This window comes from Arvicola amphibius, chromosome 5 (assembly GCF_903992535.2).
Source record: "Arvicola amphibius chromosome 5, mArvAmp1.2, whole genome shotgun sequence".
Classification (NCBI taxonomy): Eukaryota; Metazoa; Chordata; class Mammalia; order Rodentia; family Cricetidae; genus Arvicola; species Arvicola amphibius.
Genome location: NC_052051.1, coordinates 86,048,566 through 86,192,744, shown reverse-complemented (window position 1 = coordinate 86,192,744; position 144,179 = coordinate 86,048,566). Strand labels below are relative to the sequence as shown.

General features: G+C 39.4%; 1 protein-coding gene across 2 annotated transcripts; it reads left to right on the top strand.

The window, feature by feature from the left end:
- The first annotated feature begins 40,561 nt into the window (after positions 1 to 40,561).
- Positions 40,562 to 131,984, top strand: Rbbp8 (RB binding protein 8, endonuclease). Of its 2 annotated transcripts, XM_038331937.1 has the most exons (19): positions 40,562 to 40,750; positions 45,220 to 45,423; positions 55,577 to 55,619; positions 63,814 to 63,909; positions 74,408 to 74,520; positions 78,281 to 78,347; positions 94,778 to 94,953; positions 99,005 to 99,109; positions 101,489 to 101,586; positions 103,040 to 103,152; positions 104,323 to 105,211; positions 105,290 to 105,416; positions 108,564 to 108,652; positions 110,145 to 110,253; positions 113,739 to 113,879; positions 122,713 to 122,782; positions 127,410 to 127,506; positions 130,426 to 130,567; positions 131,854 to 131,984. In XM_038331937.1, exons 2-19 carry the CDS (start codon positions 45,315 to 45,317, stop codon positions 131,949 to 131,951), a joined length of 2,682 nt encoding a protein of 893 aa, XP_038187865.1. In that variant the 5' UTR covers positions 40,562 to 40,750; positions 45,220 to 45,314; the 3' UTR covers positions 131,952 to 131,984. The 2 variants fall into 2 exon arrangements, with proteins under 2 accessions (XP_038187865.1, XP_038187866.1); XM_038331938.1 differs by lacking the exon at positions 113,739 to 113,879.
- The last annotated feature ends 12,195 nt before the right edge of the window (positions 131,985 to 144,179 follow it).

The window sequence follows — 144,179 nt, the reverse complement described above, 5'->3', positions numbered from 1 at the left end:
CTTGGAGGTTAGAAGAAGGCATCGGATCCTCTGGAATTGGCTGTAGTCATCATGTGGGTGCTGGAAACTAAACTCAGGTCCTCTAGAAGAACAAGTGTTCTTAAATGGTAAGTAATCTCTTTAGCACCTCCCTTAGATTTTCTACTGACCAAATCCAAGGAGTGATCACAATGGAATCTAATTAAATAGTGCAGTGATTCTGCAAGGTTGACAAGAACTGCGTCACTAGGAGAGTTCATCAGAACAAATTACTGAGCACTGCCACCCCAGAGTGGAGCAGGAACTGAAAAGTTAGTTTTCATGTCACCTGGTATAGCTTAATGCTAGTCCAAAGTCCATGCCTAGAAACCCATTGATATAAACTAAACATTTCAGTCTCTCTGGGCAGAAAAAGGTGAAAAGTGCAGCTGGAAGACAGCCAGCACAGGAACAATACAAGTTGGAGTGAGAACAATGGACTCATTCATCACCAAAACAGCTGTCTCTGAAGGCTGTCCTTTTTGCTTTGTTTTAGCATTTGGGGTTTTTCTTCTTCCTATGTAAATGCAAAAAAAAAAAAGGCTTATTATATTGCCCTGGTGAGTGAGAGCAGAGAGAAGGTTGAAGTGTTTTCAACATGCCTTCCAAAGAGCCCCTTGAAAAGCCCCTACACCTTAGTCTGTCTCTACTCTAGACTGCCTCTCCCCAACCAAAGTTGATGCCTGCTAGAAGGGTGTTGACAGACATGGTATGGAAGAGCCTTGGCTCCTCCTTCTACATCTATGAGCCTACCTATAGTGTGCTACTCACAGAAAAACCTAGAAAATTGACAGTTTAATGCTAATTTATGAGGGATGCTTATAAATATCCTGGCTTTAAAAAAAATAAGTTTTTAATGGATGAGATCATCAATCAGAACTTGTAATAACTAAAACATAAAGCCAAACTGGATGGCTTCTCAGTCATAACGCAAGTTTGCTCTTTCTATGTTTTCATTAAAGGCCAACAATGTGATAATGCTAAAGATAACTGGATCCTTCCTTACAACGCAGAAACAGAATGTAAATCGAAAGTTAAAGCTTTTCTCTTTTCTATGTAAACAAAGCCAAGCATGTCAGATTAATGGATGACCTATTTGGAAAAACCTGGAGTCAAGGGTTTAACTGAGTTTGCTGGTAGAAAGGCTGTCTCCGTTTCCTGGCAGCTCAAAACACCTAACTTCCCCAGAATAAGACATTCCTAAGAGACAGAATGCTGGCTGTCCACTGTTCACTCCTGCACTTAACGTTAGTTTTTAGTTGTCTGCTTAATCTGCTTAATGCACACAATTTCTGGTAATTTAATTGGTTTCAAGATATATACCTATTTCTTTTTTCTTTTTTTTCCTTTCTTTTTTTGTTTTTTGTTGTTGTTGTTGTTGTTTATTCTTTTGTTTTTCAAGACAGGGTTTCTCTGTAGCTTTGGAACCTATCCTAAAACTAGCTCTTGTAAACCAGGCTGGTGTCGAACTCACAAAAATTCACCTGCCTCTGCTTCCCAGTGCTGGGATTAAAGGTGTGTACCACCACTGCCTGGCATTGATTTCTTCTTTATCTGGGAGAAAAGCTGACATCAGAAGTAGATTGGCTTTAAGTTAGTTATTTAAATCAAAATCTTAGCTACTACAACCAGGGGAAAGGGAAGTGACAGGCATGTGTCTATAAACTCTCCATCTAATTATTCATTTATGGAAACATTTCTGATCAACTTAGTATTTTAATTCCCAATTAAGGAACCAAACCATATAATTATTCTACCCAGAAGACTGTCAAATTCTATTAACCTTTATAGTGTTCATAGTGATCATCTGAGAAATTGCATTTAACACTTTTACAAAAGTTTATGATAGAGGCTTATAAAGTATATTAAATAGAAAAGAATAAACATACTGATATTGAAGGAAAACACACTAAGATGGATTATTTGCCCAAATAATCAGTTCAAAATTCAGAGTTGCGAAGCTTTCTCACTGCCCCAAAAACACCTGCTCTGCCTTCAGTGTACAAACAGCAGACCTCAGCCATTGTGCAAGGAACCCTAAGCCCTAGACATGCTTCAGATAGAAGCCTCAGCAAGAGCTGACACTCCTTGGATGTAGGGTGACTGGTAACTGAGGGTTAGAGAGATGGCTCAGCAGTCGGGCAACGACGGCGCTTTCACAGGACCTGAGTCTGATACCCAGCACCCACATGCTGGCTCACAACCATCTGTAACTCCAGTTCCTGGAGATCCAATGCCCTATTCTGGCCTCTGTGGTCATACATAGAAAATAAAAATAAGCAGATCTTAAAGGAGAGTGCTAACAGTTGACCTGACACAGTGCCTTAGACACGGGTGCCAGCTCTGAGCTTTGTCTTCTCATCTTTTTCCAGTAAACTGCTCAAGTTTGAAAAGAGAGGAAAGCCTCCCAATAGATGTGGTCACCAGGCAACTGGGAAGCAGTATCATTTTGAAAATAAAGCAAGGGGACTCACCAAGTAAAAATAAAATTAACATAAGTGAGACTTGAAGATGGACCAGCAGGTAAAGAATTCGCCAGCAAGAATGAGGACCTGCGTTCAGGTCCTGTGGAGGCTCTGATGCAGATAGTTAGCCAAGTCAATCAAGTGTCATTCACTATGGTGTTCCACTGCTCAAGGACCTGTTTCCCACTGCTCAAGGACCTGTATGGCACAGTGTATGCATCTGGGCCTTGGTGGGACTCTGTAAATTCAGCTCAATCAGAGGGACTGATTTTAGCATGGAGCAGTTTGCTGAAGGATTTACTCTCAAACTGGCCAAGTGGTGCCCAAAATAGCTATGTCATGACCAGATAAACAAAGGGCACTCAGTACTGGGCAGTGGAGAGCCCAGTGACTTATCTTACCTTTGATACCAACATGAAAGAAGAGTTTGTGGAGGATAAGATGTTCTGAAAGGTTGTGTTCCAGCTTAGCAGGTCCAAGGAGGGATCCATGCTATTTGTGGTGTCCTCAGCACTGATCAGGTGTAGCAACAGCTATCGGTATGAGCCGGGTGCCGAGATGGTGGAGCTGACCAACCATCGGAGCAGGTGCCCTGGTAGCTCTAGGCACAAACTATGCTCATGAAGAAGCTCCTATGATAGATGTAATGTCAGCCATGGCATGTACTGTATCTTAGTTGTTTTTCTATTGCTAGCTGTAACAAAACACTAGGGCCAAGACAACCTATAAAGAAGGAGTTCTTTGAGGGTGGTAGAGTCCATGACCATCACAATGATGAGCAGAGCGGCAGGCAAGCGTGGTACTAGAGCAATAGCTGAGAACTTACATATGGACACAATTGAGACAGAGTGAGAACTGGGAATTGCTGGCAGAGGTCTGTCCCAACAGGTCCCACAGCCGTTTAGTCCCAAATAAACACACAGAGGTCTACATTAATCATAAACTGATTGGCCTAGTAGCTCAGGTTTCTTTTAATTAATTCTTACATCTTGCATTAACCCATTATTCTTGTCTATGTTAGCCATGTGGCTTGATACCTTTTTTTGGCGAGGCAGTCACATCTTGCTCGCTCTGTGTCTGGCTTCCTCTATGTCTGGGTGATGACTGCAGACTGAAACTTCCCTCTTCCCAGAATTCTCGTTGCCCCGCCTCTACTTCCTGCCTGGTCACCCTGCCTATACCTTTTGCCTGGCTACTGGCTAATCAGCGTTTATTTAAAATACAAGTGACAGGGAACAGACCATTGTCCCACAGCAGGGAATGGCTTGGGCAGGCAAAGAGAGAACTGGGAATAGCTTGGCTTTTTGAAACCTCAATGCCCACCCACTGTGACACACCTCCAGCAAGGCCACATTCCCTAACCCTTCCCAAACAATTCTACCAACTGCAGGCCAAGCATTCAAACATATGTGTGGGGGAGGGGCATTCTCATTCAAACCACCACACATAATCAAGACCTACAGCCTGTGCTGACAAACTCCTGTAGAGAGAGAGCTGTTTCTCCAGGGTCTTCCTGGCTTTGCTGTAGATGAAGAACCAAAGAGGCACTGTGGTTTCTCAATGCATGGGTGGCAGGGGTGCCAAGGCCCTGGTCCCACTGGCACTGGAAGGCACCAAAGTCAGGCAGATAAAGGAAGTGCAGGCTATCACCAAACTCACCATCACCTCCAAACCGGAGACGACCATTCCTGCCAAGTGGATATGAAGTGGTGTCCCTCTTGCACCTCAATACATGGGACTACAGAATTCTGAAGCGCTCGTGGCCCTAATGAATGTAGCAGGGACTGTGAGAGGCTCAGACAGCAGATCCTGTGAGAGAAGGCCACAAGTCACATGTTTTAGTAGCATAGATGCCACTCAGGACACTATGGAGTGCACATGTAACTTGGCCATGAGCAGAAAGGTGTGGAATCTCTTTGGCCCAGGACAGTGGTCAGCTGAAGCTGCTGGGACTATCCAGAGGAACGGACAGCAAGCTATTGTGCCTGTCGAGCCTGGCAATGTTCACCTTCATGTGGTTCTCTCTACAGACCGAGCTATAATACAGAATAATTAGTGTCTAATATGAATACCAAACTCTAGTTTAAATTTTCCTATAGAACTATCAATTCTAAAATAGACAGCAAAATCAGCTTTACATGAGTTACTAATTCCCACAAATAGTTTTAGATGGAAGACATGCTTTTATTCATTTTATTCATTGCTGCTGGTGTTGGAGGTGGGTGGGCACGTGTGTGTCTAATTGTGGGTAAGCAGGCCATGATATGATACACAGGTAGAGATCAGAGGGCAACTCTGTGTAGTTGGCTCTCTCCGTCTACTTTTATTGGGTTATAAGGATCGTGGATGGACGAAAGCACTCAGGTTTTTCAGTAAGTGTGTTTACCTGCTGCTGTCTGACAGGCCCAAAGAAGTAACTGATTTGTTTTTAATTCTTTCATTTTTGTTGAGAATTTCATACATGACCACCACATTCCATCATTTCCACACCATGCGACAGCTTCCAAAGTGTGGAGACTTACTGTAGCTGTAAGGGAGACGGTGGACAGAGGGAAGGGTCCAGGCTGAACGTGGCCTGAAGACTAAACAGGACCACTAGAGGAGAGAGGGGTAGGCTGAGCAAGAGAGGAGCCAGGAGGACCAGACACTGATGTAGTCAAAATGGCTGAATTACACAGGGATCAGGCTGGGAAAAAGGGAAGAGGAAGCCCGGCCCCTGGGAGGGAGAGGTTTAGAGTAGGGGAGGGGTGAGAATTGCTGGGAGGGGACACAAGTACTGAGGGATGCTGGGAGAGCTGGCGAGCATCCACTTTGATATGTTGGACATTTGTCCTGGGTTTCTGAGACTTATAGCTCCAGCTCCTCCGTTTCAACCCCTAAGCTCTTGCCCTCTTTTTCTTTGTCAATTCAGCACTGCCTGAACACACCCTACTATGTGTATGTTCATGTTCAGGGTAAGCACTAGAGGGACCACGGTTTTGCAATATTTGACAGGGAAGGCGCATCCATGAAACCTCAACAATACCTTTGTCTGTACAAGACCAGTCGACATGCCAACACTGACAAACGGGAAATTTCACAAGGCTCCGCCCCTAGATAAAAAGCTACCAGAAGTCAATGGCTGCTGAGAGAAGAAGGATCAGTTTTCCTCAGAGACAGCTCCCCATAGGTTGCTCAATCCAAAGAAATTTGTTTTCCGAGATAGTGTTTCTCTGTGTAGCTCTGGTTTTCCTGGAACTGGCTCCAAAGAACAGGCTGGCCTTGAACTCAGAGCTCCACCTGCCTCTGTCTCCCATGTGCTGGGATTAAATGTGTGCGCCACCACCAGCCGGCTGTAATTTTGTTGTTTTATATTTTGAGACAGGGTCTCTCTATAGTCCCCGCCATCCTGGATCTCACTATGTAAAACAGGCTGGCCTCAAACTCAGAGATCCTCCTGCCCTGCCTCCTGACTGCAGTGTTAAAGGCGCGGGCCACCACACCTGACCCCAAAAGAAGTTGCAGTCAGGTGTAGTGACACATGCTTTTAATCCCACCACTCTAGAGACAGAGGCAAGCAGATCTCTGAGACTGAGACCAGATTGATCTACAAAGAAAGTTTCAGGCCACGCGGGAGTGCACAGTAAGACCCTGGAGAGACAGTGAGAAGAAGATACAATGGAGCTTTAATACTTCACAGCTTCTGTGTGTTTGCTTTGGTCATTGCCTTGTGGTTCTAAGGATTGAATCCAGGGTCCCATGCACACCAGGCAAATGCTCTGCCACTGTGTTACACCCCAGTCCTGCGCAAGAACTACAGGAGATGCCTCGCAATTATGTGCCTTTGTTGTTTGGAAAATATGTGCTATGAATATGTTATATCCTACTCTTGATCAGCAGAGTGCTGAGCACAATTTTGTTGAGCATAATTACAACTAGATAAGGTATTCTCCGCTGATCAGTCACTGTTTACATATACACTTCTTTTAATTTCATAATGGGAAAATGAAAATTTAAAATCTCTTAGCCATGAAAATATTGCATACCTAAAATCCGTAGTATATTTTATTAAGTATACATCAGTACAGTAAATAACAGCAAATAGACTTTTTTTTTAATCTTTGAGACACAAATAACAATAGCAAACTTTTGTATATTTCATGTTACACAGCCAGGAAAAAAATATTTTGGTGACTAATATCAGTTCCATGCTCTTGCAATGAGGAAAAACAAAGTCTTGAAGTAATTCTGTTCCCCAGCCCTGCTTCTTCTCTCAGCTAAAGCTTGCTCAGTGACCCTGAGCCCACACCCTCTCTGTCCTCTGGGGAGTAAGAAAATAAGGGCTGAAACCCAAGAAGACAACATCAGTCACCTGATGCCCAACACCAATCCTGGCGTCCTTAAGGATGCCAGTGTCTCCTTAGCATGCTCGCTCTCTCGGGAAAGATAAGCTTTAATAAGCTTCTGAGGTTTACTCAGTTTGCCTACACTTCAGGGAGTTTTATTTCACACAACTTTCAGCTCGGGCTTTGCAGGGATGGGGTGAATCTGGGTACCTTACATGGCAGTGAGTTCAGGAAAAAGGAAATCAAGACCAACTGCTAATTCTAGATCCAAACTTTGCCCTTTAAGACCTTGAGAATGAAGCCGCATGTTGACATCTCAGGAAATACTAATTAAAAATGTCAATACAGTGGGATGAAAGCTGATCTGCTTGCATCTGCGGCTGCAATGAGGCCTTAAAGGGAAAGAGCAATGAGTGAGAGATGTCAGAGTGGGCACTGGCTCCAAGAACGGCCTAGGATCTGCAGAGAGGGAAGCTCCTGCACTGCTGGCCCTTGCATGAATAATGCACTCATTTCCAGACAAAGAACAGGGGAAGCCCAAGCTTTGGGAAGAGAGCTGCTCTGTTCTTCAGAGAGCACAGACACCTGAGAGGAGCACAGGGGCTTTGTGCTGAGGAATGATACCGGGAGCTAGGAAATGCCAGTTTATCCGAGCTTTGGCTAGGTTACTGTTTTGTTAAGAGAAGGGACATATTTTTGAAACAACTGTGATTAGCTGTGCTTCTTTTGTAATTACCTATAATTTACAAAGATTACACTGTAGCTTGCAAACCGTTTAAAGAACAGGTCAGGTGATTTTTCCCAAGCACAGAAAAATCACGTGTTTAGAATTAACCACAAAGACAGAGAACATTTTGCTCTCTACTAAGCAATTTTGTTAACTCAACATCATTTTTCTTTTCGTCTATGTTTCTTTAGTTCAGACGCACCGACATTTGCTGCTTAACATCTCCTCCGGCTCATATGCCATGCCAGGAACGACAGCCACTCCGCACAGTGCAGTCCCAAGGAAGATGACAGGCACAACTTATCTCCAGAAGAGTTTCTCGTGCCCTGTTTTCTCCAAGGACAGAACACAGTGATGATTTTCTTCTTATACATTCTAGAACTCATAGACACAAAAACTGTGGGTTTTAAAAAAATGAGTTAGTGGGATGAAGCTTCTTGTTTAGCTTCTTGAGTCTCGTTTCTGGACAACAGGACATTACCCTAGCTGTGTGACCCCCTTGTAGGAGTCGCAGCTTCTCCACCCCCCCCCCCCATCTCCTGTGAAACTGAGTCTCTCACAGGATTATTTTCTCATAGTTCATGTTTACAAAATTCCAGCAGTGAGGTGGCCAGTCTCTGTACCTCGGCCCTTCTGCTGCTGTGTGAGTTCTCTTCTGGCTGAAGCACGGTATTTGTTATTCCCTCAAGAAGCATCTGTGAGCTTGGTTTCTGAATGCAAATCAAAACTACAATGAGATGCTACTTCCATTTTTGAAAAATCAAAAGGATAGTGGCAAGAACTGATGAGGAAGTGGAAAGACCAGAACCCTCACACATGGTGGGTAGACATGAAGAATGTGCAGCCGCTGTGGAAAACAGCTCGGCAGTTCCGAAACCAGCTAAACACAAAGCTACCAAACGATCCAGCAACAGCCCTCCAAGTCACCTCCCCAGGAAAATGAAAATTATGGCCACACAGAAAGCGTGTACACAAGTACTGGCAGCAGCATTGCTCATAATGTTAAAACTAAAAGCACCCAGTGATTGAGAGGCGAACAGATAAACAAAGTGTGGCACATGTATACAACTGAACAATGTTTGACCTAAAAAATAATGATGTTTTAGTAGTATAACCTAGATAAACCACGAAAATATTTTCCTAAGCAAAAATTAAAAGTGAGACATAAAGGCTGGAGAGATGACTCAATGGCTAAGAACACTGGTTGCTTTTCCAGAGGTCCTGAGTTCAATTTCCAGCAACCACATGGTGGCTCACAACCATCCTTAATGAGATCTGGTGCCCTCTCTGACATGAAGACATACATGCAGACAGAACACTGTATACAAATAAATAAATCTTAAGAAGAAAGTGAGACATAAATGGCCATATGTTGATGATTACATTTGTATGAAATGTCTAGAAATGTCTAGAATAGAGAAGACTGTAAAGCAGATTAGTGTTTACATAGGGCTTGGTGTGGCATTTAGGCTGATAATTAAATGGTACCTGTTGTCTGAGAATAAAAAGGCCTCACAAATGCCAGGTCACTACCACCAACACACCGCCACCACTCCATTGTGACAATTGTAGCAATGTGTGGTTGCACAGGTCTTTTTTTATACTACATACACTATCATTGAATTATGTATTTTAAAAGAAGTATTTCTCTCTCTCCCATTTTTAAAGAAAACAAACAAAAGACCAGGTCTGGTTGAGCACACCTTTAATCCCAGGAATGAGTTCAAAGTCACCCTGGTCAACAGATCAAGTTCCAGGACAGTCAGGGCTACACAGAGAAACCCTCTCTCAAAAAACAAAACAAAAAAAAAACAAGAAAAAAAAGTGAAGAAAGAGAGAGAGAAAACAAACAGAAATCCAAACTGAAATCTACGTAGTTAACAAGGGAATGGAGTAGACTGCTGAAAGAGCTGGTGAATGTGAAGACAGAAAACATCAAACAACTTCAGAAATACATGCGAGCTCAGGAAGTTAACACATATGTAAAGCAACACATTTCAAAGATTTAAGATTCTAAACAATTGGAACCAAATTAAAAATTAGTGGGGGCTGGAGAGATGCTCAGTGGTTGAGAGCACTGAATTGCTTTTCAAAGGGACCCAGGTTCAATTCCCAGCACCCACATGATGGCTCTCAACTGTCTGTAACTCTAGGATCTAACACCTTACATAGACACATATGCAGGCAAAACACCAATACATGTAAAATAAAAATAAATTATAAAAAATTAGTTATAATGTCGAGAAAATCTACAAATATCTGAAAATTAACAGAATTCAACTTTGCAATAGGGTCAAATAAACATAAGAGAAATTACAGAAATGGTGAACGATTTCTTGTGTGTCTTTCCCTTCATTCAACCTTTCCTAAGGCTCATTACCTCAGAGGAGAGGTAATGGGTCATGAAGGTCTAACCTAAGTTTGCTCCCCTAACTGTGGAATCACATGAAGTTACACACATGCTGCTGAAAATCCTGTGCATCCTTTATGAGCCTCACCTTAGAGACAATGGCTCAGTCACTACAGTACCTAAACCAGTGGTTCATCACACCCATGTTTAAAGAATTAACTCCAGAGTTACAATCTAGAAGCACCACTCAGATCTGCAGCTGTAGCCGCAGGCCATACCTCCTTCCCCTAACTCTGACAACTCCCATTTGTTTCTGTCTCTACCACTTTGTCATTTCCAAAATGTTATAGAAATGAAATCAGTGTATGACTTTTTGAGATTGGTGTTGGTGCAGTTTGGGTTCTCAGCTACAGATTAATAGAATTGGGTAAAATTAATATAAGAGTTAGCCAATAAGAAGCTAGAGCTAATGGGCCAAGCAGTGATTTAATTAATACAGTTTCTGTGTGGTTATTTTGGTTCTGGGTGGCTGGAACGAACTAGAAGCTCCTTTTGCAAAAATTGGTGCCCACATGGCCAACTAAAATCCACTTAAAAACCTGAGAGAGCTTGAAAAGGAATTCTAGACACAAAAGAACAGAATTTAGCACAGTTTCTTGGTAGCCACAACTTTTTTTTTCTAGATGGGCTTGCAGCGAGCAAGGCACCCTGGGCACAGTAAAAACTGCATGGCTTTTTTTTAAAGCAACAGCTTCCTGGTTTGCCAACACGGACAGCTCTGGCTTTTTGGGGAGGTTGAGCTATTGAGCATTTAAGTGGGGTTTGTGAGCAGACTGCTGCAGCTTGCTTAATGGTGGCATGGACTGGCTGTGTGCATAGAACTGGGGCAGTGTGCACAGCTCAGAGGCACAAATGGCTCTGCCATGTTGGACTGTGTAAGCAAGCAGGAAGTATTATATATACCATAGTAACAGTGCATCTTTAGTTTTAAAAAGTGCTTCTGGACAGTAAAGAATTACAGATGTGCAATAAAGACAAATCCAGATGAGTCATAGTGTTGGATAAATGTACATAGGCTTGGGAGAGAGAAGAAAAAGAGTATAGAGAGTCATAAAATAAAGTTAATGCTTTTAAAAAAATTAGAGTAAAGTTTTTAAAGAGACAGAGTACAGATAGTCATAAATTAAAAGGAGTAAAAAAAAAACAAGCCACATAAAAATGGAAAATTCACAGAGAGTCTGGATTATGTATATATTGTGTTATCTTTGAAATTTTTGACTGTGAAGGAGCTAAGTACAGAGAGACATTTCATTGTATGAACTGCTAAGTTAAATCAATGTAAAGGTATCTTGATTCCAAAATTTGAGTCTAAGGATATGTTGCTTTGGAAAAGAGGTTCTTCTTTTGTTTTATTCATAGAAAATGAGAACCTGTGGATTGCTTTCAGACTGGTGTGGTTTGATGGAATAAGACTGCCTGAAAGGTCACCTTGAATACCCCTCAAAAAATTACTTTGCCCAACTATTGACTGAGATGAACCTAGCACACAGGATATACCATAAAAGACCTGATTAATAGAACCCCCAATCAGCAGGAAGAAGTATAGACAAAACTACGCCCATATTCCCAAATATTGTCTATAAATGTTTGTTTACATTTAAAGGGGGATATGATATAGATATGAATAATTTGCATTGGTATGGATTTTGCTTTATAAATATAAATTTAAAGTCAATTTTTATATGTATATGTATAATTGTGCTCTTGATTAAGGTATTGTGTTTGTACAGCTCATTTAAAAATGTAATGTATAATTAAGAAATATAACCTAATATAGGGGTCATCTATAATAGTCAAGATTGTAGTCATGTTTTCTAGATGAATAGAGACATATTCAGTTAGTTAGGTATTCTTCAAATCTTTCAGCGACCTTCAGAATATGGCATTTATAATGTTTTAATAACTTAGGACTTTTCATGACAATGAGACAAATCTGTTCCTGGCAGCACAAGCTTCTTCAAGGGGAAGATGGGCATTGAAGAGGCTCCTTATGGAGTTGGTTAGCCATTGGGCAAGAAAATTCTCTTGCCTGGACTGCTTCATGAACTGGACATGCAGGACCCACAGAGAAATGACTGCTGAACTTGCCTAAAGGTGAGATGATCCTTTGGGGTTCCTGCTTCATGAAAGAGTCTGCGAGATATTCTGCAGGGCACAGAAGAAAATGATGAACACACTACTAATATAGGCTGAACTGTCTTTAAAATTTCCTGCTTCATGGAAAAGTCTTCTAGATACTATGGGCCTGTAGGCTGAAGATGGATGCCCCAATGATACAGAAGAACTTTGGGTGGCTGTCCAGGTAGCAAGATGCCTCTGTCAATTCTAGAATTTTGGAAGTTGCTTACAATGAACTTCCTGTTTATTTAAGTAATATTATATCCTTCTGGAGTCTTTGATAGAGTTGAAGAATTTATAGTTATAGTTTTCCTTAGTTATGATCAAAGATAAAGTAGATATAAATATTGTAACTGTAATTCTTGTTTGATAGCTGTTTTGTTATATGTAATTTTACTATGTTAAAGTTAAAGCCTTCCTTTTTGTTTAAACAGAAAGAGTGGAAATGGTGTGGGAGGTCCTTCTGTCTGTGTTGCTTTTATTGGTTAATGAATAAATAAGTGCTTTGAGCCTATGGCAGGGAAGAACAGAACTAGGTGGAAAAAACTAAACTGAATGCTGGAAGGATAAAGGCAGAGTCAGAGAAACACTATGGAGCTGCTGCCAGAGTCAGACATGCTGAAACTTTGCCGGTAAGCCACTGTCACATGGAGATATACAGATTAATAGAAATGGGTTAAATTAATATAAGAGTTAGCCAATAAGAAGCTAGAGCTAATGGGCCAAGCAGTGATTTAATTAATACAGTTTCTGTATGATTATTTCAGTTCTGGGTGGCTGAGACACACAAGCAGCTCCTTCTTGCAACACTCAGGCTGCAGTTCAATTAGCTGAATTATTAAAAGGGTAGAAACAAGCCAATTGTACACCTTTAATCCCAGCAACCAGGGAGTCAGGCAAGCAGATTTCTGTGAGTTCAAGGCCAATCTGGTCTACATAATGAGTTCTAGGACAGCCAAGGCTACACAGAGAGACCCTGCCTCACAAAACCAACCAAGTAACCAAACAAACAAAAAAATAAGTGAGTAAATAAAATAAAAGGGTAGAAACAATCCAATTATGTTGTTTAGAGGCATGAATATTGTCAGTGACCAGCTTTGACAGAAATACCACTTGCCAGGGTAGGGGTATGGGGATCAGGAAAGTAAGTAAAGAATTCAGGCCGGGCGGTGGTGGCGCACGCCTTTAATCCCAGCACTCGGGAGGCAGAGGCAGGCGGATCTCTGAGTTCGAGGCCAGCCTGGTCTACAAGAGCTAGCTCCAGGACAGGCTCTAGAAACTACAGGGAAACCCTGTCTCGAAAAACCAAAAAAAAAAAAAAAAAGAATACAAAGACACCAGTAAAAATAATAAAACAGAAACATAGAATAGTACTGGGAGGGTATTCCTGTGAATACTGAAATCATCACCATTTAATTTTCCATACACTTTTATATCCAATACAAAAGGGAGAAAAAGGCAACAAAAGACTCTTTAACATGATAGAAATGACAACTAGAACAGTTAATTGCTTCAACACTTTGAGACATCAAGTCATTAGCAATCTGTTGTTCAGGCAATGAAGTTACCCTAAACCAAGTATCCTGAAATTGGCCACTCCCCAGATTAAACCTCTAATTTCAAAAAAGGGAGCAGAAGTATGCTTGCATATCCTGACCATCTGCCAGGGTAGATTGGATTTACCTGTAAGGGCCATCTTAATGTCAAAAGAACCAAGTAACCACATCCTGGGTCAGGATGTTAATAAGCTCAGGCTTCTTATTAACTCTTGTAACTTATATTAACCCATTATTCTTATTAATGTTAGCCACATGGCTCAGTACTTTTTTCGGCAGGGCAGGTCACATCCTGCTTCTTCGGTGTCTGCCCAGGACTGAGGAAAGAGCATCTTTCTTCCCACAATACTCCTGTTCTCATTGTCCTAACTCTACTTCCTGTCTGGTTGTCCCGCCTATAGTTCCTGCCTGGCTACTGGCCAATCAGCGTTTATTTAAAACATAATTGACAGAATATAGAATTGTCCTGCACCACAGGTGGACCCCTGAATCTCTGGAGTTGTGAACTAAATAAACTTTTTTCTTACAAAGTTACTTAGCTTCAGGTATTTCATTATAGCAACACAAAATGTTCTAAGACAAGATTTTTTTTTTTACTTTTGTTTTTGAGACAAGGTTTCTTTGTATAGTCCTGGCTGTTCTTGAATTCACTATGTAGACTCGGCTGGCTTTAAACTCAGAGATTCACCTGCCTCTGCCTCCTGAGTACTGGGATTAAAAGTGTGTGCCAGTGTGACCAGCAAAAACAGGTATTTTTACTCAGCCTAATGCCCTTGACATACATCCAAGTTATTTCATGCTAGATAGTATTCCCTATTATTACTGTTTGCTTAGCATTAAAACACTGTAAGACAGTTTGGGGTTTACAGTTTAAAAAACTGTAAGACAATTTGGGGTTTATAGTTTGAAACTATTATAAATAACTGCCGTGAACATTTGCACAAAGGTTTTTGTCTGAATGTAAGTATTCCTATGGGTAAATCCCCAAGAGTACAACCACTAATTAGATAGATAGACAGACAGACAGACAGACAGACAGACAGACAGATAGATAGATAGATGATAGATGATAGATAGATAGAGATAGATGTTGAATATATATATATTACCATATATATACGGTAAGCCTGTGTTTAGCTTTTATAAAAAATGCCAAACTGTTTTCTGAAGTAGCTAGACCATTTTACCTTCCAGCCAGAAATGTGTGAGGTCTAGTTTCTCTGCATCACTGTCAGGTATGGTGGTGTCCTGACTTTTTAGTTTTAGCACTGTGTAGACCAGGCTGCCCTCAGACTCAGAGATCTGCTTGCCTCTGCATCCCAAGTGATGAGATTAAAGACACACATCACCTTCACCTGGTCCCCTTGTAGTAATCTCTCTTTTCATAAATGAAGGAACTAAGCTCAGAAGCCCTGTAACATGCCCGATACCACACAATTAGTACACAGTTAAGCTATGTACTATGAACTTAGGCCTTCTTAAGTTGGAAATTCGACAGCCATACCTAGGGAGACATATATAGTGCCAATGCCTTCCAAGTCAGAAGCAATGACTTGCCGCTACTTGGGAAATGCCCCTCCACGTTTCCAGGCAACAAGGATTTCTCTGCACTAACAACTCTGGTCATGACTCCCACAGCACAGGTATTTCCCTGCTGAACCATCAGGCTGCTTCTCCTTCCCAGGTGTGTGAAATCAAGACCCCTCTCTAATCTAAGTGCCTCTGGGAGGACTTCCCTACCATAAACACTGGAAACAAAAGCAGAAAAGGCTAAAATCACATGAACAAGATTGCAAAGCACAAAGGGCTTAATGGTGTCCCTCCCCCAAATTCTTAGGTTGGAGTTCTAATCCTTGGTGTTTCAGAATAAATCTATATTTGCAGAGAGGCCACTTAAGAAGAAAATGATTAAATAAAGACATCAGAATGGTCCCTAATCAAGTATGACTGGAGTTTTAAGATGAGGGAATTTAGACACAGGCACACACAGGGCAGAGGATGTGGGAAGGGCAAACACAGCCACCTTCAAGGAAGGCTTGCAACACCGAGGTCTGAACATAGCCTTTCTTCAAGGCTCTCAGAAGACAACCCAGCCAATTCTTTAATCTCGCTTTCTAGCTTCCAAAACTGTGGAAAATCAATTTCTGATTTAGCCATCCCAGCTGTGTTATGAACGGGACACTTTCCTATTTAAGTCAAGACAGAATGTAAGACCCAAAGAACAACTGTCCAAAGTCCAGGAAACAAACCAGGCGATAAAGCCACTTTTCAAAACATCTGGACCTGGAGTGCTACCCGCATGAGGACAGGACATGTCTGCAAGTGGAAAGATTTTTTTTTTTTTGAGACAGGGTCTCACCATGTAGCCTTGGCTGTCCTGGTAGTCACTATGTAGACCGGGCTGACCACAAACTCACAAAGATCTTTCTGCCCTCAGCCTCCTAAGTGCTGGGATTAAAAGTGTGCACCACCTAGCCCAGCATGAGGATTATTTGAATGAAGAACAAAGGTAAATTTTCAGGATTGTCTGTAATCCAGCAGTCAGCATCAATTACAATACTGCGATACAACCTCCCAAGCTGTCACCAAAGTCTACTGCGTAGAAATAGGAACTCAAAATTAGAGGTGAGCATGAGAGCATCACCCTGACATTCCACCACCCCATTATCCCACTGCACTGAGAACAGCAGAACTGCACTGATCTGTAAAATGACTCATGACCATACTATCTAAATCTTCAAGGACTAAGATACTTTAACTGACATTTGCAAAGAGAAAGAATGAAGAAGACTGGACACCTATGCAGAAATTAGTGAGCAGTGTTCAGAATGGAGAGCTATAATGGGGCTGCCCGGTTCCTGGTTCTAATTTCCTATTTGGCCAGGCTGAATTACCCCCTTCCCACACTCCTCTTAACTCAGGATAAATTTCTCTCCCCCAAGTGCCCCAAACTAGCTAACTCATCTGTGACTACAGAAATTGTATTTCAAGTTCATACAACGCATATCACACAGAAAGGAGACACACATACACGGCCGCTCACCCGGGAAGATACTTTATGTGGTGATAAGAGACGGCTTTGGGTGTCTTGGTCATGCACACTAACTCACTGGGATGACAGAGCTTTCCTCGACACTATGAGCGGCAACAGAGCTGCTCTTTCTCCACCTCGTGTCCTGCAGGGTGCTGCACACACTTTCTGGTAAGAATCAGTAAATGTACTACAGTGGTTCGAATGGCGAAATGTTCTCACAGGCTCGTGCGATTAGACACCTAGTCTGCTGCCAGGAGCACTGCTCCGGAAGGCTGTAGAACTTTCAGACGATGGCGTATCACTGGAGGAAAGCAGCTACTGGGAGGGAGCGTCTTGTGGCCCCAATTCCTGCTGGCTGTTTCCCGGTTCTGCCAAGGTGCGCTGTCCCAGCTGCTGCCACCACGGAGCTGATTCCCACCATGTCTTCCCTCTGTGATGGACTACAACCTGGAAAGATCAACCCTTCCTCCCACAGGTTGCTTTTTGTCTGGTATTTAGTCACAGCAACAAGTATCTAATATACAGCTATTTTAAAAGGGGAAGCTGCCAAGGCAGGGCAGTGGGTAAAGGTGTTTGTCACACACTCTGTGACCTGAATCAGGTCCCTAGAACCTACATGATGGAAGGAGAGAACCAACCCCTCCAACTCTGACCAACTGACTCCCACAGGCATCTACCCCCATATAAATTATATAGACATATATGTGCATATACAATTTTAAAATGTTAAAGAGTGTTCTGAAATCAAATACATTAAGGAAATAATAATTCAAAATAAATGACTTCTGATAAGTTCACGAGATTTTTGCAATGAGGCCAGGATAATTATAAAATCCTATTCTTCCTACTGAATGGTATAAAAGAAAAGTACATTATTACAGAGGGGTTTTTTGTTGTTTTTGTTTTTGTTTTGTTTCCAAGACAGGGTTCCTCTGTGTAGCTCTGGTTGTCCTGGAACTCATTTTGTAAACCAGACAGACTGGCCTTGAACTCACAGAGATCTTCCTGCCTCTGCTTCATTGAGAGATGGGCTCTAAAATCTCCAGATAAAATAATGGGACATTTATAGATTTGTACTAATCTCCTTCCAATCCTATCAACTTCTCTTCACACATATCATTTATATTAAAGATATATTGAGTGGATTAACAAGTTACCTCAGTAAACTAACAGATAAAAAACCTATTTTGCCTGATGGTAGGAGAACCAGTCCAGTTAGTGTTAGCACAAGGATTTTTTTTTCTCTTTTATCTCTGACCCACTTGGCTTTATTTAGCTAAAATGAGTTGGGGGGGGCATATTTTTGTCCAAAATGTCTTTCTCTGTAGAGCACTAAGCTCAACCTATACTACCCATCCTTGACCTGGCTTGAAAGCTCTCCAGATATAAGCTGGGTAATTGTTGGACTTGTTTGTTACTCTCTGTTCTTTACTGACCATTGTGCAATAGAAGCATGGTTTCATATATTTTTCATTTGCCATTGCTTCAGGTGGTAGGGTAAATCTGTTCTTGTAACTCTATCTTGGCATTTCTCTTAATGTTCCTGGACCTGCAACCTGCTTCAAAAAATTACCCTTGGGTTGCTAAGGTCACTTCAGGAGTGAGTGCTGAAAATGCCTGGACGTTTTCAATCTTTCAGTTAACCAAGGCAGGTTGTGGAATATGAAAATCCAGTTCCTTTGCTCCAGGTAGAATAAACTCACTGTGATGTATGTTACAGAACCCCTGGAGTTCCGGTGCTGATGCTGAGACCTCTACCCGCCTTGTTCCCTGTACTGTGGAGCCCCTGGAGTTCCGGTGCTGATGCTGAGACCTCTACCCACCTTGTTCCCTGTACTGTGGAGCCCCTGGAGTTCCGGTGCTGACGCTGAGATCTCTACTGCCTTGTTCCCCTGGTCCTGCCTCCCCAGGGGCCATATTGCTGCAGAAGAAACACATTTCTCACAAATCACTGATACCTGCACCCACTTCTCAGCAGCAGTTTTTGGAGAACCCGACACTAAATTCACTTGCATTTTAAAAATAACATTCACCTGTAAAATACTTCCTTATAGCCTCATCTGCTTTTGCCCTCACATGTTTTAATTGTTCAGTTACTCTGTTGGACCCTAGCGTCCAATCACCGAGGAGGAGGAGTCGCCCCAAGAGACCATCTCTCATATCACAGCTGATGTAAAAGCATGAGGATTTTATTAATTCTGTCATGACAGGGTCTTCCAGCAGTCGGGAGGCTAGAAGACCCTGAATGTCTGGTACAGGCTATTTTTAAATGGAAAAACCACAGAAGGAAGTGGTGTCTGGGGGTTGTTCTTTAACTATTATGATTGGCTTATTCAAAAAGGCTATTGCCAATAATTGGCTGGAGTGTGGTTGCCAGATCAGATGAGGTAAAGGGAAACTTCTGAGGGTCACTTTGCCCCTTCCCAGGGACTAAGTCAAAACATCAGTCACTGAGTCAACACCTAAGGGTTATCTTGCTCCTATTCAGGGAGATGGAAAGTTCCCAACATCTCAGTACGTGCATGCATAGCTGTTATGTCCTTGGTTCCCAGGGGAGGAGGGGAAGTACTGAGAGTTGTCAGAAATGGCTTCAAAATTGTCTTAAAGTTCTACAACTCTGAAGATTTACAACAGCATCTTGTACCAAATAGATATTGGAATGGGTCTGTTAAATTCACCAAATGATGATAATTACCCAACTAACCCATTTATAACCTAATAGTAGTTAAGGCAAGCTCTTGATTGGAGATTGTTCAGGTAAAGCATACACTTAATTTTATGGTGATCAAGTTCAACTAACTATTGAGCAGTGTGTTGCAAATGTCTACTTGGGAAAACTGGCGGGTACAAATGTTTGTGCATACTTTTCCTGTGCGTGCAAGTTAGCACTTGTATTATTTGATTGCCTTCCTCATTTTATGATCCATGAACATTAACCCCATTTTCTATTAACTTTGCATCAGTTTAAAAGATTGCCAGATATATGCAGTAGCTTAGCTTTACTACAGTGTACAAAGTAATTAAGCTAGTTGTTTTGGTTTGAGTTACAAAGTAGAAATGTATTTTGGTTATATTTTGTTATTATGGTAAACAATATGTAGCATGAAATTGCCAGATAGAGAACTTTCCCTCAGGACAGCCAGGTTAGAATAAAAAGTAAACATCTGAATTTAAAAGCTTTCAAAATAAAATTCAATGTTACTTATTATGATTACTCTGTGGATTTAGTAAACCAAATTTTGATACAAAAGATATGTCAGTAATTTAAAAACTTAGTGAATATTCCAAACTATACACTGTTCTTCTGAAAACCGAGCTTTGATAGGTACTCTGTATTGTATACAGAAGAAAGAAATAGACATTGAGTGGCCATGTTTCAATATGAAAGATATTTCTAAGTGAGAAACAGGAAAGAAAATGAAGCAAGAAAAAAACATTTCTACATCTCAAATTCCACCTATTAAGATTAACTGGGTAACAAACTACTAATTGGAATTCCAATGCCATGGTAGGTTAATAAATCTATTTATCAATCACATTGTTGCATTTATGAAATGACACTGTTTAGTGAAATGGCCATGTTTAGAGAAAAAAAATCCCCCAAAACAAAAAAAGATCTTGATCTTGGTCTCTGTATTAATTTTCTGTCACTATAATAAAATCCCTGAACTAGATGCACAATAAATCTGAGATGTTTATTTAGCTCATAGCTCTGGAGGTCCAGGAGCATGGCTCCCATGTTAACTAGGGCTCGGGTAAAAGCAGAACTGGGCATGTCACTGTGACATCAAGAGCACACGGGAGAGAGTCACCAAGTGGCACGATGGAAGCCAGAGAAAACAACTAGTTTTCCCTTCTTATGGTAGAACCCACTAATCCCCACTTCTCATAGGTCACACTCACCCTTCACTGCGGGGACCAGGCTTACAACACAAATAATACAGGAGACACTTGACCACATCCAAACAATCTCTATTGCAAATGTTGAGACCTTTCTCAACACCCCTTTCTCTTAAGGTGGGTGGGCTCTGAGATAAAGATTAACGCTGTTAATTTGACAAACTCTAGAGTTAAGGAGGAGACAAGCCTCGGGAACACCTCTAAGTAAGTGAATTAAGGTGGAGGACACTCCTCATCACCTACTACGACTGTTTTTGGTTTGAGTTGGTTTGTTTTGTTTTGTTGTTTGTTTTTGTGGAAGGATCATACCATATAGTCCAGGCCAGCCTTGAATTTGCCCTCACGCCTGGGCCTCCTAGTTGCTGGGATTATAAAATCGGCCTGACTAAATCTGCTTCCAATAGTTGCAACAAAGACAATATAGCCTACAGACTCTAAAATAGCCTCTGACTCTTCCTCTAGGAAATAACCTTACCACCTGTAAGGGTTACTTCAGACAATTAACACTTTTTCATGGTACCAAGTCAAAGGAATTCTTTACAGTGTACCTCCACGTCTACGTTGTCCTACAGATAGCCATGTTTAGTCATAGACAGACAGAAGGAAGGATGGATAGGGAGAGAGAGAAAATCTAACTCCAGCTTCTTCAATTGTTGAGTTCTAGTCCCAGATGGGGTTGCATAAGTAAACGTGTCCAGTCACAGGAAATAAACCCACAAAAACAAGACAAAGCAAAATAAAACAAAAACCTGCTAACAGTGAAAGGTTTCTGAAACTGCGTGATGAAATTCAGTTCAGAACCACATGTGTAATGAGTCTGAGGTATTTCTGCAGGCATTTTGCCATGCAACCTCACTGCAGCTTTGTCTCTGAACATGCAGCACACACCTTTCCTGAACGCTTTCTGTCATAGCACATCCTGGGCTCGGAGTAGAGACCACTGTATGTCATGAAGTGTAGTATGCGACGCTTAAACTGGTTTCGGTCATTCTATACTACGTATGTCTCCTGTTTCCCTTTACAATGTATTTATGTGAAGCAGTGTTCTCATCAACCATTATAAAATCAAGACGTGGTTCAACCATGAAAAATGTTTAAATATTCAGCCAAGATTAATTCTTCATGTAAAAACAAACAAGCACATCTACTCCCTTAGAATACAAATTTTCTCTCTTTAATAAATGATAATATATAATATATTATAATATAATAATATATAATAAATGATTATATATATATATATATATATATATATATGTATACCAAAAATTGTTTTAAAGTGAATTTGTTTGTGATCTAGTGCCAGTAAATATTTGGTTGGCATACCTTCTAATATTTCTAGGTACCCGAGCTTGTGAAAATATTTCTCAGTTAAAGGTGGTTGTGCGTGAACAACGTTTATGAAGCCAACTTAAAGCTGGAGACAGCTCAGTAGGTACGAGCACTTGCTATGTGTGAGGACCATGATGCAGATCTCAGCACCCACATCAGAGCCCAGGCACGCCACACATGTGTCTATAACCCAAGCACTGTTCAGGACGGAGACAGGAAGATCATCACCTGGGCTTGCTGCCCACCAGTCCTGCTCCTAGTTCAGTGAGAGACCCTGTCTCAAAGGGATAAGATAGAATGACAAACTGGGCAAGACACATGATATCTTCCTCTGGCCTATACACCACACACACACACTGGGCAACACACATGACATCTTCCTCTGGCCTACACACCACACACACACACACACACACACACACACACACACACAGGGCAAGACACATGACATCTTCCTCTGGCCTACACCACACACACCTACACACACACACACATACACACACACACACACACACACACTCTACAAGACACATGACATCTTCCTCTGGCCTACACACCACACACACACACACACACACACACACACACACACTGGACAAGACACATGACATCCTCCTTTGGTCTACACACACACTCACACATAAATAAAAAATTTAAATAATTTTTAAAAGAAGCCCTGCTCTAAATGGCTTTTTGTGACATTGTCACTATCCTCTCAATCACACTGCTCTCTTTTCTGAAATTCCACCTCCTTGTTATAATTATAGTACTTATACAGTTTGATTCACATAATGGTTACTCGCTGTGGTTTCCCTGCAATCTAGTAATGCTGTTTCTGAACAGTCACTTAGCAAGCATTTATTAAACACTTTTAAAATGTCAGTCAGTGTTCCAGACACTGGAGATTCAAAAATGAATATGGTAACTTTGTAACTTTACTAATCAGGTACAAAAAAAGAACTTGAAGTTGGGTATAGTGGTTCAAGCCTGAAATCTGGGGTTCATGGCCAGTGCAGGCTGGATAGTGGGTATCAGGATAGACTGGGTTATTTCAGTGGAATTTTCATCCCAGAAACTTTACTTTAAAAAAATATTTTTTAATTCTTTTTGTCCAAAAGAGCAGAACACAGCTGTAATCTCCACACTTGGGAAGTAGAGGCAGGAGGGACAGGAACTTGGTCATCCTCCACTATATAACAAGAATGAAGCTAGTCTGGGCTACATGAGAGAAGGGGGTGGAGCAGAGCATAGAGTCCTGGCCTCCACAGCAGTGCATGGGCAACCCCCGACCTGGGCAAGGAGAGCGCCTAGGCACAGTCCAGCAGGTGGATTTAGCAGTGCTGCAGATGGATGAGTCTGAAGCACAGAAGTTTGAGAATTAGGAAAAGCTGTCTCTAAACACAAAAGTGTTAGGAGAGTAAGAGCTCCACTTACTCATCTCCCTAGAAAATAAAATAATTTCTACCACAATCAATCCTATGTTGCTCACTTCCTTCTTCCAAAAGCTTATTAGATAGTTTACTGGAGATGCTAACATCATTCCCAGCTCTTCTCAATGTGCCTTTCCCCACATTAGCCTGAAATCGGCACAGTTCCTGGGACACACTAGAGATCAACGGTCTGGGCTGAACTGTGGAATATCGAAAGTAAAATCTTCTCTAAGTTCTCTCTTGTATGGAAGCAGGCCTTCAGATTTTAGACTCTGGATTGCTGTGAGGCTCAGCTGAAAACAAGGCAGACTACACACCCAGGCAAAGGTTTGCTCAACCTCCACCTGTTTCTTTCCCTCTGGTGAGGCTTCCTTCTAGCTCCCAGGGCAACCACCCGTGTGTAGAACATTAATCTCACTCTTCAAGGCTAAACTAGAAAATGAACCCAGCTGGACAAGTGGGAAAGGTCAGGCACTGTGGGATTCTTCTCCACTACAGATAATCGGTATCTAGAGGCTTTGGTTGGCACAGGGCCCCAGGATACATTTTGAAACAGATTATCCACCTCTGAGGATAACAGCCTGCCTGCTACTCTATCCACCAGGAGAAGCTCCCAACAATGTAGCTGGCGCATAGCTACTCCTCCCACTAGAACTCTGAATTATTTTGCTGGAGGCTACAACATTCTGAGTAGTTTGTTGGGAGTTGACTGGAGGTGGGGATAACTCACCCAATACAAGCTTCGCAGAGCTGAGCCGCTGCAGCATGTTGAGCTAGCCTTTGATGCAGACTGGTCCGACAGGTTCTGGATCTACAGAAGAACCAGTTTGACTGGCCTGTTATGCCAACATATTCTGGTTTGATTCCGTGTTCCACAGACGGCCGAAAACCTGCCCGGCGAGTTCAATGAAAGGCATGTTAGGTTATCCATTGCACACTGTATATAGCTTAGATGCAGAGGACTCTTCCACATCGCAGCAGTGTCTAGCAGACTTTGACGTGGTCCAGAGAGGTGGCGTTCACTGACCTAACATCTAAGTTCCTAACTTCAGGGGAAGTGAGCAGAGAAATACCACCTGCTTTTGATCAGGGGCAGACAGAATCTAAATAAACTGAAGGGTAAGTACATATTTTTTATATTTTCCAATTTTAAATGCATCTTTGAAAGAGTAGAATGTTTAAGAAGATAGATATTTTAATACAGCAGCATTAAAGTACCTGCATTATTATACTTTTCTGTAAAGCTGGTTAAATATTGTTTTATGAACTTGCATCTATGTTCATGTATTTGTTGAGATAAACTTATTTGGTACACTACATACTTTGCTATACTCTTTTGTAAGTTAGTTATAACTATTATCATTTTAAAAGTTGAGTTGAATATTCCGTTAAGTATATCTCACATATTAATCATCTTCAGTAAGCTATTTCTTTGATAATATATACTATTATGTTTTACAGGCTGTTGCTATATGGTAACAAGTTCATATAGTAAATCTAATTGTTAATAAAATAATAATTGCTTCTTTAAGGCAAAAGAAAAAAAAGGTATTGTCCTGCTTGGTGATCCTAAGTACTTGGGAGGAACAATTCCCAGCAAGCTTTGAGGAGTGTGAAAAGCAGAGACTGGGATGTGGTAACTGATTAACTATTGGGCTCCAAAGCACTGGCTGAGCTGAACAGAAAGGAATGAAGACAGGTCGTGTCATGCCCATTGGGTCTAAACCTTTCTATGCTACAGAACACTTGGGTCTCCCTTCCACTTACATTCTAAAATAGCCCCTTCATAGCTCTTTCATGGAGTCAATTAATGTTTGCGGTAGTTTGTCACCTAGAAGGCAAGCAGCCTTTAGACTGACTTTAGCACCATGTATATCCTGTTAGTCATCCTGAGAACAACTGAGTGCACCCACCCTGGGGAGTTTAACTCAACAGCTGACATTTGAATGTATCAAGGAACTTTTAAAAGCCTAGCAGATTTATACTGAGTACTTTCTCTTCAGTTATCTTGACAGGGCTGAGTGGACCTTTCCGTTGTCTCCAGTGTCCAGAGTTTATGTTATGTTCAAACATAAGAGTATAACACGTTTAGTGTGCTAGTAAAGTGGGGGCAGGGATTGTTCAGAAATTTCCACTTTTATAGAGAAAACCTTTGACGTCTCTTGGTCCTGCTTCTAGGCAGTTCTGCATAAAACTTCTGAAGGACTCTGCAGGGCAGCAGCAGTGGAATGTGCTGACTCAGCAAACCATCCCTCATTTTATTCAACATAAATTGTATTTTCCAAGTTTGAGGAACTATGAGTCAAAACTTTTATTTAGTTGAATTTTCTCTTTTCTTTTAATCTTTAGGTACAATATACATTCAGAGTACATCATGATGTTTCTGCTACTCTGTGGCATACTATAATTAAAAACTGTGAACTATGCTGTTTAAAATTCAGGGCTTACTGCTCAAAGACAAACCTGAGACTCTGAACACTTTTTTTATGTTTATGGTTTTGAATAAAAAGTTGTGAAACCAAATGCATGTTTTGTGCAAAAAAAAATCCTATGGCTAATATTTCAAACTCAACTTTATATTTTGGAATGAAATTCTGTAATTTTCATTTAATTAAAATTTCCCCCAATTAGCTTTTTTGGATAATTCAAGACTGACAAACTTGCTATGAATAAAAAATGAACTAGAATAGTAAGAACTTTACAGTTCACTGTATTAAAGACAGCCTTAAAAATAACCAGGGAAAATGTATTTTAGACCGTATGTATTACTGATAAATGAGTCCTTCATAGCAAAGCTATGAATGCTACCAGAAGAAAACCTCAAATGCACATGTTCAAAATCTCAGCATTTCCATAATTGCCAACAACGATGCATCATTAGTCTGACTCCCATCTATGTATGCAAACCTCTAAAATTTTGAAGACGGTGGGTCAGGTTTGGGACAGTTTGAGACTGTGATGGCACTTGCTATATAGACCAGGCTAGTCTCAAATTCACAAAGATTCTCCTGCCCCTGCCTCCCAGGTGCTAGGATTAAAGATGTATGACACCAAGACTAACATAAACTTCTAAAATTTTTAATGTCCATTTATTACAGAAATAGTGAAATAGAAATCTTGTGTGTCCCTCTTATCCCTTAATGTCTTTCATGGGGAGTCGAATCTGGCCTTCTGGTCAATGTGCAATTCTGTATTTCAGAAGGCATCCCAATCAAGAATGAGAGAACAAGAACAGGAAAAACGAAACAGTCAATGCAAACCATACTTGTTTTTTATTTTTTTAAAAGGTGTGTGCCACATGTGTTTGGGTGCCCATGGAGGCTAAGAACTGGAGTCATTAGTGGATGCTGGGAACTGAACAAGTGCTCTTAACCATTGAACCATTTTTCCAGGCCCAAGATTACATTTTTAAATCCATCCTTAACTTCAATCAGTTGCCCCAAAGCCAATATATTCTTAGGAGCCATGAAATAACCCCAGGTTTTTCTGTTGGAGGTCAGAAGCACATGTACCAGCTCTGACTTCCAGCTAAGGGGCTGTGCAGGCTGTTAATTTCCCCCAATTTCAAGTTGTGTAGAGTTTCCACTAGTTTCAAAGAAGGCCACAGGCCAAAAGGTAGGGTGAGGAGCTTTCAAGTTTCATCTGCCTAAATCTGGTTGTTACTGAAGTAACTGAGACAAGCAAGACCAGACAATTGTCCAATATATTATATTATAGGAAAAACATTATCAAACTGCTTTTTCTTTAGTTTATCAACAAATTCTCTGATATACTTTATACCTGATATGGATTTTTTTGAGCAATTTCAAATGGGAAGTAAAGAACTTTAGCCTATTTTTGTTTCATGTATTCAATTCATTGCCACAAAACCTGAGCTGCACTGAAACGTGACCTTCTGTGAGAAAGGCGTTTTCTAATAAACTACAACTCATTTCCTGAATTTGTCTGCCAATCTTAAAGGGCCAAAGAGCAGATAAATAACCAGTTAGTATACACTCTATTCCCAGTATTGATCCAAAGACTTTATTATGTTTACATTGGTAAAATTATAGTAAAAACAAATTGACTACATTGGACCTTTTTTTAAAAAAATTATTTATTATGTATACAATGTTCTGCCTGCCTGTATTCCTGCAGGCCAGAAGAGGACACCAGATCTCATTACAAATGGTTGTGAGTCACCAAGTGGGTGCTGGGGATTGAACTCTGAGCCATCTCTCCAGCCCAACCATATTGGATCTTTAAGTAACACTTCATTCAAGTGAAAAACAGGATTTTGAACAGTGCGAGTTTATTTGGGAGTGTTTCCAAGAGGGCCTGGTTAGCAGAAGTAATTAAATATAACCTATGACACGATGCAAGGGCTTGACTCTGAAGAATATGTATGAAAATCAGTCATATGCTTCAGTCCCACACATGCCATATGCATTTGTGCAATGCATAGACTTGGTTGTGAGACCATGAAAGATGCTTGGTATGGTAGTTCACACCTGCAGTCCACACCCTCGGGAGGTGATGGAGAGGGACTGCTGAAAGCTGGAGGTCATCTTAGCTACAGCATGACACACAGCCTCTGTAAACATCAGGAAGTAAGAAAAGGAGACACAGTGCAGATAAGCAAGAAATCTAGAAATCTAACAATGAGTGTATTTTTCATTATCTTGAATTATATTAGAATAATTATGCCTGAGATTAAGAAAGAAACTCTTGCGTATTAGAGTAGCTAATGAACTGAATTAGGATAAAACAGGAAAATTGACCCTAATGCACAGCAAATAAGAGGTGAGGATACACACTGCTGAGCAAACCCATAATAAGAGATACACTGTCGCCAGGATACACACTGCTGAACAAACCCATAATAAGAGATAACACTGTCGCCAGGCGATGGTGATGCAGGCCTTTAATCCCAGCACTCAGGAGGCAGAGGCAGGTGGATCTCTGTGAGTTTGAGGTCAGCCTGGTCTACAGAATGAGTTTCAGGACACACACACACACACACACACACACACACACACATATGTAAGGCAAATAAAAGTCTATGTAGAACAAAATTCCTAAGAGATAAATTATTAATGCAAAAAAAGGTTTAAAAAATAGAACCAAGTATTATAGTGTACACCTGCAATCCCAACACTTGGGAGATGGAGGCTGGAGGATTAGGAGTTTATGGTCATTTTCAGCTACACAGTTCCAGGCCAATCTGGGCTAAATAAGACCCTGTATTTAGGAGTTAGGGGAAGAAGTTGCGGATGACTATCACCAAAATATATTGTATGAATTATTAAATTCTCATAGAATAAAAAATATACTTTAAAAGTTTAAATACAATAAACTGGAAAAACTTTATCAAAGTACATTTCACATCTCTATAAAATTGTGAAATAAAATTAAATAAACTAACTGAAGAGTATGATCTCTCACAGTTTAAAGCTTTCTGGAGTGAATAGAAAGATATATTGGGTTATGAATTAACTTATGTAATAATTTTTTTACTAAAATTCACAAACTTTATTATTTTTTTCAAAAATATTTTCTAGGCAGTCAATGGCAGTGCACACCTTTAATGCCAGCACTTGGGAAGCAAAAGTAGTCAGATCTCTGTGAGTTCAAGGTCAGTCTGGTCTACTGAGCGAGATCCAGGACAGCCAAGGCCACACAGAAATACACTGTCTTAAAAAAAGCAAAAAACAAAATTAAAAATTGAGCTGAGTAGGTGAATGCCTGTACTCCAGCACTCAAGAGGCTGAGACAGAACTGGAATTTAAGGTTAGCCTAGAACAAAAATAAATTGCAAAACAGAAAAAATAAACACAATTAAGTAATTTTATAAAATGTAAAACTTTCAAATCAATTCTATCAAAAACTGCATGGTGTGTGAGAAGACTACATCTATAAACATGACATTTATAGGCAGAGAGTTATAGTTGACAGCAGTAGTTAGTTCTGAAACTCTGTGAAAATAATGAAAATTGTACCTGCTCTACCTTTCTGTACTTTTAGGATCAAAAGAGAAGATATAGGCCAACCTGGTCTACAGAGCTAGTCCCAGACAGCTAGGGCTCTTACACGGGGAGAGACATCCTGTCTTTATACACTGCATTTCGGCTGATGCAGAAAGACTGAACAAGTCTGAGAAAAGATTAAGCATCTAACAAGGATCAGGCCAGCTGGGGCTAGAAAACAAGTCCCAATCTCAGAAAGCCAAGCCAAACAATTATATGTACACACACATACACACACATTGTCATAAGCTACACATTGTGGTGACATCTGTCGGGGTCTAACTGTAGAAGGAAGCGGCGGGGCTGCATCCCGCCACCCGGCTAGCTTTACCCAAAATAATTACACAGAAACTGTATTCTTTTAAAACACTGCCGGGCCCATTAGTTTCAGCCTCTTACTCACATCTGGATTAACCCATATTTAGTAATCTGCGTAGCACCACGAGGTATGGCTTACCAGGAAAGATCTTAACCTGCATCCATCTCGGAGAGGAGAAGCATGGCAACTCCTTATGGCGACTGCCTGAAGTGTCTGCCCACTCCTTCTTCCCACAATTCTATTCTGTCTACTCCGCCTACCTAATTTTCTGTCTCTTAAAGGGCCAAGGCAGTTTTCTTATTAATATGAAAGTAACACATAGACACTCCTCCGTCATCTAACCTTGATGGAATTTGCGCGTTCCAGGGTAGGAGCTTGAGGATTAGAATTATTAAGCAAAAGGACCAGAGGTATGAGAGAAATAAAAAACAGAAGCACAGAACAGCACCAGGAGGGAAATTCAATGAGTACTTAAATTGGTACATTTATTTTCCACCGTTTATATGCGTCACTCCAGGAAGGAGGGGGAGGCAGCAGACTTTACTAACATGATATAAGGAATAGACAGAGCATCCTCAGTCAAGCTCCAGGCCCAGGAGAGAACCTGTCTCAAAAAGTAAGATGGAGGCCAGGCATTATGGCAGCCTTTAATTCCAGCAGTTGGGAGGCAGAGGCAGGGAGATTTCTGAGTCCAAAGTGACTCACTGACTAAGAGGAAGCACAGTTAAGGAAGAAACGTGATGTTGACCTGGCCTCCACGTGCATATGCACACATGCACATATCCACACCAACATGGACATATATCGCAATGCAACAATATACACACCAAATTAAATACATTAGGCCAAATTAAAATAAAAACATGCAGCAGGTATGGTAGCTCCATGCTTACGATTCCAGCACTTAGAAGTCTGAAGCAGGAAGACTGCCAGGAGGTCAGCCTAAGCTAAAGAGTAAGACCCTGTCTTAACACACTCAGTTTCTAGAGAAAAAGAAGGGAATTTACTCCACTATAGCTATGGCTACTTATTTAACCAAACTAAATAAAGTTTCTAGCCAGGTATAATGGCACACATCTGTAATCCCTGCTGAGACAGGAAAATTAAAAGCTAGCCTGGGTTACACAAAGTACAAGTCTATAAATAAATCCTAAAACTTGCTGATCTAGGTTGAACACTGGCCAGACTGAATGAGGTATTCTTTCACACTGAAAGTAATATGCAGTCTTCTGTGTTTGTGTGTGTAGTACTGGTATAACGGACCAAACCCAGGACACTGGGCACGCTAACTTAGCACTCTATCATGAATTACATTCCTCAGCTATGGGGTTAAAAAAATGCTTTGAAGCTGGGTGGTGGTGGTGCATACCTTTAATCCCAGCACTCGGGAGGCAGAGGCAGGTGAGTCCCTGTGAGTTTGAGGCCAGCCTGATCTACAAGAGTTAGTTCCAGGACAGCTAGGACAGTTACACAGGGAAACCCTGTCTCGGAAAAAAAAAATGCTTTTGAGAAACATTTCATTATGTAGCTGAGGCTAGCTAGAACTTCCTGTATAGCCAGGCTGGTCCCAACTTGCAGCAATCATGCCTCAGCCTTCTAAGTACTTTGATTACAGATTTACAGGTGTAAACCACCATCCCCGATCATCTTCAACACCTGCTGTAGGTGCTTCCATGAATATCTAAGGCACTATCAACGTAAAAACTTTGATGCTGGGAAGTAGAAAAAGACAACATCTCCTGAGTAAATTGGGAGCATGGGGACCTTGAGAGAGGGGAGAGACAGAGAGCAGAGAAAAATGTAGAGCTCAATTAAAAAAAAAAATCCACAAAAAACTTTGATGCTGACATAATTCATGTATGCTAAATATATCTTTTTTAAAAAATAACTATAAAATTGATAAACTTGACTGGAACTTTAGCACTTTTTTGTTGTTGTTTTGATTTATTTTTTGCTTTTTTTCCAAAACAGGGTCTCACTATGTAACTCTGGCTGTCCTAGAACTCACGGTGTAGAATAGGCTGGCCTTGAACTCACAGAGATCCACCTGAGTGCTGGGAATAGCACCACCAGACCCAGCAAAGGCAGATATATTTACTCAGCATAATGAACTTTGGCTCTTTCAACTCAAACCATAAACCCAGTATTTTGGCACTTGGAGCAGGATCACTAATGATATATATGCCCACACATAAATACCACTTACCAATAACTATAAACAATTCTTTAAAAATTCTATCAAGTATTCATTTAACTTGGTCCAATATTTTCAATTAACATCTTATGTCTTAAAAATCCTATTCCCTTTTGTTTCTCAAACTCTTGAGTTGTGCTTAAAATAACGCTGACTACAAGTATGACAGCTTACTCCAATTTTCCAGTATTATGTTTATGCTACAGGTACTGGCTTTTTATAAATTACTTTAATAGATTTAATCATTGGCTTAAGGTTTGAGCCGGAAGATACAGGTTCTCAGTTAATGGTATGGAAGAGGAGGACAATATGAGGGGGAGGGGGTTCAAGAAAGATGGGGAATTCCAGACATAAACAGGGGACAATGAGATTTAAATACTGCACTCTACTCCTAGCTCCATCTTGGTTCTTTATATGAATCACAAAAATCTCATCTGTTCCTGTAACATTAATTTGGTCATTACGTATAGTAGTACTCAAAACAGTAGTCACTAGCCAACCACATGGCCTTGAGCACATGAAATGTGGCTAGTCTGAACTGAGTTGTGCCATTTAGGTAAGAGATATATTAGTCCTCAAAAACTTAGTATGAAAGCAGGGAGTAGTGACACTGGACTATAATCCCAAAGTGTGAGAGACTGAGGCAGGAGGATTATATGATTTGAGGGGCTGGCCTGAGTTAGTATGAGATACTGCCTCAAAAAGAAAATCCCTTAGTATAAAGAAAATAAAAATCTCAGTGGTTTGTGTGTGTGTGTGTGTGTGTGTGTGTGTGTGTGTGTGTGTGTGCACAGATGGCATGAGCACGTGTGCATGTGTGTAGTGAGGGGCTGCGGGCTGCATTCCCACTGCCCAACTCCCGGCCTCCTGGCTCCCTCATGGTTAGCTTTACACCCGAAATAATTACACGGAAACTGTATTCATTTAAACACTGCCTGGCCCATTAATTCCAGCCTCTTACTCACATCTTGACTAACCCATATCTAATAATCTGTATAACACCATGAATGGTGTCTTACCGGGAAAGATTCAGCACGTCTGACCTGGTGGCTGGCTTCATGGCATCTGTCTCCCTGAGGAGAGGCACAGCAGTCTGCCCCAGAGAGGCGAGGCATGGCGATTTATCTCACTTAGGAGAGGTGTGGCATCTGACTGAGCCATCTACCTCACTTCCTTCTTCCTGTTCTGTCTACTCCACCCACCTAAGGGCTGGCCCATTAAATGGGCCAAGGCAGTTTCTTTATTAATGAAATCAACACAAACAGAAGACTCTCCCACATCACATGTGTATGTGTGTATTTAAGATGTGAAGTACAGGCAGGTGCCTGTATGGAGTGAAACGTTAATTGTCAGGTGTTGGTCCTTGCTTTTCTTCTATTTTCAGACGGAGTCTCTCTTGTTTTTGCTGCTGTGTTCACCAGACTATCTGGTGCTTGAGCTTGTCTCTGCCTCTCATTCCCTGTAGTTCTGGGATTACGGATGTGTGCTACCACATACAGATTTTTGATGCACATGCTTTTTTTGTTTGTTTGTTTGGTTGTTTTGTTTTGTTTTGTTTTTTTGAGACAGGGTTTCTCTGCAGCTTTGGAGCCTGTCCTGGAACTAGCTCTTGTAGACCAGGCTGGCCTTGAACTCAGAGATCCGCCTGCCTCTGCCTCCCGAGTGCTGGGATTAAAGGCCTGCACCACCACCGCTCGCATATATGGATTTTTATGTAGATTCTGGGGATCAAAATTAGGTCTTGAAGCTTGTAGGACAATTATTTTTACCTACAAACCATTGGCTTCTCATTACTTTTTAACTGACTATGTGTTAAATATTTTAAACAAATTGTGTTAAATAAAAATATATTGTATATCTCTTCTTTTTGTTTTTATGTTTTATTTTGTTTCTAGACAGGTCTCACTGTGTAGCTCTGGCTAGTCTGGAACTTACTATGTAGACCAGGCTAACCTTGAAGTCACAGAGATCTACCTGCTTCTACCTACTAAGTGCTAGAATTACAAGCATGACTCGCCATATCCAACTTTACCATGTTTTGTTTTTTAATGTGGTTACTAGAAAATTTTAATTTATACCCGTGGTGCTATCAGCTAGCATAATGCTAAGACTCTGGAAAGTACTCGGGTAACAGACAACTGGAGAAAGCATCCCTGGTGTTCAGAAGCTGACATCACTGCAAAAGATAAAAGCTTTATGAAAAGAATTAGAACATAATAGCATTAGCGTACTGATAAAGATGAATATTGCAGTATGGGTGAATGAAGGGGTCTTTGTTGAACAAGACAGGAAGAAGGGATGAAAAGAAATAATAGGTCAGTCAACTGGAAGCAGCACTGCCTAAAGTGAATCTTAACGGATAGTAGAAATGGGAGAAAAGGATGGATAAACCATGTCAAAAAAGGAGAAAAGATTAGAAGTTCTTTCCTGTTGATAAAGGAGAAGGTCAAGGTGTAAGGCAGAGTGGGGAGGGAGGACTGAAGTTTCTGTGACATTGTAAGGATCGCATTCTAACCTTTAGGCATGGAGCAGTCAATGCAGGGTTTTAAGCAGAATAGTAAACTAAAAACTAATGGCTTAGATCTTCGGCAATTGCCAGAGATTCCATTATAGTGGGCAAGACTGCAGAGTTAAGAAATGACCTAAAGTAGGGGGGCACAAAGTGTGAATAGAAGAAAACACTATGTAAACCATATTTAGGAGGTGACATCATTAGACATGTAGGTGACTTGTCTGATCTTTTCCAAGGTGGCAGCCTGTTATGAGGAGGCAGTCTGGTGATTTTAAAGGACTGTCCCTCACTATAAGGAGGGACAAAAGGATATCTGATACTAAAAACTAGCTGTTGCCGCACAAGGACTTACAGGTGACCTAGAGCAAGGTGGATGCAAACAAGATCCGGAGGAATTCACTCCTGTCATCCCAGCCCTGGGGAGAGGAGGTGGAGGACTGTCATGTGTTTCAGGCCGGCCTGGACTTCAGTGCATTCCACAACAGCCTGAGCTGTAGTATAAGACTCTGCACCCTTGAACCCCCCCAAAACAAACAAACAAACAAACAAACAAAAAACAGGTGGTGAGAAGCAATTGGATTTAAAAAAAAAAAAACAAAACAAAACCTGCCTTATGGCATTGTGCAAATCACAGAATTGAGAAAGAAATATGGGCAAATCACACCCTCTTAGCTCAACTGTCTTATTTAATCTGGACTGGTTTTTCAGTTGAAAATGAAAATACTGTACAGAAAAGCTTGAAGGATACATTGAAGGTTTGGAAGAGAGCAAAGGAAACAGAAGGAAGCTGAACAAGGGCTATTTTAAGGATTACCCAATGCCTTCCATGAGGCTTAAACCATGTAATTTTAGTGTCAGTTATTCAACTGTGGGAGTTAAGCATTTACTGTAGAATCAAGAATTTTATTTTTAAAATGGTGAGAGTTAAATAGTTTAGAAAGCTACACTAGGCCCTAAATTCTAAAAAAAAAAAAAAAAAAAAAATCTATAAAACACAAGAAATTAAATTTAAACAACCAAATACACACAGCACAGAATTTATCATTTTGACCATTTCATCACACAACTTTTAAACTGAGCATCCCAGGGGCTGGAGAGATGGCTCAGAGGTTAAGAGCATTGCCTGCTCTTCCAAAGGTGGGGGGTTCAATTCCCAGCAACCACATGGTGGCTCACAACCATCTGTAATAGGGTCTGGTGCCCTCTTCTGGCCTGCAGGCATTCACACAGACAGAATATTGTATACATAATAAATAAAAAAAAAAAACAAAAACAAAAACTGAGCATCCCAATTGGGGAATCTCATGGGTGGACATTGCGTTTGCAGCCCTAACTGGGGCAGCTCTGAGGGTGCTGGAGTCCCAAGCTTTTGACAGAAATAGCTTTATTCTGCCATCACAATACAATATACAGGAACAGATGCTCCTTGTCTTACAATAGAGCCATGGTCCCATACACCCAAGAAAAATAAGAACTATTTTAAGTCAAAACACACTTAATAGGGCTGGGAATGTAGGTCAGTGGTAGAATACTTGCTGAGCATGCGTAAGGCTACACACAGCCCTCCTCATACACACACCAAAAACAAGAAAAACTTAAGAGAATATCTGAGCTTAGCAACACAGGACTTTGTGCAGCTTTGTTTTCTCTATGACCAAGCAACTGTCTGGGGGTTGCAGTTCACTAGGGATGCCCAGAATCACAACAGAATCATGTTGAGTTATCACTAGCCTAGGAAAAGATCAGGAGTCAAATACACACACACACACACACACACACACACACACACACACAAGTTATGAAAAAAACCGTATTATGAAGAGTTCAAAGTAACTGCTTCTTTAAGTATACTTTCTCAGGAAGTATTTGGAACTTCATACTTTATTCCCATGGCAGTTTTTAGAATTCTTTTGGGGTATCTCCAACTGTGATCACCATCCACGACTACAGTGAGCACTACTTGAGCTCATAAAAGGATGGTGTGGTGGCACACTCCTATACCCTAGCACCTGGGAGGTGGAAGCCAGGTGACAAGAGCTTATGGTTCTCCTCCACTACACAGGAATTACAGGTCAGTCTGTGCAACAACGTGAATTACAGACCTGGGCTACACAGTAAACCCTGCCTGAAAAACAAATGGGGAAAAAATAAAAAACAAAAGGAGAGAAAACCTAAGTTTTATTTTGTTCTTGGTTTTTGTTTATTTTGAGACATGGTCTCAAGTAGCCTAGGAAGGTCTGGGAGTTCAGGTGTAGCTGAAGCTGGTCTTGAACTCTTGACCCTCTTGTCTTCATTCCCTGAATGCTAGGATTTTAAGCCTGTGCCACCACACCTGACCTAAAATTTTTCAGTGTATCCAAAATACAAGAAAAATGGGAAATCTGTCAAGGGATGCCCAATTCATTGTCAGCCAGAGTCCTACTTAGGCTATAGTGGGGATATTAAAAATGAACAAGAAAGCCAGTGTGGTGGCACACTCCATTAATTCCAGCACTGGGGAGGCAGAGGCAGTTAAATCTCTGTGAGTTCAAGGCCAGCCTGGTCTACAGAGTGAATTCCAGGACTGTTTTGAAAAACAAAACAACCCAGAAAAAAAAAGAGTAAGAAGAAAAAAGCCTCAAAGGTGGGAAAAAAAACCCTAAATATGAAAAAGTGGAGAAACATGGTGCTAGAATAGGAACTGTCTACTGTGGTAAAAAGATGAGTGGTTAAGAGGAAAGGAGTTTAGTGAGGATCCAGGAAGAGACACAGTGGAGTCTAGGAGCACCTATAACCTATAACAGAGGGCTACAGGGTAGAGAACAGAAAATGCAAATGTACAAATGGGCTTTTTCTTTTTGAAAGAGTTAACAGGAAGTCCCTGAAGGCATTTAAACTGCAAAGTGACATTATCAGATTTAAATTCACAGCTGCTGTGCAAAAGGGATCTGGAAGTAACCAGCTTAAAGGAGAGGGAGGTAATTTACCCTTTTTAAAACTAGGTTTTTAAGTTTAAATTTAACTCACTGTGTAGACCCCACTGGCCTGAAACTCAGAGATCTGTCTCAGCCTCCTGAGTGCTGGAATTAAAGACATGTACCAGTTTAAAGTTTAAATTTAAAATATTTATTTGTTTCCAGAGATTAGGCCTTTAATTCCATTTTTAAATTATTTTAAATTGCTTTTAAATATATTATATTTGCCTCTTAGCTCAGAAATACTAATAATAGCTAGCTTTTTTAATTGAGCATATATTTGAATATATTTGAATACTATTTTAATTGGTTTTCATATATTCATTAACCCTTATGCCCTGTGAAGTCTACACAACTATACTCATTTTACAGGCAGGGAAAATGTGACAGAGGTCATAGTGAGAGCAGGGTTCAAACTCAGTTCTGTCCCCAAATTCTGCATCTTACTTAAAAAATTGTTTAGTACAACGCACATAAACAAAATATATGCACCATGGGAAAAGATGCTCAATTTTTCCCAAATATCAGAGAAGAGAAAGGTCTAGATAGGTGTCTGAGTAGGTGGAGTAGAAAATCAATTGGTAGTAGTTTAGGTAAGAGATCATGGTAGTGCATGCCTGCAATCCCACTACTTTGTAGGTGGAGGTAGTGTGGAAACTGACTTGCCTGCTCTGTGCAATGGCCAAGGGAAAGTTTTTTTTTTTTTTTTTTGTAGATGAGAGAGAGAAAAGCCACAGGCATCTGCAGGGGCGTCCAGAGCTGAGACAAATAGTAGACTGAACACAGCCAGCAGATAGGCCTTGGCCCTCTGCATCAGTGGAGAGAATAGTAGTGAACAGACAACAGAAAAAACAGCTTAGAGAATGGGTAGCTTGAGGGGGTTTAGGAAAGGGGAGGGGTAATAAGGGTTAATATGCTATCATGAACTTGGAAATGTATACCAGGTTACTAGTGACACTGAGCGGGCCTGGAGGAGGCCAGCATGAGCTTTGATATGCTAATGGGTGCCACAGGTAGCCACAGGTCTCTTCTGCCAGAGGTAAGGGAAATGACTCCTTTTGGCCGAGGGGAACCAGTTTCACAAGTCCCTGAGGGATGCTGGCTCTTACCTGACAGAAACCCTCCCATATGCCAGGCTGAGCTCATTTATAGATATATGGACTGCCCTTTGGAGTTTGGTGAATTGGGAGTTTCATTTGGACGTCACAGGTAGGACTGTCAGAGCTCAAGGCCAACATTATTTACCTAGTTAATCCGAGGCCAGCCTAGATTGCACGTGACCTGTCTCAGGAACAATAAAAGTAAGATTGTGTGGTCAGTGATGAAAGTAAAGGAATGGATTTAGGAGATGATTTTGTAGGTATGACTGACAGTGTTTGTTTGGTGATGGATTTCACAGGATGTTTAAAGATGTTTTCATGGATTCTGAGTTATATAAATGGATTACATACAGAGAGGTGCTTTGTTTTGTTTTTGGTTAAGGAAAGGCCTGGCTATGTAGTATAGGCTGGTGTTAGGCTCACAGCAATTGTCCTATTCAGCCTCCTGGCCTCCCCAAGGGCTGCGATCATGGAGCGTACCATCTACACTTCCTATTTCTATTAGAAACTATACAAGTTTCACTCTGACAATTAGAGACATAACTTCATGGTAGAGTGCTGGAGAAAAAATATAATAGTTTTCATTCTTTGATTAAGTTTTATAAGATGAGGAAGTAGGGAGCTGGAAAGATGACTCAGCAGTTTCCGCAGAGGACCAGGTTCTGTTCCCAGTTTCTTTTTTTTTTAATATTTGTTTATTATGTGTACAATATTCTGTCTGTGTGTATGTCTGCAGGCCAGAAGGGGGCGCCAGTCCTCATTACAGATGGTTGTGAGCCACCATGTGGTTGCTGGGAATCGAACTCAGGACCTTTGGAAGAAGCAGGCAATGCTCTTAACCTCTGAGCCATCTCTCCAGCCCTGTTCCCAGTTTCTACATGGTGGCTCAGGAGCATCCACAACTACAGGTCCAGGGGATCCAAAGCCCTCTTCTGGCCTCTGCAGGTACCAAGCCTGCACGTGGCACACATACATAAATGTAGGCAAACATGCATGCACATAAAATCTTTTTTTTTTTTTTTTTAAAAAAAAAAAAAAAACCTCTAACTGGGAAGGTACTGTAACAGTAATGAATACTGGGAGCTCCTTAAAGATGGTTGCATGGCAGTGGGAAAATAGGACAAAAATACGCTGGAGTGTCCAGTTCCAAAGAGTGTTATCCATGGGGATTGGAAATGAGTGGTAATCTGCCTTCTAGGCTGGCCTCAAACTGGCTCACCGCTGTTTTTCCCTTTTCAGTGCTGGGGATTACAGGCGTGGTCACCATGTCCTGTACTATTGAACTTTCAAAGCCTGTATTATTCCTAGGTCTCCTGGGACACCTAAGCATCACAGAAAACTATTGGGTTGGTTTAAAAAGATATTGTAGTTCCATCTATTTGGCTCACTGTAGTAGAATCTGCTGAATCCTGATTTTAAAAGAATTAGCGAAGAGCTAGGAATGTGGCTCCGTTGGTAGAGTGCTTACCTAGCATACGCAAAGCCCTGGGTTGGATGCCCAGCACTGTCTAAAAGTAAAATAAACTGACCTGGTGTGGTGGCTGCCATATGCCTATATAATAGTATAACACCAGCATTCAGAAGATAGCAACAGGAGAATCAAGAGTTCAAGATCATGCATAGTGAGTTTAAAGCTTGCATGGGGCACTCAACACCCGTTTCAACAACAAAAGCACAAAAAAGCTTTAACAGCCTGTTAACGATTCTAGACTTCTAATTTCTTACTCGGCACTTGAAAGAAACTCATCATTTAACTTCGGCAATCGTTTTGAAATGTGGCGTTCAAATTCAGTACTCTCGGATCCCTTCACTAAACTGTAGGCAATTAAGGCTGAAACATCCGTCCATCTTAACTTTCAGTGTGGTACAGCACGCCAGCCTTGAATCGTGCTGGGCTCACACGGTCTTGGCTAACTAACTTTCGTCCGACACAGGGCTCGCGATCAAGTTCACAACAGGTCAGTAGGACAATGTGCCAGGGAATTCCACGAACCGGGGCTCGCCAAGCCTCTGGGCCCCCAGGGCGGCTCATCTCCGCAGCGTCCTCCATCCGGGTCCGCACGCAGCCCCTCCTCCGCCGCCCAGCAGCTGGGGGAAAGGGGCGTGACGCCCGCCGGCCGCGGGAACTCCCGCTGACGTCACGTGACGCCGCAGGGCTCGGGCCGGGCGGGGCCGGGCGCCCTCCGGCCTTCCTCCGGGAGGCTGTGGCCGTCCCCGCCGTGGGTCCGGCCGCCTGGAGAGGGAGGGAACGCGGCGGAAAGAGGGTAGGAGCGAGTGGCGGGGCCTTCCCGGCCCGGAGGACACCGCTGTCTGCCTTGCGCTCCCGAGGGCTTCCAGGGAGGCTCGGAGCGGTGAGTACAGGCTCTCCTTTCCCCCTACCCGGTGAGCGGAGTCGGAGCGGCCACTTCCGGCCGGGAGCCGCGCTCTAGGAGAGGCCGCGGCGGCGGCGGCGAGGCGTGAGGTACCGGCGAGGGAGGCTGGGCCCGGGCCGGCCCGGAGGACGCGCCGCGCGCCTGGTCCATTCTGAGTCTCGGGCTCCCGCGACGGTGCGCCTCTCGGCACTGAGCCCGCCCCGCGCATGCGCCGCCTGTGCAGCGCGCGCTTTTCGGGCACCCTGGGAAGCGCCCTCGGTGTGACCTGCTGAGGGGCGTCTGGCGGGAGGCGGCTGGAGCAGCGCGGCGAGTCTGCGCTTTGCTCGTGAGAGGGGCGCCGACCGGCCCGTGCGTTTCCCTTGTGTGGCCTTGCCGAGCATCTTCGGTGTGCAGGCTAGCGGTGCCGAGGACACAATTAGCCTTTGTATCCGCAGTGAGCGCGAGACCGGTGTGTGGAGGGGACAAGGGCGCGGTGCGCAGCGAATAACGGTTCAGAGCCAAAAGATGGGCTCCAAAGTGCTGGGCGAGCGGGTAGACGGGAAGGAAGTCGTGAACCGAAATTTGCAAACTTGGTATTAATGGTGTTTTATGTAGTGAGCGGCCGTGGTGGCAGCGCACGCAGATGCGGACAGGTCTCCATATGAGTTCGAAGCCAGCCTGGTCTGCCTAGGCCTTCTAGGTCAGCCAGGGCTAAATAGACTCTGTTTCAAAACAACAAAAGCACTGCATTATTTTAACTACCTCGTCATTGAAGCATTTCCTAAAGGATACTTAGTTTACACTAATGTTAACTCACTCTTAAGCTTCCCATTAAAGTTATTAAACCTTTAAACTTTTCTTTTTTCTTTCCTTCTTCCTTTCTTCCCTCCGTCCTTCCTTCGTTTCGACAGGGTTTCTCTGAGTAGCCCTGGCTGCCCTGGAACTTGCTTTTGTAGACCAGGCTGGCCTCTAACTCAGAGATTCACCTGCCTCTGCCTCCCAAGTGCTGGGATTAAAGGTGTGCGCTACCACCACCCGCCATACTTTCTCACTACAGAGAAGTATAGTTTTGGCCTCAAATCCTAACCCTGAAATAGCCCACCCTGTCTGTACTGGAGTTAATAATTGTACCTCTTTGTAGAGTTCTGATAATTCACTCATTAGAATTATTAAAAGTATAACCCATATGCTACTATACATAACTAAGTGTAGTCTCTTACTGGCCATAATGTATCTTTTATGGCTAAGCTAAACACAGGTTCATGAAGCAAAATTGTTTTAACACTCCTCATCAGACTGATGGAGGAGGGTTAGCTGTCTATGTGTTACTTTCATTGGTTAATTAATAAAGAAAACTGCTTGGCCTGATAGGTCAGAACATAGGTGGGTGGAGTAGACAGAACAGAATTGTGGGAGAAAGAAAGCAGAGTCAGGCAGACACCTCAGGTAGTTGCCATGACTCTCCTCTCCGAGATGGACGCAGGCTAAGATCTCTCCTGGTAAGCTACCACCTCGTGGTGCTACACACATTAATAGAAATGGATAAAGCAAGATATGAGAATTAGCCAATAAGAGGCTAAAACTAATGGGCCAGGCAGTGTTTAAATGAATACAGTTTCCGTGTAATTATTTCAGGTGTAAAGCTAGCCGGGTGGCGGGAAGCAGCCCACACCTCCTTCTACAGTCTCACTTTAAAAAATGAATATGAAATGAATATTCATGAGAGAAAGACATTAACATTATTATCATTCAGCTTCAATAATTGCCAGAGTAATGTGTTCTTGTTTCATCTCTCCACCCACACCCATTTTCATGCCAATTCCAGAGAACATTAGTTTATTCCATACTATTCCTGTAACAGACAAAACCTTAGTGGCAAAAGGAAAATGGAGCTGAAAATAAATCTCAGTGGTAGAATCCTCACCTAGCATGCATGTAGCTCTGGATTCTGTTCCCAGCACTAGAAGAAATAAAAATTTCTAAAAAGTTTAAATGACTGTATCATTATTGCATTCATGCTACTTAACAATTACTTAGTGCTCCCCCAAAATTAATAAGATTATTTGATATATATATATATATATATATATATATGTTCATTTATTCTGACTCTTTAGAAAGCTACTGAAACTTTGTAGCTCTTCGTAAATGTGTATTATTTCTGTAGCGCTGTGCAGGCGACCAAGCGCTTGCGTACATCGTTTTGTTTTGTTGTTGTGGTTTTTCAAGACAGGGTTTCTCTGGGTAGCCCTGGCTGTCCTGGAACTCACAGATCTTTTTTCTTTTTTAATTTTAGGTTAGAATTCAAAGTAATGGCATTTTTTTGTTTGTTTTTGTTTTTCAAGACAGGTTTTCTCTGGGTAGCCCTGGCTCTCTTGGAACTTTGTAGACCACGTTTGCCTGGATGGCAGAAATCTGTCTCTACCTCTTGAGTGCTGGGATTAAAAGGTGTGAACCACCACTTCCAGCGAAAGTAATGGGTTTCTTCAAATGTTATGCTGTGTTAATCAGGTTGAATGCATTATTGCTCCTCTGAAAGTTTTGCTTTAGTTTTTGTTTCTGAGACTCATTTTTATTTTATGTGCATGCATGCCTGGTATCCCTGGAGATCAGAAGAGGGTGTCAGATTCCCTGGGACTGGAGTTGCGAAAGATTGTGAGCTGTTGTTATGTGGGTGCTAGGACTTGAACTTGGGTTCTCTGAAAAAGCAGCCAGTGCTCTTTAAACACAGCCAGTTCTCTATCCGGAAGTTGTTTTTGTATGGAGACTATGCATCCCAGGCCAGCCTCAAACTCTCTGTGTAGCTGGAGAGCAGAGGATGGCCTTGAACTCCTGATCCTCCTGCCTCTGTAGTGCTGGGAATGGAGCCCAGAGCCTTGTGAGTGCTAGATGCACACTTACCCACTGAGCTACATCTCCAGGTCCTTCTGTGTTGTGCTCCCTTCCTCCTATCTCCTCTGCTTCCTCCCATTATTTTTCTTGAGAAGGACAGCCTGGAACTTGGAGCAGACTTCTCCCCTCAGCCTTCCCAGTGCTGAGATTCATGCGTGAGTCACCATGCCCAATAGGTTACTTTTGTAATGATAGCTAATTAATGGTTTCAGGTAAGAGCACAGTTTAAAATATTTATTAAGCCACTTGAGTTCCTGAATAGTCTGTTACTTCTTTTAGGGACTGCATAAGTTGTAAAGTTAATCGTTAGTTGGCACTATGTAAGAGTCACAAAGTACCATTACCCTAATAGTTTTGTACCTCTAAATAGAGAGTATTCATAGAGCTTTGCTGTGTGTGTATCATATTGACTTATTTCTAGAAATATACATAGGTCCTCCCATGCCTTAATATGTCAACCATCTTCCTGGTTTTATAACATGTGTGTATTAAGAGATTATAAAATCAGGAATATTTCAGGATGTTTTCCTACCTGGTTCATTATAACTATAAGTGTTGCACTGCACATCTCTCCAAAAGTTAAAGCAGTAATTTTTTCAGTGCTAGGGATTGAACCCAGGGCCTTCTCTGTGCTCAGCAAGCACTTGTTACCTACATTCTCATTCCTTGCATATTTACAATTCTACATTTATTTATTTACTATGTGGGTGGACGTATGTGCCCATGCCACAGGACATGTGGAGGTCAAAAGCCACCTTGTTGGAGTCAGTTCTTTCCTTCCTTCACCTTCCAGGGATCAAACTCGAGTTGTCAGGCTTGGTGGTGTCTTACCTGATGATTCATCTTGCAGGCCCCCATTCCCTTTTCTCTCTTTTCTTCTTTTAAAGATAGGATCTTGTTATATAGCCCAGGCTGACCTTGAATTTGGGATCCCCCCCCCCCAACCTCCGGAGTACTCCAATTGTAAGCATAAGCCAGCACAGCTGGCCACTACATTTTATAAGGGTAAATGAGTACTGACTGAACAATTGTAAACATTTCAATATTATTAGAGCCCTTTAACTTCAACATAATATGAGTAATTATTCTTTCTTAGATGGAAAACTGGAAACCAGCTGAGATTTATCCTGTGTGAAAGCCAACAACTGAAACCATAGTTTTCTTGCTGCTATCTTTTTTCTCCTCATTCTTCTTCTCCTCCTCCTCCTCTTTCTCCTTCATCCTCCCTCCCTCTCCCTCTCCCTCTCCCTCTCCCTCTCCCTCTCCCTCTCCCTCTCCCTCTCCCTCTCCCTCTCCCTCTCCCTCTCTGTCTCTCTCTGATGGCACAGGGTCTCACACTATGTAGCCCTGGCACTGCATAGACCAGGCTGGCTTTGAACTCACATCTCCGCCTGCCATTGCCTCTCAGCCACACCCTGTTCTCACCATTATCTTCTTTTCTCTCTCTTCCCAAATTCTCCAAATGATTGCTTGTAAATAGATAAAACTTAAAAATAGCTGGACTTGGACTTTCATCCTGATTTCAAATTACGTAAGCAGATATGCAAAAGATGATACATTGTAATTTGTCATTTCAGGTATTTGAACACTTCAGAGACAACCTCACACCTATGTAAGGTAACGAGAAAGGTCGGGGGAAACATCCACAAACAGAAGTGTGAAGCCTGGTAAGATGAGCATTTCGGGAAGCAGCTGTGGAAGCCCTAACTCTGCAGATGTGTCCAGTGACTTCAAGGAGCTCTGGACAAAACTAAAAGAATCTCATGATAAGGAAGTACAAGGTAAAGTCTTTCCTCAAGTGCTTGAGGCTATAGTAATAGAAACTAGCTTTGATCATTTTATTTGTTTTACATAGAAATAACTTTATTTAGGAGCAAATGTTCCACCTTTAAAGGGCATTTACTGTTGTAATGCTTTATGATTTGACCATAGTGTTTATAGACTTGTCATTTGTTACTTGTGGAAATATGCTAAAAAAAAAAAAACCAGTAGAATTTATTGACTGAAGACTTAGATTTGAATTCTGATTTCATTTAGTTCGTAACTGTTATATAATCTTTTATCTTTTTTTCTACTGTTATTTGCAGGATTATCTCTAGATGTAAAAGTGCCATTTAAGTAAATGACAAACCTTTCAGGAGCTGTTTGCTACTGAACTCTCATACAAACGTGAATGGCAGCCTCCTTTTGCAGCTGCTGTAGGCTGCCAGATGGTCACGGAAACAGTCCTGTGCAGTGCAGTGAAGTAAGAGCTCAGGAGACTTACATGGAGCGCAGGAATGTACAGAAGATTGAGTAGTTGTGGTTAGGATGAGCATATAAATATTTGTATTAAAGATACCTTGGGGACGAGGGATGTAGTTCTGTTGGTAGAGTGCTTGCCTGGCTTGTTTACTCAGGTAGATCTCTCAGTACCACATACACCAGATGCTATGGCACACACCTATAATCCAAGTCCTTCAGAGGGAGAGACAAGAAGATCAGAGGTTTAAGGTTTTTCTCAGATCTTTAATGTATGATAGTTTCCTTATATGTGAGAAAGGTTCCCTATTACAAATTAGGTGTTCTTTTGTGATGATGCTGAGGAGGGCAGCCAAGGCCTCACGTATGCCACATGAGTGCTCTCCTACTCTTACACTCCCAACCCTGTGACCCTTTCCTGATTGTCCGATGCAGCCACGTGCATGTATCCCAGTGCCCACACCTTTGACATCACAGTGCAGTGACGCTGATGTGAGCCCCCGTCAGTTCTGTGTGTGATTTAACCTGTGATAACGGCCTCAGTAGTTCTGAACTATGAAGGAGCCTGTGAGTCCCAGTGTACATAGAGATGTTAATCTCAGAAGTGTGATAGAATTTTGATGTAGTGCATTGTGTTTGGAAGATAAGGGAAAAACTAGTATGTGCTTACAATTTTCTTTCAGATCAGGCTTTACAGTTGGGTACATCCAGGTAAAAAAGGTGATGGGAGGATGAGAAAGACAGAGTTTCCTGAGAAGACTTTAGAAAAATTGAAAATAAGACCTTGATTCCCCCCCCCCCAAAGAATTATAGACAGCTGGTTTATTTCTAAGTGGTAATGTGATGGGGGTCTGCTCAGCATGTAGGTAAAAAGCAGATATGCTCAGGTTAGCAGTATGTACATGCTGAGGAGAGTCTCATGTCTCATCAACTTTATTTTTAGGATAGCTCTTTTGGGGAGGTGGTTCAAGACAGGGTTTCTCTGTGTAGCCCTGGCTGTCTACAGAACTCATTCTGTAGACCATATTAGCCTTGAATTTGGGGATCATCCTACCTCTACCTCCCAAGTGGTAGGATTAAAGGTGTGGGCCGACACACCCAGCTAGGATTGGCTCTTGAGTACTCTACTTCTGTTGATTGTGAGCGGATTCAAGTGGTGCTGTATTGAGACAGAGGCATGAGTTACAGTGAAGAAGCCTATAAAGTTATAGATTTAACTAGAAGTATCAAAAAGCCATTTCCTTTATCTGATTTGAGTAGAGATGGTAACTGTACAAGTTATTTAACTTTGTACTGTTTCGGATGCCTCGTGTATGATATGAAGATGATCTCTGATTGCGTTACGTAACTGAATGTGTATGGAGTGTTTGGAAGATGCCTGGCATACAATAGCCAATACATGTTCATTATCATCATCATTCTGAGAGAGCAACCGTGTTCAGTGAATGTCTGTTGCAGACACCTGCCAGTGGGATACTGGAAAGAAACTTTTAGCAAAAAGTCTCAAATATTGATTACTTTTATTTATAAAACAGTTATTTATTAATTAATTTATAGGGAGGAGTGTCTGTCCCATGGATATCAAACTCAGGTTGTCCTACCCAGAAGCAAGCCTCAAGACAGTTTTGCTGCGTTACAGCCCTGGCTGTCCTAGAACTCACTTTGTAGACCAGACTGGCCTTGAACTCAGAGATCTGCCTGCCAGTGCTTCCTAAGTGCTGGAATTAAAGGCGTGCACCACCAGTGCCAAGCCCTATTCTTTTCTTTTATAGGATCTAGCCCTGGCCCAAATTCCCTATGTAACCAAGGCTGACCATGAACATGGAACATTTTGGCATGTATTAGTAGTGCCTTCTAGAATGTTTTTTTTTTTTTTAAGGAAGATTTTATGATTTTTAGTGTATGAGTCCTTTGTTGCCTAAGCGTTTTATTTCCATGTTGTATCAAATAGAATTTTTCCTTTATAAAAATTTTGAGATAGTATATGATGATGTATCCTAGGCATGAACAGATCCTCCTGCCTCTCTCCCAAGGGCTGTTAAAGTTTAATTTGTATTTCTTTGTCTGTGGTTTTTTTTACATACCTTGTTATTTTCTGAGGTTGTTGGTTTGTGGGGGGCTGGCCAGTTAGAGCAGGAGTCACTAAGCTCAAGTCGACCTTGACCTTGCTGTATGGTTGGGGTGACTTTGAATTCCTGCTCCTCCTGCCCCTACTTCCTGAAGTGCTAGTATTAAAGGTGTTATAGTCATGCCCTGCAGTGGTTAGCTTTTTTCCTATCCCTGTCTTGGAGATATTTACATATAAGACAGACAGATGAGTTGAGGTTAGAGGACATGTTTGGGAGATGGTTTTCTCCTTCCACCATATAAATTCAAGGGATTGAACTCAGGTCATGAAACTTGACAGCAAGCGTCTGTACTTGTTGATCCATCTTGCCAGTCTAATCTTTGCTCTTTCTAATTTGAAGTTTGTTTGCTTGTTTTGAGACAAGGTTTCTCTGTGTCACCTTGGCTGTCCTGACACTCTCTCTGTGGATCAGGCTGGCCTCAAACTCAGATCCGCCTGCCTCTGCCTCCCGAGTGCTGTGATTAAAGGCAGTCGCCACTGTCTAGCCAAGTATCTTATTATAGTGCTAGTTATAGTGCTAGAAAACTAAGATACCATTTAAAGTTTTATTTTCTATCTTAATTTAATAGGGAAATATATTTTGACAGGTTTCTTCTTTTTGTTCTTCCATAAACAGGGTCTTCAGGAGACCTCTATTTTATGAAGCAGCATTAAGAAAACAAATGATATATTTGTTGAGCAAAGCGGCATAATTGTTATTAAGTCTGACAAATACTACGTAGTAGATAACTGACCTTTGTTTTATAGTAGATAGTTATTTTATGTTGTGCAGTCCTTGTTGCTGTTCTTTAATAGGCTTCGTAGTCCCAGGAATGTGTGTGCTACAAAAACATTAAGAGGATAGGGGATAAGAAGCAGGCTTGTTTCCTGCTTATGGATTCTTGGAGGTGTGGTTTTTGTTCATATAGGACAGAGTCTCACTATGGTGCCCAGCTGGTCTAGAAAAAGCTATGTAACCCAGGCAGGCCTCAGACTCAATTTCTTCCTGCCTCAGCCTCCTAGACTGGGGATCACAGACATGTGCCACCATGCTTAGCATTGTAGACACTATTTGTAGAAAATTGATTTTATTTAAAAATTTAGTTTGGGTTACTAGATATTTCCCAAACAAAAGAGGACTTTTTTATTATTACTCATTTGTCAATGTGGTTCATATAGTTCCATATAAAATTGGATCCTCTGACTATGTAATAACATCAAAGACCTGCCTAGGGGATGCTTACTTAAAAATAAAGGTGGGGGTTCTACTTGGAAAAACCAATACAAGAAGCTGTTTGCAAGACATCAAATATAGACGTGTCTGGACATCGCAGGTTTTGAAGTATATATAGGAATCAAAATTGACTCACTACGTTTTAAAGCTTCATGTCAGTAAAAGACAAAGGAGAAATATTAGGAAAAGTAAACAGTACTTGAGATGCATAATTTTTACATAGACAGCAAAGGAAATATACCCATAAGAAATTACATGCATCTGTATACCCTGCTGTATATAGCATTTGGGATTTCTTGTTTTATTCGTTTGACCAAAACATCATAAAACAATATCAATGATATGCCATATACAAAACTCTGTTCACTGATCATGATATAATAAGCTACATGCATTTCTTTTAAAACTAAGAAAGAATAAGTGGTCTCTTACTCTGAAAATCAGCAGTTTGCAAGCTGCATTCTTTACAGGGGTTATCCTAGCGATACTTGTCACTAAATTTTTACCCTTTTTAGCATAATTGTATCCTTCATTGTTCATTCTAGTGTCTAAGTTGTTATTGAGAATAGACAACTCTTTGCTTTGAATTCAGAATGAGTTCTAATAGAATTTTCATATTTTAATAAAAGTTTCGGAATCCTTTAAAATTTAAAAGTCCTAAGAGTATATTTGGGTAGGATTTTTTTTTTTAATCTCAGTATCAGGTTTATTAAAAGCACAGGTAATAAAGTAGAATTTAGAATATTTGTTTTTCATATCATTTTATAGTGTTCTGTGTTCACACTAGCTTCTGCTGTCACATCTCAGTTAATATAATTTCTGTGTCTCAAGTCATTTTCATAGAAAACTGGGCGATTTAGGGGACATAATTGGGACTGATTAAAGAAAACGGAACAGGTTGGAGGATCTAACATGAGAGCACAGCTGCACCTTGAGTCTGATTTAGTTGTTTATTGTTCTGCTTACTTGAAAATGTTTCGTCAAAAAATTACATTATAACTACAGAATCAACAGTTTTGGTTCATAGAACCAGAGCCTATTCATTAAGAGCTCTCGAAGTAGCGCTCACATATTATTTTATTACTTGCATTCATACCTGCTATAAAGTCAGTGAAATTCACAGCAGTTAGTTTATTCTGTAGTGTGTAGCTGCTGGCTGCGTTCCCGACGCCCTGCACCTGGCGGCTGGCTAGCTTATGCCCCAAAATAACAACACACAAATTGTATTCTTTTAAACACTGCGTGGCCCATTAGTTCCAGCTTCTTATTAGCTAATTCTCACATCTCTTGCTTTAACCCATATCTAATAATCTATGTAACACCACGAGTGGTGTCTTACCGGGAAAGATTCAACATGTCTGACCTGGTGGCTGGCTTCATGGCATCTGTCTCCCTGAGGAGAGGCACGGCGGTCTGCCCCAGAGAGGCTAGGCATGGCGATTTATCTCACTTAGGAGAGGTGTGGCATCTGACTGAGCCATCTACCTCACTTCCTTCTTCCTGTTCTGTCTACTCCACCCACCTAAGGGCTGGCCAAGGCAGTTTCTTTATTAAAACAGAAGACCCTCCCACATCAAGTTTATTTTGAGATAATTAAATATTAAAGTACATATACATTAAGTACAGCTGATTTCATAAATATAAGTTTTCAAAGCCAGGCAATAGTGGCACATGCCTTTAATCCCAGCACTCAGGAGGCAGGGACAAGTGGGTCTCTGTGAGTTTGAGGCCAGCCTGGTCTGCAAAGCAAGTTCTAGGACAGGGTCCAAAGTTACCCAGAGAAACCCTGTCTTGAAAAAACAAAAAATTATGGTTTTATTTTAGAATAGAAATAATTAGATAGTTAGAGAAATAGGATTTTGGGGGGTAAAATCAAATTATTTGATCTATTAACTGTTACTTATTAAGAAAAGTGGTTCTAGTTTAATCATTTCTATTTAAATAACATAAGTAACTGAAGTGACAGTAGTCATTACATGTGGTTTTTATCTGGATAAAAACTAAAGCAGGAATTAGTAGCATTGATTTTTGCTTATACATCACAAACTTAAACTCTTGTCTCATTTATGACCTCTTAAACTTGTTTAGTGTAATATAACATATACTTGCCCTTGATTGTTTGGTTTCCTCCAGAATTCATAGAATGAATAGGTTTATGATTAATTGATGTTCTATAGTACTTAGTCTTTTGAGCACTGTTTCCTAAATAGGTTCTCAGGTTGCTAGTGTTAGGATTCCAAATACTTTGTTGAACAGACTACCTGTTCATACAGGAGCTGCATTGTTGTATAGCCTCATTCCTTCCGATGGGTGTGGAGTAGGATTAAAGCTCACTTTATAGGGGTTCTAATTGTAGATACCTAATTGACTTGATGAATAGTAAATGCTAAAATTTAAAAACACACGTACACATAAACGTGTTTCAGAGCTGATCCACATGACAGAACAAATGCCTCACAGGTGTTGAATGCTTATAAAATAAGAGAGAGGTCTTTCCATATTTCCCAAGAATTTTCTTTTGAAGTTTATATGACTTTACACTTCATTGTTTCTTGTCTAAAAAATAAAGAATCTTTATTTCATGGCAAGCATCCACTTCATCTTTGGTTCTTTTTCACTTGCAAAAGCAGACCTGAGTTTTAGAAGTCAGCCAAAATTAAAAACAAAATCTGTCAGCAATAAAAATCCCCACATTTTGAGAAGAAGAGGCAAAAACTGCTGACTCCAGTCTTTATTTTATGGAGCATAAGTTCTTCGTTCTGCAAGAATGATGCTTTGCTGAGTGCTTCCAAGGCTCTTGAGTTTGTCGTCATTACCCAAAGAGGAGGAATTCAGGGTTAGGAATTCAGCAGCTGTGAAGGATTGTTATTATTATAAATAAAAGCACACCAGTTTACTTTTACCAGTTATAATACAAGCTTTCCCTTTTTATTGTTTTGCAAATCTTTTAAAAACAAATCGCTTTATTCTTACTATTTTAAGTCACATGTAATTTTTAAGAAAGAGTGCACAGATCTCTCATACCCTTTACCTAGGTTTTCCCGTTGGTAGTATATTGTATAGTTTTATTTGCTTCCTTTGAAAGTCAATCTATAACCAAGGTTGGCCTTAAACTCATGAAGTCCTCTAACCTCAACCTTCTAGTGCTGGGATTATGGATGTGAGCCACCATACTGGTTACACTTTATATATTTATTATCACAACCAAGACATTTTTATTGGTATAATTTACTAGGCTTATTCAGATCACACAAATTCTGTATGTACACTTGTGTATGTGTGAGACCTAGACTTGTGTGTTTAGTTCTGTACAGTTTAGCGATGTGTAGATTGTGTGTACCACTAAAGATTCTATGCCACTTACCTCCTTCGTTCCATCCTTCCTCTCCAGTTTATTCCATTAATATTCTCATTTTCATCTCTAATTTTTTCATTTCAAGAATGTTTCATAAGTGGAGTCATAAAAAATAACCTTTTGAAATTGATAAGTTTTACTTGGCACAATCCCCTTAGAGATCTATCCAAATTGTGCATGTATCAAAAGTTAATTGCTTCAGAGAGAATCTTGGTGTGTAGCACAGGTGGCCTCAAACTTGCCATTCTCTGTCTGTCTCTGAAGTAGGTTTTATTGTTAGATGTTACTTAAGTTGAAGAACATTTGATTGTTTCTAATGTATAGCTGTTCTACTAAAGATACTGTAATGACTATGACTTTTTACACTTCCTTATTAATAATGTTTTATTTAGTTGAACGATAGGTTGTAGAACCAAGGGTGAAATGTGTCATATTCATTAAACTTGCTAGAAGCCAAACTCAAGAGAGAGCAAATCTGTAACTCTAGCCCCCAAATTCTTCAGAGCCTTCCATTTGCGTATTTGGGTTTCCGGCCCCACTGGAGACAGTGAGGAGAGTAGGGCAGACTTCCCCACCAGTGTCCGTCCTGACAGGGACTAACGGGGACGCTTAAACAAACTCTCCCTGAGTTATGTTATCCAAGATGGTAGTAATTACAGTTACTTTGAAGTAATTGTTCTTAGAATTAAGTGCATTAGTGTTTCTAGACACATCATATTGGTGTGTGTAATTTACTATTGTCCATGAACTACGAAAGGCAGCTAGTAAATAAATAATCTTTTATTATTCAGAAATCATTCAACTAATAACTATTTCTTCAGGGCTAATTCTGTCCCATACAAGATAATCTTAGCTGAACATGGTGGCACACACCTAAATTCTCAGTGTTTAGCAGGCTGAGTCAGGAGGATTGTGAGTTTGAGACCCAGCCTGGGCTGCATAGTGAGTTTGAGGCCAGCCTGAATAATATAGAGAGATGCTGATTTGTTTTAAATTTTTAAGTATATTTTATTTTTATGTATATGACTGTTTGCCTTTATGTATATCTGTGCTGCTGCCCTTCAAAGCTAGAAGAGCATGTCACCTCCCTTAAGACTGGCATTATAGGTGGTTAGGAACAGCCGTGTGGTGCTGGGATTGGAACCTTCATTCTCTGGAAGAGCAACCAGTGCTCTTAAAACACTGAGCCACCCCTTCAGCCCCCAAGATTTTAATTTTTTCCAAGATATATATTACATGTATTAGTGTTTTGCCTGCATGTATCCATGTGTATCATATGCATACCTGATGTCCATGTGGAACTGGAACTGGAGCCGCAGTCGCTGTGTGGGTACTGGGAATCAGACTCTGGTTCTGAAGAGCAGCCGGTTTCCTAACCTCCTGAGCCATTTCTCCAGTCTGGGAGACCCAACTTTTAAAAAGAGAAAGGAAATGAAATTCTTAGAGAATATTAAAAATTTTTAGGCAATTTATTTTTAAAGTATAATATTTCTAATTGAAGAAATTACAGAATAGTAAGAACTTAATTAGGAATCAAAGTAAATAGTCCTTTTACTCTCTTACATTAATCAAATTTGTATAGGATAAAGAGAAAGGCTGTATTAAACTAGAAAAATTAGCTAATTTGACTTTTTTTTTTTAAAAAACATAGACAGATTCAGCCATATAGCTTATGATCATCTAGCTCCAGCCTAAGTGCCAATATTTCAGTTACATACCACAGGGCCCAGTTTAGTGTGTGTGTGAAGAGTCTTTGAGGATTGTAAAGGTTGTCTATTGTAGCAAGGAGAGCCAGGCCACTTGTCCTGGCCGCTCAACTAGCTTAGCCTCGAAATGACCACACAGAAACTATTAATTAGATCACTGCTTGACCATTAGCTTTAGCTCTGTCTCAGGCGGGGGATCCATGGCGTCTCTGACTCTTTCTCTTCTCCCAGCATTCAGTCTGCCTTCCCTGCCTACCTAAGTTCTGCCCTATCAACAGGTCAAGGCAGTTTCTTTATTCATTAACCAAGAAAAGCAACACACAGAGGGGACTCCCGCATCAGTCTATTATAATTGAGATAGTGTGGTTTGTTAGACAGGCTATTATTCCAGCAAGTAGTACTTTATATATATTTTGTGAAGACATTTCTAAATATTTTTACATTGAATACTTTTGTTATTATGAGTTTCTATATAGATTAGAACCCAAGAATCCAGACAGTGCTGTGAATATCTTTGGATATACTGCTAAGTTGTTTTCCAGAGACTGTACTGGTTTCCAGTATCTCCAGAAAAGTGTGGTTGTATAGTTTTACAACCCTTTATCAATGCTCAACACTATCATTTTTATAATTAGTAATTCTTTTGTTTTGCATTTATATTAAGTTGCTAGTAGTATTGTAGGCAATGTTTTGTGCTTATTTGGTGATTTTCTTTTATTGGTTACTGCCATGAAAATCAGAAATACTGTATTACTTTATGAATATTTTCTCTTGTTTTGTTTTATATCAGACTTAAGTAAAATTGAAAAGAGTGTGTCTAGAGTTAAAAATTCTAGTGCCATTCTTTAAATACCTTCTGTAAGCAATTTTGTTTGTAATCCAGGACTTCCTGCCACAATCTAGTTTAATACCCAGAGACTTGAGCCTTCATAAGCACTATTTCTGTTAGCATATACATATGCTGTGTCAGGGCACAGACCTGCGTTTATAGTGAAATGCTAATTATATGTTTGCCCTCACTATTAGAAAGGAAATAACTCACTTTTTATCTACTTGGCTGTCATTTAATAGACTAAAAGCAATAATGTTGCAGATTTATTTTTGTAGCCTGAGGGTACAAGTAAGGGGAATGCACTGTACATCAAATGAGTCCTGGATCATTATTCAGAAGCCGGTTTAAATTGGCTTAATAGTGTAGCATTTGCCTCATAAAGGAACTTAGATAACTACTTTAGAATTGGTGCAATGTGTAACAAAATACTATGCTTTTTTTTTCTTTGTTACCTTGCAGGTTTACAAATAAAAGTAACCAAACTGAAAAAGGAACGAATTTTGTAAGTATCAGTATGTAATGCCTATGTTTTATTTATTAATTAGTAGTTGATATAGTCAGTTTTGTTATTTGAAAAACTTCATGTCTTATAAAGGAATTAACTTTGGGCTAATTAATTGTGATTATATTTTTTATTATGTTTAAAGTAAAAAAAGAACTGGTTACTAAGTACAGGCTTAGTAAATATGCATATGTATATTTTACTGTATTCTATAATATAAAATCATCTTTTCATAGAATAGTTAGTGAAATGAGAATTGTTTGTCATTCTCTGGCATATTAATTCCTAGAATTCAAAGTATTACAAGGAGGGGAGAAGAATAATTTAGAGTTTGCACGTTAGAAAATTTGAAGTAAATAGCAGAATAGAATGTCAATAAATATCACAAAAAAACAATGTCATTATGACAAGGGCTTTATAGTATATACCTATATGCACCAGCTCCCATGGTGTAATGGTTAATGCTCTGAACTCTGAATCCAGCGATCTGAGTTTGTATCTTGGTGGACTATACCTTTATATTCCTTATCTCCTGTTTCTAATATTTCCAGACAATTGCTCACCATTTATATTTATTTAAAAAAAAAAGAACTTTTCCTTCACCCCTAGAAAATAATATTTGATAGCAGAGATAGATTCAGAAATGGGAAGAATACAAAAACTTTAAACATGAAGACTGGAGAAATCTTAGTCACTAAGCCCTAGTGGTTAAGTATTGTGTAATCACACTGAGGTAAATAAAACTGATTTATTAAGGGTTTGTATTGGGAAGGGATGAACTCACAAATACAGAAAAAAAGGCAGATGGTGTCGCTGATCCCTCATTGTCTCTCCACCATCCTGGGTCTCCCCTCACAATAAGCAAGAGCCTTGAGAGCAAGAGAATGAGCAGCTTCTCTTGCAGCTTAACAGTGGACACATAGCACCCCAGGCCACATTCAAAAGGCCATTTCCTTAAAAGCTAATTGGCTGAATGGATCCCTACAATTTCCTCTTTTGTCTAATTAAGAGGGTTCTAAGCATAATACAAAACTATATACAATAAGAATAAATAATCAAGTATTACCCAGAAGAAATAAAAGGCAAAAGCCATGTACAAAAATAGAACTACAACCAACATGAACAACATCAAACAAGAAACACATGCTAAATGTCCAGTCTAAGGTAATTAACAAATAGCAGATTATTTCAATAGTTGTCCTATCCTAAGGAGTCTTTTACCTAAAATGTCTTAATTAAGTTTTGAGAGGAAAGTAGTTGTGACTGCCTAGGCTTCAACCCCATCAAAAACCTGAGAAGAAAAATATTACCTGAGTAAGCAGGAAGTGCAAGCAAGCAACTTTCAGAAAGTGCAAGAAATGACCTGTATAGTCACCCAAAGTCTCATTTTTAACATTAGGGCAACCAACTTTGGCTAAGGCCTAGAGTATCTGATGGACCATTTTCAGAATCAGGAGATTATGAAAGACTGTCCTACCCTGTCTTGGCAAGGTTTAGCAATTGTTTTTGCTTGTATCCTGCTTGTCCAGCTTGGACAGCGTGCATATTGCAAGGGCAGTTCTTTGTTCAAAGGCCAGTTTTGCTAAGAAGAAAACAAGCTCCATATGGAGTGTCTTTGGTGCCCAACATTCTCTCTGTAATAGATCTGTGCTGCCGGGAGCAATTGTGTCTCATATCAACAGAATCCTGAGTTATTTAAATACCGTATTTTACAGTCCTTTGAAGTGTTTGGAGATTATCTATCTATGCAGAGCACTTCTCTGTGCATCTAAACTAAAAGTATGACACACATGGGTGACTGTTAATCTATAATTTTTAAATAACCCGTGTATCTGAACAACTAAGCTTCTTATAAGAACATAAACAGTCTTTAAGCAGATGTGCAGCATGAGGACAATGACCTGTTACAGCTGTCAGTGGACACTTAGCACCTCACCCAAAGGGCCCACAAGGCTGGTCCCCCAAAAGTTAATTAGCTGAATAGATTCCTGCAACAGTTAAGAGCACTTGTTCTTGTAGAGGACCCAGGATTCAATTCCTAACAAACCTGTGGTGGTATACAACCTTACCTGCAGATCTATGTCCTCTTCTGACTTCCACAGATACCAGATACTATATTGGCGCACATGCAAACATACTGGCAAATGATTCACTCTTGTGTGTGTGTGTGTGTGTGTGTGTGTGTGTGTGTGTATGCTTACACACACACATATATATGTGCATATAAACATGTACTATATACATTTGTAGCTGGCTTTGAAATCTATGTAGACCGTGCTAGCTTCGAACTCAAAATCTACCTGCTTCTACATCTGCCTCCTGAGTGTTAGGATTATGTGTACACCATGACACCTGGCCCATGTGTTGCTTTTTAAGGATGTTGTTTTAAATTTCAGAGTAGGTATTTAGAATGTATTGCTCACTGAATAGGTATTTTCTTTCTAGCAATCAACCAGAAATTACTTTCCTATTAAAGAAATTATGTTCTTTCGTGTACAGGGCCCTTAAAAAGGCGCTACCTAATCAGAAATCACTGAAATCACTCAGAAAATCACTGAAAGACTTAGATTATTCTTTTCTTTCTTTTCCACAAGTGTTTATGGTTTTCTTTCCCCCTTAGTCTTGCAAAATGGCACAGTGACCATGCCATTGTAGTCATCTCTTGGAGAACTTGTGTCTCTTTTTATTAATTATCAACATTTGCCAGAACATTCAGCTGATTTGCTCTAACTTACCATAATTTTGCCATCATTTCCTAAATAACTACACAGAAATTAACATGACTGGTTTAGATTGAATGGATTTTTCACTACTTTATCCATATTCTAGAATGTATCGAATAAGTAACTACATTGTTGACAGTGAGTTCTAGGATTGTCACTTTTAGAAGAAAGGAGTTAAAAACCCAAAACAGGGGAGAATTGAATAAAATGCACTGTTTAGTAGGGAGTTGGAATTACCAGTAGGCACTTAATAGAATATTTTGATAGATAAATAGTATAGAAGTTGATATTTTTGTTAATACGGGTGAGAACATATGTATAGGTTCTATGATTGGTCTCTTGAAAGGTCCTAAAAGCAGTGACACCTGTGCCTACCTCAGATCTTGATTTCTAAGCAGTGTCTTCCAGTAAAGCAGTCTGTGTAGGCTAGAGAGACAGCTTGATGTTTAAGACCACTTGGTTGCTCTTCCAGAAGACCTGGTTTGATTCCCAACACCCACATGGTGACTCACAACCATCTGTAATTTCAATCCCAGGGGATCTAATGTCCTTTTTGACTTCAGAACACCAGATATATAAGTCATGCACAGACATATATGTAGGCAAAGTCCTCATACACATCAGTTAGTTAATAATTTTTAAAGGAATCTATGTTCTTTGGAGAAATGGTAACAGCTACTTGAGGCTCATAGAATACAAGATGAGCTGGAACATTTTGTGATACCAGAGAAGAAGGACGTAGTGAAAACAGTGTGCATTATAGTAAAAGAATGGTCATGTAACTCACATGGTAGACTGTATACCATGGGCAGAGCCCTGAGGTTGATTCCTAGTACCAAATAAAAACCAGGCATTGTGATACTATTTATAATATCAGCACGTGGAGATGGAGGCAGTTGTTAATCTTGACCTCACAGTAAGTGTGAGGATAGCCTGGGCTACATCAATCAAACCTTGTCACAAAAAAATTAAAGAAGCAAAGTGAAAAAACTCACAAGAGTAAATCTAAGACAACTTGTACAAATAAATAATGATAAATTTGTCTTAGTTATCGTTTCTGTTGCTAGGAAGAGACACCATGACCATGGCTTACAGTTTCATAGGTTTAGTCCATCATCATCATGGTTGAACATGGCAGCATACAGACAGAGATGGGCAGGAGAAGGTGCTGAGAATTCTACATATTAATCCTCAGACAGCAGGAAGTGAACTGAGACACACTTCTCCAACAATACCACACCTACTCCAACAAGGCCATACCTCCTGATAGTGCCACTCACTATGAGCTTATGGAGGAGACCAGTTATATTCAAACCACCATAAATTATATTTCTCTTAAAGGGTAACTTTCTTTTAAGTTTGGTTTTGATTCCAAGTCTTTTTTTTAATTGATTTATTTTGTATGCACTGGTTCATTGCTTACATGTATGTCTGTGTAAGGAAGCTAGATCATCCTGTTGAGCTGCTGTGTGGGTGCTGGAAACTGAACCCAGGTCCTCTGGAAGACCAGCCAGTGCTCTCAACCACTGAGCCATCTCTCCAGCCCAAAGGAATAACTCTTTATTAGTGGAATTCCAATTAGTAAATGAAGAAAGAATAGTAGACATAAAAGTCATTATTTGGGAAGCTTTACAGCACTAATTGTAAAATGCAATAACCACCAATTGAGCCTTAAAAAATATGATAAGAAACAGTATTTGTAGGTAGAAATATGGCTTAATGATTAAGAGCACTCACTGCGCTTCCACAGGACTCAAGTTTGGTTCCCAGCACCACTGCTCACAGTAGCCTTTAACTCCAGTTCCAAGGGGACTGACAGCCTCTTCTGACGTTTCTGGGGATCAGGCACACACATGGGTACACATAACATTTATGTAGGCAAAACACTCATCTATAAAATAGAATATGTGAGTTTAAAATAGAAACTGTATTTGCAAATTTCATAAATTCTTCAAAGTGTCTTCCTACAAGATACCAAATTCAAGGGCGGGGGTTCATTACAACTGAGAAACCCAGCAGACTTAACAAATCAAATGATCAGAGTTAACATCAATAATCATGAGATATATTTGTCTTGAGGGTCTCTTGATATGGTTCAGTAAAAAGGGTGCAATATTACTTCTCTCATATTCTTAGCAAAACAGTATTATGCTGCAGAAGCATAGTCAACACAGGCAACAGAATAACTTTATAGTACTTTGCAATGATGTCAGCACAACAGAGACTTCCAGATTGGAAGAGATTTGAGAAATATAATGGAGGGTCCTGGACCAGAGAAATTATGTTAAAGGAACATTTGGTAAAATTTAAATGGGGTTTGTTAATTATTTACCACTTACCATTGTTTTTATTAGTGTTAATTTTATTTTGACAATTGGTTGTGATTTTCTATATTTATAAATAGTTTGTAAATCTGAGGTTGTTTTCAAAATGAAACATTAGAAAAGATCAACTTCTCTCCCCCAAACTATTAAATATTGAAGAAACTAAGACTAATCTTAGCAAGAAATAAACTAAGAAAATGGCTATTGAGTAGGCAACTGGAAATGTTACTACAGTTTGTCACCAGCTCTGCAGTAGCCAGTAAAGAGTCATTACTAATGCCGTTCCTGGAGCATGATACTCTTTCTGTGGCACAGTTTTACTTCTGTGGGTTATAGAGCTTCATAAACTGTCTAGCTTTTAAGTATGCTTTAATGCTGATAATATGGCCTTATATTTACTCATTTTATATTTATATGTATATAAAGAATTGTGTTTGTTACCTCAAAAATTTTATTTCAAAGTGAAATGATAAAATTACATTTTATTGGATGAGACCAAAATACAGTTATTTCCTTAATAGGTAAAATTTATTTTTATATCCACTTGAAATATAATGGAAATATCTTTTATTTAAGAATATACTTTTCTTTGATGCTACAATTGCTTTGAGTTATTTGAGTTTTAGTATTTGTGTTGATGTCCTTTGTAAACATTGTCAACAGATTATGAATACTGTCAGTAATATCATACAGTGATTTAATGAAAACCAAATAAAATATCTAGATGACTCTGTACTGGCATCATTCCACAGTTTCCCTTGTATTGTAGGAGGCTGCTTGTTCCCGACTGCTCAGCCCCAATACTGTTTGGCCAATAGCTTAAGCGTATTTCTGGCTAACTCATATCCTAAACTAACCCATCTCCATTAGTCTGTGTATCGCCACGTAGCTGGGCTTACCTCCACCTTCTTCCTCCCAGCATTGTTTAGTTTTCCCTGCCTAGCTCTGCTCTGCTCTAGGCTCAAGCCAGCTTTCATTAATGGTAATCACAGCATACAGGGGAATCCCCACATCACCCTTGTACAATACTCTGAACACTCGGGGAGTTCTTGTTCACTTTTTTTAAAAAAGATTTTTTTTGGAAGATTTATTTATTATGTATTCAGTATTCATGTATCCCTGCAGGCCAGAAGAGAGCACCAAATCTCATTACAGATGGTTGTGAGCACATGTGGTTGCTGGGAATTGAACTCAGGACCTTTAGAAGAGCAGGCAAAGATCTTAACCACTGAGCCATCTCTCCAGTCCTTAAAAAAGAATTTTATTGTTATTATCGTTACTTGTATGTTTGGAAATTTTGCCTTCATGTATGCCTATGCACCATGTGTGTGCTTGGTGCCCATGAAGTTCAGAAGACAGCCTTAGATCCTAAAACTAGAGTTACTGATGGTTGTGAGCAGTCATTTTGCTGCTAGGAATCAATCCTGAGTCCTAGAAGGGCAGCCAGTGCTCTTAACCACTGAGCCATCTCTTCAGCTTCAGTGTTTGGCTTTTTCTGATAGGTTGAAATCTTTTTTGTTGCTTCATGGGTCAGTGTTAGTTACTAATGTTGTAAATTCTAAATTAACAACTGCTGATTCAAATGACTGTAAGAGTCAAATATTGATCATTTTTAAGAAGCAGTATTAAAACCCAGAAATCATTGTGCTTACTCCTTGATTATGAATTTTAAGTTACTTTCACTATATGTTTTTGAAAGAACTTAGTATTTTTTTTAATGTGGATCCTTGCAATAAGACTGTTAATTTTATTTTCTAAGATATTACTATTTTACATGATTAAGTTATAAAGAAGCATTTTATTTTCTCTTGAATCAAAGTAATTACCCAGCAAATTGAATTACACAGTTTTAGAATTGTTCTAGATTTGCTTATTGTAAACATAGATTTGGTTTTTTGGTGTTTGTTTGTTTGTTTTTGTCTTTTGTTTTGTTTTTTGAGACAGGGTTTTCCTGTGTAACTTTGGAGCCTGTCCTGGAACTCGCTCTGTAGACCAGGCTGGCTTCAAATTCACAGAGATCTGCCTGCTTCTGCCTTTGAGTGCTGGGATTAAAGATGTACGCCACCACCGCCCAACATAAATGTACTTTTTACAGTGTAATATTTTTTACCCATAGCTAAACAGCCACATAAAGATGCATATTGAATGTAAATTAGTGTTGACGATAAGTTTCTCAAAATTACTTATAATACTTCTGAATATAAAGAATGGGAACATGGCTAGTTAGTCAATGGGTAATAGCAATGTTTTACTTTAATTTGTAGCTTGTAGTCATTTGGTCTTTTTAGCACCTTCTTTAATGTCTGTGGATTTCAGGTAAATTGGGATTTGCCAGTTTAGAAGCAAAAATGAGGCCGGGCAGTGGTGGCACACGCCTTTAATCCCAGCACTTGGGAGGCAGAGGCAGGCGGATCTCTGTGAGTTCAAGGCCAGCCTGGTCCACAAAAGCTAGTTTCACAACAGGCTCCAAAGCTATAGAGAAACCCTGTCTCGGAGGGGGGAAAAAAAGCAAAAATGAGTATTCAATTTCCTAGTAACTAGGAAAGTAAAGGGTAGTTTTGTTTGTTTGTTTTTTGCCTTCTCCAAAGTAAGCTAGGTTCTTGCATAGTGGAACAAGGATTTTGTGTTTATCCACCATATATCTATTTCATAACAAAAGAAATAATTTTCATAATGGTCAATTAGTCAATCTGATAATCTTAGAAATCTGCCATTGCTTAATGAAAAAAAAAATCTTTATTTTACTAAGGAAAAAAAACGACATACTTCTACCCTTATCAGCCATTTAGCTTTTTTTTTCTTTTAAGACAAGGTAATGTGTGTGAACATATGTGTATTCACATGTGTGTGGAGACCAGAGGCCATTGTTGGGTGTTTTCATTTGCTTTTCTCCTTAAGTTTTTAGACCAGATCTCACTGATTTTGCTAGGCTGTCTGGCCAGCAAGCCCCAGAGGTTCTCCTGTCTCTGCCTCCCGGGTGCCTGCCGTTTTGCAGGTGCTGGCTGTCTTAGTTGCTGGGGATGGGAGCGAGCACTTTACTGTCTGAACTGTCTTTCCCACCACAGCATAGCACAAACTTTGGAATTATAGTGTCAGAACTATCCTTTTAATTTTCTGTGGAATCTTTATTTTTTTTTTTTAATTTAGAGATGCACAAAGACTGGAAGAATTCTTCACCAAAAATCAACAGCTGAGAGATCAACAGAAAGTACTTCAGGAAACCATTAAAATTTTAGAAGATAGGTAAGTCTGGTACTTGAATAAGATTTATTTTCCTCTCAATGGGAGTCCATTCTGGAATTGAAAGTGACTCCACCCCCCTTAGTTTTATGTCATTGTTGAATAATTTCTTTCTGACACTGAGGATGCACTCCCAGGTTTTGCGTATTTTTTCTCATTATTTTTATCAATCATAGCTTAATCAATAAATGGTGTCTTTAACGTTAGATATAAGGGGAACTTAAGGGTATCAGTGTTCTAATCATTCAATGCTTACATTTTCTTTTATTTCCAAGTAAATGGAGACTAATAAATTCTATTTCTGTCTTCTTTTCTACTCTGATTTTTCTTTTATAGTTTCTCACTTTTCACCAATGTAGGGATTCTTCTTTCTGAATATTCTTGAGTTAACATTCTCAACCTTCATACATAGACTTTTCACTGAGATTAAATCAATACCCAGGAATAAAAACGCTTCCAGAATTGAGTGCTTTCCATTTTCATATATGTTACAAAAAGGGCTAACTGATTTGAACTTGCATCTTTTTTTTTTTAAGTGGTGGAGTGATTTCTTAACTTATACATTTTGTGTGTGTGTGCACGTGCCTTGATGTGCATGTGGAGGCCAGAGAACAACTGTGGGGTCCCAGGAATCAAATTTATGTTATCATACTTGGCAGCAAAAGCCTTACCTGCAGGACCGTTTTACCATTCCAAAATAATGTAGAATGCTGCACAGTGCAGACCAGAATTGAGTGTCATCTCTAGTCGTAAGGATATCCACTTACTTGAATAGGCAGTAGTATGTGGAAAAGATCTTCATGCTTTGGGAATCACATATGTAGTGTGAAGCGGCGGGCTGCCACCCGCCGCCGGCTAGCTTTACACCCGAAATAATTACACGGAAACTGTATTCTTTTAAAACACTGCCTGGCCCATAGTTTCAGCCTCTTATTAGTTAATTCTCACATCTTCCTTTAACCCATATTTAGTAATCTGGGTAGCACCACGAGTTGTGGCTTACCAGGAGAGATCTTAACCTGCGTCCATCTCGGAGAGGAGCAGCATGGAGACTCCTATGGCGACTGCCTGAAGCGTCTCCCCAACCCTACTTCCTTGTTCCCACAATTCTGTTCTGTCTACTCCACCTACCTAATTTTCTCTTAAAGGGCCAAGGCAGTTTTCTTTATTAATAATGAAAGTAACACATAAACACTCCTCCATCACACATATCTGAATCTTAATTCCAGCTTCAGTGTATCTTTAAAGAAAATTTCATAGACATAGTGCTAGGAAGAAAATGTAGTTACATGGTATATTTGAGTGACTATAAGAAGGACACTTAAGGTTTTCAAAGGGTAGCCTTTCTGAGGCAGTGACATTGAGATAAAACTTGAATGAAATGGGTGTGGAGGAAACAATTTTAGAACATGGTTTTGTTTGTTTTGCTCGAACTGGCTCTGTACAGTTGAATCTTTCTTCCTCACGTTCTTTATCTAAGCCCTTTTGAAGATCCTCCCTTTCCAGTGTCTTTAAACATATTTCACTTTGTATTTAATTGGTCTTCCAGTTTAGTTAGCTTTTGTAACTTTTACTTCTTTTTATTTATTTGTTTACTCATTGGTGTTTTTGAAACAGTGTCCCACTATGTAAACTCTGTCTGTCTTGAAGCTCACTAGGTAGACCATGCCAGCCTCGCACTCAAAGATATCTGCCTGCCTCTGCCTCCCATATTTTGGTATTAAGGGTGTGTGCCCACTATACCTGGCTTATACTTTATGTGAGTTTTCCTATCCTACAGCCTTTTTGAGAAGTCTCAGTATATCTACCTCCTTTGGAAGTGTTTTATAAATTATTCTATTAAGATGTCTATTTGTTAATTCTGTAATTTCTTTAGAAATAGACTACTTTATTGTAAGATGTCTAACCTCTGACCATTCTGGTCATTGATTTCATTTGAATCATGCTTCATTGCTGTTTTTCACTTAAAATGCTGCCTGCCTGCCTGCCTGCTGTTTTATCTTTGAGACAGGTGTTTTTAGGCTGTCTTTTAACTCATTCCTTTTACCTCAACCTTCTCAATGTTTGGATTACAGTCTTCAGTGTATTTTGTGCCCAATGTCATGGTTCATTTTTCAGTGAGAGTCTATATGCATCTTGTATTAACTTTATAGTTGGGCATCTGGCAGTTGGTTTTCAAATTAACACCATAAGACACATGGTAGGTCTATTTTTCATAAAAGAAAATAGCTGGCAAAGAAGAGAGAAGCTTTTCCAGGATTTCTTAGTTAATACGTAATTAGATCAAATCTGAAACTTTCCTTATTGCCCATAGTTTCTATGGGCCTTAGTTTTATGAATGTCAGTGTAAATTAATTACATCTCAAGAGTATTTATGCTTGACTTACATTGCCAAAACTGATCTGAAATGTGAGATCTTCAACATTGCTTATTATATAGCCTATTCTTGTAGCCTATTCTTTTTTAGAAAGTTTTTTTAATTGCTACTGAATACTATCTTTAAATGTACTTTTAGTAAAGTTTTGTCTTTAAATTTCTCTTTATATCTATGTCACATATAAGAATGATATGTAGATCAAGTTATTGATTTTTCTTTTCTTTAAGCTTTCATTTATGTATATATGTATGTCTTCATGTTTGTATGTGCACATGGTCAGAGGTTGTCAGATCCACTGCAGATGGAGATAGGTAGTTGTGAGACGCCTGGTGCTGCAGGGAACTGAACTCCAGTCCTCTGCAAGAGCAGCAGACGTTTTAGATCACAGCTATCTTTTCAGCTTCCTAGGACAAGCCTTAGAGTATAAAAATCGATATTTTGTTGAGGGTATTAAAAGTAACATCTATTTTTTGAAAATGTGGTTTTTTTTTCTTCCCCCTCCCCGTCTTCAAGACAAAGTCTCACATATTACATGCTGCCCTGAAACTTGCTATATAGCTCAGGATGGCTTTGAACTTCTGAACCTCCTATTTCTACCTCCCAAGTGCTGAGATTACAGGTGTGTACCACTGCACCCAGTTTATGTGGTATTTCGGACTGGTCCAGGCTTTCTGGTGATGTTCCACCAACTGAGCTTTGTGAACATTTCTAAGCGTTATTTTTGATGCTTGCTATTAGGATTAAGATTAAGGTTCCTAAGATGGAATGATTTCCATTCCTTTTTAAAAATTGCATGAGCCAGTTGTTACCAGTTCATTAGGTGTGCAGTGCCTTCCATACTGACCCCACTTGCATTACTGCCCATATTTGAATTCTTTGTAAGAAATGTTGTAAGTGAAAACAGGCTGCCAGCACCATGTTAAGATCTACAATGCTGTCTTTCCATGCGTAATATATTTGTAGCATTATCCATAATCTCTGAAAGGATCCAATAGAACCTGTGGGGAGTGAAATCCAGCATCAATATCCAAGTTTAATTTCCATGAGTTTTTCTTCAGAGGCATACATGATGCCATCTTGCAGTTCTGGTGACCACAGAGCCAAGGCAGAACAAGGGCTGCTGGAAAATGAGCATCTGATTCTCATTTCTTAATTTTTTGACAAAAGGGATTACATGAAATTAGAAAGTTTCTACACAGCAAAAGAAATAATTAGTATAATGTCCATACTATATGGAGTACTCAAATGCCAAGAGAACAAATAATCAATAAACAGATGTGAAGTGTGAAATGAATGGATAGTTTTCAAAAGAAGTAAAATAGGCAATACAGAATTGTAAGAAAAAAGTATTCCGTATTTTTAGTCATCAGAGAAAAACAATCAAAGTCGGGCAGTGCTGGCGCGCACGCCTTTAATCCCAGCACTTGGGAGGCAGAGGCAGGTGGATCTCTGTGAGTTCGAGACCAGCCTGGTCTACAAGAGCTAGTTCCGGGACAGGCTCCAAGCTACAGAGAAACCCTGTCTCGAAAAACAAAAGAAAAAAAGAAAGGGAGGGAGGGAGGGAAGAAGAAAGAAAATTAAATAAACAAATAAAAGAGAAATACAATCAAAACTTCAAAACTACACTGAGATTCTATTTAAACCCAAGCCAGATTGGTTGCCATCAGGAACAAATCCAGGCAAGAATGTGGAGGAGAAAGGAACCCTTTTATACTGCTGGATGGAATGAGAATTAATATAGTCTAAATGAAAACCAATATAGAAATTCCTTGAAAAATAATCAAGACAACATTCAGTAGATATACCTACATCTCTACATTTATTGTGACACTACAGTGGCCAAGACAGGACTTGGGAAGTGGCTCAGTGATTAAAGCTCTTGGCATGCTAGCTAGAGTCGGGACCAGAGTTCAGGATTCTTGGAACAAAATGACTAAGGAGTATAGCCATATTGTTGATCTCTGGGTTTGATTAAGAGACCCTGCCTCAATAAAGATGGAAGAGCTATTGAGAATGATTCCCAGCATCAGACTTAGGCTCACATGTACTTGCACCCCTATATGCCCACACACATATGCAAACACGTGCATCTCTCACAAGAAACATGGAAAATGCAATTTTAAAAAGCCAGGTTATAAAATTAACATATTCACCTTTTAACAGATGCAAGGTTAAGGAAAATGTTTTCTATATACACAGTAGAGTTTTACTCAGCCAAAAGAATGAAATTATGTTTTGCAAGTGACCACATGGAGGAGTCGGCTATATTGACACACAATTAAGCCCAGCGCTCAGGAAGCAGAGGCAGGCAATCTCTGCGTTTGAGGCCAGCCTGGTGTACAGAGTGAGTACCAGGACAGTTAGGGCTACACAGAGAAACCCTGTCTCCAAAAACCAAAAAAAGGGGAAAAAAAAAAAAAGGAAAAAGAAAAGAGAATACATGGGATTGGAGAACATCATGCAAAATGGATTTTTTTTAATGAGATGGATGTTGGAAAATGACACATTTTGGAAAGGATAAAAGGACCAATAGGAGTGGAAATAAAGAGTATGAATATTATCATGCTATAGTGTATACATATATTGTCCTAATAAGATTCATTCTGCACAGTGCTAATACAATGTTCTAATTTTAAGGCCAGGCTTGGTGGCTCACACCTTTAACCCAATCCATAAAGAGGAAGAGGCAGGCAAATATCTTGGGTTTTCTACATATAAGACACTGTCTCAAAAGAGTCCATGATTTCATATAGTTTTGTTTTGCTATTATATACATAAAACTTAAAACATGTAAGATTCATATAGCATGAAAAATAAAAACCAGAGATAGATATTGGGGTCCAAACTGAAGTTCAAAAAAACAAAGCCAACCAGTAGAGAGACCTTTTACCTCTACCAAATCTTCAGAATGAAAGGGTGAGATCCTGTCTCCACAAATCCTCAGATTCCACACTCCAGTGAGTTCCTGTCTCTTCCCCTTTATATTCGTCTCGCTTAGCCATATAGCTCCTGTCTCCACCTCTCTAGTGCTGGGATTAAAGGTTTGTTTCAGCCAGATGGTGGTGGCGTACACCTTTAATTTCAGCACTCTGGTGGCAGAGACAGGTGGATCTCTGTGAGTTCGAGGACAGCCTGGTCTACAAGAGCTAGTTCCAGGACAGGCTCCAAAGCCACAGAGAAACTCTGTCTTGAAAAACCAAAAAAAAAAAAAAAAAAAAAGTCAGGTATGCTGCATATTGCTGGGCATGTGTGTGGTATGTGTCACTGAAATGTCAGGTATAGCACTATTGTGTGTGTGTGTGGGAGAGAGAGAGAGAGAGAGAGAGAGAGAGAGAGAGAGAGAGAGAGAGAGAGAGAGAGAGAGAGAGAGAGAGAATGATCCTGGCGTGAGTGGGATGGTGGGTAACAGAATACGCAGACAGTGGAGTTTATTGAGATAAAGAGAATGGGAAGGAAAGAGAGAATGAGAGAGTGGGGGAGGAAGGGAAAGGCAGAGACCTGTCTGCCTCTTCAGAAGAACAGGGAAAGAAAGATTGGGAGTGGGCGGAGCTTGTCTCTTAAAGGGATCTTTGTACTTGCCCACAGGTAGGGACCTTCTTGCCATGCTCAGAGAGGTGATTGTGTCGGGTTCCTAAGGGGCAAGGCAAAGGTGTGCCTGGAGACTAACACTGTGTCACTAAAAAGTCAGGTATAGTACATATTGCTGAGTGTGTTTGTGTCCTGAGAACTCTGATCAGCCAGCTTAGCCAAAATGGAGAGCTTGCAGTTTAGTGGCGGTTTCAGAGTTGGTTGTTGTTGTTATTTGATTGGTTGGTTTGAGACAGAATCTTGGTTTGATGTCCAGGCCAGACTAAATTGCTATCTTCCTCACTAGTCTATTTTAAAAATCCTTTTGGAGCTGGGCAGTGGTGGTGCACGCCTTTAATCTCATCACTCGGGAGGCAGAGGCAGGGGGATCTCTGTGAGTTCGAGGCCAGCCTGGTCTACAAGAGCTAGTTCCAGGACAGGCTCCAAAGCTACAAAGAAACTCTGTCTCAACCCCCCCCCCCCCAAAAAAAAAATCCTTTTGGTAGTGATAGGAAACAAACATTTAGGTTGTAGTTAAAAGGAAAAGTGACTCACATAACTAGAAAAGTTATGATTTTAACTTGTTCAAATATTGGACCAAGTGTTTGAGACAAATCCCATTTTGTCTTGCTGACAAATTCTTAGAGCTTAAGCATCACGTTCTTCTTCAGAATACTTTCTCTAACTTCTGAAACGAGGTTGTCTTTATGCCCTTCCTTTTTTTATTCATTTATTATGTATACAGCATTTCTTCCATGTATGTCTTCAGGCCAGAACAGGGCACCAGACCCCATTACAGATGGTTGTGAGCCACCATATGGTTGCTGGGAATTGAACTCAGGACCTTTGGAAAAGCAGGCGATGCTCTTAACCTCTGAGCCATCTCTCCCGCCCTCTTTATGCCCTTCTATACTGCTTCTGTCAAAATGTGAATCAAATCACTTTGCTGTATACTTTTTATTGTCTGGTATTTCCTAGTAAAGTGAGTTATGCAAAAGAAATAACATTATATTGGTCACTGAATAGATTACCGTAGTGTTTATTGAAACTTTATTGAATAAAATGAATACCCAAACCAGATAGTCTTATACTGTATAGATCTCCACATTGCTTCTAGGGATACATTGAGTGAATCACTTGACAACTCAGAATATAGTTAAGAATGTGTTGGTGTAATGATTTATTTTATTTTATTTATGTATTTATTTTTAGGCATGATCTCTCTACATAGCCCTGACTGTCCTGGAACTCACTATGTAGAGACAATGCTGGTCTCAAACTTAGAGTAATTCTTCTGCCTTTGCCTCCCAAGTGCTGGGACTAAAGACTTGCACCATGATGCCTGGTATAGTAATCTCTTAAAACAGGCTTTAAATCAATCCAGTGTTGGCACATTTTTGGAACTTTTGGGGAATTTTACAGTGTAAATAGGTTGGATCTGAGACAGTATTGTCTAAAGAATTTGTGGTGGTGGTGATGAGGCCTGTGTTACCTGTACCGTCCCATATGGCAACATTAGATTCTTGTGGTTATGGAGTACTTGGGTATGACTGAGGAGCTCAATTTAAAAGACCATTACATTTCTTTGTGGTATGTGTGTATGTGTGGGTACCTGTATGGAGTTCAGAGGGCAACCTGAGAAAATAGGCTTCTTCCCTTCACCATATAGGCCCCAGAATAGAATTCAGGTTGTCAGGCTTGACAGCAAGTACGCTCACCTACTGACCCATCTCACCTACCCAAGGAACGCAGTTTTAATTTCTGAATATAACAAGCAAATTGAAATGACCACATGTAGCTTTTTATACCTTATTTATAATGCAATTCTAGGCTTTCCCATCATTTGTTTAGGGATTGTTCACACTCCCCATCCATTTTTGTCTACCAGCTGCCTTGCTTTCACTTTGCTTATCTGTTTTTTTTTATTCTCCCTGTCCATGTGGGTTAAAATAAATACATGTATGTTTACTATACTTGTAGGATTCTGGAAGGAAAATAAAGGTAGGTAGATGTAGGTGTTTACTTTATCATCCTATATGATATTCTATATATATTATGACTTAAAAGCCCCTGGTCACTCTAAGGGCTATCTACAGAATATAAATATATTTCATCTAAGGTAAGAGACCAACTCTGTTCTTCAATGTGTAAATTACAGTTCTGTTATGAGTCATGTGAGGTTCTCTACTCAAATCAATATTGTTGATAAGACCATCACTTTCATATAAAAATGCCTAGTTACATTAAATGTTGAGTTACATAGTTTTAGTTTCTCTTTCTTCACTTACTTTAAAATTATGGCGTATACTTCTGTCCTGTGACTTCTGTAGGTATCTGGATGCTCCTGTTTAAGTTATGGAGGTGAAGTTCTTTTAAAATATATTCCTTAAGTATTGATCTGTAGGATATTTCATTTTTAACTACGTTTTTCCAATTATATAAGTGGTAAGATTGGAGAAACTGATTTTGTGTGTGTATAAACACTAAGAAAGAGTTCTCATATTATTGCCTACAAGGTAACATTTTTAACATTTTAGAATATATTTCTATCCCCCCCCACACACTTGTTTTTATATATGTACTTTTCTTTTCAGTACTTACAAGTTTACTAGAAGATATTTTGTGATCTTTTTATATAACAATATATTGCCACTGTTTTCTAATAATACTGATTTCTTTGAATTTTGAAAGGAAATGTAAGGTGACCTTTCCCTTTGTATTAACTGATCTTTCATATTTACAGAACAAAAAATAAATGTCAAGCATTCGTTAGATCTGTCTTGTGCCACACTGAGCAAAGCAGATGCAGGGTTGGTAAAAATACCGTTTAACTACTTAGTACTTGAGCAGGGCTTACTTTTTACTGCAGTAGATAAAATCAAGATTAGCTTTCTTAAGAAGAGAGTTTCTTATGGCTGGTGAAATGGCCCAGTGCCTAAAGCCTTTGGCCTGGAATGTGGGTCCTCAGAACTCAACATTCGTAATGGTCTTCCTGTAATCCCGGAGCAAGCCAGCTAGCCAGACCAGTGAGCTCCAGGTTCAGTGAGAGACTCTGTCTCAGTATGTAAGATGGAGAGCAGTCAAAGAGTCTTGGGCTTCCACGTGCACCCCGATACACGAATACACATGCACACATAGCATACACAGACACATTTCCACCCACTACCCAAGAAAAAGAGAAGGGTTCCCTCAATTCTGGAGGCTACGGGAAGAGGATTAGAAATTCAATGTTGGAGGAGGCCCGCTTGTTCATCCCAGCCACCCGGCTAGCTTAGCCCTGAAATAACCACACAGAAACTCTATTAATTAAATCACTGCTTGGCCCGTTATCTCTAGCTTCTTATTGGCTAACTCTTACATCTTAATTTAACCCATCTCCATTAATCTGTGCATCACCACAAGTTCATGGTGTACCAGCAAAGTTTCAGCATGTCTATCTCCAGCAGCTCCACGGTGTCACTCTGACTCTGCCTTTCTCCCAGCATTCAGTTCAGTTTTCCCCGCCTACCTAAGATGTGCCCTATCAACAGGCCAAGACAGTTTCTTTATTCATTAATGGTAAGCACAGCACACAGAGGGGACTCCCACATCAATTCAAGACCATTTTGGGCTACACAGTAAGATCAGCTTAGACAGCATAATAGGATGAACCCTATCTCAAAACCAAAATACGAATAATTTTTAGCCAGGTGTGGTAAAATAGCCTTTAATTATAGCACTGGGGAGGCTGAGGCAGGGTCTTTGTGAATATGAGATCAGCCTGGTGATCACCAGCCAGGGCTACAAGGTGAAACCATCTTAAAATAAATAAATAAAAAGTTTTTTAAGGGTACAAAGGAAAGAAAAGGAAAAGAGACTTTGGGTAATAATTAAAATGATAATTTCATCCAGAACTCCAGTGTATAGGCAATGATATGGTATTTCTCTGTTAGTGTTATGGGAATTTATTCTGCCAATAACACCATAGCATGGTTTCAGGTTAGATACGAGTGTATTAAAGGGTTAGTATTAAATAGTTGGTTGTCACTGTAATCACTAAGTCAATTCTTTAGATCTTTATAAAGTACAAAACTCTTCAAATGCTTTTATAGTTTGGTCACCCCTAATCCCACATCTGTAGCTAGAGAGCCAGGTTGGCACCTTGAATTTGATTCCTAACATTCGTATCCGACCACTCACAACCCTGTGCAGCTCTAGCTCCTGGGGGACCTGACACCTCAGCCTCCTGAAGCACCTGTACTCATGTGCTCGTACACACAGGCACACATTTGTACATATAATTAGGAAATAAAAATAATTTTTTTAAAGTTCCAGAGTTCAGAATGCTTTGAAATCCCAGAACTTTTCAGTGTCATGCCAACATTTCAAAATTTTTACATGAAATGACACTTCAAATTTTGGGCTTTTTAAAAGCAATGTTTTTTAGACTGCAAATACTACTAAGCCAAGAAACTAAAATCTGATATACCGGAGTCCCAAATCCGTGAAAAAGGATAGTCATTCTGTATAAGGAAATATGTGTTAGTAGCTGGAAAATACTTTTATTTCTGTTCACAGGTTAAGAGCAGGATTGTGTGACCGCTGTGCAGTAACTGAAGAACATATGCACAAAAAGCAGCAGGAGTTTGAAAATATCCGACAGCAGAACCTCAAGCTTATTACAGAGCTTAGTGAGTTCCCTTTCATTTTTTACTACATACTTTAAGTATACTGTCCTGTTGTTAAAACTTACTAGGGAACTGGTTATAATTATATTAATTGCTTATATATTAAAACTTTTGGTGTCTTTTATAGATGTAATCTTATTGTTTTGGTAAGAAATATATATATATACAATGAGTTATATATATATACTGTTTACATTGTCCTTTAAAATCTCACCAAGTTTTACTATAAGAAACATCAAGAAACATATTTCTGGGCATGTCTATATTTGTTTCTTTTATCTTGATTGCATGCAGTTAGATGCATAGTAGAGATAAATACAACAGTGTAGTATGCTCACAAAGGTGAGTACTATCTTGATTTTCATATATATATGTTATTGAGTATATTATTTTCAGTTTCCTCTTTCTACCCATTCATTGTAGTGTTTTGTTAAATTCTTAGCTCTTGTCTATTAAAGTCTTTTTTTTTTTTAAATTTGGTCACCTCTAAAGAAAAACAGAGCTTCCACATCCTACTGTTTCTACTTAATGGTCTGTTTGTCTCTATACCTCCTCCATTAGTTCAGATAATCTTTTCCTTTCCTTTTCCCTCCCTTTCCCTCCCCTTCTTCCCCTCTCTCCTCTCTTTTCGAGATAGGGTCTTCCATTGTAGGCCACACTAGCCTTCTGTGCTTGAGTTTATAATCCTCCTACCTCAGCTTCTTATATATAGAATTATATATATTTATATAGATAATATAGATAATATAGGAATTATAGATAATATTTTAATTTGCCTGGCTCAAGGTACTCATTTCTTTTAATTATCTTCAGAAGTCATCTTGTCTGTGCCTTGTTTTCATTTTGCTATATGCTGTACTACATATCAACATTTTGGTCTTTCTATTATTTGTCTCTGAAACATGCTAGTTGATTTTCTTAGTTTTATTTGGATTGGTTTTCTGAGAGCGGTTCTCATTCTGCAGCCTAGGCTGATCTTGAAATCGTGGCAATCTTCCTGCCTCGATCTCTCAAGTTCTGAAGTTAATAGATTTGAGCCACCATAAGCAGTTTCCTGATAATCCTAAAACATAAACCTATCTTTGTTTCTGTTCTTTTTACTGTGATGTGTTTCTGTTCTTATTATGTGATGTGTAATATATAACAAAAGAAACTCAAGGGAAAGGGCTTGTCTTATCTTGGCTTACCATTCTAGTCCATCACAGCAGGGAAGTCACAGTGGCAAGAGCTTCCCGTAACTAATCATATTGCACCCACAGACATGCATGCTAGTACTCAGGTCTTTCTCCACTTACACAGTTCAAGATTCCCTGCTTGGGGAAAGGTCCCACTCACCTCAACTTAATCAGTCTACTCCCTCATAGGCATGCATAGAGGCAATTTTAGATTTTATCAAGTTGACAGTTAACACTAACCAGAAATCCTGATTATTTTTTTTTTAGTCTAGTTTTAAAAGACATTCATCACTAATCATGCCCAGTCTTTCTTTTTGCACAGTAATACTGTATATGAGATAATCATTTGTGCAGTTCGTTTATCTTTCTGTGAATAAATGTAGTTTATGCTTGTATATGGGAATGCAGGTTCATGTGCCTAAGTGCACATGTGGAGGACAGAGGTCAGTGTTGCGTATCCTCTTCTGCTTTTGAGTTCAGTGAGATCCCTCTCTCTGAGCCTGGAGTTCACAGTCTTGGCTAGACTGGCTGGCCAGCAATCCCTGGGAAATCTTCCTGTCTTGCCCTCCTTGCTCCACATTCCTAGTACTAACGTTACAGACATGTGCTACCTACCATACCACGGTTTTATGTGGATGCCGGAGACGTGATCTCAGGTTCTCATATTTGTACAGCAAGCATTTTAACATTGGGCCATCTCCCTAGCAACCATTTACTAATTCATTCTTTAAGATTAAAAAGTAAAATTTACTGGACAAATTCTCCAACAATTCTTGAAGAAATTGTTAGCCCATTGTATGAAAGGGCCAGTCAGTCCAGTTTATTTCTAAATAAAAGCACCAGCATTGATGATGGGAATGGTAAAATTGACATCAGGCATAGTATTTAAGACCTACTGCAAGCCGGGCGGTGGCGCACGCCTTTAATCCCAGCACTCAGGAGGCAGAGGCAGGTGGATCTATGTGAGTTTGAGGCCAGCCTGGTCTGCAAGAGCTAGTTGCAGAACAGGCTCCAAAGCAACACAGAGAAACCCTGTCTCAAAAAACCAAAAAATAAAAAACCTAGTGCAAAATTAAGAACTGAAAGGCTGAATTTTATACATACTGTCCCACAGCTTCCCTTTGTTTATTGTTAGTATATGTGAAGAAAAACTGTTGTGCTATAGAGCGACTTCACATGGATTGTGGTAAGTTTTGCTGTAGGTAAAATGAGGTTTTGTTCTTCCTTTCATTGAAAGAAAAAATTTCTAACATAATATATCCTGATTACACTTTCCCCTCCTTCTGCTTCCCCCAGATTCTCCTCACCTCCTTCGATCATGATCCACCTCCTTTCTTCTCTCATAGAAAACAGACTTCTGTGATAATAAAATGTAATAACATGAAACAAAACTAACATATTGGAATAGGACAAAACAAGAGCACACTCTCGAATTCCTTGAATCACTAAACTGGAAGCCATTGTGTATATGCAAAGGATCTATATGTAGAGTAAAATGAGAGAAGAAAGAAACAGATAAGTAAAATCAATTAAAAAATTTATTAAGGAAAAAAGGAAGAGCCCTAACATGACATTGTGAGACAAGGAACCCCCAAAGATTGCCATTGTCTACTGTTGGGCATGCAGCTTACTCTTAAAGCTTGTTTCCTCACGAGACTCCCTTGGAGGAAACTAAATTTTCATTTGCAAGTGTTTATAAGTTGAAATTGCTTCTGAGTTAGGAGTGCTTGTGTCTACTTCTTTCAGCTCTAATATTCTGTCTCATGCAGACCCATGCAGGTTCTGATAGGAACCTGGGGCCGTCTCCAGTGGAAGTTACATCCTGTAGTTATTTTTCTGCCTTATAAATTAAACAAGGACAGAAGGATACAATAGAGATCGATTCCATCAGGTACAACTTATAGTAGGACATGTTTAAATTATTCACAAAAGGTATAAAGAAAGATTAATTTTACAAATGTGCTTATAAGTATTTTACTAGTATTGAGCATTATTATTTGTAATACTCAATATCAAACCCAGACCTTGGGAACACTAGGAAATACTATTTTTGTAATTAAATTTATTTCAAGGTATCTAAAATAATATTTGAAAATAGGACTGAATAACTGAGGTGGATTTTTTTTCTTGTCCTCAGTGTGACTAATTAGACTTTACTCCTTAATATTCTTTTACTCATAAGCATTATATAAAATTATCAATTAATCAGTTACATAGAATTGGCATGATATGAAATGCAGTAATCACAACCCAGGAGCAAGCTAGTTTTGCACAGTAGTACTACCTTGCATACATTATGATTTAGGATTTGAAATCATCATTTCTGGCCAGGTGTCAGCAATCTCTTTTAAGAAGTTGAGGCAGGAGAATTTCTGTGTTTTTGTTTTTGTTGTTGTTTTGGGGTTTTTTGTTTTGTTTTGTTTTTGAGGCTATTCTGGTCCATATACTGAGTTTCAAAACAGCCTGGGCTACAGAGTAAAACCTTGTCTCAAAAAAAGAAAAGGAATAAAGTCCTAATTTCTTCATAAATGTTGCTGTTTTAAGAACTGACGTAGACATCAATCTGCTTTCTCTTCCATGTTGATAAGTGAATGAAAAGAATACTCTTCAGGAAGAAAACAAGAAGCTTTCCGAGCAACTGCAGCAGAAAACCGAGTGAGTATTATATTTTCTCTCAGCTGCAGCGAGAGCATTCTCCTACTTTTCTTGTTTTTATCATATTTAGTTGTACAAACTGAAATTATAGTCACAAATCTCATTTTTTAAAATCATGAAGTGATGTACAATAAGAACTTCAAAGAAAATCACTGCATTTGTTTTATGTTTTAGGGGAATATCTATCAACATCTTAAAACATTTAGAACATCAAATAACATAAGTAGTAGAAAAATTATTTAATTACTTTATATTTCAAATAAATATTTAAAATTATTTGCTTCTTTTTCCAGTGTTGTAGAAGCTTCATAAGTACTTCCTCTTGCAGAATTCTTAGGCATATAAAACAACTTCCCTCTTCTATTTTTGTTCCCTTTTCCTTTCTTTGTAGGAATGAAAATAACTTTTTATTCTCCCATTTTCCCCTGCTGTTCTGCTTTGTATCATTCCTAATCCATACTGTGATTCTACAGAGTAGTTTATTATCCATATTTTACAGATAAGAGAAGCAAAGCTCACAAAATCAAATGACTTACCTGTAGTTTGATCACTAGTGAGTAGTACAAACACTAACCAAACCTATATCTTCAGACTTAAAGCCTTGGTTTTTTTCTGCTGTGCAGCACTATCTCAAAATGTAGAAACACACTTGTTTTCTACTGTGGTCTGACGAATTCAGAGTAGTGGCATGGCGTACTTCTAGTCCCGCTGTGCTGGCTGGTGCCGTGTCACCTTGACACGGTGGAGTTTTTTGGGAAGAAGAAACTTCGTTTGAGATAGTTTCCCTACCAGACTGGTCTGTATACAAGCCTATGGGGCATTTTCTTGATTGATTGTTGTGGGAGACCTCAGCCTATTGTATTTGGTGCTACACTTAGGCAGGTGGTCCTGCGTGGTAAAAGAAAGCAAGCTGAGCAGGCCATGAAGAGCAAGCCAGTAAGCGGTGTTCTTCCATGTCTCTGCTTCAGTTCCTGCCTCCATTTTCATGCCTTTAGTTCCTGTTTTGATTTCCCTTCGTGGTGCATGGTGATCAGGACATGTAACCTGAAATAGACCCTTTCCTCCCAAGTTGCTTTTGATCATGATAGGTGTTCGTTTGGGTTTTGGTGTAGTGTGAAAGCGGCAGGCTGCGTTCCGCCGCCCAGTCGCCGGCTAGCTTTACACCCGAAATAATTACACGGAAACTGTATTCTTCTAAACACTGCCTGGCCCATAGTTTCAGCCTCTTATTGGTTAATTCTCACATCTTCCTTTAACCCATATTTAGTAATCTGGGTAGCACCACGAGGTGTGGCTTACCAGGAGAGATCTTCACCTGCGTTCATCTCGGAGAGGAGAAGCATGGAGACTCCCTATGGAGACTGCCTGAAGCGTCTCCCCCACTCTACTTCCTTGTTCCCACAATTCTGTTCTGTCTACTCCACCTACCTAATTTTCTGTCTCTTAAAGGGCCAAGGCAGTTTTCTTTATTAATTAACCAATGAAAGAAACATAGACAGATAACTCTCCTCCATCATTTCCCCTTTTTCTGTTTAAACAAAAAAGAAAGGCTTTAACTTTAACATAGCAAAATTACATATAACAAAACAGTTATCAAGCAAGTATTACAGTTACAATATTTAAATCTATTTTATCTTTTATCATAACCAAGGAAATCTATAACTATCTATTTATTTTTTAACTCCATCAAAGACTCCAGAAGGATATAATACTACCTAAGTAAACAAGAAGTAAGTAACTTTTAAACTCTAGAAATGACAGAGACAACTCGCTGCCTGGACAGTCACCCAAAGTTCCTCTGTACCGTTGGGGCATCCATCTTCAGCCTACAGGCCCATCAGTATCCAGCAGACATTTTCATGAAGCAGGAAATTCCAAAGACAGTTTAGTCACTTTCTGCTGTGTCCTGCAGAACGTCTCGCAGACTCTTTAATGAATCAGGAACCCCAAAAGGCCATCTCACCTTTAGGCAAGTTCAGCAGTCCTCTTTCTGTGGGTTCCTTGTGTCCAGTTTATGTAACAGTCCAGGCAAGAGCAGTTTCTTGCCCAAATGGCTAACAAACTCCATAAGTAGCCTCTTCGATGCCCATCTTCCTCTCGAAGTAGATTGGTGCTGCCAGGAGCAGACGTGTCTCATTGTCATGAAAAACCCTAAGTTATTAAAACATTAAATGCCATATTCTGCAGTCTTTGAAAGATATGAAGAATGTCTATCTAACTGAAATATATCTCTACATATCTAGAAAATCTAATAACATGACTACAAGCTTGACTATTATCGATGATTATCCATTAACAACCTATATTTTCTAATTATACATTAGTTTTTAAAATGAACTACACAATCAAAATAGCTTAATCAAGATCAGAAATACATATACATATAACAAAATTGACCTTAAAATCTATACCAATGCAAATTCATATCTATATCATCTCCCCCTTTAAATGTAAAAGAACATTTATAAGCAATATTTGGGAAAATGGGCGCAGTTTTTTCTCTCCAAACTGCTTTTTGCTGAATGGGGGCGCTGTTATTTAGGTCTTTCATGGTGTAACCTGTGTGTTAGGTTCCTCTCAGTTGGCAGTTGAGTGAAGTAATTTTTTGAAGATGTTCACAACAACCTTTTAGGAGGGCGTGGTCTATCATACCATACTGGGATAGAAGCAATCCACAGAGTCTCGTCCTCTGTGAAAACAAAAGAAGACCCTCTTTTCCAAAGCATCATGTTCTTAGATCCAAATTCTGAAATCATACCATTAAGATGTCCATTCTGGTCTAGCCTGGCAGCCCATATAATGAAATGTCTTTTTGTACTTAGCTCCTTTACAGTCAAAAAAATCAAAGAAAACACAACAAAATACATAATCCAGACTCTCTGTGAATTTTCCATTTTTACGTGGCTTATTTTTATTCTATCACTTTACTTCTTTTAATCTATAACTATCTGTATTATGTCTCTTTAAAGACTTTAACCTTTTTTTTTTTAAGGCATTAACTTTATTGTGAATCTGTAATTTTTTACTATCCAGGAGCACTTGTTAAAAGGTTAACCACTTATTAAACTCTTCAGTTGCGCCAGGTAGAGGTAATACGGTACCACCTGTTTACAGCCAAGTCTAAACCTTAACTTATGGTAATTGCGATAGACCTGTCTGAGCTCAGCACAATTCAGCATGGCGGAGCAGAGCCAGAGCTGCTACTGCCTCAGTCATTTGGTGTCCCTGAGCTGCACACAGTTACAGGTACACAGCAGTCCACATTGGAGCTGCACTCAGCAGTTTAATTTTGATACTGAGCGTGCAGCACAGAAACTTTTTTAATCCAAGTCACAGCCGAATCTGACGCGCAGAGCACCGCGCAGTCTGAAAACACCTCTCTCTCTATGGCGGCAGGAATCCGCAAATGCTGTCCCGCTCGCCTAAGCCTGATTCCGCCATCTGCCCAGGTGCAGGAAGGGAGCAGTGAGCCATTGGCATGGTCTCAGAGTACTTTCTTTCCGATCCCAAGCGGGCAAGGTTTTTAAGTGGATTTAGTCACCACGTTGGAGCGCCAATCTGTAGTGTGAAAGCGGCAGGCTGCGTTCCGCCGCCCAGTCGCCGGCTAGCTTTACACCCGAAATAATTACACGGAAACTGTATTCTTCTAAACACTGCCTGGCCCATAGTTTCAGCCTCTTATTGGTTAATTCTCACATCTTCCTTTAACCCATATTTAGTAATCTGGGTAGCACCACGAGGTGTGGCTTACCAGGAGAGATCTTCACCTGCGTTCATCTCGGAGAGGAGAAGCATGGAGACTCCCTATGGAGACTGCCTGAAGCGTCTCCCCCACTCTACTTCCTTGTTCCCACAATTCTGTTCTGTCTACTCCACCTACCTAATTTTCTGTCTCTTAAAGGGCCAAGGCAGTTTTCTTTATTAATTAACCAATAAAAAAAACATAGACAGATAACTCTCCTCCATCATTTTGGTTTGGTTTTGGTTTGTTTGGTTTGGGTTTTTCAAGACAGGGTTTCTCTGTGTAGCCTTAGCTGTCTTGGAACTACCTCTGTAGATCAGGATGGCCTCAAGCTCACAGAAGTCCACCTGCCTTTGTCTCCTGAGTGCTGGGATTAAAGGCATGTTGTTTTATCACAGCAATGGAAACCCTAAGACACTTATGTAAAATTATATTGTTTTAGAGTTTTTGTTGTTTTGGCTTTGTATTTAAGTTTTGAAATGGAGTCTTGGATCTCACTACATTTGTTTATCAGGTGGCTTTGAAATTGTGGTCTCAAGAACCTACCAGTTAACCGACACAGCAGGCATACTAAGAGGAGGCTGCCTCCTCTGTGTGTGTGTGTGTTTCTTTTTTTTAATTGAAAAACTAGGAGGCAGAAGTAGGTGAATCTCTGAGTTCAAGGCCAGTCTGGTCTACAGAGTGAGTTCCAGGACAGCCAAGGCAACACAGAGAAAGCCTATCTTGAAAAACCAAGAATCAAACAAACAAATAAATAGGCACCTCCAAAAACTTGAGACTAGAAAAGACTAAGTCTATAATGAGTGTGTGAAAATGCAAGCACTCATTTTCTGTGATGAAAAGAGGTCTGAGCCCAAAGTTGTTTGTGTTTATTTCGTGTGTTGACAACCTGTGTTGATTTCAACTGCCAGAGTGCTATGTGTAGTCTGTTTATCTTAGTCTATGTGAAAGTCGCATGTTTTGCAGTGACTGTAATCAAGGTATTTATTGCTAATGATGCCTCAGACTCTACTGCATTTTTACTGGAGATACAAATTCTTCAAAATACCAAAGGAAAAGGCTAAATTTTTAAAACATTTAAAGTGAACTCCTTATGAAAAGAAACCCTGGCTCCTCCTATATCACTGAGAAAGAATAGCTAAAGCAGTTTGGATGGGAGTTTTAAGAGGCCGACTACAAATTAAACAGCAGCAAACACTGACTAAAGAAAGATGGCAAGTGCATAACTAAAACGAAATAAGACAGGAACTCTTTATTTTTTTTAGAAATTCAAGATGGAACCTAATGTCTTAAATAATTAAATTAGGTAAAACAAAAACTGTACTTCTGTTGCCTGCTTTTTCAACCAAAGAGGGTAAGAATTTGTACTTGTTTACTTAGCCAGGCACTGCTAGATAGAGCTGCTCTGTGGTTTTGGGTTGGGGGGAGTTGTTTGTTTGTTTGTTTTTGTTTCTTTTGCAGTTCCAAGCCCCTTGTTAAAACTGGGAATATGGGTTTCTGTAACTCATGTTTCAGGTTGAATTCTTATGACTAATAAGAAAGCAGACAGTAGTGGGATTAGTTCAAGATAGGTCACCATAGTTTTACACTCCATTAACTTGCAAGAATCTAACTTTTGTTTTTATAGAGTAAGACAACTATTAAGTTATTAAAAATTGCATGTTAAATATATTGCACAGTTGGTAACTAAAATATAACACATTGTATTTTTAAAGTTTGGTTCAAATATAGATTTTAAATGTTTTACTTTATAAAATGGGTTAAAAAGTGAATTTACTAGTCAGCTTGATTTAATCATTCCACAATATCAACATATCAAAACATAATATACACATTTAATGCCTGTGTATTATATACACAATCATTTTTATAATGAGAAAAAAATTAGATATTGGTTCTAAGGTTGTCTTTTATAATGTTATAGAATTATATATAAGAAATGATGCTGATTTTATTCAGGAAATTAAAGTATAAATATTTGTTAGGGAAGCATTTGTCTTTGTCGTAGATTTATTTTTATTTTTTAAAATTTTTTTTTTTTTTTTTTTTTTTTTTTTTTTTCTGATGCAAGCTGACAGGCTATCAGCTGCAGGACAAGTACTTCTTATCTTTCTTCTTCTGCCCTGAGCTTCAAACCTCAGTCTTTTATTGTAAATTTTGCACATGGAAAATGATTCTTTTTTCTTGTCACACATTAATTGTTACCTGGGCAAAGCAGTTCACAAGAAGTAAAAGGATTCTTTGAAATCAGAACATCATCATTCATTATGACATTTTCCCAGTTCCCAAGCCCCATGCCAGCCACTATATTCTTAATTCTTAGCTGAGTTAATCATAAAACACCTTCTGAGGCTTTTATCTCAGAGGCTATCTACTTGCAGTTACAGAAGCATAGTTCAGTGGGTTTTACTCCATTGTCGTACCCTTCCTATTGTTGGTCCTCACAATTCCAATTTTGATTTATAAGGCCATAGCCAGACAGCTCTAAAAGTCCTAAGTTCCTCAAAAACTTTATTCATCATACTCATGTTCTTTTCTGTCTTGGTGTAATTATTTTGCCAAGTTTTATAATCAGGTAAAAAACAATTTCTGCATTTTCCTCAAATTTCCCCAATTCTATCTTTGGTCAGGTTTTTCCCCATAACCTGTTTTACAGTTTCAATGTCTGCCTGCTCTATCAGATTGGGAAGACTCATATTGTCGTACAGCGCATCCATATTTTCAGAAGCCACTGGTGTGGAAAGAGAAAAAGAACATGAAGAACAAGTACACTAATAGAATTGCTATAACCAGAATCAATGCCAAGTGGCTGGTAGGTGTTTTCTTCTTGGCCCTCAAGTAACAAGCTCGTTTAGATGCCACTGGTTTGCCTGGAGGGAATTACTTCCTGCAACTCAAGAATCGCATGTGGAGGGGGGCTGTGCTTTGCCATCTTCGGCACAGAGTAAAGGGTTGGGAAAAGATTTTCCAATCAAATGGACCTGAAAAACAAGTTGGTGTAGCTATCTTAATAGCTAGCAAAACAGACTTCAAATTAAAATTAGTTGAAAGAGATGAAGAAGGTCATTTCATATTCATCACAGGAAAAAATCCATCAAGATAAGGTCTCAATTCTGAACATCTCTGCCAGAAATGCAAGAGCACCCTCATTGTAAAAGAAACATTATTAAAGCTAAATCACACATCAAGCCCCACACACTAATAGTGGGAGACTTCAACACATCCGCACACCACAGGACAGGACAGACAGACAGAAACTTAACAGAGAAATAAAGAATCTAAAGGATGTTATTATTCAAATGGACTTAACAGACATCTATAGAACATCTCACCCAAACACAAAAGAATATACCTTCTTCTCAGCACCTCATGGATCCTTCTCAAAAATCAACCATACTTGGTAACAAAGCAAATCTCAACAGATAGAAAAAAATTGGAATAACCCCCTGTGTCTTATTGGACCATCATGGCATAAAGTTTGAATTCAACAACAGCACTAATTGCAAAAAGCCCACAAACTCACGGAAACTGAACAGTTCTCAACTGAGTCACCACTGCCCAAGGAAGGAATGAAGAAAGACATCGAAGACTTCCTAAAATTCAATGAAAATGAATGTATAGCATATGAAAACTTATGAGACATTTTGAAAGCAGTGTTAAGAGGAAAGTTTTTTTTTTTTTTTTTCCATGTCTAAAATTAGGGTTTATTTATTCAAATAAACATATTCCTCTAATATATCCTCCCTCTTTTATTTATTTATTTATTTTTTTTTTTTTTTATATTTAAAAATTTCCATCTCCTTCCCTCCTCCTCCCGCTCCCTCCCCTCCTCCTCCCCCTTCCCTCCCCTCCTTCTCCCCCTTCCCTCCCCTCCCCTCCACCCATACCTCCCCTCCCTCCCTCTCAAGGCCAAGGAGCCATCAGGGTTCCCCACTCTATGCTAAGACCAAGGTCCTCCCAACTACCCCCAGGTCCAGGAAGGTGATCGACCAAGCTGAGAAGGCTCCCACAGAGCCCGTCCATGAAGAACAATCAGAGCCCAGCGCCATTGTCCTTTGCTTCTCAGTCAGCCTCCGCTGTTGGCCACAGTCAGAGAGCCGGGTTTGGTCGCATGATCCATCAGTCCCATTCCAACTGGAGTTGGTGATCTCCCATTAGTTCTGTCCCACCGTTTCCATGAGTGAACGCACCCCTCTCGTTCCTGACTTTCTCCCTCATGTTCTCGCTCCTTCTGCTCCTCATCGGGACCTTGGGAGCTCAGTCCAGTGCTCCAATGTGGGGCTCAGTCACCTTCCCCATCTGTCGCCCGCTGGAGGTTCCCTCACGGTCCTGACTTTCTTTCTCATGTTCTCTCTCCTTCTGCTCCTCATCAGGACCTTGGGAGCTCAGTCCGGTGCTCCAAGGTGGGGCTCTGTCATTTTCTTCGTCTATCGTCAGGTGGAGGTTCTATGGTGATATGCAAGAAATCCATCAGTATGGCTATAGGAACTGGCCTTTTCAGGCTCCCTCTCCTCAGCTGCCCAAGGAACTAACTGGGGGCGTCTCCCTGGAAACCTGGGAACCCCTCTAGGGTCAAGTCTCTTGACAACCCTCAGGTAGCTCCTTAAATTAAGATATATGCTTCCCTGCTCTCATATCCACCCTTCCTATATCCCAAGCACCCCATTCCTCCGAGCTCCCCCCGCTCTCCCCTTCACACTTTTCTCTCCCCATCTTCCCTTGGCCCAGTCTTGCCCAACCCTCAAGTTCCCAATTTTGCCTGGCGATCGTGTCTACTTCCAATATCCAGGAGGATTACTATATCTTTTTTTGGGAGTTCACCTTCTTATTATCTTCTCAAGGATCCCAAATTTATACGCTCGATGTCCTTTAATTATGGCTAGAAACCGAATATGAGTGAGTACATCCCATGTTCATCTTTATGGGTCTGGGTTACCTCACTCAGAATAGTGTTTTCTATTTCCATCCATTTGCCTGCAAAATTCAAGATGTCATTGTTTTTTACCGCTGAGTAGTATTCTAGCATGTATATATTCCACAGTTTCTTCATCCATTCTTCCACTGAAGGGCATCTAGGCTGTCTCCAGGATCTGGCTATTACAAATAATGCTGCTATGAACATAGATGAGCATATGCTTTTGTTGTATGATTGGGCATCTCTTGGGTAGATTCCCAATAGTGGAATTGCTGGGTCCTGGGGTAGGTTGATCCCGAATTTCCTGAGAAACCGCCACACTGCTTTCCAAAGTGGTTGCACAAGTTTGCATTCCCACCAGCAATGGATGAGTGTGCCCCTTACCCCACAACCTCTCCAGCAAAGGTTATTATTGGTGTTTTGGATTTTAGCCAATCTGACAGGTGTAAGATGATATCTCAAAGTTGTTTTGATTTGCATTTCCCTGATAGCTAGGGAGGTTGAGCATGACCTTAAGTGTCTTTTGGCCATTCGAACTTCTTCTGTTGAGAATTCTCTGTTCAGTTCAGCACCCCATTTTTTAATTGGGTTAATTGGCTTTTTACCGTCTAGTCTCTTGAGTTCCTTATATATTTTAGAGATCAGACCTTTGTCAGTTGCAGGGTTGGTGAAGATCTTTTCCCAGTCAGTAGGCTGCCTTTGTGTCTTAGTGACAGTGTCCTTTGCTTTACAGAAGCTGCTCAACTTCAGGAGGTCCCATTTATTCAATGTTGCCCTTAAAGTCTGTGCAGCTGGGGTTATGCATAGGAAACGGTTCCCTGTGCCCATTTGTTGTAGAGTACTTCCCACTTTCTCCTCTATCAAGCTCAATGTGTTCAAATTAATATTGAGGTCTTTAATCCATTTGGACTTGAGTTTTGTGCATGGTGATAGATATGGATCTACTTTCATTCTTCTACAGGTTGACATCCAGTTATGCCAGCACCATTTGTTGAAGATGCCCTCTTTCTTCCATTGTGTACTTTTGGCTCCTTTATCAAAAATCAGGTGTTCATAGGTTTGTGGTTTAAGATCCGGGTCTTCTATACGATTCCATTGGTCAACTTCTCTGTTCTTATGCCAATACCAAGCCGTTTTCAATACTGTAGCTTTGTAATAGAGTTTGAAGTCAGGGATGGTAATGCCTCCAGAAGAACCTTTATTGTATAAGATTTTTTTGGCTATCCTGGGTTTCTTGTTTTTCCATATAAAGTTGATTATTGTCCTCTCAATCTCTGTGAAGAATTTTAATGGGACCTTGATTGGGATTGCATTGAATCTATAGATTGCTTTTGGTAGAATTGCCATTTTTACTATGTTGATCCTCCCAATCCACGAGCAGGGGAGATCCTTCCATTTTCTGGTATCTTCTTCAACTTCTTTCTTCAAAGACTTATAGTTCTTGTCAAATAAATCCTTCACTTCCTTGGTTAGCGATACTCCCAGATATCTTATGCTATTTGTGGCTATTGTGAAAGGTGATACTTCTCTGATTTCCCTCTCTGCTTCCTTATCCTTTGTGTATAGGAGGGCGACTGATTTTTTGGAGTTGATCTTGTATCCTGCCACGTTACTGAAGGAGTTTATCAGCTGTAGGAGTTCTTTGGTGGAGTTTTTGGGGTCGCTTATGTATACTATCATATCATCTGCAAATAATGAAAGTTTAACTTCTTCCTTTCCAAATTGAATCCCCTTGATTCCCTTATGTTGTCTTATTGCTATTGCTAGAACTTCAAGCACTATATTGAAGAGATAAGGAGAGAGTGGACAGCCTTGTCGTGTTCCTGAATTTAGTGGGATAGCCTTGAGTTTCTCTCCGTTTAATTTGATGTTAGCTGTCGGCTTGCTGTAAATAGCTTTTATTATATTTAGGAATGACCCTTGTATCCCTAATCTCTCCAAGACCTTTATCATAAAAGGGTGCTGAATTTTGTCAAATGCTTTTTCAGCATCTAATGAGATGACCATATGGTTTTTTTCCTTCAGTTTGTTTATATGATGGATTACATTAATAGATTTTCGTATGTTGAACCAGCCCTGCATCTCTGGGATGAAGCCTACTTGATCGTAATGGATAATTTTTCTAATGTGTTCTTGGATTCGGTTTGCCAGTATTTTATTGAGAATTTTTGCGTCAATGTTCATGAGTGAGATTGGCCTGTAATTCTCTTTCTTGGTTGAGTCTTTGTGTGGTTTAGGTATCAGGGTAACTGTAGCTTCATAGAAGGAATTTGGCAGTGACTCTTGTGTTTCTATATTATGAAATACCTTAAGGAGTATAGGTATTAGGTCTTCTTGGAAGTTCTGGTAGAATTCCGCATTGAAGCCATCTGGTCCTGGGCTCTTTTTGGTAGGGAGGTTTCTGATAACAGTTTCTAATTCTTCGCGACTAACAGGACGATTTAGAGCATTTACCTGTTCCTGGTTTAACTTTGGTATATGGTATTTATCTAAAAAACTGTCCATTTCTTTTACATTTTCCAATTTTGTGGCATACAGGCTTTTGTAGTAAGATCTAATGATTTTCTGAATTTCCTCTGTGTCTGTGCTTATGTCCCCCTTTTCATTTCTGATCTTGTTAATTTGCGTGTTCTCCCTCTGCCGTTTGATTAGTTTGGCTAAGGGTTTGTCAATCTTGTTGATTTTCTCCAAGAACCAGCTTCTTGTTTCATTGATTCTTTGGATTGTTTTCTGTGTTTCTATTTTGTTGATTTCTGCCCTCAATTTGATTATTTCCAGTCTTCTACTTCTCCTAGGTGAGTCTGCTTCTTTTTTTTCCAGAGCTTTCAGGTGTGCTGTTAAGTCACCAATGAGCGCTTTCTCCGTTTTCTTTAAGTGGGCACCTAGTGCTATGAACTTTCCTCTTAGCACTGCTTTCATTGTGTCCCATAGGTTTGAGTATGTTGTGTCTTTGTTTTCATTAAATTCAAGAAAGACTTTAATTTCTTTCTTTATTTCTTCCTTGACCCAGGTGTGGGTCAGTAGTTGACTGTTCAGTTTCCATGAGTTTGTGGGTTTTCTGGGGGTAGCATTGTTGTTGAATTCTAATTTTAATCCATGGTGATCCGATAAGACACAGGTGGTTACTAATATTTTTTTGTAGCTGTGGAAGTTTGCTTTGTTACCAAGTATATGGTCAATTTTCGAAAAGGTTCCATGAGCCGCAGAGCAGAAGGTATATTCTTTCCTATTTGGGTGGAATGTTCTATAGATGTCTGTTAAGTCCATTTGGTTCATTACCTCCATTAAGTCTTTCAATTCTCTGTTAGGTTTCTGTCTGATTGACCTGTCCATTGGTGAGAGAGGAGTGTTGAAGTCTCCAACTATTAGTGTGTGTGGTTTGATGGCTGCCTTGAGTTCTAGAAGTGTTTCTTTTACATAAGTGGGAGCTTTTATATTAGGGGCATAGATATTCAGGATTGAGACTTCATTCTGATGGATTTTTCCTGTTATGAGTATAAAGTGTCCCTTTCCATCTCTTCTGATTGATTTTAGTTTGAAGTCAACTTTGTTGGAAATTAGTATGGCCACACCCGCTTGTTTCTTAGGGCCATTTGCTTGATAAACCTTTTCCCAACCCTTTACTCTGAGTAGATGTCTGTCTTTGTGGTTGAGGTGTGTTTCTTGTAAACAGCAAAATGTTGGATTCTGTTTTCGTATCCAGTCTCTTAGCCTGTGCCTTTTTATAGGTGAATTGAGTCCATTGATATTAAGTGATATTAATGACCAGTGGTTGTTAACTTCAGTCATCTTTAGTAGTAGAGTTTGTGTGTTTCCCTTCTTCTAGTTGTGCTGGTGAAGGGTCGCTAGATGCCTGAGTTATTGTCGGCGTTGTTGGACTCCTTGGTTTGTGATTTTCCTTCTATTACTTTCTGCAAGGCTGGATTTGTGGCTGCGTATTGTTTAAATCTGTTTTTGTCCTGGAATATCTTGTTTTCTCCATCAATGGTGAATGCAAGCTTTGCTGGGTATAATAGTCTAGGCTTGCATCCATGTTCCCTAAGTGTCTGTAGCACATCTATCCAAGCTCTTCTGGCTTTCATGGTTTCCATTGAGAAATCAGGTGTAATTCTGATAGGTTTCCCTTTATATGTTACTTGACCTTTTTCCTTTGCAGCTCTTAATATCTGTTCTTTATTCTGTATGTTTTGTGTTTTGATTATTATATGGCGTGGGGATGCTTTCTTTTGATCCAGTCTATTTGGTGTTCTGTAGGCTTCTTGTACCTTCATAGGAACATCCTTCTTTAGGTTGGGGAAGTTTTCTTCTATAATTTTGTTGAATATGTTTTCTGGGCCTTTGAGTTGTAATTCTTCTCCTTCTTCTACCCCAATTATTCTTAGGTTTGGTCTTTTCATGGTGTCCCAGATTTCCTGAATGTTTTGTGTTAAGAATTTGTTAGATTTGTTTAGTTCTTTAATCTGTGAATTTATTTCCTCTATAGTATCTTCAGAGTCCGAGATTCTTTCTTCCATCTCTTGTATTCGGTTGGAAATACTTGTCTCTGAAGTTTCTGTTCGTTTACTCAGAGTTTCCATTTCCAGTCGTCCCTCAGATTGTGTTTTCTTCAATAACTCCATTTTATTTATCAGGTCTTGTACTGTTTCCCTTACCTGTTTGATTGCTTTTTCTTGTTTTTCTTGTTTTTCTTGGGTATCTTTGAGAGATTTATTTATTTCGTCTACCTTTTTGTTTGTCATCTCCATTTCTTTATGGCAGTTTTTTACCTCCTGTTTAAGGTCTTCTATTATTTTCATAAAGTACTGTTTAAGGTCGGATTCTTCTATATCTTCTGGGGTAGGGTGTTCAATTCTTGTTGTTTCGGGATGTCTGGATTGTGGTGATGTCATGTTGCCTTTCATGTTGTTGGAGGAGCTCCTGCATTGGCGCCTGCCCATCTCTTCCTTCAAAAGGAGCCCGGAGGCGTTTGGTGTCCTAGACCAATCTTTGCTGTGACTGAAACTGGTTGGATCTCCCCAGTGTCAGAGGAGGACCTATTCCTTGCGTCACAATCTGAAGAAGCCCGCACTCCCTTGCAGGAATCCCCAGACCTGCCTGGAGGCCAGAGTCTGATTCCTCTGGGTGGATGGCCTTAGAACAGGAGCAGGACACCAGTTCAGGTGGAACTGAACTGGTGGAATACCACACAGCGAACCTGGCAGCACAATCTGAAGGAGCCCGCACCCCTCCGCAGGAATCCTCAGACCTGCCTGGAGGCCAGAGTCTGACCCCTTTGGGTGGATGGCCTTAGAACTGGAGCAGGACACCTGAGAACACTAGGGAAAGCTTGGGAGACACAGGAACGGGAGAAACAGACACAAGCCAGTTCAGATGGAATGTCAGTGCACAGGATCAGGGATTCTAGGCAGCCCAGGGTCGCAGCCCAGACAAAAGGGCCAAGGTGGGGGCAGGGCGGGATGGAATACCACACAGCGAACCTGGCAGCACAATCTGAAGGAGCCCGCACCCCTCCGCAGGAATCCTCAGACCTGCCTGGAGGCCAGAGTCTGACCCCTTTGGGTGGATGGCCTTAGAACAGGAGCAGGACACCTGAGAACACTAGGGAAAACTTGGGAGAGAGGGACCGGAGAAGCAGACACAAGCCTCCAGAGGGAGCTGGGGGGAGGGGGTCTGTGCTCTCTTCCAGGGCAGGTTGCCCCAGGGTCCGCATTCACTCACCAGTTCAGATGGAATGTCAGGGCACAGGATCAGGGATTCCAGGCAGCCCAGGGTCGCAGCCCAGACTTAAGGGCCAAGGTGGGGGCAGGGCGGGATGGAATACCGCACAGCGAACCTGGCAGCACAATCTCAAAAATTTTTTATTTTTGTGTATGTATTTGTGTGCATCATGGTACACCTGTGGAGGTCAGAGGACAGCTATGTACGCTCATTTCTCTCCTTCCATCTTTACATGTGTTCTGGGGATCACATTAAGGTTGCCAGTTCACATAACACTCACCTTTACCTACAGACTCGTCTCGCCAGCCCTCTATCAATCTCTGGTGATCGTAGTTTATAAAATTCTTAAGTAGTTCTTTGAAGTCATGTAACAAATTAATTTTCAAATAATACAACTAGGTTGGTCTTTAAAAATTAAATAGTTGACAGAATAGTACTATTGATTCGTTAATAAGGTCAACAGTGGTTTGGCTTAGGTCATTAAGTAATACAGCTCGATCCAAACCCAATTTTTCTAGGTGTCATTGGTCCTAAATCAAGATAGGCAAGAACAGTTGCTGAGATCCTCACGGATTTATTTCTTTAGTGAAACCTGAAAATGTCAGTCATTCACTCAACAAATCTGTGTACTACCCATTACATACTTGTTCTTTAGACTCTTGTGATTCATCATGGTAATCAATAAACATCACAAGTTACATACTTTGTTAGGTAGCATTTTTATGACAGATAAACAGAAGAACCAGAAGGAGACTACTTTAAGGAAAGGAGTTGCAATTTTAACATTAAAATTCTAGCACAGGCCAAGCACAGTGAAGTATGCCTATAATCCAGGCACTCAGGAGTCTGAGGCAGAAGGAAAAATTTGAGACCAGCTTGGCCTGCATAGTTAGGTCCTACTTCATTAATGTGGTAGTAAGGAATGAAATTACAGCAGAGACATATAAAGGATATGAGTATCCATGTGGGTAAGGGCACTCCAAACAGAATGGCTAAAGTACTAGCCTAAGACAGAAGTATATTTAACATGTTTGGGGAATCTCAGACATGTATTCTCAGTGAAGTGGGAAGATGTACAGGGTTGTGATCATATTTAATTGATAAGACTTGAGTTTTAATAGGACTGTTGTGACTGCTGTGTTGAGAGATGGGATAAGCAGAGCTCGATAGAAGCAAGGATGGACGCCTACTGTGTTTGGTCTTTAGACTCAGGATCTGTACTAAGAGTAACTTACCTCTGGAGTCTACGCTGAATTTAAGTCCTAGCTCTTTTACTATTGGAATAAGTGACTGTATTTTTATTTCTTTATCTCCTAATTGCAAAATAAGAGTAAAATAATATTTTACACAGCCATAGTAATAATTAAAGTCATACATAAAGCACTTTGGATATATCCTGGAAATGTAAAGCCACAACAAAAATTGGTAGTTTGCATGTCAGCATTATCGTCCTGTGTACCATTTTTTTCCACTACCACTTCGTTTAACATTGGTTGTTTCCTTTCCATACATGTATGAGTATCGCAGTTCAAACCACAGAATCTAGCCTGCTCTTTTACACTCCTGTCTAATTGACTTCCTTTCTTTCTTCCTGTTCCAGTCAGTCTTGTACACTCTTGTTAAATTATCACATCCTTTTATGCTCTGAAACCTTAATTCCTTTTCTCTTCAGTTATGGACACATTCACGCAGGGTGTCCTATAATTCCAGCTTTCCCTTAGGCAACACAAGTATACACTTTTGCATACCTTTCCTCACGTTGCATGGCTTCTTTGCCATTCAAAATACCTTTATTTGTACCTCAGGACACTGCGATCTGTACTTTCTACTTCAATTCCAAATGTTTCAAATAGTTTAGATTAAGAATTCTAGTGATATTTCTCACTTTGTACTGACTTATTTGCATACTTCTCTGGTCTCTGACTTTGGAACATTAGTTGCAAGGTTTAGCATCTCTTTTATCTTTGCATGTATATTCTACCATAGTTAAGAGATATTTAGTAGATGTTTTATGTTTACAGATTCATTCTCTTTTAATTTGTCATTTTGCTCTAGAAATGATCAACAGGATCAAGTAGCTGAGCTTGAATGTGAGGAAAACATTATCCCAGATTCACCAGTAACATCCTTTTCATTTTCTGGCATTAACCGACTACGAAAAAAGGAGAATCTCCATGTCCGATACATAGAACAAACACATTCTAAATTGGAGCGCTCTGTATGTACAAATGGTAAGGGTCAGAGTTGTGCTTTAGCTGCTTTTGTAAAATCTTCACTTCCGTTTTTATGTAATCTGGTTTGATGGAAGGAAGATGAACATTGTTCAGATAATCAAGGATATCACTGTGACTTTAACTTCCATTAGTAAAATGACTCATAAGGTATTTTTCTGTTGGCATTATATACAGGCATGAGCTATATGTTCATCTGAATATGTGCATAATTTTATGTGTTTGTGTCTGAGTAAATGTATATGTGCCTGGAGCTCGTCTGTGAGGTCACAGTAGAGTGTTGGATTCCTTGGAACTGGAATTACAGGAGGTTGTATGCTGCATGCCTTGTGGATGCTGGGAACCAAGCCCAGAAACTACAAAAGCAGCAAATGCTCTTAACTGCTGATCCATCTCTCCAGCCCTCTGCATAGATTTTTTTAATGTATATTGAACTCTTTTTTTTTCTTTTTGAGACAGAGTCTCTGTACCCTTGACAGTCCTGAAACTTACTCTGTGGCTTCAAACCCACAGAGATCGGTCTGACTCTGCCTCCAGAGTGCTGGGATTAAAGGCATGTGCCACTATGCCTGGCTTAATGTATCCCTTTTGTTTGTTTTGTTTTTGTTTTTTTGAGACAGGATTTCTCTTTGTAGCCTTGGTTGTCTTGGAACTTGCATTGTAGACCAGGCTGCTCTCCAGCTCAGATCTCCCTGTCTCTGTCCCCCAAGGGCTGGGGATTAAAGGCGTGCTCTATCATGCCTGGCTTGTGGAAACTATTTCTAATTCCATCCCAGTTTACTATTTTGGCTAAATGCTTCAAAATTAATTTCTCAAATGGTCTTATACTTATGTGACGTGACATTGTGATTGTTTTTAATTGCCCATTTAAACTTAAGAACAAAGACCAATTCTTAATCCAGAATATTTTAAATGTTTTGAAAAAAGAGGTCTGTTAAGTTGTAGAGATATTTGTATAAAGTGAATACTTTATGCTTTAAAAAAAAAAAAGTAGCTCTATGTGCCTGGAGAGGTGGCTTAGAAGAGCAATGGCTGCTCTTTCAGAGAACTAAAACACATAGTATAACACAGCCATCTTTAATTCTAGTTCAATGAGACCCATTTCCCATATCTGGCCTCCACAAACATCAGGCACATATGTGATACACATATAGATTTACATGCAGACAAAACACCCATATACATATAGTAAAAAAAATAAATGAATCTAGGATTCTGGAGAGATGGCTTAGTGGTTACGAGTACTTGTAACTTTTGCTTGCATAGGACCTGGGTGAATTTCCAGCACCTGCATGGTGGCTTACACCCATCCATAACTCAAATGCCAGGGATCTGATTCTGACATCTGTGGGCATGTGGTATATGCAGGCAAGACACACATATATATAAGTGTGTAAAATAGATACATCTTAAAAATTAATTAGATTTTATTCTTTGAAAGTGTAAATGAGTCTTATTATACTTGCACTGAAAGTAAAAGTGTACCGGTCCTATAAAGAGACTAGATTAAGTGGAGAGGGTGATGAGAGGCAGGGTACAGGACAACACCAAAGGCCCTTTGAAAAAAACACATGGAAACCTGCTACTGTAGAAGTTTTCTAAAATATATACGTTTGTGGAAGGAATTTAGATAGAGTTACCATATAACGGGGGAGACAATGTCCCAACTAGACATCTTAAGCCACCAAATTTTCAGTGCCAGAAATGGGTTACATCTAATTTAATTGTTGGCCAAAGGGGTCTCATAGACCACCACCTCACAAACATCACAGGCTATTTCCAAGGCTATTGGTTGCTCTCCATACCTGATGGTAAGGCCCTCTTGCTGAAGACACAGCTTATTTATGTTATTGAACAGGAAATTGAGTTGGTGCCCAGCTAGAAACTTTACCCCTCTTGACTAGCTTGTTCTGGAAGGTTTTATGCACTAAAAGAGGAGAAAAACAATCAGTTTCACCCAAGTACAAAGCCTGCAATCTACAGCAGACATCTCCCTACAAAATAATACTGGCACAATAGTGGAACAAATGTTATGGAAGTAATCAGCCACTTTTTGATTGGATTTAAGGCCCACTTAATGAGATGGAACCCCTACCTGATGCTACTAATGTGGACAAGAACCTGGAACTAGATAGGTATGGACTTACGGGAAAACCTACTGCTGTTATTCTGCCAAAGGCATATAGCAATAAAATTTCTCCTGCTGACATTGCCATACCTATAGGGCAGAACATATTTCAGTCCCTTTCAGAGAAGCCTCTTGTGATAGATGGTAATTAACAAAGAGATGTACAACTGAAAACATAGAGTGAACGAGTTGAAGCACTTGACCCTAAATGGGATGTCTTTATCAAATTTGTATCGTGGAGGCTCAGGGATGTGTGCTAAAGAAGAGGCGGAAAGATTGGAAAGAGTCAGAGGTGGTAGATGACTCCAGGAAACAGCTTCTTCCAGACATAACAGGGGTGACACACATGAACTCACAGAGACTGTGACAGTGTACACAAGACCTGCAGAGGTTTAAGCCAGACCAGCTTCTGGCACTGAGAATGGGACGTGGGCACAAAGGTCTATCCCTATCTAAGAAGCTATTTGCAGTCGATAACTTACTGGGATAGGAAGTGTCACTAGGTTTATCAACCACATTCCAGGCAGGCCTCATGATCAGGAGTTAGCCAACACAAAACAAACTCATTCCATGGGTTGTTTTGTTTTGTTTCGTGTGTGTGTCTGTGTGTGTGTGCGCGCGCGCGCGCGCGGCACATGCTTGCAATTTTTTTAATTTACTTTGTTTTGATGGGGTTTTAGAAATTTTTTTCCTGGTTTTGTTTTTGAGAGCAAGAACATGAAGTTGAATTGGTAGGGAAGATTTGGGTGGAGAGAGTCTATGATCAAAATATATTGTATGGGGGGCTGGAGAGATGGCTCAGCCGTTAAGAGCATTGCCTGCTCTTCCAAAGGTCCTGAGTTCAATTCCCAGCAACCACATGGTGGCTCACAACCATCTGTAATGAAATCTGGTGCTCTCTTCTGGCCTGCAGACATACACACAGACAGAATATTGTATACATAATAAATAAATAAATTTTAAAAAAGAACATTTGTTAAAAAATATATATTGTATGAAAATTTTTAATAGAAATTAAAATTCTAAAAAAATTAGTTACATCTTTATTTGAAAAATATGACTTGGAAGTTTCTTCCAATTGTGAGTTTTCATCACCATCTAGTGGAAAACAAAAGAAATGTTTTTAAATCCTTCATCTAATTGGAGTTAAGTTAAAATATAAGACCCTGTGTCTTAAGTGAGCATTTATTGATCTTTAAGTTTGGGCAGAATATGAATCGAGATCTTTCATTTGAATATATAGAGATCTATTCATTTGAATGTATAGAAAATGGCTGCAATGATTTTATTAGTAGTCATTTGTATCCGTAAGTCTTCTGTCTTATTTCCTAATTGTAGAAAACAGGCATATAATATAAATACTTTAAAACCTAGTTTTAATCTTACTCTATTTTTTAACTTAGAAAATAAGAATAAGATAATTTAATGACTTAATTAGTGTTATTCTCTTTATCATATTTACTTATCAACAGTTTCTAACACTTTTTAGTTTTCAAGTTATAATTAAAGTACAGCTCCATTTCTTTACCTTGTCCTTTTGTCTTTGAACTAAGTCCTTAAGTAGTAAAACTATTTCCAATAAAGCACACCTTAGAGTTTCCTTACAGATTGTAAAGAAAGACGACCCAATAACATTTTCAGTAAACGTAGTGCTTTATCCCATAGAAGGAAAGTTTCTGAACTGTTACTACTAGGTGACTTCAGTCAGAAAAAGCTAACTAGTTAGTTCCAGTCCCCTCTCTTCCACTATCCTAGCCTGCGCTTTGTTTCTTAGTGAAATGTAAGACTTATAAGGATTGTGTCAATAAAATAATGGTTGTAATGCATTAAAGGCAAATTTATATTGACTTATCAGAATAAAGCTTGATAGCATCTTTTTCATTGTTTATTATATAACTTTCTTTCTTTTTTTTTTTTCCTCAGAATTAAGAAAAATTTCCAAGGCTTTAGCTCCTGCACCACATAACTCTGAGGAACATGAAATTCTAGTAGCTGACACTTGCAATCAAAGTCACTCACCCCTGTCTAGTAAGTAGATACTGAGGTTCTAAGTTTAAGACTGTAGTTGTTAGTAGGCAAAAGTGACCAACAGTCAGAATTAGGCAGTATTTTAAAGGTATGGGAGGGTTGTTGTTGTTTTGGTTTTGTTTGTTTGTTTGAGACAGGGCTTCTCTGTGTACTCTTGGTTGTCCTGAACCTGCTCTGTAGACCAGTTTGGCCTCAGACTCAGAGATCCATCTGCCTCTTCCTCCTGGGTGCTGGGATTAAAGGCGTGTGCCACCACCGTCCGACTTTAAATCTTTGTTTGAAAAAGTAATGTTATGCTAGTATTAATTCATGTTACTATCGAATCTAATACAAAGTTCTAACAATTTAAGTAAAAAGACTTTATTTTGATTTATTCCTTTATCCATTAAGTATTTAAGAATCTTCTGTGTCAGACACTAAACAAAGCCTTTGCTGTTTTAGAGCTTTCAGTCTGGTGATGGGAGAAGGAAAACAAAATTATGTCAGGCAAAGTCAAGGGTGTACTGTTACTGCTGATTTTGCCCCTGTTAGGTCTAGAATTCCAGTGATCCTGAGTGGGAAAAGTGACCAGATAGAAGGGTCAGGATCCCCAGCACTCCTCAGCTGCAAGGGAGAGCCTACTGAGTTTTCAACACCGTTGTTAAAGAGTTAAGATGTGGTGTGAGTTGGGACCTTGGCAGGTGGGTGAGGATCACAATGGGTGACAGAACATTATGCAGAGAGAGCTTGAGTGTGGAGTTCATTGAGAAGAGGCTATAGGAAGGGTGGAGAGGAAGGGAGAGTTACAAAGACAGAGAGAGAAACAGAGGCAAAGAGGGAGGCAGAAGAGAGGTGGAGAGCTACTTGCTTCTGCAGGAATAGAGAGATTGGAAGTGCACAGAACTTGCCTCTTAAAGGGACCTTTGCACCAGTGTACAGTCAGGGAGCTACTTGCCATGGGGTACCAGGTTCCCAAGGGGCAGGACCAAAGCATTACTGGATACTAACACAAAGAGCTTTGTCATCTTAGGTTTCTGCTTCCTCATTTCTAAAAATCCTCCAAATTTTTGATTTGTGCTGTCTCCGTGTGTGTTTATGGGATCTCTGTACTGATTTGTACGGTCTCCGTGTGTATTTATGGGATCTCTGTACTGATTTGTGCTGACTCCATGTGTGTTTATAGGATCTCTGTACTGATTTGTGCGGTCTCTGTGTGTTTATGGGATCTCTTTACTGATTTGTATGGTCTCCGTGTGTGTTTATGGGATCTCTGTACGGATTTTAGCCACCAGCATCATCGGAACTGTTTTAAGTACATTGCTTCATTCTTCTCTGTACGGATTTTAGCCACCAGCATCATCGGAACTGTTTTAAGTACATTGCTTCATTCTCCTGTCAGAGGTTGCTTCTTGGCCATTAGTCTGTCATAGTCAGAATTACCCTTTTTTACCCGAGTATTTACATCTGGCCTGTCAAAATCTTGTTCACAAGAGAAATTCTGAATTCTTTTTGGTTTTTCGAGACAGGGTTTCTCTGTTGCTTTGGAGCCTGTCCTGGAACTAGCTCTTGTAGACCAGGCTGGCCTCGAACTCACAGAGGTCCACCTGCCTCCGCCTCCCAAGTGCTGGGATTAAAGGCGTGCGCCACCACCGCCCGGCTGAAATTTTGAGTTCTTAAGCATAATTTGACCCCTAATTCACAGGTTTGGGCTCATGTCCTTCTACTTTCATCTTCTTGGCTACAATTCAGTTCCTGTCTATTAAATCACATGTAGTCCTCTGAAAAGCAGTTTTGTTTTGTTTTGTTTTTTTCATATATCTGTATCCTTAAAGATACCTAATACTTTATTTCTGTTTTCCCAATCTTGTTAAGTGGACAAACTTCCCTTTACCTTAGGGGCCACTTTAGGCGTCAGTTTGTATAGTTTGTCTTAACTTCCAAAGGGAGATTTAGGGGCCCGCATTTAAAACTTTGTTAAATTTTTTACATTCTTCTGCAAATTCTTTTTCCTTTTAGAAAACAGAAATTCTGTTTTCACCTTTCATGTGTAATCACTAAGCTCCTTGAGAAGAAAACATAAAACATGCTTGTTATACTCGGTTTATGGAAAAAGTAGATGGATAAAAAAGTTTTAACAAGTTGGATGCTAAAATACCTGTAACCCATTGCTATTTATAGAAAATATTTTGGACCTTTTGAACAGAGTTTAAAATTTGTTCACTGCCATCTTAAAAATGGTGCCTTGGATTCTTTGTTTGCTTGATTGCTTGTTTGCTTTTACTAATCTTTTTGTTGTTGTTGTTGTTAATACCTTGATTCTTCTCCTAATCTTTCTGTGTTTTTTTGTTAATGTTTCTCCTCTCTAAAATTGTATAGTAGCATTCTTTGTTCTTACTTTAGGAGTGTGTGGAAGGGGCAATTATCCCGCTGAGAAGTCAGCTTTCAGTCCAGACACTGTTGTCGCTGAAACACTTGGACTTAATGCTCAAGAAGATTCTGTAAGTAATCACTTAGTTTGATTATATAAATTTTTAATAACTGATGTCTACTTGGATCTATTCTTAAAGAATTAAACAGGCTAGTAGAATATGCTGAAGAGGGACTATGAGAATGAGCAGGAGGACAACACATTTTTAATTTTATTTAATTAACTTTTTTTCATTTTTTTACATAAAGACTACAGTTTCCCCTCCATTATCTCTTCTGTTCCCTACCAACCCCCCACCCCCACCCCACATCCACTCCTCTTCTGTTGTGAGCTGCCTGATAGGAGTGCTGGGAATCAAATCCTAGTCCTCTAGAAGAGGATGTTCTTAACCACTAAACCGTTTCTCTAGCCCAAAACTCTGTAGAGTTTTAGTCTCTTTGTTTGTAGTACTGGGTATTAGAACCCAGGGCTTCACAAATACTGGGTTAAGTTCCATTTTGATACAATTTTAAGGACTGAGGATTTAATTTAGCTCAGTGGCAGAGCACTTGTCAGGGCCCCACGTCTGATTGCTAGTACTACAAAAACAAGCAAGTGATAGTTTTAAAATAGTCCTCCTTTGCTCTTGCCAGTGAATATGTGAGTACTCTTAGAAAATAGTCTCACTCTTGAATTTCTAAAACTCGTGTTGATTTTTTTCTTTACATTTGTTTTAACCTTTTCCGATTTATCCTAAAGTGACAGTGGTAACTTAGCTTCTGAACATTTAAATGTATTTAATAGTTTCTAGTTCGTTACTATCCTCCATAAATCTACCAAGTTCAAGTATCAACTGTATATTAAAGTAGAAGATATCAAAGGACTTTTCATATAGTCTGATTCACAGGTCAACAACATCTTTACTATTTTTGAATGTTTTATAGGCACAGAATCTCAGATCTACTGACCTTGTGTTTTAATAATTCCTGATTGACTTGTATGCACATTAAATCTGGAGAATTTCCTTTAAAGGATTCTTTTAAATTCACCTATGTTTTCTACCCTTCATCTTAATGTATTTTAATATTGAAATATTTCTATGCAGTTGTAAATTATACTTATGTAAAGTATTAAAATAATGGTAGTATCTTTTTATATTTTTCTATTGTTATAAAATTTAGATAACAAAATTAGTTAAAGTCCACAGTATAGGGCTGAAGAGATGGCTCAGCAGTTAAGAGCACAGGCCCTTCCAGAGGACCTGAGCTCAATTTCCAGCAACTACATGTTGACTCACAATGAGATCTGATGCCCTCTTCTGTCCTGCAGGGATACATGCAGGCAGAACACTGTATACGTAATAAATAAATGACTCTTAAAAAAAGATTTATTAAAAATAAGGTCTACAGTATAAGGATATTTTATACATTCACAATACAACCCCTTCTCTGTTTAATTACCTCTTTATTCTGGTTTCTTCATGTACTTTTGTGATTTATTTCATGGAAGCATTTATCAACTTTAAGCATATTTTTCTACTGAAGGAACACCAAGGTCCTGCAAGCCCTCTTGGGGGTGAGCTCTACCACTGTCTTGAAAGAGATCACAAAAAACAGCCTTCAGGAGAATCTGCAGGAAGTAGTGAAGATAGTTTAAGGTAATTTGGAGCATATAGTGTTTGTTTGTTTTGTTTTGTTTTTAACGTAGCTCCATAAACCCTTTAAGGCTGAATTTCAGCAATACTCCATGCACCACCTCTCCAAAGTGGCTTCAGATATTATTTTTAGATCCTTTTCCTGAATCATCAAGCAGCATTAAGAGCTCCCAATCTTGCTTTATCCTATTAAAGACATAGTCATTACTTTGTGTCTCCAAACACTAAATGGTGTGAAAGATGCATTTTATGTTTTATGTAAACCTTTATATATGTGTGTGTGCCATGTATTCTCTGAGGTAACAGTGATCAGAAGAGTGTTAGATCCCCTAGAACTGGAGTTATAGGAGGTTGTGAATTGCCATGTGGGTTCTGGGAACTCAACCTGGACCCTCTGCAAGAGTTTTTGGTGCTTTTAACCCACTGAGCCATATTTCTAGCCCATTTTTTTGTTTTTGTTTTTCTCTAATTTTGTAATATTTAACTAACAATATCTATGTTGATAAAGCATTTGCTTGTTTTTTAGAGTGTTTTGGTTTTTATATTTTTGTTTTGTTTGTTTGGTTGGTTGGTTGGTTTTTCAAGACAGGATTTCTCTACGCAGCCCTGGCTTTTCTGGAATTTGATCTGTAGAGCAGGCTGACCTTGAACTAACAAAGATCTGCCTGCCTCAGCCTCTGAGTGCTGGGATTAAAGACGTGCTCCACCACCATCTGGCCCTTGCTTGAATTTTTTTTTAAAGATACCTCTGTTACTTTGGGTTTATCATGATAATAACTTATCAAGTGAGTTTTATTACCCATTCCTATTTTCTTTAAACAGATAACAAAAATATGGTTCTATAAGGTTAGCTATATGTTTAAGATCATATAGCTAATGAGAGCACTTACCAGGCTCTATATTTAGTTCTGTAGTTTAAGAATTTTTCTCTTCCTGGAATTACTCATACGATTTAATAATAGCAAAAGACTTGAGTCCTCAGAGAATTTCATTCTGTCGAATGAGGTGAAACCAACATTGTATCTTAAATTTGTTTTAATCATCTCCCTCTAGTAGGTAGATAGTGCCTTACTGTTCTGTTTCAAGAAATGTTTTCTTAGTATACTGGTCTTTTAATTTTTATCCTGCTTTTCAGTTTTAAAAAAAATCTTATATCATTCTTTATTTATTTAGATTTTCAGACTCTACTTCAAAGACACCTCCCCAAGAATTTACTACTCGTGTCTCATCTCCTGTATTTGGAGCTACCTCTACTGTGAAAACTCATTTGGGTTTGAATACAAGTTTTTCCCCTTCTCTTTTAGACATTGGGAAAAGAAACCTTCTGAAGACGGCTCCCTTTAGTAACATTTCTGCTTCTAAATCAGAGAAAGCTAGATCAAAATCTGAGGACAGTGCCCTTCTCACACATAGTCTTGGGTCTGAAGTGAACAAGGTCATTAGCCAATCATTTCCTAATAAGCAGATACTTATGAATAAAAATGTAAGTGAATCTGTAGATGAGCAGAGCAGTACAGATCATATTAAAGACGTTATTACTGATAAATATTTGGTGCCTTTGAAATCACTGGGAGGCAAAGCATCCAAAAGGAAGAAGACTGAGGAAGAGAGTGAACATGTAGTAAACTGTCCCCAGACCTGTTTTGATAAAGAAAATACTCTTCCTTTTCCAATGGAGAATCAGTTCTTCATGAATGGAGACCATGTGATGGATAAACCCCTGGACTTGTCAGATCGGTTTGCGGCTACCCAACGTCAAGAGAAGAGCCATGGAAATGAGACTTGTAAAAACAAGTGTAAACAAGTGACTATTTATGAGGCTTTGAAGCCCATTCCAAAGGGTTCTTCCTCAGGTCGTAAAGCCTTGAGTGGGGCCTGCATATTAGCCAAAGAGTCTTCAGAGGCATCCTGTTTACAGCAGCGGTGTATCCTCCAAGCCTCTAGTAAAGGCTCTCCGGACCATAAAGCACCCCTGCAGATAAAAGAGGAAAAGCCTGTCTTCAAAACCCCTCTGTGTTCACAAGAAAGTTTGGAGACAGAGAATCTTTTTAGTGATGTGAAGGTTTGTGTTCCATGTTCAGCCATTTTGATTAAAATTGTTTGTGATTTCATTTAGGTGCTAATAATCATTTTTGTTTAGGGTACTGGTTCTCTTGTGCCAACAAAAGTAAAAAGCAGATCAGTTCATGGAGGATGTGAGCCTGCATCAGTTCTTCAGTTAAATCCCTGTAGAGTTGCTAAAACAAAGTCTCTGCCAAACAACCAAGGTATGTGCATTATAAACAGGCTCTTCCTCTTTTTAACTGCATGACATTTACATTCTTTAGACATAAATTTGGGGGAGAAGAAATCTTACTTTTTCCTGCATATAGCATCATTCTCACTGCTTTCATTTTGCCTTTGATTTTCTGCTCTTATACTTTTTAAAAATTTATTTTAAATACTTTATAAGATGGTTTTATGGATTTACTTAATGTAATTATTTCTTACTTCCTTTGCAAAAGCTTTTTTAAAACTGTTTTAACTATTCCATTGGGGTTTTTTTTTTTTTTTATTTGTTTGTTTGGTTTGTTAGTTGGTTTTGATTCTTAGTGTTTTAGAGGAACACAATACTAGGGATTGAACACAGGGCCTTAAACATGTTAGATAAGCAACCTACCACTAATCTTCATCCAGAGTCCTAAACTGTCCAGAATATTTAAAAATAATTCATCTCTGGGCTGTGGTGGTGCACACACTCAGAAGGCAGAGGCAGGTGGATCTCTGTGAGTTGCAGGATAGCCAGAGCTGTTGCACAGAGAAATCCTGTCTTAAAAACAGCAGCAGCAACAACAGTAGCAGCAGTAATAGTAGTAGTAATATTAATGGTATGAATAAATACTTAATCATTCAAAACTTGTTCTTCACCCCTTAGATACTTTAGCTATTGTCTTTTTTCTTTGCCTTGAAATATTTGTCTGTAGGCTTATACATATGCAAATTTAATAGGCTTTTAGCTTCTCGTTTAAATCTTGTACTTGCTTGTGTGTGTATATGTACATACATGTGCACACATGTAGGTGGATGTATGCCTGGTATATTGCTGCTTAGATGCTGTCCACCTTGTTTTTTGGTGGCCTCATTGGCCTGGAACAATGCCTGGCCTGCCAGCAGGCCTCTGTCTTCACCACACCTCTCTTCCCATACATTTAAAGGCTCATCCTTGCTCAGCCAGCACTGCACTTCTGAGATGTCTCCTAAGCCCAGTTCCCCTCATCTGTCTAAATGTCCTTTTGTTTTCAGCCCCTCATCACTGCTGTGCTTCATATGCAGTGTTTTTCTTGTTTTCATCAGTCACGTTTTTATTCTTTTATAACTGACTTATTTCCATTGTCCCTGAAGCACAAGATTTAGTTGTTCTTCTTACACAGGTTTCAATCCCTAAGTGAAAAAAAAGTTTGGTTTTAGTTTTTTATTTGTTTTTTCTGTCATTTCTGATTTTTAGCCTTTTGTGTTTATTTTTTGTTTCATTATTCCTCTAGGAATCACACTATACCTATTAACTTTCCACAGTCTGTTTGCAGTTAGTATCATTTTGCTCCATGTTTTTCCATGGTTTTTTTTTTTGTTTTTTGTTTTTTTTTTTTGTTTTGTTTTGTTTTGGTTTTTGGTTTTTGGTTTTTTTTTTTTTTTTTTTTTTTGGAGGTGGTGCATCGAGACAGGATTTCTCTGTGTATCCCTGGCTGTCCTGGAACTCACTTTGTAGACCAGACTGACCTCGAACTCACTGATCCACCTGCCCATGCCTCCCTAGTGCTGGGATTAAAGACACACACCACCAACCAACTGTTGTTTCATGTTCTTAAACTACAGTTTGTAGTTGTCATATGTTATATCTACATATATTCATATACTACACTCAAGAGTTCAAACAATTTTACAGTTCTACCTTTTAAACAATTACTTTAGTGAAATACAAATCACTTATCATGAAAATGTCCATTGTGTCCAGTCCAGTGGTTTTGGTATACTTAAAGAGTTGTACAGCTGTCTGTACAATCTAAGTTTATCATCCCAAGCCTTTCCCAATTCTAGTTATCAAAACTCTTAATTTTTATCTCTGTAGATTGAAATATTGTAGATGTTTTATGTGAATAGAGACCTATTTACTATGAAATCTTTAACTTCTTTCCCTTGGCATAATGTTTTTATTTGACTTTATTTTACTATTATTGTTGCATGTATGATGTGTTTATGAATGTGAATGTGAACGTGTCACAACATGTGTAGGTCAGAGGACAACTTCGTGCAGTCCGTTCTCTCTTTGAACTTTCACATGGGTTCCAAAGTTCAAACTCAGGTCATCATGCTTGCATGGCAAGCACCTTTACCTGCTGAGCTATCTCCCTACACTGACATGGTGTTTTCAGTTCCCAGCCTTTGTGTCAGCATTCCATCACTATCTGTTGCTGGTCAGATTTCATTATAGACAGTCATGTTTTCATCTGTCAATACAAATTTCCTGTCATTGTTACCTTTATGAATAATACTGCTATGAACATTTGTATACAGATTTTTCAGGAAATGGGTGTTTCTTTTTCTCAATTTACCTGGGACTAAAATTGCTGGACCTCATATCAGCTATTAGCCTTTTAAGAGACTGTTTCCCAAAGCAGCTTGCCATTTCACATTAACACTATGATTGTGTAACGGTTTCAGGTTTTCAAAAAATATATATACACATGCACACAGTTTGTGTCTAGCCATCTTAGTCTGTGAATGATCTCATTTTTGTCTTTCATTTTTCTGATTGTTCATTATATTGATAACTTTTTCATAGTGTTTTCTGGCCATTTGAACTGTCTTGTGAGATTCTTTGGCCACTTTGAATTGGTTTTTTTTTTAAGATTTAAATTTTTTTAAAGATTATTAATTATGTATACCGTGTTTTGCTTGCATGTATGCTGCAGGCCAGAAGAGGGCACCAGATCTCATTACAGATAGTTGTGAGTCACCATGTGGCTGCTGGGAATCAAACTCATGACCTCTGTAAGACCAATCAGTGCTCTTAACCTCTGAGCCATCTCTCCAGCTCCCCAAGATTTTAAAATTTTTATGTATATGAATGTTTTGCCTGTGTGTATATTTGTACCGTGTATGTGCCTCATGCCTGCAGAGGTCAGAGGGGTATCAGGTCCTTGGAACTGGCGTTATGAGCCACTATGTAGATGCCAAGAACCAAACCCAAGTCCTCTGCTAGGGCAGTTAGTGCTTTCACCTACTGAAGTATTTATTTCTTCAGCTCCCTGGGACATTTATTTCTGAGTAAGTGCTGCAGGAAATCTTAATATTTCTGTTCTGTGCATTCCTAACATTTAAAAGTGAAACAAATTTTTAAATTGGTTTTTAATTTGTGCTTGTCCTCTTTTTCTAAGATGTGTCCTTTGAAAATATCCAGTGGAGTGTTGATCCTGGGGCAGACCTTTCTCAGTATAAAATGGATGTTACTGTAATAGATACAAAGGTACGTTAGAAAATGAACTAAAGCCCATTTGTGTCTTACTCTAGTGAGTTAGCAGTCTCTTCTCCTTGGAATACTGTTGTACACATTTCCTTTATTGTATATGTGTGCATATGTACAGTAATGCACACCATGTGAATTTTATATCATATATGCAGGGGTCAGAGCACAACCCTCAGGATTTGGTCCTCTTCATCTACCATGTGAGTCCTGGGGATCAAACCCAGGTTATCAGACTTGTATGTTTACCCCCTGAGTCATCTTGTAAACACAAGACAGTAGCTGTATTTATTAAATAGCAAAGAATTACAGTTACATATTTCAAGTGATTTTACCTTTATCATATGTTCTCAGTTGTTTAGATAGAATCTCATTATACAACCCAGGTTGGTCTCAAACTTATTCTCCTCTTGCCTCAGTCCTACACATGCTGGGATCGTAGATGTGTGTCACCATGCTAATAATTCCAACATGTGTCTTGATTAGCTGTAATGTTTCAATTATTTATTTATTATGCATATGAGTTTTGCCTACATGTGTGTTTGTGTGCCTCATCTGCCTGAAATTACCTGCAGAGGTCAGAAGATGGTGTCAGATCCCCTGAAATTGGAGTTACAATTGGTTGTGAGTCACCGTATGAGTGCTAGTAACTGAACCTGGGTCCTCTACAAAAGCAGCGAGTACTTTTAACCACCAGACCATCATCTCTTTAGCCACTTTAATTAGCTTTTAAAAAAAGGGAGGGAGGGAGGAAGGAAGGAAGGAAGGAAGGACAGACGGACAGACGGAAAAAAATGCTGTCAATACATTTTTTCCCCCAGTTTACTTCTTTTAAAAATAAAATTTTGTGTTTATATATGAATGTTCGAGAGAGGATCTCACTATGTAGCTCTGACTGTCCTGGAACTTGCTCTGTAGACCAGGCTGACCTTGAACACTCAGAAAGCCACCTATCTCTTCCTCCCGAGTGCTAGGATTAAAGGCACGTCCCTACGCCCAGCTATGGTGTTTTGTTTTATTTTGCTTAATTTGTACTGGAAATATGATTTTGCTTTGTTTTGTGTTCAAGTTCCATATAGTTAGTGAAATTCTCCTACTTGGTGGCACATTAAGAAATTAGGTAGCTTATTAAAGTAACATGTAGCTATAAAAAAATCAAATTTGACTATTAAAGTTGTTTTTCATGTTCACTGAAGTTTATTATTGCAAGGCAGATTGGAGATGGTAAGTAAAGCACAAAGGATCAGTGGTAAATAAATCTGCCTTTCCGTGGTCAGTTTTCCTTTTCCTCAGATTGGCATGAAGAGCCTATATATTGAGGCTAAAGTGTTCTAGAAGCAAGAAAATCTGTATCTGTTCCTGAGATACAAAAGTAAATAATGCTTTAAAATTGTAAAGTTTGTTGAGAATTTTTAACCTTTTTTGTGGTCAGAAGTGCAGATATAACATTGAAGGAATAATTGCTAAACTTTTGTGTTTAAATACATTTATTTAGGATAGTAGTCATTCACGATTAGGAGAGACAGTGGACATGGACTGCACATTGGTCAGTGAAACCGTGCTTTTAAAAATGAAGAAACAAGAGCCAAAAGAAAAAAGTTCAAGTAAGACTTAATTTTGATTTCGTTTACTTTACTCAAATGTGAAATGAAATGTATAGTTGTATCATAGTGATAAGTACAGTAAGTTTGTAATCTGGATTTTGGGACTTTTTCTTATTGAAAAAAATTTTCATAAAATATATTCTAGTCACATTTTTCTCCTCCCCCAACTCATTTCAGATTTCTACCCACTCAACTCCATGCCTTCTTTCTTTCTCTAGAAAAATCAAAAGAAAAAACCCACCAAAACATAAAATATACAAGCAAAAGACCAATAAGACAAAAATTTCCCAAACAAAGTTGTGTGAGACAAAAAGTCTTACAAAAATAACATTGAGTTCCTTTTATGTTGTCTAACTATAGCCAGGCATGGGGCCTGCCCCAAAATTTGGGGAATATAACCAGTGAGATTCCATTAGAGAAAAATGTTTTTCCTCTGCAAGTGGTTATCAGGCTCCTTGGTTAAGTGTAGGAGTCTTGGTCCACTTCCTCCTCTCAGTGATGGGACCCCATCTGACTGGAACCTGTGCACACAGGTCCTGTGCATACTGCCAGTCTCTGGGTTCATGTGTGCATTGGTCTTCACTGTTTCCTTGGAGTCATCCATCACCTCTTGCCCTTACAGTCTTTTCACCTCCTCTGCCACATAGATCCCTGATCTCTGAGGGATGTTTGATGAAGACATCTTATTTAGGACTAAGTGCTCTGAAGTCTCTCACTCTCTGCACACTGTCCATTGTGGGACTCTGTGTTAGTTCCCATTTACTGCAAGAAACTTCTGTGATAATGGGTGGGCAAGGCACTGGCATGGGTATAGCAGAATGTAGTTAATAATCATGTTATTGCTGTGTTCCTTTACTAAAACAATAGTATGTGGTTTTTGCCTAGGCCCATGGCCAGTTCAGTTTCTTGGCCACCCTAGCAGTGTCATGCATGGGTTCCATCTCATGGAATGGGCCTTCTACCCAGTCAGAGTATAGATGGTCCCTCCCACAATATGTATGATAGGATATCTTGAAGGCAGGTCACAGGGTTTGTAGCTGGTTTCTCCTCTGGTAGCATGCAAACTACCTTCCACTACCATGAATACTAGTTGGTACATGTTGGCGGAGGCACTCGTTCATTTCCTGCTGTCCTGACCCAAAATAATCACACAGAAATTGTATTATGTGCAATACTGTTTGGCCAATTGCTTAAGTGTCTTTCTAGCTGGCTCTTATATCTTAAATTAACCTATTTCTATTAATCTGTGTATCACCACGTGGCTGTGGCTTACTGGGCAAAGTTACCGCGGGCTCTGGTGGAGGCATCTGTTTCCCATGGCAGCTACATGGCTTTTCCCTCATTTGTTCGTTGGCCTGCTCTGAGCTCCCAGCATTCAGTTTGCTTTTCCCACCTAGCTCTATTCTGTTAAGCCATTGACCAAAAGCAGCTTCTTTATTAACCAATGGCAATAAAACATATTCACAGCATACAGAGGAATCCCACATCACTTCTCCACCTTCTGTTAAATAAAAAGGAAGGTTTTAACTTTAACAGGAATTTAATAGGAAATTACATACAACAAAACAGGTATCAAGCAAGAATTATAGTTACAAAATTTACATCTACTTAATCTTTTTTCATAACTAAGGAAAACTATAACTATCTATTCTTCAACTCCATCAAAGACTTTAGAAGAATATAATATTACCTAAGTTAACAGGAAGTCCATTGTAAGCAACTTCCAAAACTCTAGAATTGACAGAGACATCTCACCGCCTGGACAATCATCCAAAGGTCTTTTGTAACATTGGGGCACCCATCTTCAGCCTACAGGCCCATGGTATCTGGCAGACTTTCCCATGAAGCAGGAAATTGCAAAGATAGTTCCACCTCTGTGGACAGATTGTTAGTCACTTTCTTCTGTGTCCTGCAGAATGTCTGGCAGACTCTTTCATGAAGCAGAAACCCCCAAAGACTTTCTCACCTTCTGGCAAGTTCAGCAGTCATTTTTCTGTCGGTCCTGCATGTCCAGTTCATACAGCATGACATCAAGCAATCCGGGCAAGAGCAGTGTCTTACCCAAATGGCTAGCAAACTCCATAAGGAGCCTCTTCAATGTCCATCATCCTCTTGAAGTAGATTGGTGCTGCCAGGAACATGTGTCTCATTGTCATGAAAAGACATAAGTTCTTAAAACATTTAAAGGCCATATTCTGTTGGTCTTTGAAAGATTTAAAGAATATGTATCTAATTGGTAGATATATCTCTATATATCTAGAAACCTAACATTACTGCAAGCTTGACAGTTATAGGTGATTATCTATTAACCTATTATTTCTTAATTATACGTTACATTTTTAAGTGAGCTGCACAAACACAATACCTTAATCAAGAGCAGAAATACATATACACAGCATAACAAAATTGACTTTAAATTTTTATCAACAGACCAAGATCCATACCAAACAAAGTATTCATATCTATAGCATATTCCCCTTTAAATATAACAAACATTTATAAACAATCATTTAGGGAATTTGTGAAGATGAATTCAGCACTGTGATGTAGTAGATGGGGTGTGAGTTCATTGTTTCCATCATTTTAAATTACCAAGTGCTAATAGTGATATTTAAAAAAGAATAACTTTTTGCTACTTTGTTAGAAAAATTAAAAATATCAAGTAAAATTTTATACAGAGTTTAATGTCTGCTGTTTATACATTTCTTTATGTTTAGCATTTTTCATTATATATTATGGTATATTTTCTAGTTCTCAAAGTTTCCTTGATAAGAATTCTTTTGGTTTTTGTGACTTATATGTGAGTTGATAGAAGGGGAAAGTCTTCAACACGTGTAAGAGATCCAGTTTTGTGACAGTAACAAAAGCTAGCTTTATTGCCACAGGATAACACTTGAAGTCACCGCAAAAGGCTTTTATAAATAAACAGACTTAGTTTATTACCACTCATGCCCCTTGTAAGAAGTAAGCTACATGGAAAGAATCTCAACTTAAAGATCTCTAAATTCTTAATCACATATATTGTAGTATGTTACTCACTTTGAATCACAAAGTTTTGCCCTTTTAACATTAGAGTTTGCAACTAATATTCTATCATCTTTTTAGCATGTCCGTAGATGCCTCCACCTCACTCTGTATTCAGTAAAACACTCTTTACAACTGGATCTGAAGTCTATTATAGCTGTGTATTTTTTTAAGTATCTTTAAACTTTCCATTACATGTATTAAGGTTTGTTACCCACTTAACGTTCTCTCTTGACAAGATGTCATAAGCTAACAGTCTTAGAGCCACATTTTACACGTGTGTCTATAAGCACTTCACTGTACTCATCTATTTAATAGAACACTTGAAGATGAAACCTACAGTCCATATATAAGAGTCGTCTTAGTTCAGAATAGACCGTATTACATTACTTTATCTTTGTTACTATTCACATTGGGCTTCACAGAAGGCCAAAGCTGCTAAGTCAATACCTTTTTTATAGATGGAGACATAAAAATGAATGATAGCTTGGAAGAAATGTTTGATCAGACAGCACATGAAGAATATGAATCCTGTTTGACAGATAACTTTCCCCAGGTACCAGATGAGGAAGAATTGTCTGCTGCCACAAAGAAACCAAGCAGTAAATATGCTTTCTCTTTTAATTGTATCTTTACCATTATACTGAGTTCACTTAAGTCATCAACTAATTAATAGAGGATTGATTAGAAATATTAACAAAAGTTTCATGTTTCTTACGTAAATTTCTTTTTCAGATATTTTTTAAAATTTTATGTGTATGGGTGCTTTGTCTGTGTGTATGTTTGTGTACCACGTAAGCACTTTGTGCCCTCTGATGTCAGGTTATAGTAGTGGATCTCTTGGAACTAGAATTACCGAAGGTTGTGGACCACCAAGTTGGTGCTGGGACTCAAAACTGGGTCCTCTGGAAGAATAGCCAGTGTTCTTAACGACTTGAGCTGTCTCTCCCAGTTATTTTTTTGCTTGAAATAATTTCAAACTAAGGAAATATTCCAAAAAAGAAGTTGAGAATGTTTAACTATACCTTCTGCTGAGCACCTTTTTTTATTGTTTTTAATTGAGCTTTACATTTTCCCCACTTTCTTTCCTTCCTCCCCTCTCCCCTTCCACCCTCCCTCTACCTCCCACACTTCGTGTTTACTCAGAAGATCTTGTCTTTTTTTCCTTCCTAGGCAGATCCATGTTTGTCTCTTAAGGTTTTCTTTGTTGTCTAGGATCTCTGGGGTTGTCGACTGGTTTATTCTTTGCTTTATGTCTAAAAGCCACTTATGAATGAGTACATAGTATATTTGTCTTTCTGGGTCTGGGTTGCCTCACTCAGTATGGTTTTTTTGTAGTTCCATCCATTTTCCTGCAAATTTCAAGATGTTATTTTTTACCTCTGAGTAGTACTCCATTGTGTAAATGTACCACATTTTCCTTATTCATACTTCAGTTGAGGGCATCTAGGTTGTTTCTAATTCTGGTAATTATGAGGAATGCTGCTGTGAACATTGAACACACGTGCTTGTGATATGATTGAGCGGTATTGCTGGGTCTTGAGGTAAATTGATTCTCCTAATTTTCTGAGAAACCACCATACTGATATCCAAAGGCACTCCCACCAGCAATGGAGGAGTGTTCCCCTTATTCCACATCCTCTCCAGCATAAGGTGTCATCAGTGTTTTTGATCTTGGCCATTCTTACAGGTGTAAAATAATGTCTCCAGAAGTTCCTTTATTGTACAGGATTGTTTTGGCTATCCTGTTTTGTTGTTGTTGTTTTTCCATATGATGAGTATTCTTTCGGTGTCTGTGAAGAATTTTTCTGGTATTTTTGATGGGCATTGCATTAAATCTGTAGATTTTTTTTTTTTTTAAAGATAGCCATTTTTGCTATGTTAATCCTACCTAGTCAAGAGCATGGGAGATCTTTCCGTTTTCTGGTGTCTTCTTCGATTTCTTTTTTCAAAGATTTAACGTTCTTGTTATACAGGTCTTTCACTTGTTTGTTTGCTTAAAGTTACCCCACGATATTTTATGTTATTTGTGGCTATTGTAAAGGGTGATGTTTCACTGATTTCTTTTTCAGCCCATTTATCATCTGTATATAGGAGGGCTACTCCTTGTTTGTTTGTTTGTTTTTGAGTTAATCTTGTATCTTGTTACATTACTGAAGGTGTTTATAGTTATAGGAGTTTTATGGTGGAATTTTTGGAGTTACTTATGTATACTATCATATCATGAGCAAATAGTGAAAGTGACTCTTCATTTCTAATTTGTAGCCTCTTGATCTTCTTTTGTTGTCTTATTGCTTTAGCTAGAACTTAAATTATTATATTGAATAGATATGGAGAGAGTAGACAGCCTTGTCTTGTTCTTGATTTCAGTAGGATTGCTTTGAGTTTCTCTCCATTTAGTTTGATGCTGACTGTTGGTTTGCTCTATATTATTACCTTTATTATGTTTAGGTATGTTCCTTGTATCCCTGCTCTTTCCAAGACCTTTAGCATGAGTTTTATTGAAGACTTTTTCAGATGATCATGTTGGTTTTTTTTCTTTCAGTTTGTTTATATGGTGGATTTCATTGACAGATTTTCGTATGTTGAACCATCCCTGCATCTCTGGGATGAAGCCTACTTGGTTATGGTGGATGATGGTTCTGACGTGTTCTTGGATTTGGTTTGCAAGTATTTTATTTAATATTTTTGCATCAATGTTCATGAGGGAGATTGGTCTACAATTCTCTTTCTTGTGTCTACAAAGCAAAAACCATACAAATGGTTTTAACTGTAGCCTTGTAAAAAGTGGTAGTGTTCCTTCTGTTTCTATTGTGTTGAACAATTTGAAGAATATAGGTATTAGCTTTTCTTTGAAGTTCTGGTAGAAGTCTGAGCTGAAACCATCCGGCCCTGAGCTTTTTTTTTTGGTTGGGAGACTTTTGATGACTGCTTCTATTTCCTTAGGTCAATTTAAATTGTTTATCTGATCCTGATTTAGTTTTGAAACCTATCCAGAAAATTGTCTATTTCTTTTAGATTTTCCAATTTTGTGGAATACAGGTTTTCGAACTATGACCTAATGATACTTTGGATTTCCTCAGTGTCTGTTGTTATGTCCCCCTATTCATTTCTGATTTTGGATATTCTCTCTCTGCCTTTTGCTTAGTTTGGATAGGGTTTGTCTATCTTGTTGATTTTCTGGAAGAACCGATTCTTTGTTTCCATTAATTCTTTGTATTATTTTCTTTGTTTCTATTGTATTGATTTAAGCCCTCAATTTGATTATTTCCTGTCGTCTAGTCCCCCTGGGTGAGTTTGCTTCTTTTTGTTCTAGAGCTTTCAGATGTGCTGATAAATTACTAGTGTGGGACTTTTCCAGCTTCTTTATGTAGGCACTTAGTGCTGTGAGCTTTCCTCTTAGCACTACTTTCATAGTGTCCAGTAGGTTTGGGTATGTTGTGCATTCATTTTCATTGAATTCTAGGAAGTCTTTAATTTCTTTATTTCTTCCTTGACCCAGGGGTGATTCAGTTAAGCATTGTTCAGTTTCCATGAGTTTGTTGACTTTCTGTAGTTAGTATTGTTGTTGAATTCTGACTTTAAGCCATGATGGTCCAGTATGACACAGGGATTTATTCCAATTTATTTTGTACTATTGAGATAGACTTTGTTACCGAGTATATGGTCAATTTTGGAGAAGGATCTATAATGTGCTAAGAAGAAGGTATATTTTGTGTTTGGGAGAAATGTTCTGTAGATACCTGTTAAGCCCGTTTGAGTCATAACATCTATTAGATTCTTTATTTCTCTATTAAGTTTCTGTCTGACAGACCTGTCCAGTGGTGCAAGTGGGGTGTTGAAGTCTCCCACTATTAGTATGTGGGTCTTGATGTGTGATTTAAGCTTTAATAATGTTCCTCTTCCAAATGTGGATGCCCTTGTATTTGGGGCATAGATGTTCAGAATTGAGACTTCATCTTAATGGATTTTTCCTGTGACGAATCTTTTGACTAATTTTAGTTTGAAGTCTATTTTGTTAGGTAGTAGAATAGCTATACTAGCTTGTTTCTTAGGTCCATTTGATTGTACAATCTTTTCCCAATCCTTTACTCTTGAGGTAGTGTCTGTCTTTGTAGTTGAGGTATGTTTCTTATATGCAGCAGAAGGATGGATTTTGTTTTCGTATCCAATCTGTTAGCCTGTGTCTCTTTATAGATGAATTGAGTCCATTGATATTAAAGGATATTGATGGTGGTGTGTGTTTCTCTTCTTTGGGATTTGCTGGTGTGAGATTATCTATTGCCTGTGTTTTTGTGGGTATAGCTAACTTTCTTGGGTTGAAGTTTTCTTTCTAGTACATTTTATAGGACTATATTTGTGGATAGGTATTGATTAAATCTGGTTTTGTCATGGAATATTTTTTTTTCCTCTATCTATGTTGATTGAAAGCTTTGCTGGATTTAGTAGTCTAGGCTGGCATCCGTGATCTCTTAATGCTTGCATAACACCTAACCAGGATCTTCTGGCTTTCATTCTTTCTATTGAAAAGTTGAGTATAATTCTGATAGGTCTGCCATTATATGTTTCCTGGCCCCTTTCCTTTGTAGCTCATAATATTCTTTCTTTATTCTGTATGTTTTGATTATTATTTGGTGAGGGGATTTTCTTTTTTGATACAGTCTGTTTGGTGTTCTTATAAGCTTCATGTATTTTCATAGGCATGTCCTTTTTCAGGTAGGGAAAGTTTTCTTATGATTTTGTTGAGTTTATTTTCTGTGCCTTTGAGCTGGACTTTTTCAATTTCTATTAGTCTTAGGTTCGGCCTTTTCATGAGTGTCCCAGATTTCCTGGATATTTTGTGTTAAGAATTTGTTGGATTTAACATTTTCTTTGACCAATGAATCTATTTCCTCTATCATATCTTCAATGCCTGAGATTCTCTCTTCCATCTCTTAGGTTCTGTTGATTATATTTGCATCTGTAGTTCCTGATTGTTTACCCAGATTTTCCATTTCCAGATTTCCCTCAGTTTGTGGGGGTTTTTTTAAGTTGCCTCTATCAGTTTTCAGTTTTGAAGCATATCTTTCACCTGTTTGATTGCTTTTTCTTGGTTTTCTTTAAGGAATTTGTTAATTTTTTTTTCAAATTTTTTGGTTGTCTTTTCCTGCATTTCTTTAAGGGAATTTTTAATTTACTTTTTAAGGGCCTTAGTCATCTTCATAAAGTTATTTTTAAGGTCATTTTCTTCTGACTTATCTGTGTTGGGATGTTCAGGTCTTATTGTTGTAGAACCACTCGTTTCTGGTGGTACTGTTTTTCTCCTTATGTTGTTGACTGTAGTCTTACCCTTTTGTCTACCCATCTCTTCTTCCTCCAATCAGACAGGTGGAACCTGTGTTTCAGGTGGGGTTCGTTTTCCTCCACAAGTTGGGAACCGTGGCTCCGTTGAACACTCCTTCATGTGTAAGCAGAGGAGAGTCTTATGTGATCATTCCTCCAGGTGCCTACGGACCCAAGGCTTATATGGTCGTTCCTCCTGGTGTTGGTGGGGCTGAGACTGAGGCTCCAGTGGTCAGATAATTTCTGGAGGCCACTGCTGGTTAGTCTCGGTTCAGTAGTAAAAAGTTTTTTGCATACATACATCCATAAACGTGTGTGTGTGTGTGTGTGTGTGTGTGTGTGTGTGTGTGTGTGTGTGTGTGTGTGTGTGTGTTTTGAGACAGGATTTCTCTGTAGCTTTGGAGCTTGTCCTGGAACTCGCTTTGTACACCAGGCTAGCCTCGACCTCACAGAAATCAACCTGTCTCTGACTCCCAAGTGCTGAAATTGAAGGCCTGTGCCACCGCTGCCCGGTGTATATTTATATTTTTTTTATATTTTATACATGTTCATAAATATATTAAAAAGTTTACATATATTAAAATGTGAGAAAATTTAATTTTATAATTGTTAATTTTATAAATAATTGTAATGCAGTAGGAAAAAGATTCACAGAGAATTTAGACCTATTTTCTGCTGTGAGCACTGTCTACTCAGAGAAAATACTTAATATTCTTTGTGTTCTTTAGGTAGTGTGATAGTAAAGAGTACTCCATCTTCTTGAAATTCTTAAGAAGATAATGGCAATTTCAAGTTAAAATTATTGCTAAGTTTACATTTAAACACTGGTCATCTCAAAATTTCTTCTCATTTACTCTTTGGACGATTTGACTTTCCCCTCACATAGCATTTTTGCCCACAGCTTTTTTAGTAATTACTTGAAACTAGTCCCAAGTCCCAAGCTGTATTTCTAGGTTTGACTTCCAGTGAATCCCAGCCCTGCATTTGTGAATAGTTGTTATATACATCTGTCTGTCAGCAATTTAAACCAGTCGTGTCTAACCCAAGTTCCATGTCTTTCCTACCAAGTAATTTCTTAATTTTTCAACCACAGGTATAACTTTTAGAGTTTAGCTTTTCATTTTCACAACTCCCATACCAAAGTTCTAACTGATTTTCTTCATAGGCAAAAGTAAGTTTGGGAACAATATCAAAAGCTCATTCTGACAGATTTATATTTGCTAGACATTTGAATGGGTCTGTTAGTAGGCAGTTAGTGTGTGTAGATTTCTTTAAGCAAGAAATCCAGAGTATGAAGGTCATTTGAGGACAGGAAATTAACAGAAAGTAGGTACTCCATAAAGTGTGACACTGAGTAAGATCACCAAGGTGTTGAAAATAAGTAAAGCAGAAAAGCATTTCGGGTTTCTAACCTCTAGTATATAGTAGCTTACGGTTTTCGTTGTGGTCCTAGCCTTGGTTGTGGTCCTGCTCTCTAAGTTGCTATATCCCTTAGGCTGAGTCATCCTTGCAGCCCAAGGGATATAGCAACTTAGAGAGCAGAGGGGACCAAGTTAGATGGCTCGGTGAGGAACGGCACCTGTTTGCCACACCTGACTACTGAGTTGAATCCTTGGGATCTACATGGTATGAGAGAACCAAGTCCCAGGATTTGTTCTATAGCCTCCACAGACATTATGGCGCCACAAACATTCATGCACATTAAATGAATAAGTACAATTTTAAAAAATCCAGAATGGGGAGAAGGAGACCAAGCACAGATGAACAGAAGTAGCAAAAGAGACTGACATGGTGCTCTGGGCATGAGGGAGAGGGGAAGGAGCTTTTGCTGCTCTGGAAAAGGGAGAATGTATTGTGTACTCCTGCACTTTTTTCCCTAGAGTCCTCTATAGCATCTTTATAAGTATTGAGACCCAGGTACAGTCAACTCAGAAAGTTTTGTTTTTCTTTTGTTTTGTTCTTTGGTTTCTCATGACAGAGTTCCTCTATGTAGCCCTAGCTGTCCTGAAACTTGCTCTGTAGACCAGTGTAGCTTCGAACTCAGACATCCACCTGCCTCTGCCTCCTAAGTGCTAGGATTAAAGGTGCGCATACCAACTGCCCAGTAAAAATTTTTTTCTACCCCAGTTTTTTTGTTCCCCTGCCACTTCGGGTATCATTATTTTATTATAATTAAAATAATTTATAATTATTATTTCAGTATCAGTCTACCCAGTAGTTAAATGTAGAAATGTGAGAAATCAGTTTTTACATAGTTGATTTTTTTAAAGATTTATTTAATATGTATACAGTGTTCTGTATGCATGCCTACATACCAGAAGAAGGCACCAGATATATCATTATAGATAGTTGTGAGCCACCATGTAGTTGCTGGGAATTGAACTCAGGACCTTTAGAAGAGCAGTCAGTGCTCTTAACAGCTGAGTCATCTCTCCAACCCCACATACTTTATTTTTTTATTACCATCAAAATTAAACGTCACATAAATTGTAAGCATTATTTTGTGACAGACACAGGTCATGCCAACAAAACTACATGAGAGTCAACTTCTAACAATGTTAGAATAAATCACAGAAGAATAAAAATTAAAATCTTAATGAAAAGTAGATAAGAATTATTTTCTGTAGTGATAATGGCTTGCCTACCATGTGGGTGCTGTCTCTAAAGAGTCTCCCTCATCTAGAACGACACACAAGGCTGGTTCTAGGATGAGATTTAACCTAGGAACCAGAGGTTGGAGTGGGAAGTGGAGGTCATATTTGACTTTATTTTTCACCTCACTTTTGTGCCTAGTCTGAAGCCTGGAGGTACTGTCCAAAGCATACTTTACTCTGTTTCTCTCTGTCCCTGATCTAAAGCATTGCTATTTTACCTATCGTGTGCATGCCTCCTGTATTTTCTACAGAACACCAGGATGGCCTTATTGTAAAGACAAATTAGATTGATTATATTATGTTTTCAGCTAGAAGTTCTTGAATGAAAAGATAATTATTGACTAACCAGTAAGCACATGAAACAAGTATCCATTCCCTGAGGTGATTAAAAACACTGGCAACCAAATATTAGGAAGGGTGAGGAAGTGCCGGGAGTCGTGTGTTGGTTACAGGAGTTAACACAAGTAAGGAAAAGAAACCAGTTTCATAAATTTCATCATCAGTTTTGTACAGAATTAAATATATACCTATCACACCGTCTGACTCAGTTATGAATGTATACCCTAAGAAAAGTAAAAATGCAAGAGTCATGCTTATTTTTATAGGGTTAGGATTGTAGCACCGAAAAGTATATTTATAATAGTGCCATCTGCAATAACTTAAAAAGTGAAGATGGTCTACATTTCCATCAATAAGTAAATACATCAAAACAACATAGATAAACCTCCAAATTCGCTAAGCTGGGAAAATAAAAATGATAAAGTAAATTGTAAAATTTTTTAGTATGTAGTTCTAAAACAAGCTATTTGGTGAAAAAACTTAAATTGGTATTGGGAGAGAGAGTTAAAGAGAAATATGAGAACATCCCTGTACATGAGAAACAAAGTAATAACAAAGTTGGAAGTGATGGATATTTTTACATTTTGTCATCAATTTTCTGATGAAATTCTTTAATCTCTATTTTTTGAATCATAACCGCTCTTAAAGATGGATTATACAAATTAATAGGGCAAATAAGTGAGATATACCAAAAGATTATTTATACCTCCTGCCAAATAACAGCAGACATCTAGATAGAGTTCTGTTCATCTTAAAGACTTAAATACTTCATGTGCCAGAAGTGGTGGTGCACACCTTTAATCCCAGCACTGGGAAGCAGACGTAGGTGGATCTTTTGAGTTTGAGGCTTCATGGTAAGGCCTGGACCCAAATTAATCAATCAATTAAATACTTCCCGAAATGTAATTTTTAGTTTAGTGTCTCTGAGACAAGATAATCATCACCTTTAATGTAAATAAAAAAATAAAATTTTAATGAATTGCCTCCCAGGACTGAAATGTGAAAAATCAATATAATGGGAAGTTTTGTGCATCCTATAGTTGTTTTGTTTTGTTTTTCCTTAAGCAAGCTGATTATTTCTCAAGTTCTACATCTTGTGACATTCTTGTTTTGTTTATAGTACATAGTGATAAACAAGATGGAGTCAAGCAGAAAGCATTTGTGGAGCCATATTTTAAAGATAAAGAGAGGTAAGTGGGTGCCAGTATTACCCATGTGTTTGGAGGTACAGTAGAGCTGACTTTGCCAGTCTGTAAGATATTTATTGATTGCTTTGATTAAAATAAAATAATTTACGAGAATACTGAGGCCATCCAAAGCTACATAGTTTAAAAAGAAGAAGATAAAAGAATCATTTAGAACCAGGCTCACATCTCTAATACCAGCACCAGGCAGGAGACAAGCAGAACAATTACACATTTGCAACTAGTATGGGCTACACAGTGAGGCTTTGTCTCAAAAAAAAAAAAAAAAAAAAAAGAAATCACTTATGGGTCAGAGAGCATGGGAATATAGCCCAGTGGTACAGTCTTTGCCTGACAGGCACAAGGACCTAAGATGATAAAAGCCAGGTAGCACGTGCACATCATTTACCCCAGCACTGGCCAGTAGAGACACGTGGGTCCAGGGGCTTGTTGGCCTGCCTGTCTAACAAAAATAGCTAAGGTTCAGTTGGAGACCCTGTCTCAAAAAATGAGGGTGAGTGGGTAAGAGGCCCACTTGGATATGATCAAAATACATTGAATGAAATTCTCAGAGAAATAATAAAAAGTCGAGGGAGCAATTGGAGGCATCCTGATGTCCGCCTTTGATTTCTACATGTGCCCTCATGGGCAACATGCATATACCCACACCTACACACACAGTGCCATTTACTTTATACCTGTAAACAAAGAGACGGAAATGTTTACCAGTACCACTCATTTTTAAACAGTAGAAATAGTTTCTTTGCTTTATTGTAACAAATACCTTATTTTTAGTCTATTTCATTTTGAACTTTGGAAATTGTTGAACTATGTTCTCTTAACTTTCATGTGTTTAAGACTTTAGGTCACAAGCTGAGGTTGCCATGCTTCATTTTGGAGGATTTTTGAACCTTTGGAACAAACATTTCAGCTTCTTAATTTTGAACTTCAGTGCTACTTTCTGCCTTTTTTACAAAGATTGTAAATTCTGTGACTTTCAGTTAATGGTCTATTTGGCTTTTTTTTTTTTTTAAGTAAATTTAGGGGGGCTGGAGAGAAAGCTCGGCAGTTAAGAACACTGACTGCTCTTCAAGAGGACCCTGTCAGTAACTCCAGCTCCAGGGGATTTGATATACATGTGGGCAAAACATCAATGCACATAAAATAAAAATAAATTATTAAGTAAATTTAGGACCTAATACTTATTCTAAAAAACTATGGTTTTTTTTTTTTCTTCATGAAGTTCTCAAAATGAGTCACTTCATAAGTTACTCTTTTTAATTACATTTATTTATGTATTGTTAGGGGAGGGCATGAGCATGCCACAGCTGATGTATGGGAATGAGAGGACATCTTGGAGGAGGAGAGTTCCCCTCCTGCCATACAAGTCGCAGAGATCAGACACAGGTCAGGTTTGGTAGCAGGTGCCCCCACCTGTTGGGCCTTCTCATCAGCCCAAAATAAAGTTACTCTTCAGCTTTCATTTCTGTTGAGTACTTTAGTAATCTAAAAGGCAAAATTTTTAATTAATTATTTTTTAAGGACAGGATTTCATGGTGTAATTTAATCCTGGCTGGCCTGATGTAGTGTTCGTGCTACTACATTTACTATGGTCCTGTAGAGCCTGTACTACATGTACTATGGTACTATGCCTATAGCCTACCACCTGCACTACTGAATAGGACTGGACGCTAGCTGGGAAAAGGGCTGGAGATTTTAAACATATACACACACAGACAGAGACATGGGGACACGGGTCATCCTTGAAACAAGAATGCCCCCTTTATTGTGTTCAGGGACATCTTATATAGGAATCCTTGACTGATAGCCATGACCCAGCCAAACCAACCAGAAACCACTCTCCTGCCATTAGGAACTCCTGAGGGTCTCATGCTCAGAGCAGCTGCAAACACAGGAAAGCAAGTTGTTTTGCTCAGAGCAGCTGCAAGCATAACACGTTGTTTACAGGAAATTCAGGGTCTGGGGGTCCACAGCAACAGCCTGAAACTCACTTTGGTAGATTAAACTATTCTCACACTCACAGAGATCTGTCTGCCTTTGTCTTCTGAGTGTTGGGATTAAAGGCCCAACCACCACACCTGGCCTAAAATGAATTTTTATTGATTCCTATGAGTCTAAAAGCACTAACTTGACATTTTGTCATTAAATGTTTAATTATTTTCCTTTATGTGCCACTTCCCCAAAGAAATGGAATCCTAGAACTCCCAAAAAAATATAAGCAGGCAGGTTTTTTTCCTTTAATGTAACCATAGGTTCATGAATTTAAGCATCTGATGTGTTTGCATCCATTGTATTTGACATGTTTGTAGTAACAGTTCCTCTTATCCACACACTGCATTTAAGACCTCCAGTCCTACCCAAACCATAGACGGTGCTGACTCCTGTATGCACAACATTTTATCCTATGCTTGTGAACGTTTTCACCCCATTAAAAAGAAGCATTTTTTTCTCACATATCCAAATTGTCAGCATCACTGTCTTTGTGCTTGAGAGGCATTATTGAATAAACAAGGGTGACTGAACGCAAGCACCACAGTAGCGCTGTGGTCAGTCTGATACCTGAAACGGCTGCTGGTACGTGGCATGTACAGATCAGATACACTGTATAAAGGGGCCGTTCACATCGAGGGCAAGATGGAGCATGATGGTGCAGGATTCCATTGTACTACATACAGAGAACATACATGTAATGGCAGGAGGCGAAGCTGCAAATGAGGAACTACTACAGACAGATTGTCCCATTTTCACCTGTTAGAAGCCTCCTGGGCCAAACAGTTGCCTAGATTCCTTGATAGAAGCTGCAAAATGTCTGGTAGAAGGTGTTCTTAGCGGGGGCAGTTTAGAGCACTTGACCCCTCTTCCACAAGGGTGAGTTTGGTTCCCAGCAGCCATGTCAGGTGGCTCACAATTGCCTGTAGCTTCAGCTCCAGGAGACCCAGCCCTATGGGAAGCGTGCATGCTTGCACTGTGTCATGTGTGTTTGGGTACACTTAAGCAAGTGATGTTAATATAGCTTTTTTCTGCTTTATTAGTTTTCCTTTAGTTGTAGATCCTGAAAATTAGTTGAATTTCTCTAGCAGTAAACCCTTGTTTCATTCACTGCGAGGCTAGTGCACCTAATGATGCAGTAAATGAAGAGCTTTGTTCTATGTCTTCAAGACAGTCCTAGATTAATACGATATTACAGGGCAATAGCTTGTATTTTCAGTGTTTCCTAAGAGAGGCACTAATTTTTAAAGTAAGAGTAGTTTTATTTCTGAAGCTGTTGGGTAGCTAAGGAAACAGGAAGTAGATACAGGTGGAAGGATGGTAAAGGTCTTAGTGATCTTGTGCTTCTCCTACTGAGAAGTCTAGAAAACCTTGGTGTACTTGTCTCATTGCTGTGATAAATACCTGGCAAAAGCAATATGAGGATGAAAGAGTTTCTTTTGGCTCACAGTTGTAAGATCTATTCGTCATGGTTGGGAGGTCACAGCAGCAGGACATGAGGCAGCTTGTCTTCCTGTATCCCCAGTTGGGAAGCAGAGAGCCATGAATGCTGGTGCTCAGCTCTCTTCCTCCAGTCCATGGAATGGTATCCCCCACAACTAAGATGGGTCTTTATCTCAGCTAATCAGCACTCCTGGGCATGCCCAGAGGCATCCTAATGTAGATAGTCCTTCACAGGTGTACCTAGAGACTGTGACTCTAGATTCTGTTAAGTTGGCAGTATTATACATCAGGTCTGGTCAGGGACACAAAGCTTACAGCCTTTTAAGTGATGCTTTCCTTGAGTCTTCCTTGGATGCCAGTTTAGTACCTGCTACAGGTATTATGCTCAGAGGGCAGGATATGGCAAAAATGGATTCTACATATGCCTAGATTTCATAAATTCTTTGACAAAAAATATTGTGTAGCAAAATTTTATCCACCCTTTCTTGCTCTCCCTTTTTTAATTCATGCATTACTATGGAGTTGAGGGTTTTTAAAAGTTAGAATACAGAAGGGACCTCTTATTCAGTATAGTTGGAAACACAATCAAGAAGAGTAGGTATGTCCCCAAAAAAATCATTTTAAAAATCACTTTTATGTTTCAGAGTATTTAAGTTCACTGAGAGTGTTTCTATTAGAAATAACATATACATATATATGTATCAAATTATATGTGTGTAATTTAATATTTATAATTATATATATATAAAATTTGATAACTCTTCCAGTAGTTGTCTTCAACTCAGAAGGGAACCATTAAGAGGAGGAGAGTTTTAAGGGGTAGGGGAAAGAGAAAGGGTGGAGCACCTGTGGCAGGATAGCAGAAGGGGCCTTGACAAGAGAACGGGCAGTGAGCAGAGGGAAAAGATGGATGGGTGAGAGCAGTAGAGGAAGGGAACAGATAAGAAGTGCATGAAATGACAGTGAAGCACACTCTGTGCTGACTCAAGATTAGTCTAAGATACTTACCAATAGCAGGCCTTGAAAAGAATCATTTGTTTTCATAATACACAGAACATTTTAAATAGGATGAGTGTTTGGGGGTTTTTGTCTTCTGAGTTCTTCTATTTTTTAATTCAGATTTTAAACCAGAAATCTTCTAGTAACAAATAGGTTAACTTTAAATTCCTTTTCCCTCCAGAGAAAGTAGCATACAGAATTTCCCTCATATTGAGGTAGTTCGAAAAAAAGAAGAGAGAAGGAAATTGCTCGGGCACACATGTAAAGAGTGTGAAATTGTAAGTACTCATGTAAACACTTCTTTTGAATTTGATTTTATAGGTCATAAAAATTACAGTTACAGATTGTAATTATATTCAGAAACTTTCATTGATCCAGTAATGATAAAAGGAATAAGGAACATACCAGCTAGCACCAGCATATAGTAATTAAATAGATATGAATACATGAAAGTGAATGCCCCCAACTTGTCTTAGATTGAGTCTGAGGCCTAACTCTAGTTCTCTTTTGAAATGCATTTATCTACTTAATGTGGAGTGGGGCTCAGGCAGCAATAACCTGCCGAGCCAGCTTTCAGGTACCCTCGCCCTAAACTCCTATGACTATCTTAAGACATTATGTGCCATTCTTTTCTGTAGCTACGTGCAGATGCTGATGTATCTGTACCATTAGAGAAAATTGATCTTCAATAGGAAATTTTAACATTTATTCTTTTCACTATCAGGAAATAAGGTGTACCCGTAACTTTTTAAAGAATCAATACCACTATAAGCCCTATTTTCCTCTGAGATACTTTTTATAACAAAATGTGAAAAATAAGTTTTCCTTCATCTTTAAAATACTTTCATTTTTTTTCCTTTTTTTACACTGTCTGCCTTATGCTGAAGAATCAGTACAAACCATCCTATTAATAAGTTATCCTAGACAGGTTCTTTTTTTTTTTAATCTTACAACATTTTTTTTACAGCTATTTTTATTTTTTGTTCTACTATAAGCAGTCAGATGTCGTCCTCAACATCTGACTTCCTCATTTAGATTTTTTTAGTAGCTATGCTCTAAAGCAATTTGATACCCAAAGCACTTTAGTGAAGTCATGAATATTACAGTAAGCTCTTGATGAAAATGCGCTCTTAATCACAGCAGGAATATAAACTGTGATTCTATTTTGAAAAACAATTTGGCAATTGTAGTTGCTTTCTGTGGTTGTGATAAAACATGATGATGAAAAGCAGCTTAGGGGAGGGGTTTGTCTGGCTTAGCTGCTGTGTCACGGTCCATCATGGAAAGAAGTCAGGGCAAGAACTCAAGTCATGGAGGGGAGCTGCGTACTGACTTGCTCCACATGGCTCACTCAGCCTGCTTTCATATAGAGCCCAGGACTATCATGCCAGGGATGCCACCACCAACATGTGAGACCCTCACACATTCATCACTGATTGAGAAAATGCCTTACAGCTGGATCTCATGGGGGCATTTCCTCAACTGAGACTTGTTCCTCTCTGATGACTCCAGCTTGTTTCTGGTTGACACACAAACCAGTAGTATAATGGACCCTATGTCAGTTTGACACATAAACACCTCACTCTTAAGCCACAACAATAGCCAAGATGGCACATTAAACATAATAACATAATAAAATATAAATAACTTTAAAAGTCCCAGTCTTTTCAAAGACAGACACAATGTGCTGTGCCCTCACACACCAGCAATTAATCATGAAAATGCCCCACAGATTTGCCTACAGGTAGTCTGATGGAGACATTTCCACAGTTGAGGTTCCTCTTCCCAGGAGAACGCTTACCAACTACCCATGTCAGGTTGATAAAATTAAGCAGCGCATCAGTACAAATAAAACCATTTGCTAGTTTTCATAGCACAGTGTTGATCTGCTTTCCTCCTCAGTATTCAGGTCCTTTGCTGCTAATTATCGGAAATTTTATGTGCTCCTGCTAGCTGTTTACTGTAAAAGAATTTTTTAAATGATAAGAATAAATAAAGGTACAACTCCCGTGTACTTAAATGTAATTTGTAGCTTACTATTTGGAAGTCTGTCCCAGTGTCTATTCCAGATGTATGGTAAAAGAGTATGGTAGTGACCACAGATCTCACATTGTAAAAACAAATGTGTTTTCTACATTTGATTCCCATACTCAGTCTCTTATATGTAAGTCTGAAGTTTGATTTTGTTTTCTAATTTTGGTTTTGAGGAGAAGATTCTAGTTACTATGCTTCTTGCATATATGAATAACTTATCTTTCATTAAGTCCCACAGATTCTACCTTCATAAAATTCCCCTTTACACTTACTTACTATCTCTACTACCAATACCTGGAACATACTCAGGCACTGTCTTACCCTGGACTGTTGAGTACTCTGCCTTTCTTAATACACTTCACCTCTTAGAACATAAGCAAAAACACAGTCCTCATGATGCTCACCTCTGTAGTCTTCCTTTATGTTCTTACCTCTTATTAAACACCATGGTCTTTTGTGGTTGGAGGCCATTCATTTGTCCCCGACTGCCCAGACTTGAAATAATCACACAGAAACTGTATTATTTGCAATACTATTTGGCCAGTCTACTTAAGCTTCTTGCTAGCTAGCTCTCATGTCTTGCATTAACCCATTTCTATTCATCTGTGTATTGCCACGTGGTTGTGGCTTACTGGGTAAAATTCCATCCTGCCCCTGTCTCTGGCAGGACTACATGGCTTCTCACCAATCCCCCCTCCTCTCCCTCCCTCCCTCCCCTCTCATATATATATATATATATTCTGTTAAGCCATTGGGCCAAAAGCAGCTTCTTTATTAACCAATAAAAACAACACATAGAAGGACTTCCCACACCAGTCTTTTGTGGGTTTTCCTAATGATCTTTTAGAATAGAAGTTAAATCATGCCAGTACCTTTCAGTATCTTCTCAGCTTACTGCAGGCCCAAGGGTAGCTCAGTGTCAGTGTGCCAGGGCTGGGGACTGTTAGCACAAACGTCTACTGATAAAGGAAGGCTGGGTTGATTGACGCTGTGATACAAGGTCCTTTCCTCATTTGTGAATCGAGCACTAACTGTTTTATTATCATTATTATTACAATATCAGTATTATTTCCTTAGAATGTTTAATTTAAACAAATAGCTTTTTAGCTTCTAGTTTGTAATCAGTAAACATAACACTGTTTATTATTCCCTGTTGTTGTTAGTACTATGCAGATATGCCAGCAGAAGAAAGAGAAAAGAAGTTGGCTTCCTGCTCCCGACACCGATTTCGCTACATTCCACCCAGCACACCAGAGAATTTCTGGGAAGTTGGTTTTCCTTCTACTCAGACATGTCTGGAAAGGGGTAAGATTATAGATTTTAGTATTTTAGATTTTTTTTTAAGTCTGAATATTAACCCTTTTCTCTCTAACTCTATCTTGTGCTGCACATTAGGTGCTGATTCTGCAACATGCAAGTGAATTCCTGAGTTGGAAAGATTTTTCCACTGCTGTGTTAATTTATTTGGGATTAGATATTGCTTATAATGTCCTTAATGGGACTGTGTATTATGAGCTTTGTCATTCAGATTCATCCTGTCAAGATGAATTTTAAGTAAATAAATCTTACAAAGGTTAGAATGTTGGCATGCCCCCAGTTCCTTCAAATTTGACAGTTAACATTTAATATGCATTATCAAAGCTAGTTTTTAAAAATTTAAATAGTAATTTTTGTTCCTCACTGTCACTGATAGCACGGCGCTAAGAAAATTTGGGTATACTGAGTTTTCATGAAAAAGGATGCAATTTCAGAGAAACTTTGTATATTTAACTGTAAGAAAGAAATACACAAGGTCATTGACATTGTTTCTCCTGGCCGTTGCATAGAATCCGATAAGGTGGCTACACTTGTTTGCCCTGTTAGCCTGGCCCAGAGCACCGTCCTCCATTGAAAATTACATGATTGGAGATTCCTGGGGAGAATCTGAATGGTATGGAGAACATAGAGGTGTCTCACTGAATGGAATAACTACCACAAAAAACTGCGAGAATCACCTGGAATTTGTAACAGTAGTAGAGTTTGGGTTTAGCATTGTGGCCCCATTACAAACCTATAGGGACAATTTAGAGAAACTCCTGAGAACGCTCATCTTAGGCAGAACGAAGGCGTGGTTCTCATACGCTTCCAGTTTTGTCAAGGTTAGTAAGTGATATGTTTTCTGCAGGTCTCCACCCTCACCTGGGAAGTCAGTATAGTAGAAGTACTTTAAAGAACATGAGAACTCTCTGAGGTGGTGAACAGGGAGCATTTTACAAATGTTTGCTGCTTTTTTTTTTTCTCTTGCTATAAATGAGTAGACTTGATGCTAAGTAGTGAAATCATTCACCAGCATCACAAAGCTAAAACTCAGAAGTACTTAGGCATTAACGATGTATAGTGAATATATATTGAAAGAATGCTATTGTTTTTGTTGTTTGGATTAGTTTTGTGTTTTGAGATAAGGTCCCATGAAACCCAGACTGGCTTTGAACTCCAGATCCTCCTGCCTTGGCTTCCTCAGTGCTGGGATTACAAACAGCCACCATGCTCATCTGTGCTAAAGAAATGCATGTTAATAATGTACTGTTCTAAATTTATCATTTGTTTTTCAGGTTACATCAAGGAAGATCTTGATCTTTGCCCTCGTCCCAAAAGACGGCAGCCTTACAACGCAGTGTTTTCTCCAAAGGGCAAGGAACAGAGGACCTAGATGTTTGAGTCAAAGCAGAGCAGATGACCTTTGGTTTTTTTTTTGTTATTTATAGTTAAAGCTGTAATAAACATTGATCTTTGATTTTTGATCTTCTATAAATTGATTTATAAATGACCTTTCTATTAAAAATGTTTAAGCAACATTTACCTACTATACAAATAGCTATTTAAAAATGTGGATGTGTTTGTTGCTGTTTTTTGTTGTTGGTGGGTTTTTTTGTCTTTTGTGCCTTTATCAGTCTAACTCAAGGGTCTTTTACTTTTGTCTTAGGGTTTCTATAGCTGTGAAGAGACACCATGATCATGGCAACTCTTATAAAGGAAAACATTTCGTTGAGGCTAGCTTAGTTCAGAGGTCTAGTCCATTATCTTCATGGTGGCATGTAAGCAGACATGATGCTGGAGAAGATGGAATTCTATATCCTGATCAGCAGGCAGCAGGAAAAGAATGCCACACTAGACTTGTCTTGAGCATTTGAGACCTCAAAGGCTGCCCCCCAGTGACACACTTTTTCTAACAAGGCCACCCATGTCCTAATGGTGCAACATCTTTATAAACTAATGGTGGCCATTTTCTTTCAAACCACCATAACTTTACTTGGTAATTATAACTATTGAAATACGATTGTTGTAGCCTATGATTTGCTACTTACAGGTCTTTTTACTCAGTTTCCTCTGGTGTGTACGTAGAAGTACTGATGTGGGATTCCCCTCTGTATGCTGTGCATACCTTGGTTAATAAAGAAACTGTTGTGAGCCTAGAGCAGAGCAGGGCAGAACAGAGATAGGTGGGGAAAACGAACTAAATGCTGGGAGGAAAAAAAAAGTGGAGTCAGGGAGAAGCCATGGATCTGCCAGAGACATGCTGAAACTTCGCTGGTAAGCCACAGCCACATGGCCATACACAGATTAATGGAGATGGGTTAGTTTAAGATATAAGAGCCAGAAATACGCTTAAGCTATTGGCCAAACAGTATTGCAAATAATATGAGTGGTTATTTTGGGGCTGGGCAGCCAGGAACAAACAAGCAGCCTCATACAACAGTTCAGTCTTACACAGGGTGACAAGATAAAATTTAAATAATTTAATTACTAATGGGTTAGACAACTGTCACACTATCATTACACAGGCAACCTTCGTATGCTTAAGCTGCTTTATAAAAAGCAAAATCAACTGGAGATGGACACCATACGTTTGTGGCATGCTCAGAGATCTCTCAGACTCCTAGCCTGTGGATATGAGCCCTGCTTCTGGAAGGAAGCAGCCATGGGCCCTCATGTACATGTGACATTGACATTTGATATAAATCAAAACATTTTTGATTTATTTGTGGTTCTTTGGGACAGGATCTCCCTGTGTAGTCCTGGCTGTTCTGGAACTCACTGCGTTGTAGATCAGGCTGGCCTGCCCTCTCCTGCCTCTAGCTCCCTTCTGGGATTAAAGGTGTGGATAACTGCACCCAGCTTTGTAAAACATCTTAAAGGGGATAAAACAGCCTGTGCTTTTTTTCTTTTCTCATAGAACATAAAAATTATTCTAGATACTGCATAGCTTTCTTACAGCCACAAAGATAAATGTAACAGAGTTTGGAAGAGAAGAAAGTCAGGCGATCTAGGTCACTGGGGTGCGGCGCGGGGTTTACGGAACTATAAGCAGCCTCTGACTGGTGACTTTTTTTTAAGGTGAGGGAAAAACCAGTCATTTATATTAAATGGTTCACTGGGGGGAGCTACTTGTCACAGATTAACATCACTATTAAGTGAACAGGTTATTCAAGAATTAAAAGAGAAAATCCTACGTGCAACCAAAAAGATGGTTAGCAAAAAACAAAACCCACCAGACACAAGATAACTATTGAAGAAAGAAAGTGATGAACAGAAGCTACCATAGTGATGTAAAAGCTTGAGAGTCAGTGTATCAGTGATAGAGTAGATCTGGACCCCAGGGTCAGGATCCTCATGAAGGGGAGTCAGTCCAGCACAATCAGACAGTGATTCGAATACACAGGCAAAGATGCACACAACAAACTCAGCTTGAAAACTACTAAAAAAAAATTGGTGAAATGAATTGGAATATTACGATTAGGTTGGAGAATATGCTTAACTTAGTCTATTGATATTTGTGGTAGCATTGAAAGAAATTTACTACAGAGTGTCACCTCACTTCAGCAGAAGAGAAGATGCTGGACAGTGAGAAGGACTACTGAAGGAGAGCTCTCAGTCCTTTCAAAAACTTGAATGTCAAAACTGGTGTGACCTATTTAGAAGGTTAATGGACAAACTGAGAACCCATGGAGATTACCACAAGAGTACTTTGTCATAGGAGACCATTTGTTTCTTCCTGGCTGCTCAGCCCCGAAATAACCACTCAGAAACTCTAGTGTTTGCAATACTGTTTGGCCAATAGTTTAAGTATATTTCTGGCTAACTCTTATATTCTAAACCAACCCATCTCCATTAATCTGTGTGTTGCCATATGGCTGTGGCTTACCAGCAGAGTTTTAGTGTGTCTGTCTCTGTCGGCAGCTCCATGGCTTCTCCCTGACTCCACCTTCTCCCAGCATTCAGTTAGGTTTTCCCTGCCTAACTCTGTTCTGTCCTGCTTTGCTATAGGCTCAAAGAAGTTTCTTTATTAACCAGTTAAGGTGAGGGGAAAACCAGTCATTTGTTTATTAGACTGTGGTCTGGGGGATCTACTTGTCACAGATTAACATTACTGTTAAGTGAATACCAATGTTATTCACAGCATACAGAGGGAATCCCACATCACTTCCCCTCTTCTCTTTAATTAAAAAGGAAGGTTTTAACTTTAACATAGTAAAATTACATATAACAGGACAGGTATCAAGCAAGAATTATAGTTACATATTTATATCTACTTAATATTTTATTGTAAGAAAACTTATTTATTCTTCAACTCCACCAAAGACTTCAGAAGGATATTACCTAAGTAAACAGGAAGTGCAATGTAAGCTACTTCCAAAACTCTAGAATTGACAGAAACATCTCACTGCCTGGACAGTCACCCCAAGTTCTGTATTGTTGGGGTATCCATCTTCAGCCTATAGTATCCAGCAAACTTTTCCACGAAGCAGGAAATTTCAAAGACAGTTCTGCCTATATTGGCAGTTTGTCAGTCACTTTTTTCTATGTCCTGCAGAATGTCTAGCAGACTCATGAAGCAGGAACCCTAGTAACCTATATTCCTTAATTATATATTATTTTTAAATGAGCTGCACAAACACAATACCTTAATCAAGAGCAGAAATACATATACATAGCATAACAAAATTGACCTTAAATTTGTATCAATAGATAAAGTATTCATATCTATAGCATATTCCCCTTTAAATGTAAACAAACATAAACAATATTTGGGAATTTGGATGTATTTCTCTCCAAACTGCTTCCTGCTTTTTGTTGGACAAAGTAATTTTTGGGGGTATTCATGGTGACCTTTTGGGAGGTCTTGGTCCATCAAACCACATTAGTCTGGAGGAAATCCATAGGTTCTCATCTTCTGTGGAAACAAAAGAACCTCTTTCCATAGCAACAAATCCTTAGACCCACATTCTGAAGTCAAGATACCTTTTTAAAAAAATCTATGCTGGTTTAGGTTAGCAGGCTATACAATGAAATGTCTCTCTTTACTTAGCTTCTTCACAGTCAAATAATTTTAAAGAAAACAATAATATACATAATACAGACTGTATTATATCTTACATGACTTAGTTTTCTTACTCTATTACTTTTTTACAAGTTTAATATCTTTACTCCTTTAATTTATGACTATGTACTCTTAGATTGCATTTGATGTCTCTTTATTCTTTTTCTTCTCTCTCCCAAGCCTGTGTACATTTTTTTAAACACAGTGTGTCTCATTTAGAGGTCTTTTATGTCTGAATCTGTCCTTATTGCATATCTGTAATCCTTTTCTGACCAGGATGGCTTCTTAAAATTCCAAGTGCTTCTTAAAAACCTAAGTGGTGGCATTGCTAGGGCAAATACGGCCCTGCCTACTTGCTCCACCCAGTCCAACATGGAAGAAGTCTGTTCACTGCCTCTGAGACTGCTGGCTGGGAGCCACGCTTGTCACCTCAACTCTTGTATCAGTTGGCCCACACTGCTACTGCCACCAAGTAACTTGCAGCATGCTACTCACAAACCCCATTTAAGTGCTTGACCTCTGGAAAGAGTGCCATATGGCTGCCAGCTGAAAAAAAATGTGGCTAAACTTTGTTTTTCTGTGTCTAGAATTCCTTTCCAAGTCCCCCTCAGGTTTTATGTGGATTTAGCTGGCACATGTTGGAGCACCAATTTGTAGTAGGAGCCCACTTGTTTGTTCCTGGCTGCTCAGCTCTGAAATAGCCACTCAGAAACTATATTATTTCCAATACTGTTTGGCCAATAGCTTAAGCATATTTCTGGCTAACTCTTATATCCTAAACTAACCCATCTCCATTAGTCTGTGTATTGCCACATGACTATGACTTACCGGCAGTTTCAGCATGTCTGTCTCTGGCAGCTCCATAGCTTCTCCCTGACTCCACCTTTTTTCTCCCAGCATTCAGTTTCGTTTTCCCCACCTAGCTCTGCTATGGCTCAAAGCAGTTTCTTTATTCATTAACCAATACAAGCAACACATAGGACTTCTACGCCATTTCCCCTTTTCTGTTTAAATAGTGGTGCCACTATCTCTTTTTATCTTCTATTAGCCAGCCTAATCTTGAAGTAATCGTGAAAGAAAAGCATTTAAATGCAAGTGGAAGTTTATGACACAGCACACTCTCAGACTTTGAAAAGATCATGTATAGGGGCTGGAGAGGTGGTTAAGAGCACTTGCTGCTCTTGCAGAAGACCCATGTTTGGTTTCCAGCACTCATATATAACATCCAGAACTGCAGTTCCAAGGGATTTGACACCTGCTGGCCTCCTTGAGTACCAGGCAAGCATGTGGTGCACACACACAAATATAGTCAAACATTCATAAAATAAAAGATGTTGTGTGGAGGACTGGAGGGAGTGCTCAGTAGTTAGAACACTGGGTTCAGCTCCCAGCACCCACATGACGATCTACAACCACCCCTAACTAGTTCCAGTGGACCTGAATTCTGACTTCCTGAGGCACCAAGCACTCATGTGGTTCACAGACATGCATGCAGGCAAACACCTCTTTACTTTTTTTAAGATAATGGTTAGAATTGGGTTTTATATATTTGTACATGATCCATGTCTAATATATAAATATATCACTCAAGTGGGTATTTATAGTTCTGTGTAATTTTAGTTGCATAGAAGTTTTTTAAATTGGACTGATTCAGATGCTGGACATATGCAGAACTATCTACCATCACTTAATATCTTAGTAACTCCTGCCTTTGATAAACATTCTGATTAAACATTTTCTATAGCAGCTATTTGAATGAGTTAGTTGGGAGTACCTCAGGGTATGTAGAAGATAATGATATGTGGACAGCTGCCAGTGTGAAACAAAACTGTTTCTTAAAACCACTTAAACAGTGAAAATGCTTTCAGAGTCCATCTAGTCAGGCTGCTGCTGAGGCCTATTATCTTAGTAACTCAGTCCATACTATAGTCAGCACACAGGGCATCTTAGAGTCTAAACTCTAAAAGATTACAAGGATTTCTATTGCCCTTTATAGAAAATTGTTATAAAAATAATATTACATAAACCAAAGGGCACCACTTCATTCATTTAACAAGATCTTGTCAAGGGCTTTATCCTTACCCAGGGAGCGGAGGCAGGTAGATCTGAGTTCCAGGCCAGTCTGGTCTACAGAGTAAGCCCTAGGACAATCAGGGCTACATGGAGAAACCCTGTCTTGAAAACAAAAGAATATAACCCTACCATTACCACCACCAGAAAGGAAATTTTTAAGAAACCTGTCTGATTATCCTATCCCATTATCCCTAGCACCTTTTAAGTATGAATTTAATGTGGAAAATATCACTTCCAAAATAACGTGAATTGAATCTCATGTTCTACCATTCAGCTGTATCTTTTCAACATACCTACCAATTTAAAAGACGTCTCAGCATTGTTAACGCTGACCCCTTAGTAAACGTAACAGGAAGTTTAACAGAACTCATGGAATGCTCGTCTGCTGTCCTGCCAGCAGAGGGCAGAGGAGAGCTGTTAGTAGAGAATAGCATTGGCAATTAGATGGATAACAAAAAGAAAACATCCAGGGAAAATAGAATGCTGGGGTATCTTTGATACAGTAATGAAAACTCATTGGATCAAAAGAGGTTCAGTATAGCTACTATTGTAATAAAGCAAATGACAAAAACCAAAAATTTATGGTCTTGAGAATGTCATCAAACATGCTTGGTGTTTAGAGAAGAGCCAACAGTAACAGTTTGACAGGCTGTTTTTGAAGGATTGATTAGTTCATTCTGTCTTCCCTGAGGACTGGAGATAGTAAGGGATATGGAAATGCCAAGAGATCTTGAGGTCTTTCGACAGGATTTGGGAAATATGGGAGGTGAATTCAGGGCCAATGAGAGATGGGTATTCCAAATCAGGGAATGGTCGCCCAGAAGAGGGGGTCAGAGACTGAACCCTTTTGTTGGTTGAAAGAAATGTCTCCCCCATCCTAAGAAGGTGTCCACCAAGAACAGGAGGTACCTAACACATTTGACTATGGGAATGTGGGTAAAGTCAAGTTGCCTGTCAGTTCTGGGGAGAGAGCCTCTGGCCTAGTGTGTCTGGAAAGGGGGGCTGCCATAACTGGAGTTGGGGTCTGACATTTAAACAGAATTTACAAGAGGCAGTAATAGCCCTTAAGAAACGCAAATCCTCAGGTGGGCTGCAGGCGGGCCTTGACTAAGGGAGACAAGGCTTGAATATTGGGATGAAGGAGCTGGTGTGGACAGGAAAGAGCTTGTGGAATGCTAGGGGATAAGTGAAGGCGAGGGTTGTAGTGTAAGTTTGCCCTGCAGTGGCTGAGACGGTCTGGCCTCTGAAGGCTGCAACTCTAGCTGCCTCTTCAGCTCAGTTATTTCCCTTTGAGATGATGGTGGACAACTAACTCCAACAACCATGAGGAGATGGGAGGCTTTTTAGCATGGCCATAATTTGATCTATGGACCCGCCTTTTGTTGTAAGTAGTCCATGCTCTTTCCAGGTGGCAGTGTGAGACAGGAGGATATGAAGTGCATATTTGAAGTGTGTATAGACAGTTAGGAATTGTCCTCGTATCAGTTGGAATGCATGGGTGAGAGCTATTCTACCTGTTGATTAGTGGTGTGGGCAGGGAGGACCTGTGTGCCCCGACCACCTCAGTATCTGACACTATGACATAGCCGGCCTTCTGGGCCCCCTCATGGAAAAAGGGTACAGACGGCCTGGCGGTGTGCCCTCCTGGGTGTGTGGGGATGGAGCTGTAGTTCCTCCAGGGCTTTGAAGCAAGAATGAGTTGGAGAGTGCTCTGTGTTTGGTTGAGGAAGAAGATTTGAGACATTGAGGGGTGGGCAACATTGGAAAGTAAGTGTGGTATCTTCTACTAGTGCAGCGGAGAGAAAGAACCTGGAAGGAGATAGAGTTTGTTGGTCTTTATATGTTAAGTGGTGGGACAGGTTGCGGGAGGTGGCCCAAGAGTCAGTGTTTTGGATTCTCAAATGGAAGAGCCTGGTGGCTGCTAAAACATGTATGGAGAGTGCCCATTCCTGTGCGGTAAGGTCTAATTTCTCTGGCAGGTATGCTCCTGGTGCAAAGGAAGGTCCCAGTTGGTGACTTAGACCCCAAGACCTCTTTTTCTGTTACATAGAGGGAGAAGGGAAGGTTAGGTCTGGGAGGTGTGGTGCTGGGACCAGGAGGAAGGCCTGTTGCAGCTTCTGAAAGGGTTAGTCATGGGAATGAGAAGGGCTTATCTGAGGGGCCAAGGGCTGCCTCATACAGTGGGCCGACAAGGAGGGAACCCAGGAACATAAAAAGCTAGCTAGGAATGACAGAAATCTCCTCTTTGGTAGAGGGAACTTCAAGGGACTGGATTAGGTGTGGGTTGGGGTAATGGTTAGTCCCAAGTAGGCGACCTGAGAGGTGGACAGTGGATCTTAAGACTCTAGTCCCAACTGGATGAGAAATTTAGAAGAGCAGAGGTGTCCTTTTGGCTAATTTGCAGGGATGAACTGCAGAGGAAAAGGTCATTTACAAACTGTGTAAGTTTAGATCTGGGGAGAGACAGAGTAGATCAAATACACGTGGGTATCCCAGAACCCTGGGGCAGGACAGTCCAGGTGAGGGGAGCAGCAGGGTGGGTGTCAGGGTCAGTTTTGTGACTGGATTAGGAGGACAGAGAAGAAGCATCCTTGAGGTCCGGGACTGAGAGTGGGAGGACCCTGAGGGGATAGCGGAAAGGAGTGTGTAGGGTTGTCCACAACAGGCAGAATAGACAGACCACTGCAGCCTGGTGAGCTGGAGATAGCGAGCCAGGTAGTAGGTCCCTGTCCTAGTTAGGGTTTCTATTGCTGTGAAGTGACACCACGACCTTGGCAGCTCTTACAAAGGAAAACACTTAATCGGGATGACTTACGGTTTCAGAGGCTTAATCTGTTAGCACCATGGTGTGACATGGTGGGGTGCAGGCAGACAAGGTGCTGGAGAAGGAGTTGAGATTCTATATCTTGACCCAAAGGCAACAAGAAGTGGTCTGTCTCACTGGGCATGGCTTTAGCACATGACACCTCAAAGCCCACCTCCACAGTGACACCTACTCTAGCATGTGCATAGCACGAGTGGCGACCCCTAGCCGCAGTAAGGACAGATGTGTCCTACTGCCACTCAGTCTCTGAGGGCAGCCCGTGAAAATACTAAATGCTAACACATAGAACCTACAGAAATTAAACTAAGCAAATATATAAATAGTTCTGAACAAGCAATAAAATTGAAACAGTAATCCAGAGCTCATGTCTGGATGGATTCACCATTTTACCAGACCATTAAAGAAGAACTAAGAACAATGTTCCCCATACTATTTCATAAAACAGAAAGGGGAGGAAACTACCAAACTGTTTTCACAGAGCCAGTCACCCTGATATCAAAGTCAGGTAAGGAGAAAGACAAAACAACAGCAAATCTCCTGGATTTTTTCAAATTTTTTTCAATAAAATACTTGTAAATTGAATTCACTTGAAAATTTAATTTTCAATTTTACATCAAAAAGATCATTTACCATTGCTAAATTTCCAACCTGAGACAAAGAGCTGAGGTGTCAACTTAACATATTAAAGCAAGCAGGCAGTGATGGCATATCCTTAATCTGGAAGCAGAGGCATGAAGGTCTATGTGAGTTCAAGGCCAGCCTGGTCTACAAAGCAAGTTCCAGCACCACTAGAAAACAAAATTCAACTAACCTGGACTCATAGGGGCTCACATAGACTGACCTGACAGCCAGGGAGCCTGTATGGAATTGACCTAGGCCCTCTGCACATGTTACAGTTGTGTAGCTTAGTCCTCTGTGGGGCTCCTATCAGTAGGAGCAGGGGCTGTCTCTGACTCTTTTCCTAGCCTGTGGGACCCTACTCCCCATATTGGGTCACCTTGCCCAGCCTTAATACATGGGAGGTGCTTTGTCTTACTGCAACTAAATAGGTCAGGTTTTGTTGATACTCATGGGAGAACTGTCCTTTCCTAAACAGAAATAGAGGAGGAGTGGATTGGGGATGGGGAACAGAGGGGTGTGAGAGGAGGTACTGGGAGGAAAGCAGGGAGGGGAAACTTCAGTAGGGATGTGGAAATACATACATACATACATACATACGTACGTACATACAGTTCAAGTTCCAGGACAACCAGAGTTCTTAACACAGAGAAATCCTGTCTCAGGGGAAACAAAAATAAAACATCAAAGCTGACCTGGCCTCCAGGTTCTCCCAGCATTCCTCAGTCCCTCACTGTTACAGGTATGGCTGGCATACCCTGTCCTCTCTCCAATCTAGGGACTGGGCTGACCTTCTCTAGAGGCTCTTCCCTATATTATACAGACATTTTGGTTACCTGTCCTTTTTCTACCTTTGGCCTTCTGGCTGCTGTACCTGGTTCCTAGCTCTCCCATCTTCCTTCCTGCCCCGCTCCCACATGGCCCAGCTCAGTCAGTCTGTTTAGCTGGGAACTCCTCTTCGGCCCCACTCCTCCATCTCCAGATCCTGCCCTCGGAAAGCTTGCCAAGCAGAGGCTCCTTCCCTGGATTTGCTCAAAGACCACGCCTATGCAGTAACAGTGTGTTTCTTCTCCCCCCACCACACACACCAGATCACCAGGGAATGCTTTGCTCAGATTTAAAGCTTATTTTATTAACTTGACTTGATTTGGCCTATTGCATCAGTAGGCTGAAGATGGATGCCCCAATGTTGGAGGGGAACTTTGGGTGACTGTCCAGGCTGCCAGATGTTTCTGTCATTACCCACAATTTTTAGAAGTGGCTTGCTTGCACTTCCTGCTTACTCAATTAATATTATTTCCTTTTCAGGTCTCTGAGGGAGTTTAAGACTAGATAGTTGTAGTCTTTCTTGTTTATGAGACTTAGAAAAGAAATTCACTAAAGAAATATAAAGTTTATAAGGTTGAGAGATATCAAATGATAGTTTTGGATGGTAACGCAAGTTGTGGTACAAAGCAACTTAGGTACAAGACTTTAGACTAGCCAAGATGGAATAGGTATGAAGTATTTTCTCTGAATCTGCCAAATACAAATGGACTAGACATTGTTGATGTATTTATTGCCTGTATATATTGTATATAGTTATTGTACTTATCGCATATAGTTTTTCTTATATTAATTATAGCCTTCTTTTTTATTTTAGATAAAAAGGGGAAATGTAGTGGCATATCATTTGTATTTTAATAAATAAAGCTTTCCTGAAGATCAGAAAACCCCACTGGTCAGCCTACAACCAGGCAGTAGTAACACACACCTTTAATACCAGTAGCCACACTAGTTACCATTGAAACCAGGCAGTGCATGCCTTTAATCCCAGTGGTACACGCCTTTAATCCCAGCCTTAGAGAGTATTATAAAACGGGAGGAGACAGCTCTCAGACATAGTCTCATTCTGAGATTCCTTCAGGCAGACATGGTACTGGTTACATCTTGATCCAAAAGCAACATGGGCATGGCTTGAGCACACATGAGACCTTAAAACCCACTCCCACAGTGACACATTTCCTCCAACAAGGCCACACCTACTCCAACAAAGTCACACTTCCTAATAGTGCTACTCCCTATGAGCTTATGGGGGCAATTACAATCAAATCACCACAACATATAGTAATAAGATTTTACTAGTTTAGTTTAGTCAGGAAAGCTTTCACATGAATTGCCATGTAGGCAGAGACTGCTCTTTTGTTTCTGGTTGCACAAACCTGAATAATCACACAGAAACTATATTAATTTCAAAACTTAAGCTTAGGCATATTCCTAGGTACCTCTTGCATATTAAATTAACCTCCCCTCTTTTTTATTAATCTGTGTATCACCATTAGGCTGTGACCTATCGGTAAGGGTTCCTGTGCCTGTCTCCTTTGGCAGCTACATAGCATCTCTTTGCCTTGGCCTACTCTCTCTATATATCTCTGTTCGGATTTCTTGCCTGAATTTATTCTGCCCTTCAATAGGCCAAAGCAGCTTCTTTATTAATCAATGGTAATAAAACATATTCACAGCATAAGATACCATATCATTGCCATAAAAATCTGAGTCAACTGGGCAACACAGCTTAACTTCATGACATCCAAATTATAAAATTTTACATATTTATTTATAACTTAAACTGAAAGTAACTCCTAGAGAAGGTGTTGGCAGGCCAGCGATGTGCTTGAATGCATTAGGATATAACATATCTTGTTGGAAAAATGAGTCTGAGACTCAGCAGAAGTGTTTGTCTAGACCAATGCTTTTTTTATGTTACTTTGGTCAAGGCTGACTTTTGTACCTTTAGGCAATCTTGTGGGTAAAAGAGACGAGATGATATAATCTTTGAGGTCCCACCCAACTTCACCAACTTCCCACATTTACGTAATAGCGTAATAGTGGAAGAAGACTGGAGAGTAATTAAGAGCATAATCTTCAGAGAAAACAAGACTAGCGTTCCAGTTCCACCTCCAAGAGCACTTACAGTCGCTGAACTTTCATGCTTACAATTAAATGTGATAGTAGAGACTCTCACTACAGTGCTTGGAACGCACTGACCTCAGTAATGAGATTGC

Coding starts and splice junctions, on each gene's coding strand:
- Rbbp8 (XM_038331937.1), top strand. CDS start 45,315: ATGAGCATTTCGGGAAGCAGCTGTGGAAGCCCTAACTCTGCAGATGTG. Junction 45,424..55,576: donor TCATGATAAGGAAGTACAAG/GTAAAGTCTTTC, acceptor GTTACCTTGCAG/GTTTACAAATAAAAGTAACC. Junction 105,417..108,563: donor GTCTCTGCCAAACAACCAAG/GTATGTGCATTA, acceptor TCTTTTTCTAAG/ATGTGTCCTTTGAAAATATC.